We start from the raw sequence: 112145 nt of genomic DNA, 5'->3' as shown, positions 1-112145 counted from the left end.
AAGCGGTAACTTAATAGCGCTTAAATATTTGGTGGTTGGTGTAATGATTGAGATACAATTAACTATTTTAATATTTAATAATCTATCTTACAAGGGGAGGTCATACCCTGTCAACCTGGGATTTCAACCAAATTTGGCAGAGTTGTTGGGGCTGATGTCCAAACGCATTCTGTAAAATACTAGACGTTTATGGCCAGCCATTTTGTTAAAAAATGGCCTTAAAGTTTAAAATGTCGAAGTTGTCGGATCGACGTTTTTTTTTTTTAAATTGTAGGTCTCGAAGAGGGGAACACAAAAGTCCAATACATTTTTGCCGTAACATCAATAGTTTAAACAAAAATTTGAGTTTTTGTGACGGGATAAATGCATATGTACCGTGTAGGTAGTTGGAGCGTATTTTCAGCAGTCATGGTAGCCGTAAAGTTAGTGTCGAGGAATTCGGGTCGGAAGAATGGGGTTCGTGTCCCCGGAACTAGAACATTTTGTTTTTTTTCTTTTCTTCGCTTATTTTTGAATTTTTATTTATTTTTAATTTTAATTTTTAATATCATGGAAAAAGATGGCTGTTACAAATAAATAAAATACTATTATGGTTATAAATGTTTATTTTCACACATACTTACAAACATATTCTCATATATATTTACATCTCACGTATAAATAAATACAAAAATTAGATATTTATTTCATACGGGTTTCGCAATGCATTGTATGATTTTTATCATAAAAACAGGAAAAACATAATGGTTTCATACACCAAGCGCATGTTATAAATGCTTGTTCTGTACAGCATTTTTTGGACCACGGGTAGCAGTAGATGTTCGAAAACAAGAAGAGGAATTAGGCAATGTACATGTCACTTGCACAAAGTCAGGGAAATTGCAATCTGATACCTATCAATTATTTTTGGAAAATATATTAAAACCTTACGTAAAAGCAAATAAATTCTTATTAGTCATCGATTCGTGGGGTGGACAAACAAATCCAGCATTATATGACAGGATCTTTTATGATCCGGAAGATAAAAATATGGCTACCTGCACGTTAAAAGTGATACCACCAAAATGTACACCCATTTGCCAACCGTGTGACGTGTATTTTTTTAGACAGGTTAAGAACTTTCTTTCAAGACTCCAAAACGCCCTAACATTAATCCACGAAAACAGAGAATTAACCAATAGACAGGATATAATAAAATTACATTCCATAATCCATTATCAATTATCTGCTCCAATTTTTACCGACATGATTAAATATGCATGGTATGCGTCTAAACTCACCCCTCCGAATCATAAAAAAGAAATCTTTTGTAACGTGAATCAAATATGTTTTCCACACGACCTAAGAAATAAAAAATGCTGTACAGAACAAGCATTTATAACATGCGCTTGGTGTATGAAACCATTATGTTTTTCCTGTTTTTATGATAAAAATCATACAATGCATTGCGAAACCCGTATGAAATAAATATCTAATTTTTGTATTTATTTATACGTGAGATGTAAATATATAATATGAGAATATGTTTGTAAGTATGTGTGAAAATAAACATTTATAACCATAATAGTATTTTATTTATTTGTAACAGCCATCTTTTTCCATGATATTAAAAATTAAAATTAAAAATAAATAAAAATTCAAAAATAAGCGAAGAAAAGAAAAAAAACAAAATGTTCTAGTTCCGGGGACACGAACCCCATTCTTCCGACCCGAATTCCTCGACACTAACTCTACGGCTACTATGACTGCTGAAAATACGCTCCAACTACACGGTACATATGCATTTATCCCGTCACAAAAACTCAAATTTTTGTTTAAACTATTGATGTTACGGCAAAAATGTATTGGACTTTTGTGTTCCCCTCTTCGAGACCTACAATTTAAAAAAAAAAAACGTCGATCCGACAACTTCGACATTTTAAACTTTAAGGCCATTTTTTAACAAAATGGCTGGCCATAAACGTCTAGTATTTTACAGAATGCGTTTGGACATCAGCCCCAACAACTCTGCCAAATTTGGTTGAAATCCCAGGTTGACAGGGTATGACCTCCCCTTGTTAGTCCACTACAGTGCGGTCTTCACTTTTCTTGTTTAACTTTGCTAGCTGGTTTTAAAAAATGTGTATTTGATGGTAACCGATTCTAATTTTTTGTTGTTATCCCTCTCCCCGTCAGAAAAGCTACCCTTAAATACAAATCGGCCTTGGGTTCTGACGGAGATAAGGCACGCGGATTGGCTGCTGTGGTATTTTGAATTTTGTCAGGGAAGGGTGCGGTTTTCCCTGATTGGAGAAGTATTTGTCGAAAATATTACAGGTGATCGCCTCCAAGCCATCGGTTACCCTTAGGTACCGAGGGCACCATCGTATGACGTCCGGGAAATTCAGCGTGCCTCGACCGTAGCAGGTAATAAATTTTATGAAGCGCCTTGACCTTACTAATCCATGCAAGACGAAATAAAACTGAACAATGTTTAAGCCTAAAATAGAGAACCAAATTGCGGATTATAAAACGGCGTGGAAGGCAACCGATGGTCGATGGCTTCATAAACTTATTCTTGCTACGGGTCAGGGGGGTTTCTTTAGACCTTTTGGCGGGCGTACATGGGTCCCGCTGTAATTAAGGTTGTTACCTGGTAACACTGAGTATTCGTTGTTCGGTCGCGAGATTAGAGACAGAGCGTTCTCGATTCACGCCATTATCGAATTATTTTATTTTCTTGATCGAAATCGAGAGACCGAGATAAATATTTTAGTTGGCGAAGGATTCAAGTTACAGCGGCGGACAAAGAGTTTTTTACAGATACTAATTAGAGAATAATTCGTAGTTGGATGTATTAAAATTTAATTTAGTGTCTGATTTCGCAAAGGTGAAAATCTTGATCCAAGATACACTGTAAAGACACTGAAGCGTCTCCACGAAATGATCCAGGTCCAACTCGATACTACCGTGGACAGATTTCAATTTCCAGATATTACGAAAGAAATCATGATGTATTATATCCGCGAATATTTGGACAATTATGTCTTCTAATAAAATAACGACACGAAACAAACATCTAAGACTCTAAAAAAAATATTACCGTTTCACCATGGTTAATTGCAATTACAGAATCTAGATCCAATTCATAACTCGTGCAGCATCGTTAAACAGAATATACAGCAGCATTAAAGAAAAAAACATCAACGATTATTGCACTTTGATCGAAACACAAGAGAACAAAATTTTAATTAGGACATAAACAAATGAATCGAACATGTGATTTTGATCAGCAATATATTTTTGGACCGAGAGTTTGTTTCGTTAATAACACAGAATCGTTTTCAATAGTTTCATATGTTCTCTCGTTATCGGATAAACAAACTTCAGCGACAAAACTTTCGCGATAGTTTTATCTTTCAAATCATTCGTGGTATCACGTCTGTACAATTATTGACGTATTTACTGCGCGTTGTTAACGGTTTAGTCATGTAGTTGAACGTCATGCCGCCAAAATATTTTGCTGCTTCTTATGTTTCATGTAACCGACCGATAACCGACCTTAACATTAAAATAGCCGATTATTTGTGTGCCTCCGAAAAAACCTCCGATCGCCTGAGACGATTGTCGTTAGTCATAATTTTAATTTCAAATCGGTCGAGTAGATTTACGCGGATTATATTTTCTATCAAACTTCTTTGTTTGTAGACAAAATAAATTTTGAACGATTTAATAAGATTTCATGCTTGTTTCGTAGACAATTAACAAACCAGTCTTATATTTTAACGGTCCCGACCCTCTTTTTGGATCCACTTTAGAAATAAAAGATTTATTTAAATCATTTCTTTAGAAAAATACTTGGGAGACTGATAGTTAGTGATAAGACACAGATCACCGTGTTTTCTGTATATGCTTTATGTACTGTACTCCAATTTGTTTTCGCTCGGAGATAATAATTCCATTGGAATTGAAAAATAAATTGATAAAGTAAATAGAAAAACAAATGAATAACACAAGTCACCTCGTTTTTGCAAACAGACGTGTTTAAAATGATTAAGCATTGCGTTGCATTGACGCGATGTGTATTTTTACAAATTAACAAGATACAGAGAACGTAACATCTACACGGAACCATAAAGCTGCAAAGAAAATTGAGTTAGGCTAAACATTCTGGAGTATATAATACAGGGTGTTCGGCCACCCCTGAGAAACATTTTAATGGGGGATTCTACAGGCCAAAATAAGACGAAAATCAAGAATACCAATTTGTCGATGGAGGCTTCGTTAAAAAGTTATTAACAATTAAATTCAACAATTTCAAATCGTTCTGGAAAAATTATTTTTGGTTGCGGGGGTCAATTACAATCATTTTTTATGAATACACATACCTCCGAAATCCTATCCACTTTCGAGAAAAAAAATCAGCTAGGTGTCTAAATTTTTGGACGAAAAAAAAAATTTCAAATCGTTCTAGAAAAATTATTTTCGGTTCGGGGGTCAATTACAATCATTTTTGATGAATAGACATATCCCCGAAATCCTACCCACTTTCTAGAAAAAAATTCGAGGTGTGAAATTTTTCGACGAAAAAAAAATTTCAAATCGTTCTGGAAAAATTATTGTCGGTTGCGGGGGTCAATTACAATCATTTTTGGTGAATAGACATACCCCCGAAATCCTGCGCATTTTCGAGAAAAAAATTCAGTACGGGCGGAACTTTAAACGTTAATAACTTTTTAACAAAGCCTCCATCAACAAATTGGTATTCTTGTTTTTCGTCTTATTTTAGTCTCTAGAATCCCCCATTAAAATTTTTCCCAGAGTTAGCCAAACGCCCTGTATACTTGAATCAGGAAGTATCTAAGTACGTTCAGTGAATTATTTGTAAAAATTTATAGAGCCAGTGCAATGATGAACTTCCAACCGTGCTAAAGTAATTAATGAATAGTTTTCTATTTTTTATATTAAAGTAAACGATTACATTGTTTATTCCACGTCTATTGCACTGTATCATTTTATTCAACAGATATTTTTATTTTCGTTTTATGAAATTTAAACAACTGCTGGTACAACTTACAAAATGTAACTTTTATTCGTAAAGGTGATCTGTAAACTTGGAGTCGAAACGTTAGCTGATTAAAAATAACGAAAACGCGTTAAAAATAATAATTTTCAGAGTACAATAATCGTTTTCGCGTATCGATTAGGCTCGGTCGACGCGCCACGTTAGTTTTTCTTTGGTATTTTAGTCGTTATTTGTATTATTATCAATGTTTTAAAATTAAATAAACATTGAGAATCTTTTATACGGTTTGAATTTTAAATATCACAGATTCTGTTAATAGTTCACTATGCATATTGTTAAAGATCGCCGTACGTTCGTTTTCTAGCGAACCTTTGCCCGCACTAACTCCACATCGTACGCACGAGTCGGTTCGAGCACGTTTGCTGCGTATTGCTTAGGTCAAACATATTTACCAAGAATGTATAAACGTTTTGTTACCCGTGATGGTGTTTACTCAAATCAAATCGCTCCATAAACAGTCCTTGCCTGAACAAACAATATGATTTTCCAATAAGAGCGATAGAACTTAAATAGAACTTACGATTGTCATAGCCGCTATATTTGATAGACATAGAGTTGCGTCGAAATTGTGAAAATTCTTGTTCAATTTAACTTCGTTCCGACAAACCACAAAGTGTCGACGATCTCAAACATCGTTCGTGTTATTGGTGAGATACAGCCAGAGTAATCGAAATTTGGGTTTATCGTATTCCACCAAACGCAATCGTGGTGGCCATTTAAATCACATTTAAATTACATTTTTCGCATGTAATGTCATCAAAAATAAGACAACGACCACCTGAATGATCTTTCGTAGTTTCCATTTTATTTCAATTCAAAGTTAACTCTAAATCTACTGGGTTGGTTAATTTGAGGGGTTTCAGTTTTATAGTTTCTATTTTATTTCAATTCAAAGTTAGGGCTAGATCTACTGGGTTTGTTAATTTGAGGGGTTTCAGATTTGTAGTTCCTATTTTATTTTAATTTAAAGTTAGGGCTAGATCTACTGGGTTTGTTAATTTGAGGGGTTTCAGTTTTATAGTTTCTATTTTATTTCAATTCAAAGTTAGGGCTAGATCTACTGGGTTTGTTAATTTGAGGGGTTTCAGATTTGTAGTTCCTATTTTATTTCAATTCAAAGTTAACGCTAGATTCACAGGGTTCGTCAATTCAAGGGGTTTCAGATTTGTAGTTTCTATTTTATTTCAATTCAAATTTAACGCTAGATCTACTGGGTTTGTTAATTTGAGGGGTTTCAGATTTGTAGTTTCTATTTTATTTCAATTCAAAGTTAACGCTAGATCTACAGGGTTCGTCAATTCAAGGGGTTTGAGATTCCTACGTATTATATATTTATATGTAATTTACATTCGATCGATGTAACGGTACGAATACGCAACCTAATAAACATGAAAACCACATTTTTTGTTTCGATAAATATCTGTGCAATCAGCGCCCCATAAATCTAGCGTTAACTCGTTTCCGCCGATGAGAAGCGGTTCCGCAAAACGAGGCGCAATAGAGGTATCGGTGCGTATTAAAGGTTTTGAAAGCGTTGTTTACTCGTTGCGCGCTGGGTCGCCCACGGGCATTTTAGTTCGACGACAGATAAGCGCACGTGAGTCAGAATGCAGAAGCTCGACGGGGGCCCGTCAGCATCTCGACCAATCGGGCACTGCTACCAACGTGACGTCCCGATCGCCTCATGCTCTCCGAGAACACGATCTATCGGGTCTCATTGACTTGCTCCTCCGATCTCGCTGTCGATTTCACGCCGCGTAAAACGAGGCAAAACGTTTCCACGCGCTTCTTCCCCCGTCGCGATGGCTGCTTCTCGGTATCAATGAGACGCACCAGACGATCGTCAATGAAAATTCGTCGTCACGACGTACACGCGATTCCTCGAATTGTTATTTCGGAGGGAGAATGATCGACGGACGTTGTCGGACGATAGCGAATTGCGATAAATTCCTGATATCCGATGGAAGTCTGTTTATTGCCGTCGTTCGCCGTTTTATACGACCGGCCGAATCGATCGTCGCAGTTTCAGCTGTTCCTGGCGCAGACGATCGTCAAAAAGTTGCTAGAATAACGTAACGTCGTTTCGGTACGAGTACCAGGAAAATACGAGAGAGAACGAGGTGAAATCATTCGCAAATGGCATGACATCGCGTCGCGAGACGGTCAGAAGAGCGGGATTAAATTGCGTCATTCCGTTTTCGGGCAGTAATCTTGCGATTTCTGCGCAATTTGTTAGTCGTAATCGTTCACCTCTTGCCTTTTGTACGCGTTCACTTATCGTTTTCCACGAAATATTTAATCGCGTGGCCGCCGATGGAACCGTCGTTGCTCCAAATTTTTTTATGCTTCGAATCCCAGTTGAGTATTACAAATTTTTAAATTTAGATATTTCCACGTAATAATGATAGAGTGTTCGAAGGATCAGATGAAGGTAATTAATATAACAGTCGTGCAGCATGTTTCTGAAAAAGGAGGTAGTTCAGGCGGTGAAACGGAGTAAAATAATCAAGCGATGACGGGTATAGTCGTCAAACACAGAGTATGTGTAATATGAAATTAGGTTGTAATAAAATGACTTTTATATTTTTTATTTCACTACTCACATTTATTTATTTACTAAAATTAACATAAATATTTTGCATATGAACGAAAAAAAAAACATGAAAAATCAATTTCTTACTTTAGCTTGCTGTTAGAGAAGCATGGTACAATGCATAATGAAAATATGAATCAGTAATTGCTTCTGTGATGACTAGTAAAAGACAACGATACATTTACGAAAATTAATTCATAGTATATGTGGTTTTTTTTATATTAATTATTTATAATTTTTATTTGTTTGTTTCATTTCGTCTTGGCCTCTAAACATTTTACACATATTAAAATTTACGAATATAATTTAGTTTTCGCCAAAATTACAATTTAAATATCAAATTGAAACAAAATTTTACGCATGACGGATATAGTCGTCATGACAGACTTAACTGGTTAATAAGATAAATGCTATTGTTGGATGACCAACACGACCAGACAAACACCACTCCGTCACCTCGCAAACATTACTCATCCAAAACATCCTAGTCCAGATTTCTAATCCTTACTCATCCTGAACCTCGTACCCGTCCTGGGTCACACTATCCCTTGATCATCGTCCCTACCCCTACCCATCTCTACCAATAACTTATAAACGCCTGCAATACCGAAAAACAGAAAGAAAGAGTCTAGTCTTCAGTCGACGTAATAGTTGTACGAGTTTCTTCTCTTAAATAAAGTGTTGGAATCCAACACTATCATAGCAAGGTACGTCTAACGTAATCTTAGTCGATAGAGTAATGAAAGACGCTGATACTGCTCAATGTTTATGTTTACATTAGAAGACTCATGTTGGATCACATACAAACTAAACGTCTTATCTGCTTTGTTAAATGTTTTCGTTCTGAATGTTGGTTCGTGTCCAAAGTTGAACGATACGACGCTTTTTAAATTCGATAAATACGCAGATACAGATCTGACTGCTCAGCGAATGCTCGAATAATAGTGTGGGATTTATATAAAAGATGCTTATTTAATAGTGCTTATGGCTAGGAAGTAATTTAAAAGAAACTATTCGAGTTATTTCTACGTTTAATACAACTTACAACGACTTGCTACGGCAACTTTTGTCAACTTAAGGGGGTCTTCTACAGTGTCGGGTCGAAAAAATTCATTTTTTTTTTTTTACATGAATTACATTTAAAACTCATGTAGAATACGTGGCTAAATGGATTTTTTGAGATTCGATGCCGTTCAGAAGTTGTAGGCGTAGAACGAAATAGGTGTTCGGAGCGCGCTGGTGGCGGGTGCTGTCGCGCTTTCCTTCTCAATATTATGTCATTCTTCGGGCATGTACTTGTGTTTATTATGATTTCTGCTTATGAACGACCGAGTCTTTTTTCATAGCAGACGCAATTGTGACAATTGACAATTACATATGTGAACAATCACGAACTTTCTAAGTACGTTCGCTTAGTCGGCGCAGTACGCGACAATTGTTGATATTTCGAGAAACTGAAAACTCCAAAACTCCAATTCCACGAAGAATGGTTATCGAGCCACAAGGATTGTACCATAAATCATATTGGCAGCTCTGGTAAAATGGAAATTGACGCTATTAGTGAAATGTTTTCACGTTCTATGGAGAAACATGGCGTAAAGTACCTAACATACATTGGAGACGGAGATAGCAAAACATTAAAAGGTATTTTGAATGCTAATCCGTATACAAATGAAAAACAAGTTGTGAAAAAGGAGTGCGTAGGTCATGTGGAAAAGAGGATGGGCACGAGACTTCGCAACATTAAAAAAAATCACTAGGGAATCGGTGGAAAAGGACACGGTAAACTAACTGAAAAAGTCATTGGTGTATTGACGAAATTCTATGGCTTAGCCATACGACGGCATCCTGATTCAATAGATGATATGAAGAGAGAGATTTGGGCTTCTTTTTATCACTGCAGTTCTTCTGATGATAATCCGCAGCACGATTATTGTCCGAAGGGTCAAATCAGCTGGTGCAAGTGGCGTAAAGCAGAAGCTTTAGGACTCCTCAAGAATTTTAACCACTCTAGAGTTCCTTTAAAAAGTCAAGTTTTAGAAATAATTAAGCCGATTTACGAAGACTTATCAAAAGATGATTTATTAATCAGATGCTTGGGAGCTGAGACCCAAAATAATAACGAGTCATTGAATTCCCTAATTTGGACATTCGCCCCAAAACACATTCATTCTGGGCCTAAGGTGGTTGAAATAGCTACTTTTTTGGCAGTTATCATTTTTAACGATGGATTTGAAGGAGTATTAAAAATTATGGAAACAATGGGATAGAAAATTGGCACCAATTCTTGCACATATTCTACGCACCGTGACAACGCTCACCTGTACCGCTCCGAACGAAAATCGTCTGACTTCGTCAAAAAATCTCGGATTCAAAATCGAGAAGAAAATTCACTTCTGCATGACTTCCAGGAAGAAACTGAAGGTGTACTGTATGGTCCAAGCATTGCAGATTAATGGTAAGTAAAATTATCTTTGTGTCATACGTAGGTACTTGAACTTCAAACGCGTTTTTCTCGAAACGCATTTTCTTGAAGCGGCGCCCACGATATCTCAAAAAGTCTTCAACCGATTTCGCTATAATTTTGTACACATCTTTCATACACCTCTAGTTTTCGTGTGAACTAGGATAATTGAAATATTTTACTAATTTCTTGTTCTTTAGCTTAAAAGGTTGAAAAAAAAATACGAAGAATTGACTTTTTTCTTAAAAGCTTTGTCAAATATTCAAATTTGAATATTTTTATTTAATTCTAGTTCACACGATAGCCATAGATCTACATACTAAAATGCTATTCGATTTTTCAATTTCAGATGAATAAAAAATCGTCAATCATGGGCGCCATCCGTCAACATTTTTTATACATGGTCATCATTCCAGTGCTATAAAGCTAATTATTGTTATTATTATGCTTTACAAAAATTTGTAAACAAAGTTCAATAATTAATACACTCGATATGAAAGTTATAACTGTGTGTGTTTCCATTATTCCTCAAAAAAAATTCCGAAAGAAAGCTGAAAAAAACAGCCTTCACAGTAGAAGACCCCCTTAATCTACCTTTTCCGGCCGAAACATCCCCTTTTAATCTTTTCTCCCGCCCCACCACTCAAGCTTCTTTGGGCACGTACATGACCAAATATGGGCATGTTGGCCTTCGCCTTGCGTTTCGAACCCCCCTGTTCGAGAGGACCTCGACCGCGTCACTGGGCCCGCTGAATCATGGGGTTTTCCCATCCCTTTCGGCCTACCAGTTGCTTTTCTTTATACTGTTCTCACTCCGCGCAAGTTCCTTATGTTTTCGATACCACAATAGTCAGACGACAGTGATCGTAATCGTATTCCGCTAAGTCATGAAATTTCTGATTTATCATAAATTATGCGTTGCATACAAATTTTCAAAACAAACTTTCTATGTTTATATTTTCCATAGTTTCCACTTGACCTTACAATTATGCTCTGGTTTAGCCCGAAGCAAACACAATTTCGTGCTTTACTATTTGTTCTTTTCGATAACAAGTAATTTTGATCCCTTCGGTAAATTTAGAGATCTACGATATATCTGCAGAAACACGAGGATCCACTCTGAATCATCGCATCTCATTTTTAAAACGGTGATCGTCAGCGGATATCCAATCGATCGAGACACGAAGGTCGCCAAATTCGCGCGGTAATGATTTTCATTTGATTGATAATCGATATGCTTGGTCGTGGTAATATTACCTGGCTGCTAATAGTTAAAAAACTGCCACAGGACACGGATACACGAGAATGATCGTGGCCAGCGTCGAAATTCTTCGCGGCTCGAATAACGTCGCGTCATCATTAATCAGCGTTAGCTAATTAACGCGTTTACTGCCGCGGTGGTCACTGGTGACCGGCACTTTAACTTACAATAAATATGCGTATAAATTTTACCCAAAGAACTAGAAAGGAATCGCGAATAGGGTAATCGTAAAGGACAAAAACAAGTAATTTTGACTCGCCTTGGGCGAATCTAGCGTTAAAATAACGGCAGCGTAGCTTTCGACGATTCTGTAATCATAGTTCGCGTAGTCGTAAGTCGACGATCGTCTGTCACGACTATAATTTCGCCGGTACGCGCGTGACGTATCGGTTTTGCAGTCCGCTAATGCAAAAGGCTGTATTCCGAGAAGCAAATCAGGCGAGTTCATACGTAGTCACGTAACGGGGCCGTGTGATTCCGTTTAGAATTTTTATGGCTTAAATGAGATATAATTGTACAAAAGGAGTTACGTACGATCGCCGTGCGTACGACCCACTAAACCTGTGTGGTCTGGAATCATCCAGTTTTTTCTTATTCCTTAAGGGGCCATTCTACTTTGTGGATTTTAAAAAATCGAATTTTTTTTTGCGTTTTCTTTTAGTATGTAGTCTCGAAAATATATCTAGCAAATATTAAATTGAAATTCTGAAAACTAACAAAGTTATAGCCTGCTTAAATGTACCGCGCGCAGGTATAACAATTGAACGTAAAACTTTAACACTAGATTTATGGGTATTGATCGCACGTATATTTATTGATACCTTTCGTGGTGACGATTACCTTACAATACGATATTTTTTTTAATTAGAATATGTATTCATGCCATTGCATCAATTAAATTCAACATAAGTTGTTAAAAAATAATATTTTTGCGTTCTGCAATTTTAAATATGGAATCAAACATCCGTCAAATTGACGGCTTCCGTAAATCTAGTGTTAAAGCTGTTTTTCTCGAAACTACATTTTTTGAAATTTATACAGTATCTTTAGAACTGGTCTCCCTATAGCATAAACTAGAATAATTGCGATATATGCAATACTTTTTCTTTTATTAACAAAAAAGCAACCGAATATATGAAAATATTCAGTATTTTTTCGTAAAATAACTGCCATTTTGTAATTTTTTGTTTTTTTGAAAAGATCCTAGTTTATGCTATAACCACACTCATCTATATTAAAAATATCGTTGATTTTTGGATTTCGGATAATTTGTTTGCAAGATATCACATACGCAGTCGGGCGCCGTTCGTAAAAACTGTTGTTTGTTGATCAACGAAAACAGCGTAATCAATAGATATTATGCGTTGCAAAAATTCGTAAATATAGTTAAATATATAATAAATATATCCACAAAACCTGGAATTAATCGCTCTTTAATAGCCTGCAAAAAAAATCACAAAGAAACATGTATTTTTCGTGCCTACAAGGTAGCATGGCCCCTTAATCGTAGAAACGTGTCGTCTTAGAGTCACTTGGATTTTTCTATGGCAAACAGTTTCCTTCGAGCTTCGTCAAACGTCCAATTATACTCCTTAAAAGGTGGGTCAGTTTTGACCACTAAAATGGACCGTGTTAAGCTTTTAATGACCCACACAATGATAGCTTGAAAAGACTCGGTAATGGAGTCTTTGTTACAAATCGAAATTCTTCTGAACCGCGTTAATAGAAATGTACTCAATGTTACTTTTCACATGCAGAAATTACTTTTAAACGAATTTAATTTTCTTTATTTGTACGTATGACTCAAATATAATATGGTCATTTTTAACCTTGAGTCAAGCTTTGGAGACAACGAAAGATTATTTAACACTATTCCTACCACGACCGGTCAAATGACCGTTTTTTAAATTTCGTTTAGAATTTCCTATATACAACGTAATTGCATGGCCTTTAAACTTCACGACTTTTCCTAAAATATATGTATAATACTTTTTTCAATATTCACTTCTTTTTTTATTGCTTATTTTCTGAGAAAAAATATCTTTTTGTAACAGTATTATCTCGAAGACTCAATTCCGAAATTATAAAACCTCGGATTGTCTTACACCATCTTATCTATTATAACTGTAAAATAAATAAAATCATAACCGAAGGGGATGCCTAGACGAATTCTCACGAATTCAAATCAGTAAAGTTTTGTGATTCGAACAGAGAGCATCAAAACGTGAAAGTTGCCTGGAGCATATTCGGCTGTCATTTACTATTTTATATTTTTATTCTATCATTATTCTACTCTTATTTTATCTGAATAAAAGAAGCTATGTATATTTTTATACTGTAAAATTGGCTATTATCTTCATTCTATATTAAAAAATATAAGTTGTGCTGAAAACCGGTCATTTGACCGGTCGCGGTGAAGTGTCGGTAGGAATAGTGTTAAAAAGAGCTCATAGAGAGATAAAAGGTTAAGAATCGCTGGTTTATACTGTCGACGAGTTGAAAATTCAGAGTGTAAGAAGGTGATGATCCTTCGTTCTCGAATAGTATTATTTAAAAATGTGTTATTAATCTCAATATTATAGAAACGATAAAAATTCAAACTAAATCATATCATTGCATGGAAAAGGGTTCGTTGGCACGTTCGATATGCACGTGCTCCAAAAAAATTATGTATGTATTTCCCATGTCAAGAATGCATTCATTTAAGTCTTAAATTCGGATTAAAAAGTATAAATAAATAGAATGTCGATCGGTAATATGTTCTACGTTTAACACTGTCGTAGAATCGAGGGCAATAATCAACCAATATCTAGTCTCTTGCCTGGCATTCGAGAAGGAAAATGCCATAGCACGCGCATCGTCAATGGACGCGTGCACCAAAACTGATTACATGAGAACGATCACGTACTTACTAGAACTCGATACTAGGAATTTTATGGCTGCTGGTTATCGGAGGTCCGCAATGACGTCAACATCATCCACGAAGATCGGAGAAATTCCTCGAAAAAGACCCGCCGTGATCCGTAGATGATTAGGGAGAACTCTTCAACATTCGAGTGGTCCGAGTTAGGTCAAGGGAGGAAACGCTTCAGCGGCAGTAGAAATTACCGTCGGTGATGCGATCTTTCCGTGGTTCGTCTGAACATCATTCGAAGCGCGTTACTTATTCAAACGCGAGCTTGTTCCATGCTCAACGATTTACGGAATTAGCTGCTTCGAATTTGGACTTGGGCAATTAACTCGTTTGCATCGCACGAAAGAATGAAAAGTATGACCTTATCGTCAAATGGTTTTTATCATTATACAATGGTTCAAATAGATCAACATTGATCTCAGAATTTACAGTCGGTTCCTTTGAGAAATCAGACGATCTACCACGACTTACGGTGGTCAGGTTGTATTGTATTCATTGTGTAAAATACGTTCGAACGAGGCTCACTTCGGTGTTTTCATTGATGAGTGATCTACGGTGCATCCGCGAGAAGTTGGCCAGCGAAAGGAACGATGTATTGTACGACGAAAGTGGAAATAGCTGGAACAAGCAAAGTACTCCTCTGTACCCTGTACCATCTCGCTAGATTGTTATGCACCATACTTATCGAAGGACAGGACTCGTTACCAAAAATTACCAGCAAAGTTACTACTTATTCGTATAGTTTACAAAGACGGTACATATTGAATTGGCAATTGATCGGACGACAAATGCCTTTTAAACAAAATATTACAATTTTTGTCACTTAAAAGTGGTACAGTGGGGTTTGATAATTTTGTCGATTCCTTCACACGCGCGTTGATTTACACAAAATGAACGCATCCCGCAGCTGAAACCGGATCCATATTTTAAGATGTCCATAAAACCTACAAAAAGTGAATAATGAGAATAATCGCCTTACCTGAAAGAAATCGACGAACGAAGAAATATTTTCGGTCAGATGCGTAGGGGTTTCTACGTAGGGTAAGAAGTCATCGTCCTTTCCAGGAAGGGTATTCGGGAAAATCGTAATATAGGGGGCTGGAGCAGCATTATTTATGGTTCTTCGTCGGGCGGCTTTCCAAGAAGGGCGGAATTACATTCTCCATTTTCTTAAATAATAATAATTTTTGAACTCTTTTCTATCCAAAAATAATCAGCGACAAATATTCATTATTTGTTCCAATAAATGTCCATATAAAACGCCTACTACCCCTAAGGGAAATAAAATATTTAAGTACCCGATAGAAAGCTATCTAATATTCTTTTTCGATTACATAATATTAGATAATATTTTACATACTACAAAAATATAGTTAGGGTTGTTGGTTACTATTTCAGTGTCACTGTCCATCGCGTGCAATAATTTTCGATCGCGTCGGCTCGGTCACCAGCGAAACCATTCATTCGCGTCAGTCATTGCTTAAATTATGCGATTGAACGCGAATTCGTTCGCGCATAATCTTTATTTGAAAGTATGGAACCACGCTCGTCGATCATTTTAACACTTTGACGGCCGCTATCACGTGTACGTAACTCCATACTGTTTCAATCGCCATCCATTCAACTTATTACGTTTGTTAGGTTCGAGTCTTATCTCGTACGTTCGCTATGCTATCTCCACATTCATAACTCCGCATAATAATATTTCTAGCGTCTTCGTGTGCCTCGCGTTGGTCTACAATATCACTATAGATCGTTTCCAAAACGCAGTCGACAGTTCATTGAGATCAAATTCGAGCAAGTTATTAATTTCCCATGAATTTATAATCCTCAAATAGCTTGCAACGAAAGTTCCTCAGAACGAAGAATCATACAAAGTATATGAGCTACGGTGAATTAATAGAATCGATACGTTTGCTCGGTAATAGAACCACGTAGAGCTAGTATTCGAGTATTTATACAATGCAATTAGGGTGGTTTCGTCGGGTCGAAAGTCTGACGAGAGAAAAGTAATACTGTCGGCGAGCAACAGTCCTTCGCGTGAAAGTTGCGGCCATCAAAGTGTTAACTCCGCGTTATCCGCGCGCCTCTTTATCGGCAATTTATCAAGCTAAGCGGTGCGCTTTTTCAAGAACATGGCACACGCGCTGCTTCGACGTTTAATTAATGACCGCATGTCGAAATTAATCACTTGTTATCTAACAAGATACCGGAGCCCGACCCGTCTTGTGCGTAGTTCCGTCGACTTCTACCCCCATTGCTTTCTTTTTTCTGGAAGTCGTGTGCGTCACCAGCGGCGACTGTTGCGTAGCCGACAGACCACCGGAAAATTTTCGAACCGTGTACCTTTCTATCATACGCTCGTAAAAAGGGATCCCGCAAACGTGCCAAGCGCGAAATCTATATAGGGAAATAAAAATAAACGATAAAACGGACATAATGATTCCCCGAAGGAATCTACGAACGCCTCCCGAGAGCAACTCTTGGAAACGACTTTCCTGGAAACTGTGAGAAAAATTAAACAATAATCGATCGAGTAGCTTCGTACAGAGTTTGTCGCTTGGAAATAAATTTAAAAAAAAACGTGGTATTTTTCGAACGGTTTGTAAGGTATGCCGTTTATTGACTAACTCTCGCTCGACACGCTGGCCTGTATTTATATCTGCGTCTCGTCGAATGTTCTCGAATTGTCTCGACGCGACGGTTACTCAAATACAAAGCCTTCCAACGGTGTCGATATAATACAAATTTCTTACAGGTTGTTCTAACCCTCTGACGAAGGATTCTGGGGGTTTATCTTAACTTGAATTTAAATTTTATCAAGTCCATCGATCATTAGTATTAGTAGTAAAAATGGAAACGGTTTGCACGGGTCGAAATGGACCCGGGGTCAGCCGGGCGAGGGTGAAAGACTGACCGGGAATGCGCGACCGTTCGTGCAAAACAATTCCACCGTGACTGTATCTGGGTTATTACGTAATCCAGACGTTTAGTGAATTGGAGTAATTATCGTGTGACGGACGAGTCGTTTCCTAGATCCAATACCCGATCGAGGGACGCATCGCGGCGCGAAGATGGCGGATCGTCGGGTCGCCTTTGACCATTCGGTCGAGCAAAGTGTCGGCCGAACGGCCAGACGGCGCGACGCCGTTTATTTACGTCCGTGATGGGACGTCGGGTCGCCGCACAGGTGCGTCCCACGGTTCTTGGCGTGTGCTAGCGTCTGATTCGCCACGTTTGCCACCGCCGATCCATCGGACACAATCCGTCTGCATCCGCTACGTCTACGTCTGGCGGATCTATTCGCGGTAGATTAGATGTTGGCAAACCCCAACACCGACGGATTTTCGTCTACCGTGTCTCGTTGTGTAACGACGTGATCATTCGAAACGAGACTCGCGTGATTCTCGAAACGTCGAAAACAAGGACCACTAAAAAATAACAGAAGACACCGGGTTCGGTATCAACATTTCGATTTTGGTGTACGATAACAAGTACATATTACACTTGGATACTTCCTTCGCGGTATTTCTTCTGTACCTTGAGTGATACGCAAGCTGTTAACCCTTTGCACTCCGCTAACGCAACGTAAGTCGGTTCAAGCTGCGTTCGAACACGAATCAACGAATGAAAGTATAATTATAAGCGTTTATAAATTTTTTTACGATGCAAAAATGCTTTCTATTTGTAAGCAAAATATTCTGGTCCCTGAAATAACGTTCGAAACACGATTTTTATTATTTTTGGTACTTATGTTTCCGTTCTTTCGCAAGAAGACATAGAAAAATAGATCACAGATATTTATTTATTCAATAAACGGAAAGCCCCGCTAGTGTACAAAGTAGTGGAACATGATAATCAAAATAAGGTTGCAAAGGTAATTGTTACGTGAATTAGGCAAACAACGTAAGGACAGAATATTAAAAAAGTTTAAATACAAGATAGTACAATAATATTTAAATAATTCTGTATCTTGCCAATGTTTCCAAGTCATAAAAAATTACACACGGTTTAAATAGTCGATCTTTTTTCTGATATTCTAAATTTACGTTAAAAATTTAGTTCGATTTTCTATAATGTGAGTGACTTAATCTTATTCGCGATGATCTCTCTTTTGGTCAAATTAACACTCGATCGCGAGAAAGGAAAATGTGGTTTGCGATATCAACGATAAAGGGTATATTTATAAATAGTCAAATTTGATTTTAAGTATCGAAATAATGTCCACTAGTACCGACCAGAACAATTAACCCCTTGACGTACGATTTAATTCCAAATAATTTTTTAAACGTATACTATTTAATTTTTCTTAGGTTTGTTTTACGAATATTTCGTGAATGTACAAATGTTGATTTTAATACATAAGACTTGATGATCAGTGAGTAGCGTTATGATTGTAAAACTTGACATCAACAACTTGTGACGAACTAGACTCGTTGTTCTATGACAAGGGGTTAATAATTCGAAGGAACAAGATTCATAAGGGAGAAATTTCCAAAGTTCCAAAATGATCTCTGACCAAAATTTTGAGTACATATTTTGAGCACATGATATAGGATATAATATCTTCTCTTAAAAATTAATCGACTCCTTTGTCTCGGTGACATCTTTTTTCAATTGAAATGAAGAAAACATACAGTGTCCATGCTGCTCGATTTACTACTGCTTCTTGAAGTTGCGTCGGTAGTAGAGCCGAGTACAATGGTTATAAATAGACTGCGAATCTTTATGCAAATTCATATTTTTATCAATAAAATTAATGAAACGGGAGCTTTGCAGAGAGTTGTCTCAACCCCTAAATATAACAATTCGTATCTTACTTCAAACATTTCTTATATTTTTGCATATTAATTGCATTCTGTAGTTTTTTTTAGAATTAAAATTTTCCATAAACAGTCCAGTTATAAAGTTGGCGTTTAAAAAAAGTTCAATTCGAACAAATAATTTAACGCAGAGGCGTAGAATTAATTCGTAGACGGTAAAAAGGTGTTATAGTTTCCTCGCAAAAAATTACCAGAGTTAAAAAAAAAAAACGCATTTTACTTATCCCGTGAGCGATAAGAGAGAAGCAGCGTACGGATCTCTCGCTTTTAACGCGCGGCTCGAAAAGGAGAGAGCGTCTTGGTTTCCAGGTATGGGCCAACGCTATTTTGGCGCTAGCTCCCCGTCGAAAGCTCCCTTTGCATCTCCACGCAGAAAACCAGTCGCCTTCCACTCTCTCCACTTATGTTTGTCTCGCCATGGTTGCCGCGACTCGTGCCAAAGCAATAATTATCATTAAGCCTGACTGATCGACGCTCTGGCCCCTTACGCCCCCGGCCCGGCCACGGGGAAGGGGTTGCGGCGCCAGTCTTGTTCGAAGACGAAGAAAAAAACAAAATAAAAAAGGCGGAAAAATGCAAGGTGACGCGTACGATGTTACATATTCGCGGGTGCATACGGCGTGCGCGGACACATTAAAAGGCGAAAGAGACGTTTGACGGCGGCCGGATCCACTATAAGCATCCCGGCCGAATTTACGTGTATTTACCTAGTCGGACGAAGACGCCGGCGCCTACCCGACGACCCGGACGACGACGCTGTTCTCGACGATATCGGCACACCTTTTCACGCATCCGCCAATCCTAAAGCTGTCGGCGTGAGTTGTCGCGGCGCCATAAGATCTTGTTTGCCTCGTTTGTTGCTGGTCTTTTTTTATAAACGATCCGCGTGGCTGGAAATAATATGTATCGCTTTTTCGTCATCCCTGCGTCGCGCCCCGACCGCCGTGGCGCCAGTTTGATTCTCGCAACACCTTATTTTTCTCCGATTATCTTGTTCCCCGATTATTTGCTCTTTCGATTGTCGGCCCCGCTCTCTCGTTTCGCGCGAAACGTCGCGAGATATATTAAGTGTACAAATGAATAATCCAATTTTTTCAGCCACGTTCAATGTTTATTTTAAAAGAAAGTGAATTGAATTGTTCAATCAAAGTATTCGACGATACTTTCTATAACTTTAAGCCATCTTTCAGGCAGCTGATGAATTCCATTTTACGTTTTTGGACCCGATAAAGTTGTCACGCCATTTTTGGATCTTATCCATTGATTGGAAGTGCTGATTAGGGTGCTGCAATACGTCCCAGCCAAGACTCATTATGGTGTCTTTTGTATGGGAAGCAATATGTGGCCTGGCGTTGTCATGCAACAATTTCACTGGACGTTCTTTGACCAGTATACGGACGTTCCAATGCTTGACTCAAGCAGATCAATTGACGTTGGTAGCAATCCTCAGTAATTGTTTCACCCGGTTCCAACAACTCATAATAAACCACGCCTTTGATAACCCACCAAATGCAGAGAAGAACCTTCTTTCCGAAGCGATTGGGTTTTGCAACCAATGTTGATGCTTCGCCGGGATTTACCCATGACTTTCTGCGTTTCGAATTGTCATAGAGTATCCACTTTTCATCCCCGATGACAATTTTCCGCAAGAAAGACTTTCGACGCTGCTTATTGAGAAGAGAAAGACACGCTGTCACTCGTCAATTTTTGTTGGTTTCAGTGAGTTCATGCTAAACCCATTTTCCTTCATTCTGGATCTTTCTCATCTCACGTAGGCGTTTAGAAATCATTTGCTGAGTTACTCCTAACTGTTCTGCAAATTCTTTTTGCATTTGTACCGCATTCTCGGCGAGCAATTGTTCCAAATCATCGTTGTCGCACTCCCTATGGCCTCCAAGGCGTTGTTTGTCGATTAGACTCAAATCACCGCCTTTAAACCGCTTAAATCAACATCCGCGCACATCATACGATACAACACCTTCACTGAGAAAGGAACAAACCGATTCGCATGCTCTTTGCAGCATTTTTCCCTTGTTGGAATTCGTAAAGAATGCAGTGTTGGATATGCACCTTATCTGTTGGGATTTTCGACTCTACTGAATTGAATACTTTTGGAAGTTATGTTGGGCCTTTCACTAAACTATCTTTTATTTTAACTAGCTGTATGTCGACACTATATGACCACAAAAGAGCGGGAAAATCTAGTGACTTTAAACTTGATTTTATAACTGCTTAACACTTTGACGGCCTCTGTATACGTGACTCTGCGAGCTAGCAGACGTTGGCCACTGTCACGTATACGTGATCTACTGTATCATCCACCATTTCATCATACATTCAACTTATTATGTTTATTGAGGTTACATTTATAATTCCTTATAATAATATTCCTAGCATCTTCGTGTATCTCACTTTGGCCTACAATATCAGTGGTGACGAACAATGGTCTTCGCGTAATACGTGCGACCATTAAATTGTTAAGATAATTTGGATTATTCATTTGTACACCTAATAGAATATGATCGACAAGCCAGAGTCAGATTCAGTTTTAGTTTCGAGGGTGAAAATAATTGTTCTTCCCATTTTACGTTAAACTGATCGTTAAGGGATTCATAGGGTAACCAGGGACGCTCTAGAGCTCGAAACTTTACACTGTTTTCATAATTTCGAAAGCCTCGAGTCTACGACAGTGTACTAACTACACCACAGAAGAAGCTAAATAGTTTGAGGCACGTTCTATTTTTCATAGGAACGCGTCGGACGATTCGATATTCCTTCCTCGCGCCGCTCGTTCACCAATCTCCGATCCGCGTCCTTTGCCGTGTGCCGACGCGGTGTGAGTTCCCATCTCGTCCCGGGGTTGTTTCGTCTGTCCGTGAAATTTATGCGTATCGGCGGGCGAGAGAGCATCGTGACGCTCCGCGACGCGCTCACGGAGACGCGTCTAGACGCACAAATCGCCTGGCAGCCAGACGCCACGAACATTGTTGCAAACACGGTCTCCGGCTACTCTCTCCACGTACTATCGGTCGTTTCTTTGAATTATTGCGCGGGTTGGTTCGATGCTTCTGCCACCGGGCGACACTCGAGGATTCGCGGAAGATCGTATACGCTTCCGGTACCACCTGTCGAAATCGGCTGCGACGAGAACGGTTCTCGTGTCTTCGGCGAGACACGTCGGGGCGTCTATAATCGTGAACTCGAGCCCGGCCACTGACACAGAAAACACTTCGAATCGGTACGAAATGTTGTTGTCTGCTACTCCGTTTACCAGAACTCGATTTACCGCGGCGAAATTCTCGTTGTTCATCATGCAAATCGTGTGAAACAGTCTCCAATGGGCGAGGCTCTGCAAACTGGAGATATTTTCTAATTTGACCCAACGTAACTTGATGCTTAGTTCGTAATCTTTTATTCCGAATAACTGTTACAAAGAATCTAAATTTCGGACTGGGGCAATTCCGGTAAATCAAATATGTCGGATAATTGGACTATACTTACATATGAAGTGATAAAAACGAGGAATATAATCACAGACGAGACCTTACAGACAATATATTTTTAGAGATCCATTATCATAAGCGTGAAAATGAAATTACAGAAATTTTATTGTTTTTTAACGGAATGAAAGCCGTTCGGTCCAGAATTGGGCATCAATCGATTACTTTCACTGGAAATATAAAATCACCAAATGTGGTCTTTCTCGAGGAATTTTTTTTTGGAAAGTGCGTAGGATTTCGAGGGTATGTGTATTCACAAAAAATGATTGTAATTGACCCCCGTAACCGAAAATAATTTTTCCAGAATGATTTGAAATTTTTTAATTTTTTGCACCAACATCTTGTCGATTTTTCTTGAAAATTCGTTTTTCTTTTTTAATAAATTTGGTTGCCTCTCTGCAGAAAAGTTGTTTAACACTTTTTTGTAGGTACCCATAAGCTCTACTATAGAAAAAAGTTTCATTGAAATATATTCACTATTGTAGGAGTTAAGAACATTTGAAAATTGGACCATTTTTATGGGGGTTTTCTCATTTTGCGGAGTTAAGGAATAACTTTCGAATATTTTTGGAATTTTCACATATCCTTCACTAAAATACGCGTAGTTTGCATTTTGAAAAATTAAAATCGTCCAATCCGTTCAGAAGTTATGACGTTTTAAAGACACGCATGAAATTACAGGGAAGCATGGTCTCACATTAGATTTTCGGTAAGGAATTTTTTTTTGGAAAGTGCGTAGGATTTCGAGGGTATGTGTATTCACCAAAACTGATTGTAATTGACTCCCGCAACCGAAAATAATTTTTCCAGAATGATTTGAAATTTTTTAATTTTCTGCACCAACACCTTGTCGATTTTTCTTAAAAATTCGTTTTTTATTTTTAATAAATTTGATTGCCGCTGTGCAGAAAAATTGTTCAATACTTTTTTGTAGGTACCCATAAGCTCTACTACAGAAAAAAGTTTCAATGAAATATATTCACTATTGTAGGAGTTATGGTCGTTTGAAAATTGGACCACTTTTATGGTGTTTTTCTCACTTTACGGGGTTAACGAACAACTTTTTGAATATTCTTGGAGTGTCTACATATTCTTCATCAAATTACGCGTTGTTTGCATTTTGAAACATTAAAATCCTCCAGACTGTTCATGAGTTATGATGTTTTGAACATACGCATGAAATTTCGGGGAACCTCACATTATATTTTCACTTAGGAATTTTTTTCTCGAAAGTGCGTAGGATTTCGGGGGTATATGTATTCACCAAAAATGGTTATAATTAACCCCTGCAACTAAAAATAATTTTTTTAGAATTATTTGAAATTTTGTAATTTTCTGCACCAACACCTTGTCGATTTTTCTTAAAAATTTGTTTTTGATTTTTAATAAACACAGCCATGGGCAATGTAGCAATTTATTAATGAAAAATAAAATATAAAATTCCTACGGTTTATTCGTCCATTGTTTAATATCGATGTCACTGTTGGATGCATGCGGCTGTAACTTCTTTGTTTGTATGGAACATAATCCGTAATATTTATAATAATATGCCGGTTATTTGGAACTCTATTGTATATCGATTTAAGTAAAAGTTACATTTGAAACACTTATTGTCGAAACTTTTTCAAATCCCGTCCGAAAGCGATATCGATCCTTCGAAAAAGAGAAATTTTCGTTTCGTCGTATGATTCTGTAACGAGGCAAACATAACGCGGAGTATTCCTCGAATAAAATGCAGCGGCGCATTGTTATCTCAAAAGCTTAAATTCCAGAACGTAATGGCGACCGCGTTGGGCTGCGAATCGAGAATTCGACTATCGTTCGCCTACTCTATTACGTCGTTTCAATTAAACGTCAATCGTCCGGACGAGCGAAGAATTTGTTTGTCGAACCGACCTCAGATGACACACATGTAGCTGCGCAGAAGGCGCCGAAAACGTCATGCCGATCCAATCAATGGATCGTCGTTAATAGGCTGCCAATAATGCCGTATTATCGTTTTATTTTTCTCGCAGAGTCGGCCACGGATCGAGACCCCGTCGATCTTTTTTTTTTCTCGAATTCGTTTTGCACGCGCCGCGACGTAAAACGATGCTATCGTGATTATGAATGGATCTGCAAATCGTGTCATGCGCAGTTTGTTATCGACTTCGCTGGAAGTAATCTAATTTTGCGCCAGCGATGCGGAATGTTCTTAACACATTGTCTAGGTCAGAAATCGTCCAATTCATCTCAAGTACTGACCTATTTGCTTACACGTATTCGCGAATTGCCCCGCGATACTGTATTCCTTCGATACGGGCGTCCGATAAAATCCTAACGTGGATCTAATCTGCAATAAATTTTTCGTTTACCAAGAGTTTAAGTCGCAGTGTCTGAAAATACATCATATAACTTCGCTCGTATGAAATATCAGATTTTTTGAACCTGGATCAGCCAACGTATCTTGAAAATTCAATGTTTTCAATCGGAATCAGTTTCTATCATTTTTATGCACCGATAATTCTTCGCAAGTCGAGCTACTATTCTACTAAAATGTTTGTATATAATATTAGATAATTTCTTGTTTTTCCTTAATAGAAGGTTAACAGGTCAATCTTATGTCAATTTCTTGAGTAATCGATTGCACGTACGTCGCATGTGATTTATTCGTGATTGAATCGCATTAATTTTGTTTTCATTCTATAAATGGAAACGAAATTAATTTAAAAAATATCCCGAATTATTTTCTTTTTTCCAGTGGAAAGGAAAGATGGAAATTCGTAGGAATTCGCGCGTGACATTCGCGCGCATGAAATCATACGTAGGAGTACTTGACGTATCGTTTTGCATGCATGTCGCGCAATAAATCGTTCTAGAAAGCTTTACCGCGACTTCCCACGCCGGTTGCTTCTGATCAACCAAATTGCGGTTGTAAACGCGCAATAAAGCAATGTACTACGTATCGATTGATCGGTGGAAATTGGAGCGAAACCGCAACACAGGTGCTCGATGATCCATCGATCTGATGCTCGCGATATCGATTTTCAGTATCAAGAAGAAACGGACGTAACTCGGGCACGCGAGGTTCAACTATGCATCGATGATGCATTTTACCGTTAAAAAGAGGCAATTTACTACGTCGAATTCCTCGCTACTCAAGATACTCGTGTAACAGAGTTGTACATCCATAATGTGGTTTCTGCTTAGATTACCTCTCGTTCCATATCGTCCGTTTTTTCGCGAATATTTATGCAACATTCAGGAGATTACTTTCCACGTTTGCCCCAAGTAAAGCGTAGATCCTTTCAAAGTTCCCGTGGCGAGTTTTCAGAATGATTGTCTTTGATTTACAGCTTTTACAAGGTAAATAACTCGAATCGACGATCCATTGTTCCCCCTACGAAATTGTTCGAGCACGTTCAAGCGAAGAGTCGCGGTTCCAGCTAGCTGTTCACGCTCGCGATTCGCATCATCGCTGCAAGGCAGATTCGATCTAGCAATTTTGCACTCCCGAGCCGTTAACCTAATAGCTATCGATTGATCCTCATTAAAGTCATTCGCGGTGATCTCAGCATAGCGAGCATTCCACGTGTAAAGAACATCTGTTGCCAATCTGTTCGATGTCGGTCGTACGTCACACGTTAATGCGAAACCGTCGATCGTGTACGGTCACTAATTTATTAGAAACGAATTAGCCAACGGAACATCAGACGCGCCCTATCGTATCAGTCCAAATCATTTTTTTCGCTCCCAGGAATTGTTGATCTCGGATAGAACTCTCGTCGTGTCGTTGACATTTCAGAACAACAGGTTCAGGCATCTGGATCCGGGAGTCAACTGCATCAATCTGTTGATCAATCTTATCGGCTTGGTCCATTAGTTCGTTCGTATTTTTTAGAAATTTCTAATAGGATAATACGTCCCATGGAATTTTTATTGTAATATTGTCAGGACTTTTTCACTCTAAATCATTGTATAATTGTTAAACTTACAAATTTCTTTTATTTCTTCACGAATGCTGTCGCGAAGCGAAATATTTTAAGAACGGGACATCCTGTTACAAAGAGCATTTGAGCCCAACACAGGTAGCTGGCAAAAGTTCCCAGCAATCAAGCATTTTTAGGACCACAAACATTACCTGCCAGTTAAACGACCAAAATTTCCCCAAAATGTTTAAACATTTAAGCCACGTTTCAAAATCATTCCTGATCCACCCTCGTTACAACCGACCAATAAGACTTCATCCATCTCACCCTTTCCACAAAATAACAGCAACCAATCGTAATCTTTACCAAACCGAGAAGCGTGCAAACTCAACTCCGTCAATCAGTTAGCATCCAACGCTCAGTCAGAGTAGATTCTAAGAGTCTCGTCAGCTACCAGCTTGATTTCTTGTAAATAAAAGTGTTAACGAACATTACAATGTCTTTGCTTCTCTAAGCAACCCCTAACTACTCACACAAATTTAAGTAGGCGTGTGAGGTACGCGTTCAAGAAGGCAATCGCGCACTTCGTTAAGAGTACAAAACAAATGTTTTGTCGGATCTATAAAATACTATCGAGCTCTAGTATTCCGGGATCATTTTTTCTTTAATACTACCGAGATATAGGGGGTGATTTCGACCGAATTGGAATTAATTCGCTATCCGACTAAATCATCGTATAATGGTTAAACTTACAAATTTCTTTTATTTCTTCGCGAATGCTTTGTCGGATCTATAAAATATTATCAAGCTCTAGTATTCCAGGATCATTTTTTCTTTAATACTACCGAGATATAAGGGGTGATTTCGACCGAATTGGAATTAATTCGCTATCCGACTAAATCATCGTATAATTGTTAAACTTACAAATTTCTTTTATTTCTTCGCGAATGCTTTGTCGGATCTATAAAATACTATCGAGCTCTAGTATTCTAGGATCATTTTTTCTTTAATACTACCGAGATATAAGGGGTGATTTCGACCGAATTGGAATTAATTCGCTATCCGACAAGTACGACAAGGACGGTAGTAAATACGTATCGTTTGTATTTTCGTAGATATTCGTGCAACACATGTGATAATTGATTCGCTAGAAATCTAATAGAGCGGTATCGGAGGATTCGCATAACAGGTGAATCGAGCGCGGTCATCGGCGTGAATGTATCGTAATCACTGTCGCACGTTCGTTCCTTCGATTTCTGAGAAACCTGGCCTAAATTCGAGAGGCCCTAAAAACGCCTAAAAATAGTTTCATAAGACGGTTGCGTCCGGGGACTCTGGATGTTGTAAATCTGTTCGCTTCTTCCCTTTCTCCTCGGTAATTCTCTTTCGCGGCGCTTCTAACGAGAATCGAATTTATTCGTGGGGTAAGCATCGAACACCGTCCCCTTTCCAGCGTGTTTTTTTTTTTTTTTTAATTCTTTTTTTTTGCGTTTCTTCATCCGGAGCTCTATCGTCGCCGATGGACGACGCAACCGGCGGGAAACAAGCGAAGCGTGCCGTATCCAAAGGGAGGGATAAGGGGCGGGAGGATCAGAATTTCGTAAGCCAGGCAGACGGTGTGATTAGTAGGGTGAGTAAGCGATACTAATTTCGTCGATCGACCAGACGTCGGACTTTACGGTTCATTCTAACCTTCTACGCAGCCGTTCCATTCGGCAGACAGATATCTACGCACTTGGCGTTATATCGAGAACGCGAAGTGTCCACGTGTATAAATACATATTTTCACGCCCACCTTGACGGATATTTCGCTCTTCGAATCGTCGCAGAGTCGAGGTATTCCACGATTTCTAGACTAGAACGCGATCCTTCGACCACACAGACCGCAGCGTCCTTTCGACGGTCATTGTTCGAACCAGGGAAACAATACAAGTATGATTTTTATATACAGGGTGTTAAAAAAAAAACCATTCAATATTTATATTATACTGAGTAAAAAAGCTTTATTAAACATAGGTCGAAAGGTCAACCGTTTCTGAGATATAAACATTTTTGTTTGTTATCATAATTGACTTACTACTGAATTTTCGATGTTTACAGAAGATTTTCCATGTGTTCATCTTCGATTTCTACACACGCTTGGCATCTTCTTTTTACAGAATTGCGAACTCTTTCGGAAATTCCACGTTTCTGTCGAATTGTTTGACAAGAATGGTGGATTCGGTTACGTAATTCTTCTAAGTCATTTATCGGAGAGGAATACACTAGGTTTTTTAAATATCTCCATAAGAAGAAATCCAAAGGGTTTAATGCAACTGGTCTACCACGTCCAATCCACTTTTAACCGAACACCATGTTTAAATGGTCCCTCACATTACGCACAAAATGAGGTGGCTCCCCATCATACATGTACCACATCGATAATTTTTCTGCCAAAGGCATATCATCTAAGTACTGAGGTAATGTATTCACCAAGAAGTTGAAATAAGCAACTAAGTCAAACTAGCAAACAAAAATGTTTATATCTCAAAAACGGTTGACCTTTCGACCTATGTTTACTAAAGCTTTTTTACTCAGTACAGTGTATCCTATATACCATTAAAATATTGAATGGTTTTTTTTTAACACCCTGTATAATATCGAAAAATATTCACACTCTCGTCGTTAGAACTCGAGAATCAACTCTGCTATCCCATTCTGGTATACGATAAACTGAACGTGGAAACGTTTCAGAATACAATATTTCCATCGTCAAACGGTAGCCTCGATTGGTGGTAATTATTTTGCTTCCAGTATGAGAGACTGGTAACGTAATTACGATAAGAAAATAGTACTGATTTTAGGTCTCTATTTAGTCAGGGTGTAAGTCACTTCGAATACTTTATGCATTATACTTGTGCTGTTCGATGTAATTGGAAGATCAACCCGTTCGAATGACTATTTCTCAGCTCGATGTTCAACAGTTTAAATGGCTCACAGCGTCGTTCATTACTTATTCATTAGTTTATTAATTATTCAGACACCAACTTCCTAATAATTTTTAATCGAAAGCATTCTTCAAAATGCACTCCAATTGATGTCTGATCGTCTAATCTCGTAATTTCAAATTTTATTTTTCTTAAATCATGCACGATGCTAACATACTTCATAGCTGTCTTAGGTTCATAATTTATTGTTTTATTGACGTTTTAAAAACGATCCCTTCGATTGTTTCGAGCAGAATAATTTTTACCTTCGAAATATTAGTTTAAATTAAAAATTATATAAAATCCTACATGATAGTTCGAATGTCTTTAGATATTCCTGACGTTTCTAATATTATTCTAATTTTCCCAACCAACGATCACTGTCCATCATTTTGTTTCCTACCAAAAATTCTATGGTTAAAAATCATCCCTGCAAAGTAGTTTGAATGTTTTTAAACATTCTCCAAGTTTCCAATATTCCGCTAATTTTTTTTTTTAAAGAGCATTTTGTTTAACATTCACCAAATCCCGATAGACGTTTTTGTACAGGGTCAGGCAGTTTTAGTTTTGTTTTTTATTGTCGGTTTCGGGTGGCTAGTAAGCCAAAACCGATACCGAAATAAAAGGAAAAAAGAGAGATTCGTGTTCGTGGCCTATAGCCAATCGCAAATGTGGCCGCGCTAGAACTTTTTGCAGGAGCCTTGATTTACGATGCGACTGCGAGTCCAAAAGGCCCCGCGGCCTTACTGACGCAATAATTCATGTTTACTTTCGGCGTCGTAAAAAATAAATTGCAGCGCGATGACCACCGGTCGCTTCCACGAACGGGTCAAATCACGACGACGCTTAAAATCATGATTATCAATGCGTAATCACGCATGCTTAAACGATTGCACGGTTCGTTTCAGTCGAATAATATTTTTAACCCATTAATTCTCGGCCTTCTCGTGTTTTACGAGCTTGTAGTTTTTTTTTAAGAAAAAAAATTCGTTTCGTTTCACGCGTGTGCTTCGAGGGAACTCAATATCCTTGCAGAAATGAATTATTCTATGAAAACTTTTGAAGAAAACATGCTTCGTTCTCGCTTCGAATCTCGTTCCTACGATTCTAAACTGAGAACACGTTTGTTTACAAGCACCGTTTCACGGATAATGATACAGCGCGGTTCTCGCCTATATTTATAGGATAAATGAACTCTTGGCAGTGTATCGCGGTGTATTCTTATAGAAATTTCGTCCACCGTGGTGTCAAAAAGCGGGATTGTGCTGTTTTGGAACCGGCGACGACCTCGGTTGCTTTCGTTACAATTATTCGAGCGGTCTCTTCTCAATTTCTAATCCGACGAGGTACCATAGGGGCTATGTGTTTCGAAGCTACGAATCATGGAAAGGCGGTAGTCGAATAATTAACGTTCAAGTCGCTGCTTGTTCGTATCTGTCAGTAGAATTAACGCAGCTGTGCGTGGAATGACATATGCAACCTCGAGGCCGTAATCGTTCGAAATAGGAGCTGTTCTAGGCGTCGTAGACTGCCTGCCGCCGTGGATACAGATAGATTGAATCATATATTATAAGCGAACTCTTTGAACGTGAATCGGACCGTGAATTAACTCGTAATGAGGGTTTCAACGCGCTCTTCGTTCGTCGTCGGTGAATGGTCACGGGATGGTTCTTTTTGTTTTATGCTTCGAAGACGCCGGGCGAGCCAAATGGTCGGGCAGATAGAGGTAAATTCGGATATAAATTTTCGCGCGTGTACAAAGGACGGGTGGAATTTTTTGCCGTACGTCGCCGGAACTTTACAATTAATTGCATCGTCGAACCACGCGTCGATAATAAACACGTGCGGGATGCAACAGTGTCCCGATGCAAGTGATCGACGCTCGAATCCCTGATAAACAACGCCGTTATCAGGGAACGAGAAGGGTTGGCTCGACCAATCAAACCGCGCTCGTCCTTATCACTGCCACCTGCATCGAGCCAATCCACGATCGATGATCGACGTCCAACGAGCTTTTTCACGTTTTCCAGCCAATGATCGAACTGCAATGGCTGATCATAGTTTTTCTTTCGATCTTGCATTACACGCCTGGTGATCGATGTGCAAAAAGAACTATGTATCGCGTTCTTGGCTCTGGGAGGATCTAGAAACGCGCGGACGTGTTCGTTTTATCCAGGGTATTTCGCACACGAACGTTTTCGCGTGTTCGATCTGGTTTCCGAGTCGCTCGTTGCACGGAACGAACTTGTCGGTACAGTTTTTTCAGAAAATTATACCATCGTAACAATTAGATGCACTACTCAGTCTCCAACTATTAACGAAGCACTAAAAATACCTGTAAGTCGTAAGATACTCTTATAGGATGCTTGCGTAAACTTTTCTTTAGCACTGTTTCCACCGCGGTTTTATGCACACCTATTTCGACCAAAATGGTGTCTCTTCGTTGCAGATAACTGTGGAAATAATTGCGAACAAAAATACTTAGTGTAGGGATAAGATACTGCTAAATTAATTTAACCATTATTATAGAAAAAGTTAAATACTCGATCGAGGAAAAATGATCAAACTTAGAATGTAATTTCAAGTTAAAATTTTAAAAGTTGTCTTTCGATATACAAATAGTGTTAATTAAAGTTGTACAGTAAATAAGTAGAAATAGTATGAATTAAATTTATGCAGTATATACACTTTCAAAGTTATTATAGCCATATTTCATGAAAGTTAAGAGAAGTAAACAATTTCTAATGGATAATTGTGTTACGCTATTACACCTCCAAAATAACGAATTTCATATTGGTGTTTGACTTTTATAAAAAAAAAAAAAGAAAAATGACTATAAGTATGTTACGTCACGATTACTTAAAATTTCATATTTTTAATAACAAAGTACGTTTCTTTGAATATCTATCAAACAAATGTGAGAAAATTAAAACGCTGATCGTTCCAGCGTTAAAAAAGTTTCTTCCACGTTCGTATCTTCTACATTCGTAGAAGGGTCGATCTCGTAAACAAATGCTAGTAACGAAAAGTGGAACATTCTTGTGGAAGATAGAAAAATCCGTGATAAATTAGTTTCTACGCTCGTACACGGATACACACGGATGTATGTATGAACTGATAACTGCAGCGATAGGGTATTGACCCGTTTGGATTAATTTACGCAACCTAACACGAGCAACGCGTAAATTGTGCGCATGCGATGCATATTCGTTTCTTTAGATAAGTGGGGATTTATCGATCTACAGTTCATGAATTGCGTCGTATTTCAATCGTTTTCATAACAAATAATTTGTTGCGCAAGTTTCTCAACCTGCGTTTTCCAAATTACTTCAATCGTTATCGAACAGTTCGAAGAATGTCAGGCTGCAATTTCTCTATTTCTAACACGTATCTTCGAAATCGCTTTCTAAAATTTCTGTTATTTAAAATCGCACATTATTGTATTAAATGTGAAAGTATAGGTTCAGGAAGGGAAGGATATTAAAAGAACGTGTATTACTTGTATAATCAATGCTTTATGACGTGAAGTTTGTGTACAGTATGGTACACTAATTAATTCGTTCACATTTTCATTGCAATGACGTGTAACAGTGAAACAATGATATTATTTTCTCAACTTATGTATAGATGTTTGTAGAATATCATAACAACGATTTCACATTAGGCAGTACTGGCGGTGTTCTCGTTTAGAAACAATCGATAACGTTACAATATAAAAAATACTGCTTATTGGATCGAGCAATCGTAGCATGAAATAAAATTTAGAATAACATTATAATGTAGTTCTTCGATGGTAAAAAAGACAGTTCTCAATTTCGGAAGACAATTTTCGTCCGTACAATAAAAAGATTCGATTGTGTATATTTTGTTGTTTTCCTTCTGTCGATTATGCATATAAAACATATACAAAAATATAAGTACAAAATACAAAGTACTAATACGTGGTATCGATTCTCTATTCGAATGAAATTTTCGACATACACGACCACACAGTCTTGAAAACATGAAATTACCAAATACCAAGATTCTTTTAAAGTTAATTCGCGTTGTAAAGTGTGCGAATGTAAATGAAAATTCTATAACAGTGTACATATTAAACTGGAAAACAGTTTGTTGCTAATTAATTGTGCAACAATGAGTATCTAATTTTAATTATAAGTATGCTTACATACAGGCGCCATCGTATTAATTATTAAACAGATTCTTATAAAATCGAATACCAGATTCGAAACAAAATCTATGGTAATATATCAAATTTGAAAATCATGTCATGTTTTTCATAAAAATTTTGTTCGTCCAAGTTCAAACAAGTGTCAATGATCCGGGTTCGCTCTTTGAATTATAACTATCAATAAAGCCTCTACACGAATAATATTCATGAAAAATATTCGTAACAATGATTAATATTTTTTTTTCACACCTAAATTTTTTTTTTCCGCTATGTATTGCAGGCTAAAAATCATGCATTAACCTATGAATGTTTCACAAATACTGTTTAATGCAAATGTATATAGTACTAAAATAGACGTAAATGAAGCAGAACTTATTCGTTGTAGAAATCGTGAAAAGGAAATCGAATCATAATTTAAATACGATATAGAAAAGTTCATTAAAATTTGTCACAAAAAATTGTAAATACGAAAATTCTTATATTTTTCGTTAAATTATGCCTTTGCGATATTAATTCTACGTAATTCGTGGAAATAAAATATTCGTTCAAGTATAACGTCAAATAGTCGTCAAATCTACAAGATTTATGTACAAACGGTTAATTTTTGGCAACAAATTCGTTACGTGACTTATATTAATCAGTAACTATATGGAATCATCTTTAGTCTATTTTGGTAATTCAATAGATGCAGTATACAGCTACTTATAAATACAACTTCTAGACGAACTACATAATTCTATGTATCAATAATGTCATAGTTGAATTAATTTGATATTAATATATAATATCAGATTACTACAATTAAACAAACATAAACAATTACTTTAGTGCCAGTTGTATATACTTTACTGGTAGTATTAAGTATATAAAAACAGATATACGTATAAAATTGTTTGTTCCAAAGATACCTCTGAAGGTCACGTTATATTGAAAACATGTCGGCTAATAGTAGAACTTTTCATACAACAGAGTTAAAACTATTTTGTCACGGTTTTCATATCACATAAATGATATACAAATATCTACTAATAATAGTTTACACTTTTTCGTACATGTCTGCAGAAATTTTCAAATTTCAAACTGTATTTGTGTTATATTCTTGTAAATTTTTTTAACTTTAGGCTTCTTTTTTAAATCATACGATCACGCTTTAAAAAATATCGGAAGAAGTGTTTGATTTAAATATGAAGTTACTTTCATTTTCTTTTCCTGTAAATTGAAGAGAAAAACGGGAAAGAAGGCACACAAAAACACTTGCTGTCTTAACATTCTATCATTGGATAGCATAATTTCATGCGTAAGCAAAATATAACATATACTTATTTCTCATTTTGGCAAATAATGTGAAAGTCTCTTGGTTTTCAAAAATACAAGTACAAAAGAGATACTAGCAAAATTTAAATAATTTCCGTTGTTCGGAGATCAAAGAGTAAAGAGAGACGCAACTTTTTTTAAACATTTCTCTGTCTTCTTTCAATGATACGATATAACTTTAGAGGTCGATTCTGCATACTTACCTTGTTTATTCGTAATCAACCTTATTACCCTGCAAGGAACTGAAAGACGACATTTTCGATGTATTCTTCTCCTTCTTTTCTTTACGTTGTAGCATGCTTTTTACATTTTGCAAATAAGTTTTGCACATCCTTAAAACTCATTCGGGCGGTTGTGACGCATTACTACTCTCATTTCGTCGTTGCAACCGTTCTGGATGAGAGCAAGCTAATTGGCTAAAGTCACGTACAACATCGTTAAAGGTTTCATCACCGCTAATTCCGATTTCTGAGTCTTTCATTTCCTCGTTCAAAAGGCCAAGTCGTAATCTGGAACGGTAATCAATTTAATAAAGCAAAAAACTCATAATAAGATGAAGAAGATACACGTATCTTGATCTTACAGAGTTACAATATCCGCGTTAGCTTCTTTCACAGCTATGGACAAGGGTTTTATACCACTCTCGTCTTTAATATGCTGATCAGCACGATGCTTTAGAAGCAAGCACACTTGGGCAGTGTGGCCTAAAAGTTAAATCGAAGGAACGAGTTTACAATAAACTCACAATGAAATTAGATGTTCTTGCAACGATAGATAATTCCTACCTAATTCCGTGGCTAAATACAATGGTGTTTTTCCATCAGCATCCTGGCAATTGATGCGTGCTCCGTTTAAGATGAGATATTCACACGACATTACGGAACCCTTCGTTTGAATAAACAAGCAAATATTTAAAAAGCTACACGATACGTTTTAATTTTAATTTGTATCACTTACGCTTATAATCGCTTGGTGTAAAGCATTACGACCTCTGTCATTAACATTTGACCATGACTTGTCAGCACCAGCCGCTAAAGCTGCACACATTACGGGAAGGTTGTGCGCTGCAGCAGCTTTATAAAGTAACATCTCAGGATGCAAATTCTCAATATCTTCCTCGTCTGTGAATTCCTCATCTTCGCCGGCAGTCGAGTCTTGATCCGAACTTAATTCTAAACTGTTATCAATTGTTGGCTTTGGTAAATCGCATCCAAACATTAATACGTCCGATTCTACCTTTTCTGTACACTGATTTTCGGCTCCGATATCCTTATTTTCTACATCTTTAACATCACAAATCTCTGCGTTTAAGGACACTTCACTTTTCAGTGGTAAATTATTCTCAGAGTTACTCGTGGATATTGTATTGTCTTTTATATCAGGAATATAAGGTTTACGTTCGTTTTCGATATTCGATTCCGTACTGGTAATAGTGGTTTTGGAATTACTTTCTTGCATATCGCTACGCGATCGTGTTAATATCTTTCCGTATAGGGTAGAATCATTTTTTAGATCTAGATTCGAGCTATCGTCGGAACTTAAGGAACTTCTTTCCACTTTTTTCACTTTGTCGACAGAACTTAAACTTTCGATCGACGTGTGTTTACTGTCATCGGAACTATTAGAATGGTGACCTTCTGTTACGGAAGATAGTGTTGTTGTTTTGTTACGATTATTACTATCAATCTTGTCGCAGCTTCGTGGTCTACGGCGTAATTTACGGACACTCCATTTACGGAAATGCATTTTATCGCGACTCGTATGTTGTCCAGATGTAATAATGTTACTCAAGGGTCTTACAAATTTATGATCTACGTATTTTGCTCTTATCCAAGCTTCGCGTATATTACTGTTGAATAAGTAAGTTCAACAAAATATTTTATCGTGTATCTATATTAGTATTTAATTTATTCTCTTTTGTTACGTACCCATTGCATTTTGGTGTAGCTCTAACCATACTGGAAGGAACAGGCAAAGCCTCATAAACATTATTTACTACAGTATTTCCAAGCTCTGCCATTACTTTTAATATTTCTGGTTCCCAGTCATCCAATGTAAGAGAACGAACTTTGCTATAGTGAACACCTAAGCTTCTATGCACTCCAGAGCATTCTAAATAAAAAAAAGGGCGTGTTTTTTTTTACGAAAATTTTTAACATTTTTCTCTTACAATATTACTAACAGATGACTAACCTATGCAAAGTGTAATTCCTAGGTTGATACTGGCCCACCTTGGATTAGCACCACCACAATCACAGCAAGTATCATTTCCAGAAATCTTTAGGATTTGTTCCCAGACCCTGTGATCAAGAGCTATCAATTAATCTTTTTTTCTTTTTTCTTTCTTAGTTAATGCAACATAAATATTTTTCTCACCTTGATTTAGGCTTTGACTGTTGCCTGCTTGAACCTCTAATATTCTGTGATTGTGATTCCCGTATACTAACAATAGTACCAGCACCCATACCTCTTTGTATAGCAGCACCGATTGCTTGCTGCATAGCAGTTACCCACCCTAAATATGCTTCTTCACTATCAGCTTGTAATATGTGACTCCTGTAAATTATGTAATACATGTATCAAAATGCATACCATTATGGTTGATTCTTTTTGATACATACACTCATATTTACGCTCTAATTACAATTTCATAGCATTGTTTACTCACTTTGTAGGACTCAATACTTCAAAACAATTCCTTCTATCACAGTCAACCACTGGTTTTACAGTACAAAGGCGAAGATCTTCTTCCATAATTGTATAATCATTATCACCAGTTCTTTTTCTGTATACCAGTTGATGGTCTTTTAAACAAAACCATCTTCTGTTCCATGTTTTAAACGCATTACTAGTTCGTTTAAAAAGATACCCTTCCATTTTTGGATTGCCAGGCATCGGGAAAGGTATTAAGTCTCTGTTTGTAACATAAATATGCCGATTTTCCATTTCCTTTTCAAGTTTAACAGAGTCAGCTCTCATTTTAATTAAATTTTCACCAAGATCTTTTAAAAATGGTTCTAAATCTTGTGCAAGATCGCTTCCTTGATGATAGAATGTAATACATGCATGCATGTAATTAAGTAATGTGCCCAATATCTCATGTCTTTTACGCGCCTGTATCATTGTCAATGAATGAATATAATCCAAAGCAGTGTGTCGAAAACACGATCGAGTAGCGGATAGAATATTGGAAGCTTCCTCATATTCTGTAGGTCTGGACTTTGGAATTTGTGAATTTCTGTTTAAAGCTATGTCCAAGTCAGCAGAAATTTTTTCAAAGTAATGACGAGATTCTTTTACTGTTTTGATATCACTGTTAAAACATTAGTGATATTAAATACATATACGTATATATGTTGTTAAACAACAAAACATGTAATATAATTACATGCTATAGTATATACAGGTATCCCTTGAGTTACGCGGTTTTGGAGCAATTTTATTTAAAAAGATAGTATACATATATGTAATTATAAATGAATGTTTCTAAATAAAAAAGATAATAGGTATTTCACAATAGTTTGTATATATTTCAAAATATTTCAGAGACTAATTCTGAGTCTCGACTTACGCGGAATCAATTAACCGCGTAACTTGAGGGATACCTGTAATTAATACATTTCATTGATCTTACCTTTTAATGAAGGAATTAAGATCTTTAACTACTGTCCTAGATGCTTGATCTAGCAAGATAGTATGAAATTTGTTCATTTCTTGCAAAGCATGAATTAATTTGTTTAGAAAAGCCATTATTTCTGAGTCATTGTTAAAGTATAGAGATAACTCCCAAAGGCTATTGGTAAATTGGCTAGAGGAAAGAGTATTTATCTAGTATTTAATCTTATTTAAATATAAGTGTACAAATAATTATACATTATACAGAGTGTTCTCTAACTGGTGGTACAAATGAAAAGGGGGGTGATTCTACATGAAAAAATAAGTCCAAAATATAGAATAACAATTTTTCATGTGAGGCTTTCTGTTCGAGAAAATCGACTTTGAATTTTCGCCGGGTATGCGTGCACTTTAACCATGTCTCGTTATAATGGATCTCGCTATAGATGATTATCTCGATGTTTATTATTGCAGTTTAAATTTAAGTTTAAGTTAGTAAACAATTCGGTGATATTGGAAGTGTTTATCAACATCAACTTCAATCTAAACAATGATCTACAGCGAGATCCGTTATAACAAGATATGATCAAGTGCACGCGTACTCGGCGAAAATTCAAAATCGATTTTCTCGAAAACAAAGCCTCGCATGAAAAATTTTTTTTCTATATTTTAGTCTTATTTTTTCATGTACCACCACTTACCAAACACCCTGTATAGAATATATTTTTTGTATATAAATTAAGTACCAACATATTTACAGATTAATTTGTTAGATAAATTTGAAAGTACAAGTTTAAAAATAATACTTATTATTTTTTGTAGTTTATATGTAATATGAGTATTTTAAAAACAATTAATGATTTCTGAGTAACAAGAATATCAAGTATATACATATATCAGTTTCATTGTGTCAAGCTGGGTACCATAAGTATGAGTCATTCCTAACAGAGCTGCAATTCATACATTTCCTGATTCCTCTCTACTGCTTGGAATCTCCCTCCTTTTTCTTATGAGATACAATCCACTTGTGATAATTAATATTCTTTTCACTTATATATTTTATTGAGTCAATTAAATATTTCTATAGGTAAGCTTAACCATTGCTCTCAATCATGATGTAATGCAATTCTCAATTTTTTGTATTCAACAAACATATATGCTTATAATTAAATATATATATGTTGAATCTATTATGTTTTATGTCATACCTTTGCTGTCCAATGAACAGTTTTCCAGTGTCAATCATTTGGCCACAATTTTTTAACACCTATGACAAAATGATTAACGTATTTTAATATGTAAATAATATAAACAAATAATATGTATTTAATATGTAAATAATATAAACAAATCGTCAAACGTTAAGTCTCTTTGTGTAAATTAAAGCAATTATAAATATTTAACAAATTTAATTTCATGTGTATAATCCATTACAGAATAATTGATACAAGTACAATTTGTTTATGGCAATACCTTGTCTAACTTTTGTTCGAGCAGATCAACATTTGCTTCCACTTTCTCGATGCATAGCCTACGGAACAAAAAAGAAGTGATAGGCGTTTGTAAGTTTTTTTTCGACGCCAGACTCATAATCAACGCAAACACATACAACGGCTTAGTCATAGTTGTGCGGGCATCGTGCGACGGAATAGCAGAAAAACTAAACAGCAGATTAGAGAGCATAAGTATAACCAATTCTTACCGAAAGTTTGGCGTGTCTCGCAAACATTCTTCAAATTCGATTAAAGGCTTCATTTTGTACTATCCGTTACGCGGAATTTTCAAGCGCAGTATCGTCCGACGAACTGCAATCTTGAAATTTTTCCGTTCACTATTTCTCATCAAACGGCACGATCATTTGGAAAGACTATTAACATAAACCGTTCACATTTACGGAGAACAACACGCATTCCCCTCTCTTCTGTCAAACGTGCAGAGCACATTGAAGTTATTCACGATTCGACACGATGTTCCCAGTGCCGGCAACATTTGCACGACGATGGTCGTGCGAGAACTTCATAAAGAACTTATTGATTCTAGCTAAATAATATTTCGGTCTGAGTGTTTCTTTGAACGATGCTTTCATGCGATGCTGTATTGCAAATTTCTGTTGCGTTTGATAATTTTGTAAATCTGTAAATTAGCCTCTTGTGATAGTTCTGGTTTTCTTTTGTGGTAGAACTTACGCCGTTGTATTTACATACCTGTGCGTATCCGAAGGCACATTCGGTGGAAAAAGCTATTTGGTATTTGTAAACATCGAACAAAGTAAGTTTCACTTACATAATAGTAAATTTGTGCATCGATTGCTTTTCCTAATTATTAGATATTTGTTTGACGTTCGATATTTACGTTCATTTGAAGAGCATATAACCGGATGGTCGTTTCCCAACCTTTCTGATGGTCGTTCGACTTATTTTTATACTCGAATAAATTATTTCGCAAACATTATGTTTTCTTTTCATTGTGTACTCCTTCGCTTTCTCATTAGATAGTAAAAGGATATAGGTTTTTTTTTTACCAGTTAATGTTTCATTGATAGGTTCAAAATGACTGGTGGAACTACCACTGAAAAGTCAGCTAGTAATCCTTTAGAACAGTTTATGTTGCTTGCAAAAACTGCTAAAGGTGCAGCTGCACTGGAGCTAATAAGACAAGCTGTAGAAACGCCAGGTGTTAATGTTTTTGGAGAATTATTAGATATGCCCAATATCAAAGAGCTAGAAAATGGACCTTATGTTCAATATTGGAACACATTGAACTTGTTTGCGTATGGCACGTACAAAGAATATTTGGGAAATAAAGACAAAGTTTTGGAATTAACACCTACGCAAAAGAAAAAGCTTCAACATTTAACAATTGTTACATTGGCCACAAAGTCCAGATGTATACCTTATTCTATATTATTGGAGGAATTAGATATAAAGAACGTTAGAGATTTAGAGGACTTAATAATCGAAGCCATTTATGCGGACATAATACATGGAAAATTAGATCAAAAGAATTCACAATTAGAGGTAGATTATGCTGGTTTAGGGCGCGACGTTAGACCCAATGATACAGGTGTGGTAGCTGAAACATTAGCTGCTTGGGGTCAAGCTTGTGATACTGTGTTAGCGTGCATTGAAGATCAAGTTACGAAAGCTAATGTTGAAAAACAGAAAGCCACTTACCACAAAGAGAGAATACAAAGAGACGTAAGTGTCCTACGAATAGATAAAAAATATGGAACATAGTGGAATAATTTTGTGCTATGGGTTTTTGATTCCTTTTTAGATCGCTGACATAAAGAAGTTGCTTGCGGTACAAGCAGGTTGTGGTGGTGGTGTACAGGAGGCTGATATGGCAGGAGGTAGTTCAGGGACAGGGGGAAGCGAATCTGTTAGAGAAGCATTATCAGTTCCTCCAGATCCAAAGAAGAAACAACAAAAGGTCAAAGGTAGTAAAGGCAGTGGTAAGTTCTGGAAGACATAAATTCAGTTATCTTTAATCGTGTGAAATGTATCCCATTGACAACAGGATTGTAATATTCTTGTAATTTGCATTCACCAATATTCAAAATTCGTACAATCCTATGTTAATGTAAAATGCGACGAACGATGACTAACGTGACCGAGGAGCATTATTACGAATGAGGAGTATTTTATTGCCATGCTTTGGCATATCATACAAATTCTAAAGGGATCGAACGCTTTTATTTTGAGACAAGAGAATCTTGTAAATACAGTTAAAGAACTACAGAGTTATTTATACATACATCACTGTTATCTTTGATTAATAATAATGTTTGTTTGCACGAGAATTTTGTTACTTTAAATTTACAAATTTTTCTATATGGTGTTACTTGTGTTGTGTATTTAAAACGAAACGAAAAAAAAAAGTGGGCAAGGGTAATATATATAAACGAATTTATTAATTACGCTCTATTTAAGATACGTCAGGAGTTAACGAATGCATGAAAATATTAAGATAGTTTAGAGTTATAGACGGAAAAAACGGAAATCTAGAAAATGCAATTCGTGCATTATATATTTTGCCTTATGTTTCGAGCGGGTATTATTATTGGATTAAATATTTTACAATTACAATTCACGAAGTGAGATATATATTTTTACTTAGAGGATTTATATTATAGAGTTGCCGTTTGTTATTGTCAAACAATGTACGAATTTTTTTAGCATGAAGTAGTAGATTTCTTATATTACGCTGCACCTTTAAAACTAGTCGAGCTTACGATAATTATACCGAGACGCGTTCAAGTTTATCAAACGAATATCGCGTAAACGCGAGCTCGTATTAAACTTGAATGCTGATTATTTATTTATTGTTAGTGTTTTAAAGTAGAACAGATGTGAAAGTGAAAACTGTACTACGAAAACAGCAAACATATTGTGATTATCTTCACATCGAGACTTCAGAAACGATGAGCATTTTTCTTACGAAATGAAGCAAGGAGAAAAATACTTTTATAGATAAGCTTCCGAATTTTGTAATATAGCGTGTACGAAAGTTTTCAGTCAGACCAAAGATTTTATACGTTGTGTTGTAAGATGAAAACGACATAAGCAGGGTTCGATAATTTCATAGGCATTAAGGTCTGATAACTATTACAATGAATTGCATATATTATCATTGTGTCTGTGCCTATGTCAGTATCTTGACTGACGGTGGATCCAGTGCGATGAGTTGCTTACATGTGTTTTAAGCAGTATTGATCTTTTCTACCATTTGCGTTAACTTCGTATTATTTTCTTTGATTAAAAACGATTTATAGTTATGAGACGGTATAGTGATGAAACGATGCGTAACTAGTCGGATCGACCATTGTTAAGAAAAGGAAGGTTGTATGTTTAGGAGAATGTAACGATATACGAATGACACGTTCGTTAGTGAACAAGAATGTCAGTCGAATTTCAAAGCGTTGTAATTGCTAATGGAATAAAAAGATAATTTATTTTAGCGAGGCTTTTCTATTTCTCTGCACCCTTTAACGCCTCTCCTTTGTCGTCTGTGAATCGGGGGTCATCACAACTTGTAAACTGTATTAGGCTTATAGTTTCTCTTTTTATTTCACACTCGTTAGTATAGGATACGATAGTAACAGTTTATCGATATTAGCTCCCATTCGATTCGTCGTCGTTATCGTCATTAATAGCCAACAAATTTTACGAACGACAGTTATTGTTTTTTTCTTTTTTTGTGAGATAATTTCTTCGGAATTTGGGTTTAATGTTTATAGAACGTGCAAGTGGGATCTACGGGATTAATGGTAGTACTTAATTTGTCGTGTTTTGTCTGTTCTAACAATCTGTATTGAGGTACAAGTCACAAATGATACGCCTAATCGGGATTTTCAGGATCTACTAATCCGGTAAAGCACCATGAACTGAGCGATGACCCAAAATGAGAAGTTCCGCTTAGGTGAGGGTTCGTGGCATATCACCAACCCGATCGGATGATTCTGTCCCTCTGTCTGTCTACGGTACTGACAAGCAGCACATCGTCTCCTCTGTAATTTTTGTACTTTTTGAGAAATAAAACACATCCTGAAACTATCTCATACTTATTGTACAAAATATACACCTCGTGCGCGCAAAAGAAAACAAGAGAAATAAAACGATAGCCAAGCAAGGTGTTTTCCTTTTCTCCGTTCAGCAGAGTTGGTAAAAACGCGCCAAGATCGATTAATAATCCATTATTAAATCACTTATGGTAATTTTGATTATCGAACAAACCCTCTATTTTTTGGAAATATATTTTGTATATTGGTTAATTAAACGAGTCGTTGATTAGAAAATTAATTGTTCGATAAAGAAGTACAATGCACTTAGTAAATTCAGGCCTTGATCGTTTGTCGTTATTGCTGTGAGAATAATTTTTCAATTAAAATTAAAAAAGTGGTAGAATAATAGTATAAAGAAACGGTATAGCGAGGGTGGCTTAATAATCTGAATTTTTTATTTTATGATTATGATTGACCGATAAACGACGAGAAGTTGTATCACAGATGAGGTGTACGAACAGACCTTACATCCAATGTATTTTTGTCTCGACAATTAGAATAAAACAGATTTAGAAATGAATTTCAATCAGTTTGGCAGTCAGATCGAGCCACGAAAGTCCATCGGGTGAAAGGTCTACTCGTATACCTCGTCTGTGATTGTATTTCTAATCCATTAATATCGATCAATCGATTGCTATATGGAACGAAGGAAAAACAACATTAGGGACGAATAATTTTATGATTGCTTTTATTTTTATTTTTTTTCCTTTTTTTTTTGTTCGCATTAACGGATACATCGTAATACCACTTAAACTCGTGTATCTACCTTACCGTTCGTACGTATTTAAAATATGCTTATAGACCGTAACAGTTTGATCGTAATTAATGTTCTTGACATTGTCATTGCATTGCATTTTCAGAATTTATCGCCGCGCTGTTCCGCACCTCCGTTACGAGGTTTTACTTTAATCGAACGTTACGACTAAATTGGTTCCGTATGAACTAACATTTCTCGTTTCGTGCCTCGCAGCTTATGCGCACCTATATGTACAATGGTACGTTCATAATACATATGTACACATCCTTACTTAAACGATCGATCCGAAAAAACAGTCAAATATAGTTGTCCTCGCGTTCTCACGTCCGACGAGATATAATTTTTAAATGAACCTGTTTTGGTTGTTGATTTTCAGAGTGTTTCCTGGAGTTTCACGGAACAGAACTTTACGTCGGTTCTAATACGAAAGTTTGAAGAAACATAAGATACCTACGGACCAAACGATGGATACCGGGCTCATTCGTACCCAAAGTCTGGCGAAACGCATTTTCATCGGGTCCTATAAAAATCCAAAACGTTCGAGTCCATCACACACACGTATGTAAACGTAATTATTCGAAATAGTAATCGTTATGACGTACAGTACACTTATTTCTGCGCAATTATTATTATCGGAAAACAACTTCTACGGTACGGGTTAGAGTGGATATGTTTATCGCAGATTTGCATGTTTAGTCGCGACACCACGGAAGGTGTTTGCAATTCCTAACGACCGTATACAATACATCAAATGCTATAGAATAATTTTCCATCGTCGTACGTTCACTTTTCTTTTTTTTTTGTCTCGTAGAGAGACCGAAGCGTTAACGTTACGTTAAACATTAGAGCGACTAGATGTTGTGAGAAAACATTCCAGCACGCAACCGTCGCGTCCTTTAATTCTACGTGTAGCAATTCCTATAGTCTGCAGAGAGGATTCGAAAAGAAGAAAAAGATTTCTACGTGTCTACGGTTCGTATAATCACATCTCAAAAATTTTCAAGTGAATCGTTAATAGTTTTGAATATTTAACTTTCGTTTCAAACTGTTTTACGTCTTACGTTTTAAATAATATTTACAGAGAATAGTTTCTGTACAGAAGACTCGATAGACGATATTTTTCACGTATCGAGCAGCTATCGTTTCTTTTCTTTTTTTTTTTACTGTTTTCTTTTTTTTTTTTTTTTTACAAAAATTACAGTTATCGGTAGAAGATCGTCTCGTTTCGATGCAGTTATTTATATTTGGCAACGATCTGGCTACGAAAGTTCCAAGTTTTTACAGAGCTACGAGTATTTACAATAAATTCAATTAATTATAAATGACTTGCGTTAATGTGCACAATGAAAATGGTTGTGTATGTACAAAAGAGATTTACGCACTTTTTATGCCGTGATTGCTACATGAAGTATGCTATGATCACAGAGAAAACCAGAGCAATTCTTAAAACGCGGCTTAAAAATTAATTACATAATCGATGATTATGCGTCTGCTTAACATACAGTGCAACTTTGTATATTTAGGGTTGTTATGGTCTCGTGTATTTATTCTCGCGAACCGTGAAATATTTCCCAATTTATCGTTTAATATTCCTTCGATACGTTTGACAACCTTTGGATCGAATTTTCGATAATTAAATTTTATTATCGATGCACCATACGTACACGAGACAATTTTATCTAAATACACGATATACGCGACACACGATAGTACGATTTGCAATAATTCTTGCCGCACACTTTCTCGTTTGAGCTTTTTATCATCGTTCGTAGTGCAGGTTTAAGGACAATTAACATACAGTTATTTTTTTTTTTATTTAAATCGATACCTCGATGTTCAGTCGTATTTACAAAATATCGAAAGGTATTTATTCTTACGGTCTCTTTAAACTACTACGGGCTTTTTCGAAATTGGTTTTAAATTCGCGGACAAAATGGCAGACTCTATGGAAGCTTTCTGCTATAAGGAAACATCAGTTTGATTGACTGGTCCGTTTCCTATCCTAGCATTGTTATTTAATTGTTTCGTTGTCGTGGTATTCTCTTTTGTCGTTGTCGTATTGTTCTCCTTCGGATCTTTGCTCGCCACGATGGCATTCGAGTCCATATCGGGGTTGGAAGTTTGAGTCGATCGTGAAACGAACGTCGGTGGTGGTTTCACCTTTTTGTGATCCTTCACTTCTAACTCGTAATCTGAAAAGGAAAATACCGTGTAATTAACTTTCACTGTCTTCCAGCTCATTTGAAATATTGATACTTAAATTTAATAAAAAAAAAATGTTAGACATTGATATTGGCATATTTTCAAAATTGATACGCTTAAAAAAAATTTATTCCTCGTTTTCGATTTACTTTTTCACATAGGGTTTGTAAGATTTAATATCGGGGTGACTCGCATTGGTCATGCGTTCCTGCCGTTACTACAACAGGACTATCTTGTTTTGCGACTGTGCATTGTCGGTTCTTCTAGTTACATCATTACGTGTTTACCTTTTTCATCGCGTCTACGACATTTTGGCTCTTTTATGTAATTAATAAATACACTTTTAGTTCCGAGTCTTCTAATTGAAACTGCCCCTCCAAACAGGGTTGCTCTCTGTTTTGTTGAAAAACATTTCGACGAATTGAAAATCTTGAAAGAAAAAATTGGTTCTGAATGGTTCTTCATTTTGTGCTCCGATTCAAGTGTACCCTGTATATAAAGTGCACCGTCTTTTACGTAGAATTACTATTCTACATCAGCTTCAGAGGGAAACTGTTCGATGCAGATGTTTGCTCGCGGCGTTTCTACGTATATCAGGAACGTAAAATCGTCCACTTCTGTTGAGACGTTTAATTAAAAATCTCAGTTAACAGCCGCGTAAAAAGGGAAACTCGAAACAAGTTAAATTAAGCATAATCGAGCCGCGCAGAAAAGTAATCGCACGTTCTCTTAGAAATTAAATATAAATTAGTAATTTCTTATATCGCAAGAATAAATGTTCTTATTAAGGATCGATTCGATTATCTCGTAGATTTAAAATTAACAAAATTTGAACAATTAAGGATCCAGATAAATAAATTAATCGTAGTACAGCTTTGCGACAAGCTCTGCTTTCGAGTTCCTCGATGATAGAGAGAAATAAAGGAAATGAAATATACAAGGTGGTCGGCCAACCCTGGGAAAAATTTTAATACGAGATTTTAGAGGCCAACATAAGACGAAAATCAAGAATACCAATTTGTTGATGGAGGCTTCGTTAAAAAGTTATTAACAATTAAATTCAAAAATTTCAAATCGTTCTGGAAAAATTATTTTCGGTTGCGGGGGTCAATTACAATCATTTTTGGTGAATACACATACCTCCGAAATCCTATCCATTTTCGAGTAAAAAAATCGGGTAGGTGTTGAAATTTTTCGGCGAAAAAAAATGTTTCAAATCGTTCTAAAAAAATTATATTCGGTTGCGGGGTCAATTACAATCATTTTTGGTGGATAGAGATACCCCCGAAATCCTACTCACTTTCTAGAAAAAAATTCGAGAAGGTGTGAAATTTCGATGGAAAAAAAAAATTTCAAATCGTTCTGGAAAAATTATTTTCCGTTGCGGGGTCAATTACAATCATTTTGGGTCAATACACATACCCCCGAATTCCTACGCAGTTTCGAGAAAAAAATTCCTTACCGAAAATATAATGTCTGACCATACATTGATATGTTTCCCTGAAATTTCATGCATATGTTTAACACGTCATAACTTTTGAACGGATTGGAAGATTTTAACGTTTCAAAAGGCAAACGACGCGTATTTTAGCGAACAATATATAGAAATCGTAAGAATATTTAAAAAGTTGTTCCTTAACCACGAAAACTGAGAAAACCCCACATAAAAATGGTCCAATCTTCAAACGTTCATAACTTCTACAATAGTGAACGTATCTCAATGAAATTTAGTACAGAAGTGAAGCTCATGGATACCTACAAAAAAGTACTAAACAAAATTTCCGTAGGACGTCAAACAAATTTATTAAAAATGGAATACGAATTTTGAAGAAAAATCGATAGGGGGTAGCTGCCTAAATTTTTGGATGAAAACAAATTTTTTCAAATCGTTCTGAAAAAATTATTTTTGGCTGTGGGGGTCAATTACAATCATTTTTGGTGGATAGAGATACCCCCGAAATCCTACCCACTTTCTATAAAAAAATTCGAGAAGGTGTGAAATTTCGACGGAAAAAAAAAATTTCAAATCGTTCTGGAAAATTTATTTTCGGTTGCGGGGGTCAATTGCAATCATTTTTGGTGAATAGACATACCTCCGAAATCCTATCCATTTTCGAGTAAAAAAATCGGGTAGGTGTTGAAATTTTTCGGCGAAAAAAAATGTTTCAAATCGTTCTAAAAAAATTATATTCGGTTGCGGGGTCAATTACAATCATTTTTGGTGGATAGAGATACCCCCGAAATCCTACTCACTTTCTAGAAAAAAATTCGAGAAGGTGTGAAATTTCGATGGAAAAAAAAAATTTCAAATCGTTCTGGAAAAATTATTTTCCGTTGCGGGGTCAATTACAATCATTTTGGGTCAATACACATACCCCCGAATTCCTACGCAGTTTCGAGAAAAAAATTCCTTACCGAAAATATAATGTCTGACCATACATTGATATGTTTCCCTGAAATTTCATGCATATGTTTAACACGTCATAACTTTTGAACGGATTGGAAGATTTTAACGTTTCAAAAGGCAAACGACGCGTATTTTAGCGAACAATATATAGAAATCGTAAGAATATTTAAAAAGTTGTTCCTTAACCACGAAAACTGAGAAAACCCCACATAAAAATGGTCCAATCTTCAAACGTTCATAACTTCTACAATAGTGAACGTATCTCAATGAAATTTAGTACAGAAGTGAAGCTCATGGATACCTACAAAAAAGTACTAAACAAAATTTCCGTAGGACGTCAAACAAATTTATTAAAAATGGAATACGAATTTTGAAGAAAAATCGATAGGGGGTAGCTGCCTAAATTTTTGGATGAAAACAAATTTTTTCAAATCGTTCTGAAAAAATTATTTTTGGCTGTGGGGGTCAATTACAATCATTTTTGGTGGATAGAGATACCCCCGAAATCCTACCCACTTTCTATAAAAAAATTCGAGAAGGTGTGAAATTTCGACGGAAAAAAAAAATTTCAAATCGTTCTGGAAAATTTATTTTCGGTTGCGGGGGTCAATTGCAATCATTTTTGGTGAATAGACATATTCCCGAAATCCTGCGCATTTTCGAGAAAAAAATTCAACACGGGCGGAATTTGAAACGTTAATAACTTTTTAACGAAGCATTCATCAACAAATTGATATTCTTGATTTTCGGCTTATTTTGGCCTCTAGAATCTCGTATTAAAATTTTTCCCAGGGGTGGCCGAATACCCTGTATAGTATTATAAAGTTGTGTACGTATTATTGTTTCTGTTATTTGATTAATTTTTTAGAATTTGATATTCAGTTTATTTTCTTAATACAGGATCCTTTAGTTTTTTTTTTGTAAATAGGTGTTTATTGGAGATAGTTGAGAGTTACTTACATTCGCTTTGCGTCGAACAGTCCATGGTGCTGATAATGTGTTTTTTAACAGTTTTATTTTGATCGCACGTAGCCGCAGTTAGTGTTAAAGGCGCGATCATGCTCGAGGCATTTGTGCCTGTTACAGCCGAGCTTTTCGTTGTGTTGTATTTGGCTGGCATCATGCTTTGACGCACGTTCCTCTCGGGTCGGATCAAAATGATGTATAGCTGTCGAAGATAAGGAGAGAGAGTTAAAAAATATTAATTTCTTACAAGCTTTGTTCCAGCGAAATTACCTTTGGACTGAAGAGACAGGCTATAGTCACAGATGCGGAAATACTTATGGTCACCGACATCGAAGTGATTCTTAGAGCGACGTTATTGCCTGTGCCGAAATATAACGGAACGAAGGCCAACCATATCACACACGTAGTGTACATTGTGAAACCTAAATGGGAAATATCACACTCGTTATGGGCTAATTTCGAGATCAAAAGATGTTTTACTCAAGTATTTTTCGTATCTCTGTTACCATTTTTGGGGAAGCTTAGGACAGAAATCTTAATTACAGTTGGGCAGATTTCACTTAGAATGGTAATTAAGAAATAGTGGAAGTCATTTAGAAATATACAAAAATAGAGTTGGGAAAATTTAAATAATGAGTATAATATAAGAGTAGTGTACAAGAAAATTGTTATCTCCTGTTAATAAGGTGGTCTAGGTAGTGTCTTTACAGGTGGTTGCTATTGCTCTTTACTCTAGATCCGACTAGTTCGCGACCACAAAAGTTCACATTTTAATTGGGACTTGGAACCCTTCCAGATCTCCTATTTCGCAACAGCTATTGATACTCATCCGCGAGGACGTTAGATTACGGAACGAAGGGTTAATTTTCTGCAATCGAGAACGTCAAGTGCTATTATTAAGTTTCGTCATTGATCTTCAGCGACTCCATTTAAGACATTCTAAATAAAGAATATTCCACGATTGTTCGCCCAGTACCTTTCAGATTAGATTCAAAAGCAGTTTCCGACTGGCTCGATATTATCCAACCGATCGTTCGAACTTTTGAGCCAGCGTAATAAAATTCAGAATTACATTCGGATTAACAACCGTTTCATTTCCCTGAACTTGGACCGTTCCTAAAAGGGAATTTCCCGAGTCGTTCGTGCGAAACACCTTTCGTCGCAAATAAAATTTTACCTCTGCCGGGAAATATCATTTTCCGTACACTTGGCCGCGAACACACGCTATAACGTCGGGATACAGCGGGGTAAGCCAACGGTATCGGAAAAAAGGTTAAAGGGAAAAGACTGTAGAAAACGCGAATATCGGAAACACGAAAATTTCCAGAAATTGGTTACCACGGGTGGAAGACGCTCACCGATGTGTTTGCTCTCGTTGAAGGCTTCCGGGATTTTTCTGGTGAGGACCGCGTAAACGGTGCAAACGACGATCAGCATGATGGGATAGGCGAACGCGATCATGTAACTGGCGTCGACGTAACTGTTACAAACAAGTAAATTGTCTTCCCTCGTTGGGTAGTGATGCATCGCCTCTGCCGGGTCGATTATCATCCAAACTCCATTAATTAAGATTTGCACGAACACCAGGCCAGAACAGATGATCAGCTGCGATCGTGGGGATATGAAAGATGGTCTCTTGGCGCCGTGTTTGCCGGCGTTGAAGATCCTCGATATTCGATTTGTCTTCGTTAATAAGGCGGCGTAGACGACGGTGAAGCAGAAACCAGCAGCGAATCTGTCGAACACCGCGAAACATCTTGTAGACGATCCAAGTGCAGCGACTCGCGAAACCGATCAGATCTAAACATTGTTTCAAGCTTTCCTTGAAGAATGACTTTCTTAACACTTTAACGGCCGCACGTGTCACGCGAAAACCGTTGTCCTCCACCACTGATATGGACCGTTTATTTTAAAAGTGGTGTAAGTCCATTTTTGAAAAAAATGAGATATCACGTAATTCATGCTTAATTTCATGTAAATTTTTTATGTATAACTAGTCCGTGTTTAATTTCTTAAAAAATTCCCATGTTTTGTACAATTTAAAATTGTTTGGTAAATGAAATTGCATAATCATCGATTATGAAAGTGGTGTAAGTCCAATTGACAGAGGTAGGTGGCTTAGCAGATGGTTGCCGATGGTTATTATGATGTAATAACACGATGTAGAAAACATGATAAATTCATTTTACATGAAATGAAACGATAGAATTTCGTTTCAATAAAAAATCTTCAAAATGCGATTAAAAAACAGATAAGAAAAAACACTAATGAAGAACAGGTAAATTGGTTGCAAATATGTTGGATGAGATTTCTCAAAAGTGCACCATACACTATTTTATATAAAACATCGATGAAGGACAAAGAATTTAAAACTATAAATTTATTACCTACACGTCATGGAAGACCGCTAAAATTTGAAAAAATCGCCCTGGCGCCTTTGTACCATGATGCCAGGCCTATAACTTATGAAAAATATAAAGACATCAAGCAGTTATTATCTTATACAATACCTCCGGTGCTTCATGCATATTTCGAAACACTGCCACATGCAGAGCATAAGTAAATACTATCAATATCTTGTAATTTTAACAATGTAATTAGCGTCTAAAATTAAAAATACTACTTCTATTTTATGTCGTGTCATTATTCGAAAACAAAATTGGATTAATATGAAGTATATTTTAAGTGATATTTGATTTTTCAAAATTGAAATTAAACGACTTTTACAATTGTCTAATTTTGAAAGTGGTGTAAGTCCATTTACAGCCCGTAAGTATACATCATTTTAGTAAAATACGCCTAAAACCAATTTATATAACCAAATTACATATTGATAAAACAGTAGAAACATTGCCAGACTTCATATAATTTGCCTAAATTTTTTAATTAACAGATATGTTAACCTTTAATTTTCTCGAAACAAGAGAAAATGGACTTACACCACTTTCAAAATAAACGGTCCATATTGTACACCAAAGTGAGATACACAAAGATGCTAGGAATATCATTATAAGGAATTATAAATGTAACCTCAACAAACGTAATAAGTTGAATGTACCATGAAATGGTAATTGATACAGTAGATCACGTGCACGTGACAGTGGCCGACGTCTGCTGGCTCGCAAAGTCACGTATACGTGACAACGGCCGTCAAAGTGTTAAAATAGTTGAAACTCGAACGAAGTTAGTTTAGCTCGGATCTAGTGATCAACGATCGATTTTGTGAGTTCTGTCCTTTATATTCGGGTATTGGTTAATTTTAAGAATTTAAGACAGGCGTTTTTCATATTGGTAAACAAGTATCTATATTCGGGTAGAAATAATTATTGACAGACAAAATATGCATGTTTCTTGAATTATTGAATTTATAAATGGAAGTTAGAATACTGAAAGTCGCAGTATTTTTATTCTTAAATTAGTGGTACTGAATAATAATAAATAAATAAAAAAATCTACGCAATATTATAAGGATCGATTGTTCAGGTGACAGTAATTGGGGTCTTTTATTCTGTACACTGTTACCTAAAATGTAGGACCTTTTTCCAGGATCAATTTGTTTTACCATTTTTCGACCCGAGGCTTTGTTAGCAAAATGTAAGACCACCGTGATCTGAATCATTTTGTTGTTGAACATCTATTGTATACTCGAGGACTGTTTTCAAACATGCCCTTCTTACCTGAGGTTTCGAGTCAGCACGAATCCAAGGCTCCAAAGACCTTTCAGAGTCAAATGGAAGTTGTAGCATTCAGTATTATTTCAGAAGTGAAAGCGAGAGGAACTCTATAGCGCGATTTCCACAACGCGTAATTGTTACATAACAAAGTTTTGTGAGTAAAAATTAAGAAATTAGCTATTAAATAAATTGTGCAAATTACACTGGTGAAGAAATTGTGAACAATAGTGTATACCGCTTACCACGCTACACAGTTCGATTTTATTTGTTTACACGGGAGTGTATGCTTTTCTTTCAAACATTCAACTTTAAATATCCTTAAAAACGAACTGAATGTTATCATATCATAAATACCGATACGTTGCGTGTTTACACTTTTGTTTGTCGCTGTATAAATATGCAAAACGGACCGTGATACGCGGCACCGTATAAAAAAGCGATGGTTTTTCGCGAAAAAGTAAATTGAAAATGCGAAATAAAATTGTCCAGCAGCGGGCTTCGTTGTCGAGAAAATTGAGTTCGAAAGGACAATGTTAAGTCATAGAGGGGTTTACTGAACCAAGAGCGTACAGCATATGCTATACACCGTTGGAAAGGTCTCGCCAAGGCGAATCGACTGATACCATTTTTAACTTCGATATCAGATGGGATAATGTCGAAAAATGGCCTCAAAGTTCGAGATTTTGCGGTTTTGAACAAAAGAAACCGGTAGTAAAAGCCCATCCGGCCCGAGGGACCTCGGGTAGGCACCTGAGGAAAAACCGAGGGGTGTAAGCGATACTCTAGCAGATTGGGACGGCAAATGTGCCCCACCACCAATCGCCAATGGATCAGTTGTTTTTCATGAACATAATATATTCATGATAGACGATTCGCAGGTATGAGTTGGGAATGTGCAGGTTAGTATTCAGTATTCACATCATTATGTTTCGTTCAATCAATAAAATGTCACTCCATTCACTATTGTAAGTGACGCCTTAGTCTGAATACTAACCTGCACATTCCCAACTTATACCTTGCGAATTGTATACCATGAATATATTATGTTCATGAAAAACAACTGATCCATTGGCGATTTCGCCGTGGGCATTTGGAACGGGGCCCATGCGGCAAACGCAGGCCCAACACGGCACTGAAATGAAGGTGGTGGGGCACATTTGCCGTCCCAATCTGCTAGAGTATCGCTTACACCCCTCGGTTTTTCCTCAGGTGCCTACCCGAGGTCCCTCGGATCGGATGAACTTTTACTACCGGTTTCTTTTGTTCAAAACCGCAAAATCTCGAACTTTGAGGCCATTTTTCGACATTATCCCATCTGATATCGAAGTTAAAAATGGTATCAGTCGATTCGCCTTGGTGAGACCTTTCCAACAGTGTATAGCATATGCTGTACGCTCTTGGGTCAGTAAACCCCTCTATGACTTAACATTGTCCTTTATGAAGCGCGCGTGCACCGCAATGTTTTCTTGCGTCTATGAAAACCTGTTGCAGCATTCAACCATGCCATCGTCACTTTTCATACATACAAATACGGTGAGTTCCGAGTGTTATATTTTTCAAAAATTCATTGCACTATAGAACAGTAAATAATTTCTTTAATAATCCCTACGAAAACTAAAATTCTTTTCATTTTATTTGCGTTAAGAATTTTCCTAATCCTGTAACCATAATTATTTCAGATTTGCTCGTTCCATTTTTACCTTCCCATATACAGTGTGTTCTGCCACCACTGGGAAAATTTTAATGGGAGATTCTAGAGGCCAAAATAAGACGAAAATCAAGGATACTAATTTATTAATTGAGGCTTCGTTAAAAAGTTATAGAAACATTTCCGGCCACATAGTATATTTTCAGTAAAGAATTTTTTTCTCGAAAGTGCGTAGGATTTCGAGGGTATATGTAGTGACCAAAAATGATTGTAATTGATCTCTGCAACTAAAAATAATTTTTTTAGAATGATTTGAAATTGTTTATTTCATCGAAAAATTTGTCCATTTACTGATTTTTTTTCTCGAAAATGCGTAGGATTTTGAGGGTATATGTATTCATCAAAAAGGATTGTAATTAACCCCCACAACCAAAAATAATTTTTTCAGAACGATTACATAAAATTTGTTTTCATCAAAGAATTTAGGCAGCTACCCCCATTGACTTTTCTTAAAAATTCATTTTTCATTTTTAATAAATTTGTTTGACGTCCTACGGAAATTTTGTTTAGTACTTTTTTGTAGGTATCCATGAGCTCTACTTCCGTAATAAATTTCATTGAAATACGTTCACTATTGTAGAAGTTATGAATGTTTGAAGATTGGACCATTTTTATGGGGGTTTTTTCAGTTTTCGTGGTTAAGGAACAACTTTTTAAATATTCTTACGATTTTTATATATTGTTCGCTAAAATACGCGGCGTTTGCCTTTTGAAACATTAAAATCCTCCAATCCGTTCAGAAGTTATGATGTGTTAAACATATGCATGAAATTTCAGGGAAACATATTAACGTATGGTCAGACATTATATTTTCGGTAAGGAATTTTTTTCTCGAAAGTGCGTAGGATTTCGAGGGTATGTGTATTCACAAAAAATGATTGTAATTGACCCCTGCAACCAAAAATAATTTTTTCAGAACGATTTGAAATTTTTTAATTTAATTTTTTAATAACTTTTTAACACTTTCGTCATCGCATCACCCCTTCCGTGGAGCAGTAGCCCAAATATGGGCGACGAAGGTGTTAACGAAGCCTCAATCAACTAATTGATATTCTTGATTTTCGTCTTATTTTGGCCTCTAGAATCTCGTATTAAAATTTTTCCCTGGGTTGGCCGAACACCCGTTATATTAAAATCAACACATTTTTATATTCACGAGGTATTCGCGAAAAAAAGTATACGATTGAAAAATTATTTGGAATTGAATAGTTCGTCAAGGGGTTAATAAAAATATGAATTTGCATAAAGATTCACAGTCTAATTATAACACCTAAATGATGTAGCTGTTAATATTAATTTTCAACAAAGTCGTCGACTCGAAGCAACTACTGTCGATTGAAAATCAATAATATCAATTTGTTGTTTGAGGTTTCGTTAAAAAGTTATTAAAAAATTACAGTAAAAAATTTCAAATCGTTCTGGGAAAAATTATTTTCGGTTGAAGGGGTTAATTACAATCATTTTTGGTGAATACACATACCTACGAAATCCTTCGCACTTTCGACAAAAAAATTCAGGAATGTGGACAAATTCTTCGACAAAATTAACAAATTTCAAATCGTTTTGGAAAAATTATTTTTGGTTGCGGGGGTCAATTACAATCATTTTTGGTGAATACACATACCCCTGAAATCCTGCGTATTTTCGAGGAAAAAATTCGTTACCGAAAATAGACTGTGTGGCTGGAAATGTTTCTATAACTTTTTAACAAAGTCTCAATTAACAAATTAGTATCCTTGATTTTCGTCTTATTTTGGCCTCTAGAATCTCCCATTAAAATTTTTCCCATGGTTGGCCGAACACCCTGTATAAGGAATGTTTATATTCTGATATAGGTAAAATACGTTTCAAGATACCTCGACTATCGGAAACATTTTTTAGTATCGTCAACAATTTCAGAGATATTCCTGTGTATAATGTTAGTAAAGAAATGATATGTCGCGTCTAGCTCGCAACGGGTTAAGAGTGGAAGCAGGTGCAACTTTGCGTCTAATAGATTCGTCGTTCCGTTTTATATTCTTCTTCTGATTCCCGGTAATCGAATTTCTCGTAATTCACTTCCCGATGGAATTTCGCCTCCAGGCTTCATCAGCTTTGCCTCGATCGATCATGTATTGCATTCTCGGTTAATATCTTCGTCGTCGGACGACTCGTTTCGCGGAAAATTGGATTTTTCCAAGTACAGGACTTCCGGGCAAAGAAAAATGGGGGGGGGGGGGCACGACGCTGTGTTGCATACTTTTAACCTCTTACCTTTGGATACCGCAAACGATGTCTGTCGGTCTCAGCACGAGGGCAAACGTAACGAGATAACAGAGTAGAATCCCCGAGAGTAGAACGTAGGATAGTTCGCGACCGGATGCTCGGACCACCGGCGTATCGTTGTGCTTTAGAAATACGCCGCAGACGAAAAACGTTATCTGCGAATATTTAACAAATTTCTCGCGTTAATCCTTCCAGCTACAGTGGTGGTGCAATTTTATTCACGATCCACGAGTAAAAATTGTATATGTTCAGTAATGGACAGAAGTAAAAGAAGTTTCGAATTTCTAACATACAATGTTATCTATTTATAGTATGTATAGATACTTACAATGAATTTTCTCAATATTTACTTTTATTCTTATTGTTTGTTTTTTGAGAAAAATATGTAATCTGGTTTTGTAAATTAGCTTCGAAACAACTGTCTATACACATAATGTAAAAATTAGAAGTACGTTGTCTCGTAAAAAAGAAAAAGAAACGCTGGTCATTTGATCGTTTATGGCAGGAATAGGTATACATGAAGTGTCGGTAGGTTTAGTGTTAAACTACTGATAAAGGAACGTAGATTTTGATACTATCAAGTCTCTACTGAATTTTCAAATTTGTTCTAAAAAATGAGGCCCGAAATTTATTGCAATTTTAACACTAGATTTACGGGCATTGATCGCACGTATATTTATTGATACTTTTCATGTTGACGATTACCTTAAAATACGATTTTTCTTTTAATTAGAATATATATACATACCATTACAATAAACAAATTCAATGTAAGTTGTGAAAAAATAATATTTACGCGTTCTGCAATTTTAAATATGAAATCAAACATCCGTCAAACTGACGGCTTCCGTAAATCTAGTGTTAAGTACATTTTTTTAAATATGTGCCGTGCGTTGATATGCCTTTCAATTTAAATTATATTTAGTACTGTAGTAGGTATATTTAAAATTTTGTACGACATGAGAAATTCGTCTAATTTTATACAGTAAATGATCATCAACTTTGGACTGATTATGAGTTTAAACAGGTAGAAGTAGTATTCGGTAGAAATTGCAAGTGTTGAGACTTGCTGAGAAATTCCTCCTTTCTTTTAATTAGAATGTTTCCGTTATAGTAGCGTTGCTCTCTCGAATAGAAATATTTACCAGCATCCCTGTGGCGGAGAAAGACATTGCCCCTATTGCCCACCCGCTTTCGGGTCGCAGGAATTCCTCAGGGATTTCCCGGCAAGTAGAATGCGTCTCGTCTGGCACGGTACCTTGTCGACAGGAAATACATTGTGTCTCGTCTTTGGGATGCCGTATCTATTTAACAGATATTGAAATTGTATATAAAGTTCGCTAAATGTGTCACGCGTTTGTTCGTTCCAGCAGTTATCACAAAAGAGAATGATGTAAAAGGGGTAGTTCGTTTCAGAAGCTCGAAAAAGCGTATCGCGCCGGAGATATTTTCCGCGTTCGTGCTTTCGACGAAATATTCTCAAGACGCGCAAGATAAAAAAAAGAAGACAAAGGAGTAATTGTTAGAGAGCCTCGCTGGGAAAGGCAGAACGCGCTGATTGGTCGCCGCTGGTGAATCTCGGCCCAAAAAGACGATACTCGTTTTCCATTTTATTCTCAGGCGGGGAATCTTGCTTGTTCGATTAATTTATTCTTCCAAGAATCTTTCCTTCTCAAAGTCGAGCTCAAATTATAGGAACCAAGAAGTATAAAGAAGCTGTAAACCAGGCCTTGCGAACCAATCTAGGTGTTTCTTCACGTTTCGCCCGCAAGCCAAAGTTAAATAGAAATTGGAAAATGTATACAGGGAACAGGAGGGTGTAGTTTATACTATATTTTAATGAAAATAGAGCTTGTTGAAACATAAACAGGTTCTAACAGCAGAATACGAGAAATCGATAGATCGAGTTTTCAAATCTTTTTTTCAACGTCCACGAATCAAATTCTAGAATTTAGCTTTGCAGTCCAGAGGGCAATGGGATCATGTTTTCTAATCCCTTTTGACATCGCCAGATCAAATTCGTTGGAAAATGCGACTAGAAATTGCCGACGCACAAAGCTTTGATATACTTCGTTTGGAATTCGATAAACGAGGGTATGAAATCATTGAAAGGGATGTATGTCGTTGTAGTGTCATTTCGCGTTTCCCGTAATTTGACGAGAACCCAGATTGCAGTCAAAAGAGATCGAAACCATTGCTAAACGCAGAAAAATGCATAAAAAAACCTACATCAAACGGATTCTAAAAATGGATAACGCTTGTTCTCGGGCTCCGATATTTCGTAAGGGTCGACAAAATATTAATCGTCCCTCTAGAAGCGAAGCTATGTACCCGGTTCGCAGACTGTTCACCGGATCGTAAACTTTCGTTGTGAATGCAAAAGTTGGTACGCGGCAAGTCGGGGTTTATGCGGTACCCGTGAAATTATACCGGAACGTTGCGGCGTAAACACGTTTGTCGCAACGAAGAACGATTTTTCACTGGTAAGTTCGTCGTTGGCCGGTGAAAAATCGTTCGGGACGACTCGTATGCGCAACCACGGACCTGATATTGGGTACAGTTGAAGCAGTGCCAACAGCATCTCTCGCCTTCCACGTACTTCTTTGCCTGGCCGACTTCGCAGGGCAGGGAGCAGACGCTTTCAGGCCGCTGACGATTTTTAAATTGGATTTCTGCAAGGAATATTCGAGTAGGTAGCAAATAGAAGCGGCGTTCAATTTTGTGCGGGGAAGAAAAACGTGGACTCACCGGACATGTTCAGCCGTAGCTCGCCCTCGAGGTATTTACCCACGCGGATCCACTTGTACTTGCCGGGCTCGGTTTGCTTGAAATGGATAATATTATATCTGGCGGGCCCGTCTCCGTTCGAGTCGAACTTGAATTTGTCTCCGCTCAAACCTTCAACAATAACGAATTTTTCATTGTTTACCGCTGGTCGAAGGGACGAGGCACTCTCACCCTTTCTTATCTATTTTCGAAATTTGTTTAGTGGTATCTATCGTACACCCCGTATCGTTCGATTTTTGTTGTAAACTCATTTTTGTCAGACGGTTGCAGAAAGGCGAAAAGTCGTCCATTGTATTAGAGATAACGTTCTGTATACTTAAATGGAACTTTGTTCGTTTGGACAGAAGTAACTTCAACAGGATTGATAATATCTAAAAAGCAATTGCTAGGCAAATTTTCTTTTTTGAAACTGTTAATTCAGTTTCAATTTTAACGAAATGTTCTTCAACCTCACCTTTGAACTCCACAGCTCGGAGAGCTTTCAGAAGTTCCGTTCCCTTGGTCGGTTTCATGCTGTCGCAGAGTCCGGATTTATCGTGACACAAGTCCCTGTGCATGTTTCTAAGAACAGAAACAACAGAAAATATGCTTATCGAGGAACATTCGAAACGTTTCTATTCTTATTTAATCACAGACGAAGTTCTTTTCGCGAATTTTACAATCTTAACATTTTAATGGCCACACGTATCACGCGAAGACCGTTGTCCGTCACCACTGATATTCTAGACCAAAGTGAGATACGTGAAGATGCTAGGAATATTATTATAAGGAATTATAAATGTAACCTCAACAAACGTAATAAGTTGAATATATGATGAAATGGTGAATGATACAGTAGATCATGCACACGTGACAGTGGCCAACGTCTGCTAACTCACAAAGTCACGTATACGTGACAGCGGCCGTCAAAGTTTTAACGTTGCAAAATATTTAGTAGACATATTATATAAATTCTGTTTTACCGGAAAGCATACGCGAAAGCCATGACTGCGTCGGAGACGAACTGCAGTTGATCCTCGAACGCCGTGTTCTGCGATGTCAGTCGCTCTTTCGTCGTGCATGGTTTCGTGTATCGACGATTGTGCGGGGTCTCCGACGCGTTCGGATATCGACACTGGAAGTGATCTTCCCAAAATTCTAAAAACCATTTACGATCAATTACCTTCGTATTTTATTTCGATCAAAATACGTGTTCAACTTCCTATAAAATACTCGATAAAGTAAACTTGCAACATATTTTTCACTATTATTCCTCAAAGATTAAAAGTCTTCTCATTCAAAGTGAAATAAAGTGACGAGAAAAGATCTGATACAAAGCTTTAGTCGTTGGAAAGCGTGGACTTCAATCTCTAAATCGTTGGTAGTTTTTTTTTTCTATCGTTTTCACATTTTCACGTTTCCATATGCTAGAGAACACCGAGGATAGTTCTTTCGATCATGTGGCTATTGAATTCCGTTGGCACCCTGCCATATAGCTGCGGTTTCAGAAGTTGGAACTGTCTAAAGTTTAATGAAGCTCTCGTGTTTCAGTCATTCGCTTACCAACAAACCATGGATTCCTTCGGTTGTTCTCGACGGTCAGATTCAGGAAGTACTCTTTGAAACCATCGACGGGATTGGCTTGAGGTTGAACCGATAGAGTACCCTCGACTTCCGCCTCGTTACCATTGCTAACCAATCCCCTGGCACTCCATCCGTCGCTGCCGATCCACGAAAACGCACCGGTAGCATTGCAACGTCTAACTGCTCTCATAACTCCGGCAACTTCTTGATCCGAGCCGTATATGATGCATCCTGGCGAAACAATATGACCAACGAAACAATTAGTTACAACGTTAAAACTTTCACTCGAACTCTACGAGTTTATGGGTCGTTCGCAACTTATATTAGAACATTGTCTATGAACGGAATCTTCTATCAGGGGTATGCAAATTTCCCATCGTTTCAACACAGGTAATTTGCAATGCGTTCTCGCGTACTTGTACGTTGCTTAGTGCTAGATGATCTCCACAAAAGATCATGTTTCACTATTCCCACGTGCTATGTACTATGTGGACCGTACGTATTACACAGCTCTTTAATGTGTTCCCTTTCCTTGTGCTCGATGGACCATCCAAACTGGTGTTTGGGAAAATACCGATAACTGAAGCCTGTTGCTCTTCGTGTTACACAAGAGTATAAAACGCCTTGTGGAGAGTCTAGTCGAGTTCGTAAGGCTCGATCAAAAACGAATCTAATCCGGAATCTTAATGCTATCCTTAACGTAAGCTCGGGTTCCTCTAGCAAGGTGACGAAAACGCGCAGCGTTAACCGGTGGGAGGATTGGTCAAGCCAATCCTTAAAGTCGTCACTTTGGCAGGGCGTTTCCTGCTTTTTGCAACATTCCCGCCTTCCTTGCTGTTCAGGTGTTTTTTATAAACATTTGAGGAAAGCCAAAGCCCCAAAAACCCCAAGTCAATCGCTATTGAGGCAAGAAAGAGCTTCAAGGATTCCAAATCCCGTGTGGAGTTTGGAGTTTCCTTAACGACCGTAACGTAATTTGTCAAGTAAAAATGTCTCGATAGTCTAATCCTTAAAAATAGCGGAAAAGTCACAATTTGTAATAAAAACTTTACTCAAACTTCCATAACTCTTTGAATGTGTGGGATCAGTATAGCATGAAATTTTTGAAATAGTATCCTGTTTCTGAGGATCTAATCTCGAACAAAGTTTCTCGAGATATTAAATTATAATTAGTTCTTGATTTCCTTCTTTTCATTGTCACTTACTCGAAATTTCGTTAGCAACCTAATAGATTTCAGTTGAAGAGTTCCAGAGGTCGAAACGATGAGAAAGTTCGTTGCCTCTCGAAGGTCCGAAAGGAACGGACGGACAAGTTTATAAAGATGGCGGCGTTTAATTTGGCCCGTTGCTCGTCTTTTTTTTTCTGCGAAGCGGATGAACCGCAGCGTCTTAATTAATTACTTTGAACGCGGATGGTATAGGAGGTTCGGGACAGCACGGTTTAAAGTTGCAAGACCTTTCAAACATTTTCCATGCTCTTTTTCCTTTCTGGGCTGTGAATATTTTTTATTCCTCGTTCCGCCGACGAGTTGAATGGGACGCGCAATGTTGACTCGGGCGAAACAGACACATTGTCTGGAGGTCTTTACATTAAAGAAGCACGGTCGTTATGTACGTACTCGGGCAACAGGAAGCGTAAGACGTTAGGTACATTCCGTGACAAAATAATAAGACATCCCTGAAATCTTCTTGTTCCTCGAAAATAAATTAAATTACTGTCACTTAAACAATCGACAATATTTTGTTCGTTTTATTTGTTCATCAAAAATGTGGATTTTCTTATATTTTAAAATATATGAAAACTAGAAAAGGGAGTACAAGTTGAATCAAATTTATTTTAAAATAATAGGACATCCCTGAAATCTTCTTGTTCCTCGGAACTAAATTAAATTACTGTCACCTGAACAATCGACAATATTTCGTTCGTTTTATTTGTTTATCAAAAATGTGGGTTTTCTTATATTTTAAAATATATGAAAACTAGAAAAGGGAGTACAAGTTGAATCAAATTTATTTTAAAATAATAGGACATCCCTGAAATCTTTTTGTTCCTCGAAAATAAATTAAATTACTGTCACCTGAACAATCGACAATATTTCGTTCGTTTTATTCGTTTATCAAAAATGTGGGTTTTCTTATATTTTAAAATATGTGAAAACTAGAAAAGGGAGTACAAGTTGGATCAAATTTATTTTAAAATAATAGGACATCCCTGAAATCTTCTTGTTCCTCGAAAATAAATTAAATTACTGTCACCTGAACAATCGACAATATTTCGTTCGTTTTATTTGTTCATCAAAAATGTGGATTTTCTTATATTTTAAAATGTATGAAAATTAGAAAAGGGAGTACAAGTTGGATCTTTATTTTATTTTGTATTTCCTCAGTTAATGACGTTACTGTAGAGTTTTGCTAGTTTCAGAGGGTTTTCTAATTATGTTTTCGAGAAATGAAATTGGAAATTCCGTTAAAAAATCTCGAAGATTCCGTAGTACAATGGCCACATTTATGCAAACATGTACCATGGGAAAGTTTCGCCATTACGTGCTCTGCCCGGCTCTTCGACCTTATGGTTCATTTTATACGATACACCGGCCCTTGATGAAGTCTCGTGTAATCTAGAATCCCGTTGGGAACAACGGGAACAACTTCAGACGTTAAGAATCAGCTTCAGACTACCAATAAAGCCACGGACTATAATCCGTTTTAGATCGATAACGATGGACCTTATGATCCGGAGTCTGGGTTAGCCTCAATAAAATGTACATTTCGATATAATAGCCCCAAAGTTAAGAGATAGTTAATAGTCGAACCTTCGTCGAGGTTGAAGTATTCGTGAAAGATTACTCTGGTCAAGAAATGTTAAAGAATAGTTTGCATTTTTTACGATTAATTTGTCTTCCCCTTTATTTAAGAAAACACAGTGGCAACTTTAGTCGAATGTTTCACCTATTCAATATGTAATCGAAACTTTTAACTGGTCGATTTTGTTTCCGATACGTGTTCCTTTTATTTTTAATTCGTGTAATTTATCTGATCGAAGCAAGCGAGATTACAAAGCTTCTATTACAGATTTAGGACGGTGTTTCTAATTTGTGCAACGCTTGATGCGTTTATTCTGCATGCAGGCACTGCAGGGACGTTGCACAAGTCCCTTGGCTTTAAGGAAAGTGGTCTATAAATTAGAGTCCCCTTTTCGTTGCGTGTAGGTTTACGATACGTCAATCGCCATTGAACGCAGTACGGTTGGTCTGTTCTCCCAAAGGAAACTAAATAGCTGATATTTTCCAGTCGTATCGGTAACTCTTTCTCTGATTGGGTGTCATGTGTGGGAGCATAGAGTTTCTTGCGACTCGAGTGGCGTACAAATATTCGTTTCTCAGCATAGGCAGTCAAAATATTATACAAAATAACAGAATACAGAAGAAATGAATATTTGTATCAACCTATGACGTTAACATTGATTCGACACAATACTTCAAAATATTACCAATCATATGTCTAGTTGATTCTACATATTGTAATAGTTGGTAGCCCCAAATGACATATCTATTTTTTAATATTTCTATTCTATGTATGATTCTACCTCCTCGGAATACATACAAAATAGTAAGAAGAAGAAAATTATTTTAAGGGTAGGAGAATTGTAAATTGACCGGTTTAGTCTTCGAGTGACTGTAGGAGTTACTTGTATTTCGTTGAATGGGAACCAATTGCTAAAGTTTCGGTAGAAGGATTTAGAGTTAGGGATCCTCGAATGGCGACCATCCTCGTCGATGGTCGTTCTTTTTCGCGATAAACGTCCTGTTCCAAACCTGTGAAACATACCCTGTGTGCCTCGAAAACGAGACACACAGAGAATTGACAAAAAAATATAAAAGGGACTTTGACGTAAGCTTCTTTTTGTTTTGCACGCGTGTGAGGTCACTCGAAATTTCCAGGTATTCCGTTAATGTTTATTCGGACGACACACAGTTTTTCCCTTTCTCTATATGGTTTTTCATTCCTCTGCGATCGAATGAAAACGTACATGCGTTCCCCGATATTTGAAAAGGGATTCGCTACTGGAATTCGCTTTACTTTGATACTTTATTAGAAACTTTTACTACGGATACCGAAATATACTGTTCGCAACTTGATAAATTAAAGGCAACCGTACCGAAGAAATAGCCATTGATCGTATTTAGAAAAGGGGTTGTTTTCCTGATAACATACGACCCCATATGTGTTTAACGACGGGACAAAAATTATGGCAGCTAGGCTGGGATCTTTTACTCCAACCATTCTGTTCACTAAACCTTGCTAAAGAATTCTCTCGATGGAAAATCATTCAGAAATACCGAGGAAATAAATATACACGTATCAGAATTTTTCAATAAACAGAGAATGTGTAATTTACCCAAAGAGAAGGCTTTAATCTTGAAATTTATTCGAATTCAAATTTTTTAAACCCTTGGAACATGTTAGAATTTGAAGCAATATTTAGAGAGACATCCTCTTCACTTTTTTACAAACTTTTTAATATAAAAGAAAAAATTCGATACAGCGATGTGAAAATTGAGGTTTCAGCCTTTAAAATAACCCCAAGATTATTGTACTTCTTTTGACGATACTTAATATATTGATAACGTTTAGGTCAAGTGTTCTAATATTTATGAGCTCAACGACAGTGTGAAATTTCGACCACTTCGAAATTTTTTTTTAAAAGTTATTATTTCGTTGAAAAATGTCCCATCACCGAAGCGTCTTTCGAGGGTTCTTGAAACGATTTATCCATCGGCGCGTAAAGACAGCTTTAATATGCGTTCTACGTTTTTTTACGCGTTTGTGACAACAGTCTATTAAATCAGGGTTGAGACTTCCAATAAATCAGTGTCATCTCCAATTTCGCGCGACTATGTCCAATGGAACATCCTTTGGGGAACATTATTTCATTTTTTAAATACACATTTTGACCCCCAGCTGTCGGATACACGCTGCTTATAATTGTTAGAGCTACTTCCAGTATATTTTTCTAAAAATCGCTCGATATGAATTCGTACTACACTTTTCTGCCCAGCCGATAACACGAAAATGAAAATTAAGATTAATTGCGCGAGATCAATTGTCGTACAACATAAAAATGTAATAAAAAATTTAATGAAGGGAGTGATAAAACGCTCAAACTTTCATGGCGGGACATTTGAACACCTGCTGGAATGAAATAAATTTCTAACATAAAATACAAAATATCCCATAAAATGTTATCTTTCCGATAGCCATAGCTTGAGGCAGGATTCTGGTTTGTTGGACCCTAAAATGAGTCTCGAAATCGTGTGCGTTTAAAATGAATTATCTATTATCTACAAGAATAAAATTTGGTACCGCGGGGTATTAAATTTTAAACTTAACCACAAATATAATTCAACAAAATTAAAAGATATTCGAGTGAAGTGGTAATTTAATTAAAAAAAAATAAGTGACCATGTCAGTAATTGCTCGTACCAGAAAACAATATTTCTAATAATTATGGAGACGTTTCCTGTTTAATACAGAACCATTCAATAAAATGAGAAAGTAAAAAACGAACGATCTTTGGATGAAAAATGTATGAATTTTGCCCTGTAATTAGAATAATTTAGTGACGTAGTAATCTAATTGACAAAAAATAAGTGACCATGTCAGTAATTGCTCGTACCAGAAAACAATATATCCAATAATTATGGAGACGTTTCTTGTTTAATACAGAATTATTTAATAAATTGAGAAAGTAAAAAACGATCGATCTTTGGATGAAAAACGTACGAATTTTGCCCTGGAATTAGAATAACTTAGCTTAATAAAACGAAAACAGTAATCGATACTGCACCAACCGTGTAATGTGCATGTAAAATTTCAAGCCAAACCAATTTCATTACTTTTTCCAGATTTTATCAACAGCAGGCCAAGAAAAGTCGTTCCGAGGAAAACGACTTTAAAGTTTTAAATCGTTTCCTTTGACCTATATAAGGTTTTCTTCAAAAGTCTATAACTTTTTTAAACCTTCAAATATCGCTATGAAGTTGCGAAGATGTAATTTTAAGATTTTAAGGTTCTTAACGTAATTTCAAAGTTGTAGAAAATGCAATTAATAGGAAGTCGATTTTTCATCCACACCGGAAAAATCCAAACTGCTAGTACTATTAGGTCGAGTCATAAGTAACTTCTGTTTTTTTATCAGACATTTATTTTGCTCTCATTAAATAACAAAATTATATTAATTTATTATGTATTAGCCACTATTATCTATAACCTTCTCCCATCTTCCTGGCAGTTTATCAATTCCTTCCTTGTAAAATGTGGTTGGTTTGGACTGGAAGAAGTTTTCGACAGCCTGCCTGACTTGCTCTTCAGAATTGAAGGTTTCTCCATTCAAAAAGTTTTGTAAGGAACAGAAAAGGTGGTAGTCTCTCGGGGCAAGATCCGGGTAGTAAGGTGGATGTGGTAAAACAGACCATCCAAGCTCAAGAATTTTTTCTTGAGTCACCCTTGCTGTATGTGGTTGCGCATTGTCGTGTAAAAGAATGACGTCTTTACGATTGACGAGTGCAGGACGCTTTTCATGGAGTTTTTCGTGTACTCTTTGCAACTGCTGAACTTAACTAGCCGCAGTAATCGTTAAATTTGACATCAACAACTCGTGGCGAATTATTCCTTGACAATCCCACCATACACACAATAAAATCTTTTTGCCATGGATATTTGCTTTCGGATCTGGTAGGGGTGGTTGATCCTTATCAAGCCACTGTCTTTTGTCTTTTTGGACTATATTGTCATAGGTAACCCATTTTTCATCGCGTGTTACAATCCTGTTTAAAAAAGGCTCAATTTTTACGCGTGAGAGCAGACTTGTGGCGATAGACATGCGATCTTCTTTACTCCGTTCACTGAGATTGTGAGGTACCCATACTCCTAACTTGCTGACTTTCCCTAATTTCTCCAGGTGGCGGTTAACAGTTGATCGTGATGTATTCAACCTTTCTGCTATACCTCTTGTTGATTGACGTGGATTTTTCTCCAATATTGCCTTTAAGAAGTTGTCGTCAAAGTCGGAAGGACGTCCCGCCCTCGGTTCGTCTTTTAAGGTCGTATCTCCAGAACGGAATTTTATAAACCAATTTCTAACTGCCCGATCAGTTATAAGTCCTTCACCATATACACTGCATATTTTTTCAGCTGTCGCCTTAGCATTGCCTTGTTTAAATTTCCAAAGCATTACATGACTAATATGTACTTCTTGACTCTCCATTTCAGAGGTTAAAAAAAAACAGTTTAACGTAACTTGTATCACACAAAACAGTTGACTAAAGACTAACTGAAGCCTCGTCTATATAGTGAAAACAAAAACTTGTTGTCATGGTAACTCATAGCGGGTAGATACGAACAATAGATTCTACTTATCGGAAGTTACTTATGACTGGACCTAATAGTTCGTAAAGTATTTTCTTTTCATAGATACACTCACCTCTTGCTCTCGGTTTCGTTAGAAGCTTCAAAACGATGTGGTCGTACGCCGTTTCCTTCGCCACCCCAGAATCTTTCACCAGTCTCTCCTTTACAGCGATACATATGTTGTACTTCCCCAACAGATCTTCCAGTTCCTCGAACGCCTGCAACGAGACGAACATTTTCCGTTAGATCTGTTTCGCGATTGTCTTTTCCGTTTCTTATCGATTTCCATTGCGGCTATATCGAGCGAATTTTTAAACGAGCTGCTCGCATTTCGACGAACGCGATGCACAACGAATCAAAGAGGCGTAATCAATCTTTCGAACGATACTGATCGAAACAGTGAAGTTGCATATTAAATTTCAACTAATTTAGATATTAATTTATTAAAAGATTCAAGCATCGAGCCGATTTAAAATTACAAATACCGGGCCGTAAGTATTCAAGTATTTTAATTCGCGCCCCATTGAACGGCGCAGGCGCGTTATCGATTCTCGTTTATGCAAAATTTTTCTATCGTCGTTCCGTTTGCGTCGGCTAGTCATTACACGCTTCTGATCTTGATTTCTCGACGGATCGTCGCGCGTCGATGATCCATATCACGGAAATAAATTACACTTTAGCGTAGATGCCGGTTAATATCTGTTTCCAGACGTCGGGTGCACCCGTTTCCATCGAGAAATTAATTTCGAACCGTGAGTTCGTTTGAAAAAACGCTGTAAATCAAAGCGACCCTGTCGGTGGGTTCGCGGATTTCTTATTTAATCACGAAAGTGCCAGTGGCATTAGATCGAGCAAGTTCTTTCGAATTTTTGAGATTAAAGTAACACCCCAGATAATACAATAGCCTTGTCATAAAAGAAAATTACCATTTTTCTGAAATAATATTTTTCTCATCGATGGTTTATTTGATTTCTCATTTGTGGAATATAGTATTGGTCAAATGGCTTCTTGTTTTCTACTATTAACATTTCGACGTTTTAACATCTCCATTTATTCAAAAATAGTTTATCAGGGATAAAAATCTTCGATAATTTACGTACTTGTTATTTCGAATCATTGTTAAACAATTTCGAAACGCGTTGTAAGGTTAAAACGTCGGCCACCAGAGAGTGCGTTAACGACGCCTTTGGCCAAGAACCAGCTTCGTCTTTGCATCCAAACGAGGCGTAGCGTTAATTACGAAAATTGTACGGACGCGCGGGAACGTATTCGACAACCTAACCGGTGGACGGTTGCACTTTTAACGAACGCGGTTTACACGCGTGACGTCAATTTAATTTCAGCGAAACACATCGCGGCTGAAAGCGGCCCTCGTAGCACGTAGAGAATTAGGGACGACGATTCGTGGAGTCGTGGAAACCGTGTACGAACCGCGGGCGCGTATTAAAGTTTCTTACGTCGCATCTGGCCGTTTACAGCCTTGTCCTTCTGCTTCGCGTCTAATGGCTTTTGTCTTTTTCGTTCCCTCTGCCCCCGGGGCGAGCGACACCTCGCAGCCGCGAAACGCGCAAATGGAAGTTATTCGTTTCTGAACTTCAATCCGCGTACCCATGGTATCATTACGTGTTAATGCATCGCCCTGAAAGTGCATTCAGAAAGGGACGGAACTTCTCTCTTTTTTATTTCCCGCGAGAAATTGCGTCGCGTACAACTAACTGTCCGAGCGGCCAGAAAAATTATAATACGCTGCTGGGTTATCCGTCGACTGTACATGGTGAAGCTACGTCTCTCAAACCGAGTATAATTTTGTTCATTTTTATGCGTCGATATATCTAAAAATTGCATCATTTTTTTAAAGACGAAACTCTATAACTTCGATCGTACAATTCGAGGCAGTTTTCCTATATCTTGAAAAAGATATAAAAACTAAATCTGACCGTTTTTTAAATTTCGATTAGAATATCTAACATTCAGTTTCATATTGTTACGACGAGAAAACAATTACAATTTATTCTGTGTTGCAGCGTAACAGTGAATTCATAAAGCCAGCGGATGTAGAGTCAGACCTTTCAAACAATCAAGTTTTGCCTATAATCAAGTGCCATTAGGCTGGCTATTTAATTATTAAACTCATTCATATCTGCATGGATTAACTCTAAACCATCAATCATCACTAGTATTTCAAGACTGTATACATTTCGGCTATCTGACTTAGAATAAATAGTTATTGCTTGTTACCAATTCCACTGATTGTGATTAAAGGTTTGTTTTACCTTCCGTATCCCACAACTATTCACTCGTCATTAACGTTGACGTGTGAAGCTCAGCATATTAGAAAGCTTCTTTCAACAAATTAAATTATTTTGCTCAACCCCTCAACACATATCAATTCGACTTTTCGTTTTGGAGATATCGTAATTTAAATAAAGGTGTAATTTTTTTAATTCGACTATCTCTGTCTCTGTTTAGTGAAAGTTCATTGACCTCGCGACGTAAGCAATGAAAAGTAAACAAACACTTCAAACCCTTGTATCTCGCCCAAAGAAGTTCCAGCAATTCCTATCTATTATACGATTGGATTATAAATTGTTTATTTACTTGGAAAAAAATTTCAATTTTTTCTTAAATAATTATTTTCTCCGGAATTAACTACGGTATCGATTTGAAACAAAATTTGCCTTCAAGAACGCTTAATCGTAACAGCTCAAGAGTAGTAAGTTATAACACTTTAAAAGTTTTTAAATTATTTCAGTGGTATCGATCAATCCTTGTCTAACTGGATAGTTCAAGAAACTTTGTCCATGATTAGTTTCCGGGCGACAAGACGAGTACCGTTTCAAATATTTTATGCTATCAATCCCCACGGTTCAGGAAGTCCTGGACGTTCGTTGTTCGCCGTTTCGTCTCGTTGGAAAATGTGACACGCGAAAACGCACCGTCAAGATGCGTTTTCCCCGCGAAGTTGAACGGTCGAGGCACCGGCTTGACACCCATATAAATCAAGCCTTGAAAAGCAATCTCGTGGGCCATTGTTATCAGCGTGGTAGCGCGGCGCGAAAAATGGGAGTTGCGGAACAGTCCCGTGCTTTAACCGTGGAAAATGTATTCTTCCTGGTCGAGCTCGCGAAGCCAAGGAGTCAGAGAGAGTGCATAAGTCAATGCTTAACCAATATCTGGGTCAATGGCGCTCGTTGCCCGTACACCTGTCCATTCTTCCGTGGTGGCGAAGCACGTGACGAGTCGCGATAAATTACGAGTCGCGTCGACGATGTTGGAGCACACCTTGGCCTTCGTCACGAGCACACGTTTCTGCCCGCCTCTCCATTGTTTTTGCACGGTCCGGTCGGGACGTGGCCTCCGTCGTGTTCGGATCGTGTGGAAATTCAATTTACCTGTATACGTAAACGCTAATTTCGCGTTATTACCGGGAACCGCCGCGGAGGAAGACGAAATGTGAAATATGGCCGGCGAACATGTAGCGGAGGCCACGAAACCGAGGGCAGCCCGTTCCCAATTACATTCTACTCAAATTATACAATTTAATTACATTGCATTTCGATTACACATCGCTCATTTAGGTACAGTGAAACCTCGTGGAAGATATTCTGATTTTTGTACCCGACGAGGTTGCAAGAAAGAATGATTTCATTTGTTTTTTTAATTTTATAAAGTGAAGGAACATCGATATTTCAAGTAACCAGCGCAGTAACGAAATCGTTACTCTGCGTCTCTTTTTAGTTAGACAGAAGTTTCAGATACTTTTTTTCGTTATTACCGAGAGTTGGGAACATGGAAGTATCATACAATTTTTTTTATTCGTCTTGAACCATTTGGTATTCCAAGTGCTCTTCCTCTAAGTGTAATCGAATTACATTACACACACACAACGTTGCAAAAGTAGAAAACGAATGAATCGTTTCTTTCGAATCGGGCCAAAGGAATTCGAACGACGCATAAACGCGCGAATCAGATGCGGCGCGGGCAGCACGCGTATTTATTAAACAAATTTCCATCTTGGCGCAGCCTGCCAAGAGATCCGGGCTATATCGGCGCAATTAACATTCGCGTTGATGCCAGAAAGTGCTGCAAAGTTATCATCTATTTCAAAGAATCTCGCATGCATACAAAACTGCATCCGTCCTGCAGCTGGCGTGACGGTAATGCGGGCCATGCAAGGTCGGTTGTTATGTAGCCACGTATTTCGAGAAGAAGCTAATTAGGTGTGCGCTCGTTTCTCCATCTTTCTCGGTCGCCCTTTCGCCGATCTTTTCCCCACAGACGCGAAATGTCGTGAAACCGACTACGTGCACGCGATTTAACGTGCCAGGGATGAAGAGTATTTAATGGGTCGCAATAAAATTTGACGTCACGGTAACGGTACAATCACGTTCGTCCGTTCAGTCACGGGACTTGACCGGTGGTATTCGGATTCGGTATTCGGATCGTGGCTTCGATGACGGTCCTCTTTTTTATATTACATCCATGACAACCGGACGCGGTGCTTTCGTTTTGATGGGAACGAATCAAATTATTTGGCGGGGTTGAACGAGTCTCTGGACGATTGAAGTTTTGCATTGCCAAACGCATCGCTGGAGGGGTGGGGTGGGAGGAAAATGAATTCTCCGGTGGGCGTTTGCTGGACAGAGGAATTTGTAATTTTCAACTTCTGTCGCATACGTGAATTGCAAATTGTCCCGTCTGGTTATCTCCATTGTATCGTTCGGCTATCCATCGCTCTACTTTCAGTCTCTTAAGGGGGTTGTTTACGGTATAACTAGTTTTAGGTCATTTTATTTACCCCAACACGCATTCACTGACACTCATGAAATACAGTGGCTCACGAAAGTATTCGAACGCTTACATATGCAAACTTGAATGGCCGAAATAATGTACATTAAAACAATTTGCTGAAACAAGTAGATGTCAATAGGAAGATGGAAGTCTTAAGATTATGCCAGTAAAACTTGAAAAGCATTCAACAACGTAAAGAGGAGTTATGATAGATTTATTAGAAAGAGGCATGGTAAGCGACTCACAAAAGTATTCGAACGCTGTAACACTGTTGATAGTTTTTCATCTTTCTTTGCACCGAATGTAAACATCATTGTTAAATGAAAATATTGGTACGTTCACTTGATGTTAGGATATCGTTTCAGTAACAGTAACGTAAAAGTGTGCACAATAGTATTTAAAATGAACACCAAAAAGTCTGAAACCAAAACGTGTGAAAGAGAAATAATATTACGATTGTGAACAGAAGTAAGTCTACAATACATTACATCATAAAAAAGTCAAAGAATGAGGGAACACTTGCAAACAAAGCTCGATCAGGTCGACCAAAGAAATCGACTGGAAGAGAGAAGAAAGTTACCATTCGCGAATTAAAAAAAAATCCTACTATATCCGTTCCTCAACTCGCAAATATGGTAGCTGATATGTTTCATAAAGAAGTTCGCCCGGAATTATGTCGACGAACCTTACGAAACAATGATTTTCATGGCAGAGTACCGCGAAAGAAGCCATATATTAATGCAGTAAATCGTAAAAAAAGATTGACTTTTGCGAAAACCTACATTAATAAAGATAATACTATTTGGAATAAAGTCATCTTTTCGGACGAGTCAAAGTTTAATATTTTTGGCTCGGATGGTCAAAATTATGTGTGGAGAAAACCAAATACAGAATTGGAAATTCGACATTTGAGCCGTTTATTTTGAAACTGGCCTAACTCCATTTTTCAATTTTTTTCCGGTTACCATGGTTATATGTACAACTTCATGTTATTTATCAGTAAAGCATTTCAGGTTGCTTATATTCCGAGCAAATACGATAATTCTTGACACATAAGTTTTCAGAGTTAGTTCAATAATTGAACCGTTTAGTTTGAAAGTGGCCTAACTCCATTTATACTTAAATCAAGATATTTGCTATTGATAATGTCGGAAAGCAGTGATGAATATATATTGTATATGGAGCATAGTACAAATATGAAAATCGGAGCATGTTGTGTTCAATTGTCTAGCTATAAAATTTGATTTTTGTCATCGATTTTCAAAATTGAATCCCGTGAACAGAGAACATGCGTATTTTTATTTTAATCTGAAGAAATATGCATCCGAAACTATGGAGATTTAGGAATGTTCGAATCTTCGTTAAAGGTTATCCAAAAACAGAAAGGCCATTATTTCGCAGAAATATAATTTTGAGTATTTATGCAAATATTTAACCAGGAGTTATAATTTACCTTCGTATCTTGACGTAACGTTAATAAATCCGTTGGAAAATTCATATTCATGCAATTTAGTATTCACCGTGGCATTGTTTATGATTAATTGGATCAGATAAAAAAATAAACTGTTTCATTTGGAGGTAGTTAATGGTATACGAAACAGTTGATCGCAACAATCGTGTGGTTTTACACCCACAGGACGATGAATGGCTCGATTGCAGTTTATCTATGTCACCGGCAGATGTATAACGACAAATTAAATCAACGATATAAATATGTCTTCGTTCGTGAAATTCTTGAGAATGCAATCAGATTCCTCGAGTGTTTACTGCAACATTCGAGGAATCTGATTGCATAATATTCACCACCGATACGAGAATATTGGAAATCGTATCTCCAAAAATTATTGCGTTTCTTGAGAAAAAAAAATGCACTTGCGCTACTTTTCCACGAAACCCCCTCGATCAATCCCGCGTTCGTTATTACTTTTTCTTTTTTCTTAATTATTCTCGTTACTCGTTAAAATTTCATTATTTGTTTCTTCATTTGTGGCAACTCGTGGTGAAATCGGAAGGGAGAACGGTTCTTTGCGAGAAACTAGATCGAAAAGGTGAAACGATATTTTCTCGAGCGAAGCTTCGCTTTCGAGGAAATTGAGTTTGAAAATTTCCGGTGCACGTGCTCCGCTAGAGACGCGCTTTCATTTTTGAAGTTCGGTTTTTCTCGAAAACAAGGTACCGTACGAAAACAATTCATTTTACGGTTTCGACGTGTTTCTTCGCGAGGAATCGTATCCACTTCGATCCGACCAAAAATTACGATCCGTAGGAACGTAATTTTAACGAGAACGTATCGGGCATTGTTAGAACGTTGTTAACACGGCATAAAAAGCACATTCGACGTCGAATAAATCCATTAATATCGAAATTGGAATAGTGGATACGTTTCAGGAGGCAATGCGTAACGAGGCGAAGTATAGTTTCGTTCATTTACGTGTGTATAGCGGCAGTAATTTACGTCGTAGTCGCTCGTTAATTTCGTTATCGTGGCAGTCTAATGAAATGTAGAGCTGACTTGTTTTATGCGCTCGTACTGTCCGTCTCGCGATAATATTATTACGAGGCAATTGTTCAAGACTCCGTTTCTACATTTTGATGAAATAATTGTTCACTGATTTTTTAAAGCGTTCCCTTTTTTCTAAATTACAAGTATCAACATAGTGCACGATTCCGTGGTTTTATTTAGAATATTTCCCAGAATAAAATTAATAAGTTTCAAACTTTAGGGTTAGTATAGAAAATTTACCAAACGGCGTATTTTAAATTAAATTCTCTAAAGAAAGATTTCAGTAGAAGTGGACAAATATTTTCCCCGAGAGAAAAAGCATTATCTTGAAAAATATCGCAGTTCCGGCAGTTTTGTGCAGCGGTGCGCGTTTAAGCACAGATTCGACTCCAACTATTTATTATACATAGGCGAACCGGGTCATCGCGCGGTTTTAAATTAACAGAAACTCGCCGTAACGAAATTCCAGATAATTTCACCTCGGCAGTCTTTCCAAGGAGTCGGAATAATTTTCGAAAATAACACGGGCCGTCAGACGTTCGTTGCGGTTTTAATTATGGCCGATTAGCATACTGGCGGTGCAGTTAGTTAGAGAACAGGCGGGAAGGACGGCGTGAAACCGCCACGTTGGAGGAGAGGAAGTCAGAAACGAATGCGATGGAGAGGTTGCCACTAGGCGTGGGCGTTGCGCTCGACTCTGCTCGTTTCGAGAAAGAGAAAGAACCCGATGAGTAGCGTAGTTTCCGGGGGATTATTTGATTACGCGAGTGCGAGGAAAATGAGAGACATTGCGGCTTCTCCGTGCGGCCAAATATTCTGTGAATTGCACGCGAACTGCTGTCGCGTTGGTAGCTCTGGTAAAATTGAACCAATGCAAGCATTGCTTTGAATAATAATAAATTGTTTATGCGTTGTAACAGGAAATGGAAAGAATCTGTTGCATATGCAGTTACGGAAGAAAGTACTCATACACCGCAACACGTTCAATTTAAACAGTAAAAACTTTGATTATAGAAGGCTAGTTAACTATGGAAGGCACGTATGCAGTTAGGGAATTAACTCAGCTTTCAGATAGTATGAATTTTATTCGTAAATTAAATAAAAATAGAATAGACAAATTTCAAATACCGAATGAAGTAAGAAAATCAGCGAGAAAAAAGTGTTCATACAGAATTTTGTTTGTTTGTGAATCAGTCATATTTATAGTAATTGATATTTTGTAGGATACCCGTTATTATTAATAATTGCTAGTAATCGCTTGGGCATAGATTCAATTAAATTATTTGTTACATGTCCCTCCATTTTTTGCCATTCCTCTTGCAAAGCATTTTTTAAATCATTCTTATTTGTAATTTTATATTTTTGCAAACGATGTTTCAATTCTCGCCATATATGCTCGATTGAATTCATGTCCGGTGATTGCGGAGGAGTTTCCAGAACGCGAGGTGTATTATATAAAAGCCATTCTCTAATTAAATGAGTCTTGTGGATGGGAGCGTTACCTTGCTGAAAATAGTAATAAAATACCTAATTTCCGTGTGCTGTCTTTCAAATATGATTTTAAAATATCTAAATATTTATATTGATCTACTATTCCATCAATGAGATTCAAGTTTCCCAGGCCATTTGCGGCCATATAGCCCCATACCATAAGGCTACTTCCGCCATGTTTGACTGTAGGTCTAATATTTTTGGGCCTTAAAGATACTAATTTTCGTCCATGTGAACCCCCAAGTATTAAACTTGCTCTCGTCTGAGAAAATAACTTCTTTCCAAAAATCTGATGATTTATTTATGTAAATTTTTGCGAAATTAAGTCTTTTTTTCTCTATTCACCTTATTGACGTAGGGTTTTCTACTCGCTACTCGTACAAAATACCCTGATTCTTTAAGCTTGTTTGATATCGTCTTTGGACAAATTTTGTTACCACTTGCTTGTAATTCTGCTGCCATTTTAGGTGCACTTTCAAATGGATTTTGTTTTATTTTCTTTGTAATAAATCTTTCATCCCTTTCGGTTAACCCTTTGCACTCCGAATTATATTTCAATTTTGTTATCAGCAGCTCCTAACGCTTTTAAGTGTTTTATTTGAAATTTACCTATTAGAATATCTCTTTTATTTACACTGTTGTTGTATTTTGTAATTTTCAAGTGTACGATGTCTCTTTGGTTTGGACTTGAAAAAATGTCGAATGGGACTTGACGAAGGAGCTCCTGAGATAAAAATTGATGTCGAATCACACTCGACATAGGAGTGCAAAGGGTTAACTTGCTTGGTTTTCTGGAACGACGCATATTTTCAATTAATCATGTACTTTTGTACTTATTAACTATACAGGATGTTCAGCCACATCTGGGAAAAATTTTAATGGGGGATTCTAGAGGCCAAAATAAGACGAAAATCAAGAATACCAATTTGTTGATAGAGGCTTCGTTCAAAAGTTATTAACAATTAAATTCAAAAATTTAAAATCGTTCTGGAAAAATTATTTTTGGTTGCGGGGGTCAATTACAATCATTTTTGGTGAATACACATACCTCCGAAATCCTATTCACTTTCGAGAAAAAAATTCGGGTAGGTGCTTAAATTTTTTGACGAAAAAAAAAATTTTCAAATCATACTAAAAAAATTATATTTAGTTACAGAGGTCAATTACAAGCATTTTTGGTGAATAGACATACCCCCGAAATCCTACGCAGTTCCGAGAAAAAAATTCCTTACCGAAAATATAATGTCTGACCATACATTGATATGTTTCCCTGAAATTTTATGCATATGTTTAACACATCACAACTCCTGAAAGGATTGGAGGATTTTAATTTTCCAAAATGCAAACAACGCGTATTTTCGTGGAGAATATGTAGAAATTCTAACAATATTGAAAAAGCTGTTCCATGATTCCGAAAAGTGAAAAAAAACCCCCTAAAACTGGTTCAATTTTCAAACGGCCATAACTCCTACAATAGTGAATGTATCTCAATGAAATTTAATATGGAAGTAGAGCTCATGGATACCTACAAAAAAGTACTAAACAAAATTTCCGTAGGACGTCAATCAAATTGATTTAAAATGAAAAAAATTCGAATTAAAAATAAAAATTTTCGACGAAAAAAAAATTTTAAATTGTTCTGGAAAAATTATTTTCAATTGCGGGGGTCATTTACAGTCATTTTTGGTCATTAGACATACCCTCGAAATCCTACCCACTTTCGAGAAAAAAATTCGAGAATGTGTGAAATTTTTCGACAACATTAAAAAATTTCCAATCGTTCTGGAAAAATTATTTTTGGTTGTAAGTGTCAATTACAATAATTTTTGGTGAATAGACCTTCCCCCGAAATCCTACCCACTTTTAGAAAAAAATTCACCACGGGCGGAACTTTGAATGTTAATAACTTTTTAACGAAGCCTCCATAAACAAATTGGTATTCTTGATTTTCGTCTTATTTTGGCCTCTAGAATTTTTCCCAGGGGTGGGCGAACACCCTCTATATTGTACACTAGTATGACTCGTTTTTTCCATTTCACCAATTTCGCAATGTGTTTTCCCATTTTTCCATAATTCAATTACAATTTTTCTATCCTCTATTGTAGTTTCCTTATTTTTAACACTTATTATGATAAAAATTATGGTTCTTTAACAAACCACGCTAAGAATTGACGAAATTCTATGAAACAAAAGAAATAGAAATAAAAGAAAGACGAGATTCTCCCAAGATTTTAAGTTTTATTGATATATTTCGTCTATAGATGTCACGTACTAATACTTTTTTCATGCTAATTTTCTTACTTCATTCGGCATTTGAAATTTGTCTGTTGTATTTTTATTGAAATCATAAACAAATTCATACTATTTGACAGCTGAATTAATTTCCCAACTGCACATGTGCCTCTCATAGCTTTATAGTAGCCTTCTATAATCAAAGTTATTATTGTTTAAACTGAACGTATTGCGGTGTATGGATACTTTTTTCAGTAACTGTATCAATTTACAATTGTTTCACTGCAATTAGCAACAACAATTTTTTTCTACCCTTCTCAGTTTGCCAGTTTTATATTTCTTATTCAATTTCTTCCAGAAGTGTGTAAAGATCTAGCGCGGAGAGTTATAAAAATTTTTCTTTATTACATTACCAAATTCTCGATACGACTTTGCGCTCTTCTATTTCAATAGTAACCGTTTGGTTTTACGATAATCGTAGCAGAATGAAATTGATAGAACGTGGCGGACTTCCGTGAAAGCGATCTGCCCTAAGTGACGTCCCGTGTACAGCGGCGGAAGATTGCGCGGGATATTTCTCGTACTTCGCTCGGCGAATAAACGTTTATTCGCGTGTTCGGAAACCTTCCCCAATATTTCGTTGGTTTCTTCCGCGTTTCGTATATTGCACCGTCTAGCGGGTCGCGGTTTTATAAATTGTTGGCAATTCGTATCGATGAAGCGTACAGATTTTGTCGGTCGTGCGATTTCGGCATTCTTTTATTTCGGTCGGCGGTTGCGTGCCGCGCGAAACGTGTATTTACTTAAAAACAAATGAACGCCGGGGGAACCGATAAAATCTGTAGAAGCCGGTGGTCGGGGTGCGAGAATTTTCTGCAGCGAATAGTTTCGCCGTTGATCATATTGCGCGGCTAAATGCATAGGTTCGAGGGCCCTTGTTCGGCTGGGATCGATCGTCCGTTTCGAATTTCACGCGAACGAGACCGCATTTTTCCACATACCGACGGTTTTCGGTTCGGGTGGCGCGTCCCTATTAACACGCGCGAGTAATCCCATCCCGTTACGTTCGCCAATAATTAGGGATATTCATCCAGTAATCATTTCGCGACACGGTCCGCCAACAATTTACGTTACAACGTGGGGCGATTATGTCGTTCGACGGGCCGCGTCGATACGATAGAAATTAAACGAGAAATATCAAAATAAATATGCGCGAAAATGTATCGTCGGGAATTTAAATACGGGTCGCTTTGATATTCGAACGAAGCGGTATTTAACGACCTATTGGAATATTCGGTTAATGCCTTTGGGCGACTCTTCGGTTATTTATTTTGTCGCACAATGTTTTTGTGTGTTTTCGATCTTTTACGGCAGAGTAGCTTTTAACACGTTGAGCGCCACGTCAGCCATCGGTGGCTGACACTAGACTTTCCGTTTAGGCCGCGTCACCCATCGGTGGCTGACAGCGTGTAACATGAGAACTATAAAATTTACACTATTTTACCTAATTTTACTTAATTTGGTATCATTACAGGATTAATGGGATTCATTGTAACATGGCAAACATAAAAATGGTTCTCCTTCACAAGTATTACAAAATGTTACAACACGCTTGGTCTTTCTCCTTGCCATCTCTCTACCATCTTTTCTTACATTTTTGTCATAACATAATGTACAGTACTTTCGAACTTCAGAGACTTTTCCCGATTTTCTTTGGAGTTTGTATTCCTTTTTGGATCTTCTTGCAATTCTGCTCGGTGGAATGTTTTCTTTGTCACAACTTGTAAGATGGACTGCTAATTTTTTCCGAAATTGCGTGGCCTGAACGGGATTGTCTTACAAATACGCGTGGCGCTCAACGTGTTAAAGGAAATGACGGGCGAATATATTCGGGCATTTCGATGACGCGAAAATCGATTAACTCCGCGTAATTGTGGAATATTGAACGTGGGAGTGATTTTGGTCTTTTTTTAATTGGATTTTCACACGGTTATCGTGATTTTATTCGGTTCGCGCCTTTGGTGTAAGGTTCGAGGCTTTACAAGCTTCAGAACAATTAGTTTTGAATTATTTTCGATACACGGTTACAATTTAGTAAGCTAGAAACGTTTTTTTTGTAGATGATATTGGCGTCAAATGTTTTTTTTTTTAATTTTTTCTGGTGTGTGACAAAGGGTGTTCTACCAGTGATAAAAATAACAATGCCATTTAAGGAGCGGTTTTAAAAATTCACAAAAACGTGTCAAGAGACACTGTTCTACGCGTAATGAGACGCGTTGCCGGTTTTGTTGTGATGACAACGTCGCCTCTGGACGCCGTTCGCATGAATACTCACCCTTACTCCGTAATTGCTTTCTTCGTATATGATGGACACGTAGTTCCAGCCCATTGTTAGCACGATGTCTACCATTGCTTTCACTTGGTGAAGGTCGCTGGGTATAGTGCGCGAGAAATATTCGAAACGCTGCTTGTTGGAGAGTTCCGGGCTCGTCGAGAAGTATGAGACCTGAAAACAGAACAGAACTTTTCAGATTTTTGTCTTCGAAACTTCGTATAGAACGCAAGTGCCATACTATACAGCGTTTCCCACGCAACTGGAACAGTTGGAACCTCCTAAACGATTGGAAATAGAAGAATATGTTATAAGTCAAAGTTAAATGGTAATATGCAACTAATTTGATGCACTTTTGTGCATTGATGCATCGAAAAAATGCAACTGCACTTTTTTTTAAAATGGAAACCTACATTTTTTACTGTGCCAGTCGATGTAGTTTCTTATTCTCTACATATAAGTACTAACATACTTGTGCCCTAAACTTATTCGTTAGGATGTTATCGAAGATAAAAGTTCTCCGAATCCATTACAATGTTTGTGTTGCTTTACAATGTTTCTGCTGCCTTATAATGTTTCGCGGCTGCTAATGCTAGTCACTGTAAGATTAACCCTTTACACTCCTATGTCGCGTGTGACTCGACATCAATTTTTATCTCAGGAGCTCCTTTGTCAAGTTCCACTCGACATTTCTTCAAGTCCAAACCAAACAGATATTGTTCAGACTCGGTACAGCGAGCGGGTTTATGATATGGACGTGACTTCTCCGCTATTTTTGAGGATTAGGCCTTCCAGACATTCTTACTTGATAAATCAGGATACGGCCATTAAGGAACCTCCAAACTCCACACGGGACTTGGAATCCTTGGAGCTCTTCCTTGCCTCAATAGCGGTTGACGTATCTTAAACCCGCGTTGGCACACAGCTGCGGACCACCGGGGTCTCGCGGTCATTGGGCATTTCCCAATGTTAATAATAATGCAGCGTTCTCGCTCACTCCTGCATGGTCTACCTGGACACTGGACGGCAGGGTGGGTGGGAATGTTGCAAATTGTTAGGAACCGCTCTACCTAGGTGACGATGATGAGGATTGGCTTGACCAATCCTCCCTCCGGTAGACAATGTTCGTCGTTGTCACCTTGGCAGGGGAAACCGAGGTTTCCTTATGGGAAAAATCAGATTGGGAAGCAGATCGATCGATTAACTTCAACAGAGAAACCACCTCAATAATCAGTCTCCGCAGACTTCAGTGCTGCGTATCAGAAGCGACAGCTTCTGAGGGTTAAGGCATAGGTTAAGGGCACAGAGTGGCTGTGCAATACGCAACGACCACGAGCAAGATTTGTGTAAACTACGAATATAAGTTCGTGGCCGAAACGGATATCATACACTTGAAAATTACAAAATACAACAACAGTGTAAATAAAACACTTATTTTAACAGGTAAATTTCAAATAAAACTCCTAAAAGCATTGGGAGCCGCTGGTAACAAAATTGGAATATAATTCGAAGTGAAAAGGGTTAAGATTTCCATCAGCAACTATTTACAGTGTTACTGATAACTTATACTTATCAGTGTTTCGAAATTATGGCATTTACGAACAGTGAAGCAGTTGATATGTTCATTTTGTTTAGCAAACGAAATCAAAATGGCACCGAGGCCACAAGGCTGTATCGAGAAACGTACCCCAATCGGTAACAGCCCTCGCGGTTCGTATTTTTACAAACTGGAGTCCAATTTACGCCAATACGGGTGTTTCCACGGTAATTATTTACTTTAGCGATTCTTCACCAATTTCGATGACCTTGAAATATGTTGTCAAGGTCACTGTTATGAAGATTTCTTCTTTATCGCCCTTCGTTTTCGAGATATTTGCAAAAATAATTTTATGTCTGAATTAGCCTCGGGTTGAGTTGGAAATAAAATATTAAACTTTATTCTTTATTATTATAGTTATTATTAACAGAAATTGGAAAAATGTCTGCCATTATATAAAAAAATGCAGGTATTCTTGTATTAAAATCATGACGATCAACGACAAATAATGTATACTGTGTCAAGCTAATATCGAATAATATTAATAAAGAAAATTGTAATCTAAACAAAATTTCTTCTCGTTCGTAAAGTTAACAAGAATTCGACCACCGACAGGCGTTCAAAAGTTTTCTACTCGAAAAAGTTGTACAATTTTAATCCAACAGCTTCGATTCGTTATTTCTTTTCAAAATATAATTCAATTTTAATGATAAAGAAGCGCTCTCGTTGAAGAGGGAAACGAATAAATGTATCGTCCTATCATTTTAGTCACAGTGACAGGGAGTAGCGTAACTTTACACTGTTTTGAAATAATTCTGAAGCTTTTACGGCGTATACGCGAACGTGCTCTCGAGTTTACTATTTCGCGTGTAATGTAGAGCACCGCTCTGCGGATGATATAATGTAACGGGGACATTGTCGTTTCGTTCCGAATAACACTGGAGAAATTTAATTTTAAGGTGAACCAGCATAACTTGCCGTAATTATCGAAACTTCGCGCTTTTCTCCTTGCAGTTACTTTGTAGCGATTTTGATGCATTTCTTCGAAGTACTACTGTGTCCAAAAAATAAGGTGACTTTTCAATTTAAACTTCGCGGTTTTATTCAAACTGATAAACTTTTTTTCTGTAGCTTGGTAGCTCTATTACTGTCATCTATTTCAAATTTCACGTCATTATCCTCAGTTGTTTTTGAGATACGCTTGTTTATTCATAAGAATAAAAGTGCATTCGGCGATTTTCATAATGAATATTTTTGTTGAGCAAAGAGTTTGCATTAAATTTTGTTTGCGGAATGAATATTCTGCTGCGGATACTTTGGAAATGCTATGAAAAGTCTTCGGCGATCAGGCTATGTCGAAAAAAAATATTTATAAGTGGTACAAAGAGTTCCAAGATGGCCGAGAAAGCGTTGAAGACAAAGAGCGCCAAGGGCGGCCATCAATCACGTCGATGAAATCAAAAAATTAGTGTTACAAAATCGTCGACTGACAATAAGAGACCTTTCAGACACTGTTGGCATTTCAAAAGGGTCAGTGAATACCATTTTGAAAGATGTTTTGAGCTTGAAACGTGTCAAGTCTCGATTGGTAAAGCACTGAATTTGTTCGAAAAAGATTGTCGTATTAACATCTGTAAAGAGATGATTTCCGACTATGAACCAGTCATGAAACGTATCATTACGGGAGATGAGACTTAGATCTATGCCTACGACCCAGAAACAGCTGACCAATCGAGCGAATATCGTGCTAAAGGTGAAGAAAGACCGAAAAAATCGCGCCAAAGTCGTTCAAAAATCAAAGTCATGTTAACAGTTTTTTTCGATTATCGTGGTGTGGTGCACCATGAATTCCTCCCGACGGGCCAAACTGTTAATAAGGAATACTATTTAAGTGTTATGCGTCGTTTGCGTGAAGTTATTCGCAAAAAGAGGCCGGAATTGTGGCGAAGCAACTGTTGGTTTTTGCACCACGATAACGCGTCGTCTCACACTGCGTTGATTATTCGTGATCATTTGGCCAAAAATTCAACTCATATCGTTACACAGGCAGCGTATTCGCCTGATTTAGCACCATGCGACTTCTGGCTATTCAGTAAATTCGAAAGACCACTCCGGGGACATCGGTTTGAGACTATTGAAGAGATTCAACGTGAATCGCTACGCGCTATGAAGGCCATTCGAGAAGAGGACTTTTTCAGCTGTTTCGAGGAATGGAAAAAACTTTGGCATAAGCGCATTATGTTGAATGGGGATTACTTTGAAGGGGATGAAATTGATTTGAAAGAATAAATAAAAATTTTTCATTTTATAACAAATGTCACCTTATTTTTTGGACACAGTAGTACATATCCTACATGGGTTATATAACTAGAAAAAAAATAAAAAAGAAACCCCCAGTAGAATATACACATCATAGCCAGACGACACTAAAGAAACCCATTTTGAATTATCAGTGAATTTTAATTTCGAGAAATTTAAGACGACGATTCTAGTTTTTAATCAGCAGCTTACAGTTTAAGGCTATCCCCAATTATCTTTGACGCATGGGAACTGTAGATAAATCTTTTCCGTACGCCCTTATCGCGAACTTTTAATTATCGTGAATTCTTAAGTCGCCGGTCCTCTTATCTGCCCCGACAGAACGACTTACACGAACTTTAAATATCGCCATCGCGGCGGCAGTCGTAGTTTACCGATCTACTTACAAGCATTTATCGTTGCGGGATTGCCTTTACGCGTCGCAAATCTTGAGCTTTGCCGCCTCGATCGAAGCTACCAATTATACCGGGGCCGCAATCCCCCCTCTCGAATTTGCATAAAATGCAAATACACGGATGGAGGCGCTACTGGAACGAAAACTTAATCTTTCTTTTCGTACAGAAGTCTCGGGATTTAATGAGATTCGTACGAGAAGATCGGATCACAGACAGTAATCTTGCGTGGGAATTTTTAATGAGTGTGCTTTAAAAGCCGCGTCGTGGAATTTCGGGTGTACACGATTGTCTCTCAACACGTCGTCGACGTAGAATTTCCGACTCATAAACTGACACTGTCGTCGGTTCTATCATCGACCAACGGATGTTTTTCGCTGTGGAAAATTAAGACTCGAAGGGCGTTAATGGCGTTGCAAGATTGAATTCGCGTTCACGGCGGGTAATTTTATTTCCAATCGTCGCCCGCCACGCGTAGAAAAAGAAAGAGCACAGCGAATTGGGTTTAAGCCGAAAAAGTATCGCAGCCAATGGGCCGAACTGATCGAACATTGAGGTAAAGCGCTCAGAGAAATCGGTGAGCGAAAAAGCGTGTAATATAACGGGAGCGAAAGTTAAAGCTCTCTTCTCTCCCGGTAGATTATTGAACGATACGCCGTCTGGTACAAACATGGATTGATCGTAGCCTGACGTCCTTTTACTCTCTAAACAAACGCTTCTTTCGTTTCAACAACTTTTAGAATTCCTCGATCGCTTCTCGCCCCAGGAAAATCACATTTCCAGCTTTCCAATCATAAGTGTGTTAGAAATTTTGAAAGACCAACTCTATTCACTGTCGGTTCTGGGGTAAGTGCCAAGAGGTCAAGCTTAGTCCTCTTACCAGAAGGTACCCTCGTTTTCCCCACTCTGTGGCCAGATCCTCAAGGAACAGAGTTCCTATTCTTTAAGGGGTTACACCACTGTAGAATTATCAAAAAATTGATTTTTTTTTTATTAGCTTAAAAGATGCTTTGAACCTTCTATAATAATGGGGAAAAAGTTTTGTGTCTACAAAATTTTTTTCTTTAAAATTCCGAGCGATTTCCTATGCGCATCGAACTGCTCCGAAACGAGTGCTTGCGTATGTGTATAAGTAATCCAAGTAATACATTATGTACTTCGTTCTTACCTATCATAAATTAATAGTATATATATACATATTTCATAAAATAATAAGTTACAAATTAAAAATATAAAAAATTTTTAAAACAAACAATCGCAAACACAAATCCTCCTAAGACCTACTCAAGTGGCAAAAAAGGCATTGAATATAGCGACTGATATTGCTGTATGCACTTTCAACGACGATCTGACTAACATTCTGCGGATTATGAAAGTTTTGCCAACGCATGGATAACGTTATTATCTTCGATTAAAATAGTATCAGAGTCCCCCGTTAATTTTTCACATCGTTTATTTCGCTCGACCGATATCGAATGGTGGCTCGACATTTTTCGCGACCAGTAAAGACGAATGATTTCGGTACGGTGGTGCACACTCACGGTTTGGTCCGCAAAGTTGCGTCCATGGAAGATGAGTTTATGTAGCGAGAAACGAGACAGCGTTATCTCGTGGCACGGTAGGAGCCAGCTCTGGTTTCTCTTCAGGCTACCGAGCGACGTTTTATCCATCGTGCTTTATGTTTTACCAGCTGGCAAATCCGCGTGGGACGAGGAATATATTTATCAAGCTTCCTCAGACACAACATTCCTTCGTAACGCGTTAAATGGGTTCTTTTTTCGACGCGCGGCCTGGCAAATCGAATAAGCCCGATTTAATCGAAGAATTATGCAGCTTCTTTTCGAGCTTCTTTTCTATCTCGCGGTCCCCGTAGATTTATGGACGAAACAATTGGATTTTGTCAACAATTGGTACGGATTTTATTTCGTTATCTTTTTCGCGATTATTCAGCGAACAAGATTTTATTCAAAAACTCTGGTTGCTAAACTGAGACAAGGTACAAAGTACTGTAAGGTTTATGCAAAATAAAAAGAACTTTTCCACACTTTTATTTATCTATTAGAATACGTATGCATAAGACAAAAACCCGCACTACTCTGATCGACACGCACGCTCTTCTTTAATTTGCTAACTTCAAGTGTTCTCGTTCGTCTTCCTCTCTTTGTTTATACAGGGTGGTCCACGCAATTGTATCAAGTCATAACTCCGTTATTATTGCATTTACGCAAAAATGCCAAAGGAGAAAGATAAATGGTTCGCAGAGCACTACATTTGTAGGCCTTTAAATTTTTTTTGGATGCAGCAGTACATGTGCAATTAACAATTGCATCATTTTTTTAAATAGAAATGTATATTTTTTTTTACACAGATCGATTCTTCTGTTCATTCTACGTATAAAATGATTAGGGTACCTTGGCAAAAAAATTATTAGATCTCGAGATATTTTCAAAAAATGTCTTTATTGAAGAAGATACTCAAACACTTCATGACTATGTTGTAAAGGTAAACACCCTTTCGACATTGTTATCATAACAGAAACTGATTTGTACGAGTAAGCATTTCATCATTCAGTAGCAATTCACATATCGTAACTCGAGTACGAAAACTAAGAATTTGAAAAAGTGCGGTTTCTAAAAAATAAGTTTTGCAATAACGTTATCGCAACAAATACATCAATACGTTGGCCAGCCCGTTCACCTGATTTAAGTCCCCTTGACTTTTTTCTGTGGGGTTATTTGAAAGGTAGAATTTATTCAAATCCCATAGATTTTGTAGAGAATCTGAGAGAAAGAATCATACTGGAATGTGCAGCAATAATTGCAGATAATTTAAACGCAGTTATGCAAACAATAAAAAAACGTTATCAGAAATGTTTAGAATGTAATGGAGAAGCGTTTGAGCATCTTCTTCAATAAAGACATTTTTTGAAAATATCTCGAGATCTAATCATTTTTTTGCCATGGTACTCTAATCATTTTTTACGTAGAATGAACAGAAGAATCGATCTGTGTAAAAAAAAATATACATTTCTATTTAAAGAAATGATGCAATTGTTAATTGCACATGCACTGCTGCATCTATTGTAAAAAAAATTTAAAGGCCTACAGATGTAGTGCTCTTCGAACCATTTATCTTTCTCCTTTGGCATTTTTGCGTAAATGCAATAATAACGGAGTTATGACTTGAAACAATCGCGTGGACCACCCTGTATACTGTTGTCCTACTGAATGTTCTCCTACCACATATCCGATTTGGGTCAATTTAAGCACAGTATAGATCTTACAGTACTGTTACTCAAAGTCTCATAGAATTGTCAAAATGGAAATGGAAAATATTCAAACTAGAGACGTGGGATGTGTAAAATAAAAGTATAGTATGTTCAGATTAGAAACATCGAAATGTAGATTGTTTAAACTAGAGATGTAGAATGACCAAAATATGCTTTTATCCAGATCAGTAACTTTCCTGTCCCTGAATTAGGTTTGGGCAGGGTACGTTTAGCGCAGCTAATAAAACCAAGCGCTGTGCCGTGGTTTATGATACATAATCGTTATTCAGGAAAAGGCAGTAAGACTAGTTAGAGGTGCACGTGTTCGCCCAGAAACGAGGCCATATAATTACAGCAAAGCAATTACCAGAGCTTTAATCCCTTGCACAATCAGTCGATCGTGAATATTCCCGACAGCTGTTTCTCAAGAACAACGCGTCCCAGGAGTCCATTTCATAAACCCGAGCTTTGAAATGTCCTGACAGTAATCTTACGATTAGAGAAACACTGTCCTCCGGAAGCATCGTGTACTCTGCTGTTGGACTGTTTTCTGTAGCAATAATAGCCTGACATCTTGAAATGCGACGAATTACTTTGCGATTTATTCTTTTAGTACAGTCTTCTTAGATTCACGATTAAGGATGTTCGGATTGTTCCATTTCCTTTTGCTTAACGTTCGCAGGCTGGTGATTGAATCTTACCTCGTGTTTTAAATTTCACTATTAAACATTCTCCAAGGATGTCATAGTCTATCCGAAACATTTCTTTTCCGTGAGAGGAGCGTACTTCGTTGCAGCACTGGCCTAATTATTCTGACCTTTGCACGTTGTACATTAACATTCTAATTTCGTGGGAAATTAGGCCCCCTGTTAAGCATCGGAAGAAGCATTTCTGTTTCATTCGGATCATATATTTTGTACTTCTTCGTAAGCTTTCTCTTCAAGGAATTATCGTGGATCCCTCGGGGGACCGTTTATCTCCAAATAACTGTTAAAGTACAAATATCTATACTCATTCTCTAAAATAACCGATAATTACTAGGCATCTTTACGACGATTATTTCTACTTCTACTTTTATTTTACAGACATGCAAAGAAGATTGCTTCGCTCGAAGATAGGAAAGGCGTTCTAAAAGCAGCGGAACACCATTAGCAACGAAGACATTTAATGTTCCGTGAACTACACCGACTATAAAGGGAAAAGTTGAATATGTCGCAAAATGGCGTCTGTTTTCGTTACATCCAACGAGGGAGAGCCCGCGTACGGTAAGTAAAATGAATTTACACGCCTGGTTGGACTTTTTTAATTTAAAAATTAGTCGTTCAGGGATTTAGATTCCAAGGATCTAAGGATGCATTACAATAATAGCCTCGTTGTCCCGTGGTTAACTTTAAAGTAACCGCGTATAACGCACGGCTAGGTTGTCCTCGCGTCAGGACGTTTGCATTTTTACCAGCAGTCCCACCCCGAGGTCGCTGGGAGATTGCAAATCTCTTTGTGAAGAGGCTAAACAACGTTACCGTTAATTGAAACGGACCGGCTGCGCCCAAACCGCGCGAAATTGACGGCCCGGTTCTAGAGACCTCGATAAAACCGGAATAAACGGACGCAGTCGATCGTTCTCGAGCTCCCATATCTCGAAACAAAAGTTTACGACGATCGATACGACAACTTCCAGTCGATGGTAAGACTGATCGATCGCGATTTAGCCCCATAAATTTAAAAAATCGCGTGTATTACCTTTTATATACAATTTCACGTGCGACTTTTAAGGTTTGATATTCAGGGCACTTCGCAGATTTCCGAGCAGATTTTACGGAACGTTCCAAGGAAAGAATGATTCTAGGTCAAAACATGAGTGGAAAACGTAGAGTACATTTTTTATAAGAGGCTTCGTTTCCGAGAAAATCGACTTGAAAAATTTTATATCGAGAGCAAGTGGAAATATCGAGTCGTAGTCAGACGCGCCAGGGAAATCGTATTCTGTTTCACTTGAATCCGAGAAATTTTCAAATTTATTTATCTCGGGAACCAAGTGTCGTACGAACAAACTTTATTCTATATTTTCGATTCATTTTTTATCGTAATTATTGGGGCATAATTAATCTCTCTAATCCAACAATATTTACAATTAATTCTCTCAATTTTTAAATTTTGCACAGTCATATTTCCCTTATAATAATCGAATATACGAGCAACAATACATCAACATATGTTTTTATTATCTCTGATGAAAACTTATGAATATTTTATAACAAACGATTCTCTGAATTTATGTGATTTATAAATGCTTTAAATTCGAAACATATGAAAAACGTTTCTAATAAACATTTTTACAAACACCGAGGGTTATTAAAAATTACAAAAATGTCCGTAGAATTTTTTGGGCCTCATAACTTATGTAACAAGCGCTTCTATAATCTACTTTCGAATAAAAAATCTTTTCGTAATACCTTTCTTGACGCTTTCGAAGATAATAGCCTGACTCGAGAGTATACACCTTGCATACGGTGACTCAATAAACCGAACTAGGTTACAAGTTCATCCTAGACGACTATAGAGAAGAGTGGAAGTCTATTTTCTTAGAATTACTTTATTTGAAAAAAATACTGCACGGCGCAGCTTGACATTTTCTTTCGACATGTTTCTTTGCACGAGTCGATCCGCCTTTTAAGAATTTAAGTGCTCGATATTCGTTTCGTAGTAATTTTTTCACGCCTTTGAAGAACCTACGTAGAAAAATACCTCGCTTCCGAACTTTGCCCGACGCTCTTCAAGATCTCATTTTTTATTTTTCTCTTCGGCTCTTGAATACACTCTCGTCTAGATCATTCTTCGCGCAGGGGAAAATTACCAACCATTTTCAGTTGATCAAATTCAAACGATTTTGTCGAGGCGAAATACAGTTTCGATTAATTATTTTTTCCGATTTTTTCGACAACTTATCCCTTTGATCGTATCAACGGTTTTAATGCTTATTTAATAATGGATTTCAGAGCTTCCGGAGGATTTTTACTCAGTCTGTTACTCGTGTTTGCAATTTTAGTCGGATAAAGAGACGAGGTCTAAGCTGATTGCGTTAGCAACGTAGCTTTAACAGTTTTACGACCTTTTGTATCTGCTTCCCGTTGGAACCACTTACGATAATTGGTTCAGTCCCCCTTTTGGGTCTTCTTATCTAGTTCAAAAACTTTCGGAGTAACTATAAACTGCAGAAACTTCGTGCAAGCACTTATTGGTGCAGCCTAATCCGAGTTTTGTCGTCGCCGTGTTCGCAAGATTTTTATGCGTTTCTCTAACGCTTTTCGCTTCTGTTTTTCGAACAATTCGACGCTTTTATCTTTGGAACCGGCTGGGAAGAAATAATATAGTGGCTGCTATTTGAGTCGTTTGAAAACACTTTTGTCACTTCTGTTCCCCTCTGTTTCGCAATTTCTCCTTAACGATAGATGACCAGTTTTCGCATAGAACTTTGTCTCGCGTTTTCTTTGGCGAGTTTCTACATCAGAAAGTTGCTAAAGTTCAAGCATCGATTGTTCTTGAGTCTACTAACAAGGAACTCGCCCAAGTGACCTTTAAAAATAGAGCCAATGGAAAATCTCCTATAAAACAGTATTCTGAAATCACGACTACGATAACACGGTCTCCATATAGCATATCTCAAATTTTTATATTAATTTTAACTTTAAAATCATTAAAAAATATTTCCAATAAATTTCATGTTATAGAACAATATTTCCACTTTTGTACGATTTTATATCTTATTAGCTTTTGTCCGCGGCTTCGCTCGCACAGGAAACCGTTTAGTTTCCTCGGAAATAGGTATTGTTTCTGCATAAAACCTTTTAAGCCCCCATTCACCTCTATAGAGTTTTAATTTTGTGTCATTTCACCATCTTACATTTCAAAATTGATACCATTTTCGTAATTAACGTCCCAAAAGACCTTCATAACGACACCCATAACGATATTTAGACGTATTTACACCATTGCAACGGTTTAGCGATAAGATAATAATTATGTACTTACATGTTAAATTTGAAGTTTCTATCCATTTACGGAAATAAGGCAACTTTAATGTGAAATAAGTGTATCAATGAGCATTCAGACCAAGTATCAGGTAAATCCGACAATGAACAAAATATGTCCCATACAAACGTTGCAACCCCTTTTCACCCCTTCAGAGGTTGAATTTTTTAAAAAACCGGAATAAGTGTTTGATTAATTATATCAAAGAGCATAAAGACCAAGTTTGAAGCAAATCCGGCCACAAATAAAGTATTCCTCATACAAACGTTACAACCCCTTTTCACCCTTTCAGAGGTTGAATTTAAAAAAAAACCGGAATAAGTGTCTGATTAATTATATCAAAGAGTTTTAAGACCAAGTATGAAGCAAATTCGACAACGAACAAAATATGTTCCATACAAACGTTGCACCCCCTTCCACCCCTCTAAGGGTAGAACTTCTTAAAATGCCGAAACAGGTGTTTGATTAATCATGTCAAAGAGCATTAAGACCAAGTTTCAAGTGAATCCGACCACAAATAAAATATTCCTCATACAAACGTTGCAACCCGTTTCCACCCCCTTAGGGGTTGAATTTCCACGGAATATCCTTTCTTATTCCTTGTATACATCATAAAGGAAACCTCTGTGCAAAACATTTGCTTTGTATATCCAAGGGCTGGTCCTGGGCGTTGATGAGTCAGTGAGTCAGGCCTTTCATTTTATATACAGGGTGTTCGGCCAACCCTGGGAAAAATTTTAATGGGGGATTCTAGAGGCCAAAATAAGACGAAAAGCAAGAATACCAATTTGTTGATGGAGTCTTCGTTAAAAAGTTATTAACGTTTGAAGTTCCGCCCGTACTGAATTTTTTTCTCGAAAATGCGCAGGATTTCGGGGGTATGTCAATTCACCAAAAATGATTGTAATTGATCCCCGCAGCCGAAAATAATTTTTCCAGAACAATTTGCAATTTTTCTTTTCATCAAAGAATTTCACACCTTGTCGAATTTTTTTCTAGAAAGTGGGTAGGATTTCGGGGGTATGTCTATTCACCAAAAATGATTATAATTGACCCCCGCAGCCGAAAATAATTTTTCCAGAACGATTTGAAATTTTTGAATTTAATTGTTAATAACTTTTTAACGAAGCCTCCATCAACAAATTGGTATTCCTGATTTTCGTCTTATTTTGGCCTCCAGAATTCCTCATTAAAATTTTTCCCAGGGGTAGCCGAACACCCTGTATATGTTACACTCTCTCCCTACTTTAAATAAATTGATCGAGTATAGTCATTTTAATTGTAAGCATTTTAGCAATTTAATTGACGAAGAAATATCTCTATACATTTCGTGTAATTTTCCTAATAAGTTCAGGAACGAAATAAAAAATTTCTTGCATTTTATAAACTAGTAAATAATTAGGTACTATTATAATTGGAAAATTGTAGCGTGTGTCTCGTACAAAGTAAATCAGTAACGTCAAAATTGTGAAACTAAAATAACTCTACGATCATGAGTGTTAAATTTAAATGAAAATTATCGTGGCCGAATACCCTTATCGTTCGTTCTTCGTTTTCGCGGACTCCAAGGGGAACGCGAAGAAAGCCGCCCGCACGTATCGCGCCCATTATCCCAGCGAAAAGGAACAACAATCCTGAAGGGAGCAAGGATCGAAGAAGCAACAATCCAGAAAGGAGCAACAATTCAGGGAGCAACAACCATTCAGGAAGGAGTAACAATTCAGGAGGGAGCAACATCCAGGCATCGTTATCAACCCAGGAAGGAACAACAATCGAAGAAGGGTGCAACGGAACACATCGGTATGTGAAAGTGAAAAGTGTTAGTGACCGTGCTGTAAAGTTTTTTCGGGGTGAGAAGCAGGTACAGCGATCGGGCCGTCCCATCAGCTGATTTTCGTTGGGGTTTTTGACCTTGCTGTGACCGACAGCGGTGCATTGGCCGGGCTCTATTGTCAGCGCAGTAGGTCAATTTGCAGATAAATGGGTAAGTCGAATTTCAATTATTTCTCTATTAACCCTTTGCATTCGAGGAATGTTTCGGTACGCAGAAATCGGAGTCTGCTTTTTCAGTACAGTTTTTAATAACAAACGGTTACAAATGGTTCTTACCGCATTTATTTTAATTTTCTGATAATAATTCTTGTTTTAATTTTAAAACACTCTGGCGAGAAGCGTCACTCGGGTGCGAAGGGTTAATTTTCTAAAAATTCCGAGATTTTATTCCTTCTTCCTTGGAAACAGCGAATACAAATAATTAATAAATTCGATTTAGTAATTTAAGTACTAATTACGTAGTAATTAACGAATTAGGTAACAGTTGTAGTGGTAGTATTTTTAATTATTTGTATTCGTTCCTCGATGTATCTTCAACGCGCATCTTGCTACCTACCCGGCGCGGTGGCTCTCCGAGGTCGGACGGCCCTGAGCGCGCGGAAGGCGAGCGCCGTGATTGGTCAGTGTTTTTCGTTAATAATTCAAAAACGAAGCTCCATCCGACATTTTTGCAAAGGAAATTGTTGTTCAGAATCGTCTCAGCTACCCCCCATTTCCGGTTCTTACACTATTTACGGGACACCCTGTATATATAATTTTAAAATTTGCTATGGTTTTAAATCAATAATAAATTGTACGAGTCATTTCCAATGCATTTTGCAATATGAAAATAAAATGCTTAAAATATCCAGCAGTTTTATACTGGCTACGCAGCAAACTCTGTTACCGGGGAAAATTAATTACAAACTTTTTCATTGCAGTTTATTTGGAACACACAGATCGGTATAGGTTTCGCGATTTCCTGGAGTCCGTGTACATAATGCAGGCGGTCAGTTTGCGGTGCATTGTTTATTCAAAACTATCATAATTCGGAACTCGATTCCGTGCCTCTATTTAATTTGAGCGCGTTCGCCAATCGCGGCATTAATTAACCATCGTATAAACATGCGTTTCATTTGCGGATGATTCCATATTTGGGACGATTTTGGCCACGTTGAATCTTTTGGAACTGTTTCCGCCCACCGTGGTCTTTATTAAATTTTTCCTCCCAATAACTGAGGCGTTTACTTTCTCGTAAATTCTCCAACTGCTGCAATATCCTCGTACAGGGGTTTTTTTTTTCCTTCTGTATATCCGTGTCGTTTCAATGTTCCTTATATAACTATATTAAAAAAGGAGCATCTGGATCGAAGATCCACTCGCCTTTGTCGCGGCGGAAAGAATTTTTATCGAGTCGCTTGCAGGGAAATTGGTTTCATTGTTGCAATAAATCACACGTCGCGATCGGTATAGTATTTTCAACGCGAGAGCCAGGATAATGTAGGACGTCTAGTCGAAACTTGGCATAATTTAGTGGATCGATGATACAATGGCTGCGAAACGCTATTATTGTTCGATGAATTGCCGGCTTGATGAGATGGGCCTGCATGCAGACAACACGTTATCGCGTCTACGGCGTTTGCCGGGAATAACTTATCAGTTAACGGGCATTCAGCATCGTTCCTAATTGTTCTGCAATATATTCTATCTATATTCCAATTTTATAATCTCCAAATCGTTAATTTTATTACGACAGTTTATTCCCAAAATTATTTTCCGGTACTCGCGTACCAGTGAACCACAAACTAAACTCGTATTTGTTTAAAATTTATTCGACAATTTTTAATTGGGACACGACACTGTGCCGGGAATAATTATGACCTTTTCAAAACTGAAGTAAACAAAAACAAAAAAACTCTACGTATCGGAATTACGTTATTATCGTGCTTTATTAAATTTCGATTCCGTTTTTTGTCTAAAAGAAAATAGAAATTAACGAAGAAATTTTGTCCGCAATAAAGACTCTTTCAGAGACGGTTACTTTCAATCTAATAACAAATGAATATCGTGTTTTATTAAAAGGTGTGACGGTTCCCAAACTTTTGGACGGTAGTGTATGTTATTTTATGCAACTGAGCTGTCAGTCGAAATTACATTAACGGTACGTTTAATCACCATGAATAATTATTCGCCCGATACTGCACATTGTAACAGTTGATATGGTTTTTATAAACACGTAAGTAGCGATGTTGAGTTATAATTAACGACGTCGTGGCACGGAATCGATCGCTTTTTTAAAGATGAAATGATACTGCCAGGCGTGGCTAACAACCTAAGCGGCAACAACTCTACGCTTGATTTCGAGAAGAATTACGTTTCTAACATCGCGTGTATTTTTCGTTACGCGCTGCTCGTCGAACAGCGCTTTTTCAATTGCTATACGATACTTCGACGGCGCGCCTTGTTTATTTACCGTGGGAAAATATTGTTTTGCTAATGGACTCGTTGAAAATGAGTGCAGGTTCGAGCGAAACTCGGGGCAACTGTTTAACGAGAACCTTCGTTAGTAGAAAAATTACAAGTAGAATGTTCCTGTTGGGGTCGGGCCAAAATTGCTCGGTTGCACGATATACGGCCTGAAAAAAACTGCAATTTTTAATTTATTGCTGGACAAAAGAAGTGCCACAATATTCAAGAAAAAATTTTATTTTTTACACAAGATTTAAATTAATCCAGGTCAAGGCACTTGGGAAAATCCGTCTGAAAACGTACATTTCTCGAGATATAGAAATATTAATGACATTTCGAGTTCACGAATTTTTTAAAAAACTATTACAGTGATATATCCAGTATATGATCGATTATTGTAATTAAATCAATTTGTCTGTATAGAGACTGTTGTATCGATGCCTGCGGAAGATATAGTACCAGCGGACTGTTTCAGTAATCTTGCTTTCACCGGTTCACTAATCGATCGATTTGTCAATTTCAACGCGGTTACAATATAATAAATTAAGCTTTCCTGCATATCGCGTACATCTAGATCGTAATACAGACAAATTGTTACAAATTACTTGATGCGAAACTTAGTTAGCGCGTCACCGATTCGAGTCCTGTTGTTTAATTTAAAATAACTGTCTCGCATAATTTCCAATTATTTGTTTCCATGTGATTGTAACTAATCCCGTTTGCACGTATCAAGTCTCGCCAACTGCGCGCGAAAGTCATATTCGATTTCACCGAAACATTACCCCGAAATGCATAATAATAGTTTACGGTCTGCGGGTTTTATTATTCACGCGAGATATGCATATTACCCGGTTAATCTTCTTAACTGTGGTGTGCATTATCACGAATAGAATAATTTCATTATACAGTTGCGTAATCACCGTTAGAGTAAACGATTTCTGCAATAATATCTAGTAATACAATCGAACCTCGATAATTCAAAGATTTTTCCCTTTACTTTTAATTGGGACGCGAACATTAGATGAACATTAGTCTCTCAAGATGATTGTTAATAAAACTAAATTCAAAGATCGTTTCTCTTGAGTTTTTCCTATATTTAAAAGACATCAAAAACTTTCATAAAACGTAGTGTTTGAGAATTAACTCATTCTCTGGCCACCACGACGCTCATTAGCACGCTTTGTGCACGAGTAGGATAGCTGGCCCAGCTAACAGCGCGATGCGCCCAAAACCGATTTTGGGCATTTGCGCATAATTGATATGCGCGCGCACCGATCTTTCTGCCGGCCGGTCGAAACCTCGCGGCGGCCAAGAGCGCGGTCATTAGGAGTCTTGTGCTAACTGTCTTAACCATCAGACGTATTTGGTTCAAGTGTGCTTTTTCTTTGTGTCGCTCACGCAGTTTTATTGTTTCATGTAATTTGCTCACACTCTTTATACAAGGCTCAAGCTCATAAATCCTTTGCAATTAATATAATTGCAAAGGTATTATGTGATTGAATTAATACATAATATCAGAATTTTCACATTCTCAATCTCAATCGAAAAGGGCGATCAATAATACCGTCCTTTCTTACATAAACTCACTACTATTTATTCGTGTTTAATCTCATTATTCTTGTAACCTGTGTACCTAATTTGTGGGACTGTAAAGTGTGGAATCAAGGACCTTGTTTAACGTTGTGCACCATATTTATACAGTCCACGATTTCAAACACGTAGACTTGAACACCATTTACATTCGGTTTAAATCGACGCTGCAGTTTTTAGCTGCGTCCGACCAATAATGTGGCTATTCTACTTAACCGCAGTATCTGCTTGCGGGACCATTCTTCTTGCATTTCAAAAATACCTCGCGTCGAACAGAGCGGTTTTTCTGTCGCGTTAATTAAGATGCTTCGATTCGAAGTTCGCAGGGCAACTTTTTAAACGTTACTTTCCCAAGATAATCCAAGCCCGTAAATAATGTCGTGTTCGTTCACGTGTACGGCGAACGAAGTTCGTTGGCAACTTCAGTTTTGGCTAGAAGTCAAACGTGCGAGTTTAATAACAAACTTAAATCCACCAAAGGCGGAAATTCGCGCCATCTTTGCGCTTTTTCTCATACACCGTGGGCGGAAGAAGGTTACCGCATCGATAAATTCTTAGCAGTCGCGAGCCTCTTAAGTTGGAAGAGCGACGGTGATGCATATTAGGCTATATCACTTTTCTCCGCGTTACTCTAATCCGGACATCTTCATCCAGGCAACATAGTTATACGGAACCGTGGCTAGAGATATTCTATTATTATCTTTACAAATATTTTACGCTGACGTGAAGTTTTCGGCGCCCGTTATCCTTTTGCCGCGTAACGATATTCTTATCCGTCGTAAAATATCCTTTTATGGGGCGAGAATGGTTTTAGATGCGATCCTCGTGTCTAGCATGAACTGGAAGATAATTAAAAAACGGGCTGTTCCGTCGAAGTATCCAACGGTGGGCAGTTTAATCGTGGGATCTTTAATCAGAGAATACAAGAAACGGAAATACGAATTCTTTGCCATTTTTAGAGAAAAGAGCCTCAGAGACACCGAAGGGTTTCCAGATGTTCTGGAATTAAGAAAAATTCGAATTTTACTAATAGGAAGAGAAAACAATTGGCAAGCTGGAAATTAAAAAAAAATTTATTAAAGGCAAAACAAAACGCTTCTCGCTTTTGTAATAGAAATCTATGACATTCCAGAATTTATTTTACGATCGATCCGACGCTTTATCTATTTTAAAATGGATCAGATAGTTCAGAAACTTTGGTAGAATCGTCGGTAGGGCGATGAAGAATGCTTGCTTCGACAGAGACGCACGATTATCAGGCTTTTATTCGTAGCCATGTTCGTCGACGTTCCTTTCGCGAAGCAACTTTCGGATCGTGAGCTTCCATCCCTTTGTTCCACGAACTTGCTACTTCTTTTGTAACAGACGGAGTTTTTGTTTCGTCGAGACGTTCCTGGTTGGAAATTAAGTCCGAGTCGTCTTCCTCTTGGATTTATGTTAAGCTTGATCCGACTTTCTCTTTCGTGGATCCGCCGTAAACTCTTTTTCAAAAGACTTTTATGCCCTCGGAACCTCAACTCGCTAAGTTCCCATTTAATCAAATATTATTTAGCATCCGAATCGGCTTCCAAAGAAAATCTGAACGTTTTCTTTCTGATAAGTTTCTATTTTTCTATGCCAAACTCGTTCCAGAGCAACTAATTTTTGCAATTATTAACCCGTGTGGCATACTTTTTAACATTCTCTTGACTTTCTTTTAACTAAATCATTGCTTCGTTCGTATTATTTCGCTCGATTTTTTACATTGTTTTGGCCAGAAACTAATGGTCTGCAGTTTGTTTATACAGGTTGTACATTAGCTCGATACGAAGCGATCATTATCGAAGAGTTATTGTTGGAATGCGAATGGAAATGGACCCGTTGGATCGTAATGTCAAAAATGTTTAGGACCGAAAGGGTTAACAATTTCGTCCCTTCTCTGTTATACGTCTTCCTGTTCGACACTTATTGTTGGAAGAGCCCTGTAAATTTAAAACCGTGCGTTCGACCAACGAGAACGTATCGATTTATCGGTACCGCAATATCCCAGTGTAACTCGATGAACTCGCGGGTTGGTGTATTTCACGAGGGGTCGTACATTCGAGGAATATGGCTGATAGCGATATTTTACGTTGAATATTTTTCCAAGTTCGACTTATCTCCGCAAAAGATCCCGCTTATGACTGACCGTATGCATCGCCCGCGGCATAATTCCGAACAAACCACGACAATGTCGAACCTCCGAAACCATAAATCCGAAGAATGGCTCCCGGGATGTTCGATTTCCCGCTGTTTCACGACGGGCGTAAAACGACGATCGGGTATGTTTGACAAATTCGTAAAAGATTATCGGGATAATAACTGACGCGACGCGCCAGTTGCGTTTGGAGGAAACGTTCTTCGATTAATTTTTTAGAAAATTAATCTTTTCTAAGGAAAGTCTTTCTTTAGGGGAAAGACTTCATATTTTTGTATTTGTTAGACCGTTCCATCTTACATCTGTAATATAGAATGTAAAGTAATTAGATTCACCCTTTAAACAGTCAGATTAAATACAGCACGTTTCTAAAAGTACGTCTATCGTTGCCAGAGTCTGACTTATATTATCTTTTTATTCGTAAGTACTATGAACTATCGAAAAATTTCTGAATTTCATTCGATTAGAATATTTAATTCAGTTTGTAGTTATAATATTAATATACAGGGTGTTCGGTTACCCCTGGGAACAATTTTAATGGGGGATTAATTAGAGGCCAAAATAAGACGAAAATCAAAAATACCAATTTGTTGATGGAGGCTTCGTTAAAAAGTTATTAACAATTAAATTCAAAAATTTCAAATCGTCCTGGAAAAATTATTTTCGGTTGCGGGGGTGAATTACAATCATTTTTGGTGAACAGACATACTTCCGAAATCCTATCCACTTTCGAGAAAAAAATTCGTGTAGGTACGGAAATTTTTATAGGAAATAAAAAATTTCAAATCATACTAAAAAAATTATATTTAGTTACAGGGGCCAATTACGAGCATTTTTGGTGAATAGACATAACCCCGATATTCTACGCACTTTCGAGAAAAAAATTCCTTACCGAAAATATAATGTTTGACCATACATTGATATGTTTCCCTGAAATTTCATGCATATGTTTAACACATCATAACTCCTGAACGGATTGGAGGATTTTAATGTTTCAAAAGGCAAACGATGCGTATTTTAGCGAACAATATATATAAATTGTAAGAATATTTAAAAAGTTGTTCCTTAACCACGAAAACTGAGAAAACCCCCATAAAAATGGTCCAATCTTCGAACGTTCGTAACTTCTACAATAGTGAACGGATCTCAATGAAATTTAATATGGAAGTAGAGCTTATGGATACCTACAAAAAAGTTCTAAACAAAATTTTCATAGGACGTCAAGCAAATTTATGAAAAATGAAAAACGATTTTTTAAGAAAAATCGGTGCCTAAATTTTTCGACGAAAAAAAAAAATTTTAAATTGTTCTGGAAAAATTATTTTGAGTTGCGGGGATCAATTACAATAATTTTTGGTCATTAGACATACCTTCGAAATCCTATCCATTTTCGAGAAAAAAATTCGAGAATGTGTGAAATTTTTCGACAACATTAAAAAATTTCAAATCGTTCTGGAAAAATTATTTTTGGTTTTGGGGGTCAATTACAATCATTTTTGGTGAATAGACCTACCCCCGAAATCCTACCCACTTTCTAGAAAAAAATTCAGCACGGGCGGAATTTTAAACGTTAATAACTTTTTAATGGAGCCTCCATCAACAAATTGGTATTCTTGATTTTCGTCTTATTTTGGCCTCTAGAATCCCCCATTAAAATTTTTCCGAGGGGTGGCCGAACGCCCTGCATACTTCGAGGTTGGTAACGTTTTTTTTATTGTAGGAAAAATGAAAAAAAAATAGTTCGTGTCAATTTGTATATTTTTCAAAAACTGGCTAAGGATCTGGCCTGACTGAAGGATCGTAGATCCATAGCTAATCTTATGTATCAATATAAGTAATAATGGCTTTACAGTTAATTACAGCATAATGCACTCTCGAGGGCAATATGCAATTTGCCTCTATTTAGACTAAAATGGTGCAGCTCTAGATACGGAGATAGCGGCCCCTTCACACGAATATCTAATCCTGGTAATCAGTATTGCGATCACCTGGACTCTTAAGAATACCTGTACGTCCTTTACACGCGTTATACGATGGCTGCTAACGTGCAACTAGCGGAATTAAATGTTCTATACAGGCTAGAGCAATAACAATTATCCACGTTACTTTTAGAGATACGAGAATACATTATTTGGCAAATTTTTACCGTGTTGGTTGAAGAATTTTTTTCTCGAAAGTGCGTAGGATTTCGGGGATACGTGTGTTCACCAAAAATGATTGTAATTGATCCCCGCGACCAAAAATAATTTTTTCAGAATGATTTGAAACTTTATTCGGACTCTAACTGTACCGTACTTTGAGCTTCCATGGACAAACGTTCATTCGTCAAAATTTATTTTAAATTGTTTTGATAAGAGTCAGAAATAGATTTTCCATTCTGATGTATTCCATTTACTTCGCTTATTGGGTGGTACATTCAATTCTCGACTTCAGGTGAAAAAGGTCAGTTCTACGTAAAAAAGGTTCATGACTATGTATAAGGAATGCATGGAAACGAGCTGACTCGATTCTGTATCCCGGAAACAGGGCTTTCCATACGCGTGGATGATGTTGATGCTTCGAACTTGCGATTCAGCGGCGCGTATACGAAGCAAAATATCCTGAACCGCTGTTTCGAAAGATTTTTTCGTTTGCCTTTTCCAGTTCTATTAATCGAAATATGATTGTAAAGCATTCTGTGTAATTCACTACTTAAAATTTTTTTTCCTACTTATAATTAGTAACATTACGAGCCTACGTTTAATTTTGTTAGCCATTTGACACGGGAATGATTGCTTAGTAAACTAATTAAATTAATCTGAAATGTTTAGAGACCACAGACAGGTTCTTTCGATCCATTAAAATTTCGACAACCTGATCGATTATGTCTCAACAAGGGTGGAATAATATTCAGTTGAATACGATTCGAGGCGCGGAATATTCTTTATTTTCGTCCTGTCGTCGGTGATACAGAATTCGAGGACCGTTTCTGAAATCTGCCCCGATAAACATTGAGCTATTTTCTTTAATATTTTCGGAGGCAAATTTTCACATTTTCCTTCGATTCTCCGGTTCTACTCCCGGGCGAATCGTGATGCGATATTTTTAGATGTATAGACGACACTGTTTTCAGTGTTCTTGCTGCTGAAGGTCTACTAAAAATACAGATGGTCGGGAGAAAATGAGAATGCTTCAGCCTGAGTGCTATGCTGCTTGGAACCCTCAGTTCTCCGGTGCTGTATTCGCACATTGCCTCGAATTCTCAACGAAAACAAGTCTCATCTAAAATGCACTCGTTTCAGTTTCTTTAATTAATTCCACACGGACAATTCGCGTCTACGATTTAAGAGTTCCCTTTCCGGCAATACTTATAATTTTGTTTTGAAGAAAAACACGCCGCGAATTAAACCGACGCTTTTTATGCTTATTAGCATACTTGCAAGGACGTTGCACGAATTTTTTTATTTAATTCCCTTTAACGATACACTAATTGCAAGTAATTTTCCAATACCTACTGCTTATAAAATATTATAAAGTTATATTAAAAAGTTTCAATTTGAACAAAGTGTATTTAAAAACTTGCTCGAAGGGTTTCGTGTATTTGGGAAAGGATTTCTGATATCTACGAATGATCAGCTAGATCAGAGCTATACACATAGAACATCTTCCTTTTCTTCGAAAATCTCCTTTGAAACAGTCCCTTTCGTTCCTTATCAAATCTTACCCTTTTAACGTTGTCAAGGGATTTTTCCTAAGATCTTCTCGGCTGTGGTCAATTTTTAGATCCATTCATGCGACCATTTTCAAAGCCAGATGAAAATTCCAATAACTTTTTAAGTGATTTTATATTCCATAATATGGTATTTCAGTTTCAAAATTCATCCCCTTTAAATCGATAAATTTTGTATTTGACTCGGATAGTATTTCCGTGTTTCTGTTTATAAACTGAAATCTCACGAGTTTGTTCACACACACTATGTTTGTCATAAAGTTTCATTCTGTAATATTTCCTAGAATAAACTTTGCCCGATATTTGCTTATTTTTAACTACCAAAAATTATGTTTTCCCCAGGTTCGAAAAGGCACTTAGCTTCACTCGATCAATCCCGTCTAAAAATACAAAATGGAAGATTTCTGAAATCGGTCAGTAATCTGTTAAGCCCAGTGACATTCTCGGCCATTGCGTAGGTCCACCACGTTCGAACCATTCGTTTGGATCTGTTTCCACTTGACCTAGAATCGTGAACGCGATTTTTCAACGTTTCTTATTAATTTTCTTCCCCGCTATCAATAACGCGTTATTCCCCGACAAGGGCTGCAACAAATTTCTTTGAAAATGCTTCCCAGTGACTTCGTTTCTTCGAACCCAAACACGGTTTTTAACGGCGCGCTTTCGAGGATGCGCTGATTACGAAGGGAAATGAAAATGGTGTACGGTGGCAACGGTTGCGAATCGTAGAATAGGCCGCACGATACGCGGGAATTCTACGTCAAACAGTTTCACAGCGGGGAATCCACGGGCGGAAGTAACCTCAAAAGCATACTGACAAGGGAACCGCGAACGAAAGAACAAAGAAAAGCGCGGAACACGCCCAAGACGAGTCTAACCCCGTCGCAAATTTTCATTTCGCCCGTTGGTCTATTCTTTGATTCCGCAGGAACTAACGCGAATAAATATTCGCCCCAGTTCGCTTATCCTTCGAACGGAAAAGGAACTCACGTCGGGATAAGCTGACCCGCCACTCTTTTTCCCGATCCCGGTACGCGGAATATATTTAGGCATTTCCTACGCCGTAAATTTCTGCATTGTTTTCGATGAAAGAACGCCGGTTCGTAGATTCGGCTTGCGGCCACGCAGTTTTTCTTTTTATATACACGTATATGTACGCGTAATCCTTTTTGTAGCTGGCAGAAAACGAACAAAAGTCGCGGAACAAAAGGGTCGCGTCGTTGATACGCCAACGTTCGCGTACTTGCGCGTATGTGCATCGTCGTATTGTTACGGGTTGTCGATAAATATTAATGGATGAGATTCGGAAGTTCCCTTCCGGAGAAACGCTATGGGAAACTATTCGGGCCGGCGTCCATTCTGCTGTTTCGTTGCGAAGTATTGCTTTTCGTTCGTTGTTACGGTACGGCTTTCGTTTAATTCGCGACGATCTTTGCTTCGAGATGATTGTTGTAGACATGTTAATTTGTTCTTTTGGAAACGATAATTTTTATTTAAATTTAACGCCCATGATTGTAGAGTTATTTTAGTTTTGCGGTTATAATAGTACTTAATTATTTACTAGTTTATATATTGCAAGAAATTTTGTATTTAGTTCCTGAACGTATTAGGCAAATTACACGAAATGTATAGAGATATCTTTTCGTCAATTAAATTGCAACAATTCTTACAATTATAATGATTATACTAGGTCGATTTATATAAAGTAGGGAGAGAGTGAAACATATACAGGGTGTTCAGCCAACCCTGGGAAAAATTTTAATGGGAGATTCTAGAGGCCAAAATAAGACGAAAATCAAGAATACCAATTTGTTGATGGAGGCTTCGTTAAAAAATTATCAACGTTTAAAGTTCCGCCCGTGCTGAATTTTTTTCTAGAAAGTGGGTAGGATTTCGGGGGAAGGTCTATTCACCAAAAATTATTGTAATTGACCTCTGCAACCAAAAATAATTTTTCCAGAACAATTTGAAATTTTTTAATATTGTCGAAAAATTTCACATATTCTCGAATTTTTTTCTCGAAAGTGGGTAGGATTTCGAGGGTATGTCTAATGACCAAAAATTATTATAATTGACCCCCACAACTCAAAATAATTTTTCCAGAACGATTAAAAATTTTTTTTTTCGTCGAAAAATTTAGGCTCTGTCGATTTTTCTTAAAAAATCGTTTTTCATTTTTAATAAATTTGTTTGACGTCCTACGGAAATTTTATTTAGTACTTTTTTGTAGGTATCCATGGCCTATAGTTCCATATTAAATTTCATTGAAATCCGTTCACTATTGTAGGAGTTATGGCCGTTTGAAAATTGAACCAGTTTTACGTTTTTTTTTTCACTTTTCGGCGTCAAGGAAATTTCAGGGAAACATATCAATGGTATGGTCAGACATTATATTTTCGGTAAGGAATTTTTTTCTCGAAAGTGCGTAGAATATCGAGGGTATGTCTATTCACCAAAAATGCTTGTAATTGACCCTTGTAACTAAATATAATTTTTTTAGTATGATTTGAAATTTTTTAATTTCCTATAAAAATTTCAGTACCTACTTGAATTTTTTTCTCGAAAGTGGGTAGGATTCGGGGGGTATGTCTGTTCACCAAAAATGATTGTAATTGGCCCCTGTAACTAAATATAATTTTTCCAAAACAATTTGAAACTTTTTTTTCCGTCGAAGAATTTCACACCTTCTCGAATTTTTTTCTAGAAAGTGGGTAGGATTTCGAGGGTATATCTATTCACCAAAAATGATTGTAATTGACCCCCCCAATCGAAAATAATTTTCTCAGAACGATTTGAAATATTTGAATTTAATTGTTAATAACTTTTTAACGAAGCTTCCATCAATAAATTGGTATTCTTGATTTTTGTCTTATTTTGGCCTCTAGAATACCCAATTAAAATTTTTCCCAGGGGTAGTCGACCACCCTGTATAAATGTATTATTTTACACACAGTATAGTTGTTAAATTGTTTCTTATTTAAACAGTCTGTACATACAAGAAACCCAGATACAAAATAACATTGTTAACCAGTGAAAATAAACCCTGTTTGCGTTTCGCGAGCAGTCCAGGATCGACAGGAAATAAATAATAAGCGGGATTAAAAGATCAAAGAGACATTGGGGACGATAATTCATTATAGTTTTATACTCTCGGGGCTGCGAGCACGGCATATTATGTTCCGTAAAAGGTGACATGTTTGAAATCTGTTCAATCTGTTCCTTTATCGGTATCGCCTCTTGGGTTTTGTATGTTTTTTATCCGATGTTATTACGGTCATAATGTCACGTCACTCTTTGAGCATGGCGGCTATTGTTCGCAAGAAATGGGTTGCAAATAGCCAGTTTTTATTGGATACCATGAATAACATAATTTGCCGATATCCGTGGGAGCAAAGGTTCGATCGCGACGCTACGTCGCACAAATTTCTAGTTAAGCCACTGAATTATGATTGTTAAAAGTTCCTGGAAAATAAGGGTTACTCAAATCGCAAGTTTCAAACAAATACGTTCAAAAACCAATCGCCAATTATGAAATCTGAGTTCAATATTTTTTCTACAGATGTCTGATTAATATTTACAATTGACAGTGCAATGAAGTCACAGTTGATCCTTCAAATCACAGTGGCTGGGGTTTTTAGCGCAACATTTAGTAAAAATAAATGAAAAGAATTCATAGAAGTGTAATGTGATATTATTTATAATATCTATTAAAAATTTGCAAGAGACAAGTTTCTTTTCACTTATAGTGAGTCACCATAATAGTATACGAATACGATTGAAAGTATATCTAAGTCAACATAGTCAAAATAGCCCTTCCCTCGATCCAATTGCTCAGTTGCACGGTTCAACGCAATCGTAGCGTGAACTATCGTTCGTAAATTAGGATAATTTTTTCATCACACGCGCCATCGACCGCAGATTCGACGATTTATACTTCCCAGCTGTAAATTAGCACCCTGCCAAGATTACGCGTGGGTTCAATCTTCTTTCGTTTGGGTCACGTTCGAATTCGGAGACGGACAACCGACGAATTTTGCGTTAGGGGAGTTCCCAGCGCGTTTGACAGCAACATCATCGATCGCTGCTAGGTGGGAAACACCTGCCGTGTAATTGTTTCATGGGGCGTCGAGTTTGCGGGTCGGGGCGAGGTCTGGTTTCCGCGCGGAATTAAAAATTCCATCGTGTCGGTTCGATATATTGAATCGTGGCGAGGCATAAGAATTGCGTGGTTAAGCGATGCGATTTCGCAGTCGAGCGATTTTAGGCCGCGGTTTCTCTGAAGTTTTCCCTGGAACGAAAAATGTTCACTGTTCGTCGCCGTTTTAATATTTTTCGTACTTTCATGAGCGTTCCTCGGGCTTGGACGCTCCTTGGCCCGAACGTAGTTCAAACACTCGATGCAAAACTTTTGATTAAATCGTGGCCCATGTTGAGGGAGGAAACATGATCGCGTAAAAAGACGAGGCGGAAACCATCGCCTTTGCCTCGTTTATTAGTTTCTTTATCGAGCTCGTACGTCGAGGATCACTTTTATATCGCGATCGTTGGCAGATTTCTTTGCCAATCCGTCGATCGTAAATATTCATTTCTCGAGCAGCGATCTATTTGCAGGACGATCTTCGAAATGGTCATTCGCGCGATCGTCGGCCCCACGATTCCGTTTTGGTTTCCCCATGGCGTTCTCGCGGAATAAATATAAACTCGCGACCGAATTTCAGCGTCTCGACGATTCGTTGCACGTACCTGCGGTATTCGGAAAAGTCTGAGAAGGTTGGCCACTTGGATAGATGTGACCGAGCTTGCTGCCCCGACGACTCCGCTGATAACTTTTCGCACTGCAGTTTCATTGCAGTGATACTCGGCGTCGTCTATATTGCTTATTGAACCTGAAAAACAAACGGAAAGTACGTTGATTCGATATTCAATTTCAATATTCCGTTTCGACGAGGCACGAGAAATTATTATCGATACTCTCGGCATGCAATTAACAAAGAACAACCAATCACGTAGATTTTTGCGTGGTATTATAATAATATTAATTAATTTATCGTCATTTTCATTAGAGTATACATATAACACAGCATAACAAAATTAATCAATATGAATTGCAAATAGTATGGTTTAATAATATGGTTAACGAATCTTTAATAAATATAGCGACTTGCATCTTCTCTGATTAAATTGTAAAGAAAAGTTATGTCTGCAACAGTGCTGTGAATGTCCAGTGATAGTAAGTTTAGAAAGTTCAAGATCCAGCTATAATTACGATCAGTTAAATGCAATAAATCGTAGGGATTATATACTTTCTATCATCAGTTTATGTTCGATTAATAATATGGTTAACGAATCTTTTCTAAATTTAGCGACTTGTATCTTTTCTGATTAAATTGTAAAGAAAAGTTATGTTTGCAACAGTGCTGCGAGTGTCCAGTGATAGTAAGTTTAGAAGGTTCAAGGTCCAGCTATAATTACGATCAGTTAAACGCAATAAAACGTAGGGATTATATACTTTCTATCATGAGTTTATGTTTGATTAATAATATGGTTAATGAATCTTTTCTAAATTTAGCGACTTGTATCTTCTCTGATTAAATTGTAA

At 37.3% G+C, this 112145-nt stretch overlaps 3 protein-coding genes across 9 annotated transcripts; 1 reads left to right on the top strand and 2 right to left on the bottom strand.

Annotated features, from left to right (window-relative positions):
* Window positions 1–33074: 33074 nt before the first annotated feature.
* Window positions 33075–40621, bottom strand: LOC122400955 (arf-GAP with coiled-coil, ANK repeat and PH domain-containing protein 2). The gene is made up of 12 exons (XM_043402752.1): window positions 40297–40621; window positions 40068–40125; window positions 39803–39861; window positions 38614–38787; window positions 37648–38292; window positions 37356–37535; window positions 37173–37279; window positions 36908–37091; window positions 35937–36828; window positions 35765–35864; window positions 35563–35683; window positions 33075–35488 (listed from the first exon to the last, which is right to left on the bottom strand). The coding sequence occupies exons 1-12, from the start codon at window positions 40347–40349 to the stop codon at window positions 35320–35322; spliced, it is 2742 nt and encodes a 913-aa protein (XP_043258687.1). The 5' UTR covers window positions 40350–40621; the 3' UTR covers window positions 33075–35319.
* LOC122400957 (COP9 signalosome complex subunit 7) lies at window positions 40181–91941 on the top strand. Of its 7 annotated transcripts, none has more exons than XR_006259409.1 (6): window positions 40203–40279; window positions 41137–41791; window positions 41871–42048; window positions 43952–44105; window positions 45018–45152; window positions 45291–45403. XR_006259409.1 is itself a non-coding variant. In XM_043402755.1 (4 exons), exons 2-4 carry the CDS (start codon window positions 41144–41146, stop codon window positions 45347–45349), a joined length of 885 nt encoding a protein of 294 aa, XP_043258690.1. In that variant the 5' UTR covers window positions 40181–40279; window positions 41137–41143; the 3' UTR covers window positions 45350–46022. The 7 variants fall into 7 exon arrangements, 3 of the variants coding, with proteins under 3 accessions (XP_043258690.1, XP_043258689.1, XP_043258691.1); XR_006259407.1 differs by lacking the exon at window positions 40203–40279 and adding an exon at window positions 40619–40862 and having other exon boundaries at window positions 45291–45400; XR_006259406.1 differs by lacking the exons at window positions 40203–40279; window positions 43952–44105; window positions 45018–45152 and adding exons at window positions 40618–40862; window positions 91847–91941 and having other exon boundaries at window positions 45291–45472.
* Window positions 46225–111427, bottom strand: LOC122400956 (metabotropic glutamate receptor 8-like). Its single transcript, XM_043402753.1, has 14 exons — window positions 111290–111427; window positions 83249–83419; window positions 69970–70114; window positions 62466–62717; window positions 61886–62060; window positions 61378–61484; window positions 60885–61034; window positions 60681–60808; window positions 59282–59440; window positions 58125–58291; window positions 51848–52224; window positions 50760–50911; window positions 50484–50691; window positions 46225–47106 (listed from the first exon to the last, which is right to left on the bottom strand). The coding sequence occupies exons 2-14, from the start codon at window positions 83321–83323 to the stop codon at window positions 46874–46876; spliced, it is 2328 nt and encodes a 775-aa protein (XP_043258688.1). The 5' UTR covers window positions 83324–83419; window positions 111290–111427; the 3' UTR covers window positions 46225–46873.
* Window positions 111428–112145: the final 718 nt, after the last annotated feature.

The sequence above is a fragment of the Colletes gigas genome, unplaced genomic scaffold (assembly GCF_013123115.1).
Source record: "Colletes gigas isolate AHSC1104 unplaced genomic scaffold, ASM1312311v1 Colletes_gigas_Sc00021, whole genome shotgun sequence".
Taxonomy (NCBI): domain Eukaryota; kingdom Metazoa; phylum Arthropoda; class Insecta; order Hymenoptera; family Colletidae; genus Colletes; species Colletes gigas.
The sequence above is the reverse complement of the archived record's forward strand: the minus strand, read 5'-3'. Positions and strand labels throughout refer to the sequence as shown.

Excerpts from the sequence above, each read along its gene's own strand:
- LOC122400955 (XM_043402752.1), bottom strand. The coding sequence starts at position 40,349 with ATGAAGCCTTTAATCGAATTTGAAGAATGTTTGCGAGACACGCCAAAC. Across the intron at positions 37,280-37,355 it reads CAGTCAAAGCCTAAATCAAG|GGTCTGGGAACAAATCCTAA; the intron begins GTGAGAAAAATA and ends TCTTGATCACAG. Across the intron at positions 35,865-35,936 it reads TACACCAAGCGATTATAAGC|GGTTCCGTAATGTCGTGTGA; the intron begins GTAAGTGATACA and ends ATTCAAACGAAG.
- LOC122400957 (XM_043402755.1), top strand. The coding sequence starts at position 41,144 with ATGACTGGTGGAACTACCACTGAAAAGTCAGCTAGTAATCCTTTAGAA. Across the intron at positions 41,792-41,870 it reads AAGAGAGAATACAAAGAGAC|ATCGCTGACATAAAGAAGTT; the intron begins GTAAGTGTCCTA and ends ATTCCTTTTTAG. Across the intron at positions 42,049-45,290 it reads CAAAGGTAGTAAAGGCAGTG|AGTGTTTCCTGGAGTTTCAC; the intron begins GTAAGTTCTGGA and ends GTTGATTTTCAG.
- LOC122400956 (XM_043402753.1), bottom strand. The coding sequence starts at position 83,323 with ATGGTAGACATCGTGCTAACAATGGGCTGGAACTACGTGTCCATCATA. Across the intron at positions 61,035-61,377 it reads CCGAGCTGTGGAGTTCAAAG|GTTTGAGCGGAGACAAATTC; the intron begins GTGAGGTTGAAG and ends TTATTGTTGAAG. Across the intron at positions 50,912-51,847 it reads CAACGAGAGCAAACACATCG|GTTTCACAATGTACACTACG; the intron begins GTGAGCGTCTTC and ends TTTCCCATTTAG.